We start from the raw sequence: 144,179 nt of genomic DNA, 5'->3' as shown, positions 1-144,179 counted from the left end.
GAATAAATTCAAAAAAAAAGAAAAAAAAGTAATATATCTGTAGTAGTATTTTTGTAGTATTTCTGTGGTAATATTTCTGTAGTCGTATTTTTGTATTATAGTATTCTTTCGTAGTATTTTTGTTTATTTTCTATAGATTATTTTCTTTTCAGAATGAAAGCAAAATAATCTATTAGGTCCCTGTTTTTAAGCAATAAATGTGATATTCAGTTTTTAGTCTTTTTGTAATAGTATTTTTGTTGTAGACACTCGGAGGGACAAAGTTAGTACCCCAAAACATTTTGTGTTAGTAGTTATTTGTATATTATTTATTTATTTTATATCTCTCTATCCATCTAGATATCTATCTAGACATCTATCTAGACAACTATCTATCTATCTAGACATCCATCTATCTAGACATCTATCTAGAGAACTATCTATAATCTATCTATACATCTATCTAGAGAACTATCTATCTGTCTAGACATCTATCCATCTAGACATCTGTTTATCTAGACTTCTATCTTTTTAGACATCTATCTATCTAGACATCTAACCATCTAGACTTCTATCTATCTAGACATCTGTCCATCTAGACATCCATCTATCTATACATCCATCTATCTAGATATCTATCCATCTAGACATATATCTATCTATCTAGACATATATCTATCTATCTAGCAATATATATCTATCTATCTAGACATCTATCTAGACAACTATCTATCTAGACATCTATCTATCTACCTAGACTCTATCTATCTAGACATCTATCCATCTAGACATCTATCTATCTAGACCTCTATCTATCTAGACCTCTATCCATCTATCTAACTATCTATCTAGACATCTATCCATCTATCTGTCTAGACATCTATCTATCTATCTATCTATCTATCTATCTATCTATCTATCTATCTATCTATCTATCTATCTATCTATCTATCTATCTATCTATCTATCTATCTATCTATCTATCTATCTATCTATCTATCTATCTATCTATCTATCTATCTAGACATCTATCTAGACATCTATCTAGACATCTATCTAGCCATCTATCTATCCAAACATCTATCTAGACATCTATCCATCTAGACATCTATCTAGACATCTATCTATCTATCCAAACATCTATCTAGACATCTATCCATCTAGACATCTATCTAGACATCTATCTATCTATCCAAACATCTATCTAGACATCTATCTATCTGTCTATCTATCTAACCATTTATCTATCTAGACATCCATCTAGACCTCTATCTATCTAGACCTCTATCTACCAACTATCTTTCTAGACCTCTATTTATCTAGACATCTATCCATCTAGACATCTATCTAGCCATCTATCTATCCAAACATCTATCTAGACATCTATCCATCTAGACATCTATCTAGACATCTATCTATCTATCCAAACATCTATCTAGACATCTATCCATCTAGACATCTATCTAGACATCTATCTATCTATCCAAACATCTATCTAGACATCTATCTATCTGTCTATCTATCTAACCATTTATCTATCTAGACATCCATCTAGACCTCTATCTATCTAGACCTCTATCTACCAACTATCTTTCTAGACCTCTATTTATCTAGACATCTATCCATCTAGACATCTATCTAGACATCTATCTATCTATCTAAACATCTATCTATCTCTCTGTCTATCTATCTAGACATCTATCTTTCTAGACATCTATCTATCTATCTAGACATCTATCTATCTAAACATCTATCTAGACATCTATCTATCTATCTAGACATCTATCTATCTATCTATCTATCTATCTAGACATCTAGACATCTATCTAGACATCTATCTAGACATCTATCTAGACATCTATCTAGACATCGATCTATCTATCTAGACATCTAGCTAGACATCTATCTATCTATCTAGACATCTATCTAGACATCTATCTATCTATCTAGACATCTATCTAGACATCTATCTAGACATCTATCTTGACATCTATCTAGACATCTATCTATCTAGACATCTATCCATCTATCTATCTATCTATCTATCATATATATATATATATATTATATATATATATATATATATATATATATATATATATATATATATATAAAATGTATCTTTTCAAATTTAATTTTTTTCCTTTGAAAAAGGGGCTGTCGGGCTGCATGTGGCCCGTGGGCCGTAGTTTGCCCACACTTTCTTCACCGTATTTGGTGGGGTACCGCAACGAAAGGGTTAACGTAAAACGAGACGGTTTTGGCACGTCGGCTTCATTCGACGGCCGTGACTCTCGTGCTAAACTTATTTCCGTGCGTACAGTATGCAGGGTCGAGCAAAATGGGGGGGGGGTCTTACTCCCGCCCCCTCCTCCGTCTCCACGTATCAAAGCAAACACCGACAGCGGGGGTCCCCGGCATCCCGGGCCCCCGGCATCCCGGGGCCCCATTCCACCCCGGAGACAAAGCAGCGAGTCTGCACGGCATTAAAGAAACGTAAACGTTTCAAGCTGCTCCCCTCGGCCAATTAAAGCTTTATGAAAGGGCCCCTAATGCCATTTTACAAACACCTTGTCATCGGGACCCCCCATCCCCCCCGATACGAACGAACGGCTAGCTTACCTGCGAGCTAGCCGTCGCCAGACGTCGGTTTTACAGCTAGCCGTCGTTTCGTTCAAAGTCGTGGCTCGTTTACGAGGGCGCAATTAAAAGCAGGGAAATAATCCTTTCTTGTTTTTAACTCTCGCTTATTCCTCCGCCGTGACGTCATCGCGATCGAGGCTGACGTTAGCCTTGTTTTTCCCTGAACGACTCGGGTGAGTCACGCTTTGCTGGAAAAGCAACACTCTTTGTTTTGCGTTTCGCAAATAATAACAAGCGGAATGCTTGGGAAGTCTCCTTTCGTTTTGGAGGATTTCATGTTTTAAAACTTCCTCCACGGAGATCGGAAATTTGGAAAAATTATTGAAGCGCGGCACAGCGACAAACAAAGTTTCGGCTAAACGTTCTTTATGCGGTGCTTTAAACCTGTGACCGTATTTTGAGAGACGTTAAAAAGATGCCAAAGTTGTATTTAGGGTTAAAACTAGGGTAAGTGCTAGGGCTAAGAATTGGGATAAGGTTAGGGCAGGGGTGGGCAAACTTTTTGACTCGAGGGCCTTGGTGAGTTATCTCTCTCTTTCTATTTCTCTTTCTTTCCCCCTCTCTTACTATTTCTCTTTTGTTTCTCACACTCTCTCTCTCTTTTTCTAATTTTTTTCTCTTTTTATTTCTCTCTAATTTACTTGTCTCTCTCTTTCTTCCCCCCTCTCTCACTATTTATCTTTATATCTTTTTTTTCTCACATTCTCTCTCCCTCTCTCTCTCCTCTCTCTCTTTCTTTCCCCCTTTCTCGTCATTTGTCTTTATATCTTTTTTTTCTCACATTCTCTCTCCCTCACTCTTCTCTCTCTCTCTTTCTCCCTTTCTCTCTTTCATTGTCCCACCCTCTCTCTTTTTCTCTCCTTCACTTTGTCTTATTTCTTTCTCTCTTTTTCCCTCTCTCTAATATTCTAGTCCTGCCCCCGAAAGAATGTTTGTTCCATCATGTGGCCCCCCGAGTTAAAATGAATTTGACACCCCTGCCTTAAACGAACAGGGAGCCAGAACAAGTTAGCTAAAATTGGAGAGACATGATTGAACTTTCTTGTCCTGGTCAAAAGTCTTGCTCCAGCATTTTGAAACAGCTGCAAACTTTGGATGCTGAACATCGGGAGACCGGAGAGTGATACATTCTATAGCGCTGCCGAGTGTCTCCCTGACGCTTCTCCAAAAATATAGAAATATATTTTTGTTTTGCTATAATAACTGTAGGGGGAAAACATGACACAACCAGTTTTAATGTATTCTAATGCTGATAAAACGTATACAACTAATATTACATTTCAACTAGGGGTGTAACTAAGTCAGCATGAGACGAGAGGGAAGATCAGCTGGTATGAGTTTACGAGTGGGAAGTGACAGGTTCGACTGCCACTCTCTCATTGGTATTTGTTTGTTAAAAAAAAACAAAAAAAAAACCACAAGATCAATGTTCCCTGTAATTTTGCAGGGGTCTGAGCGTTCACACAAAGTCGGTGAGTAACGCTTGAAACAACAGTGAGCAACCATAATCCCAAGTGTGGCAACTAAGTCATTATCAAACATATCCAAAACTTGACATCAAGTTACATTTTGCTGAGTTTCCGGCAATGAAAAATTATTTTTCTCTTTTGAATGAATTGACTATTGCAAAGGTTGTACGGCCTACAAACGTCGTTTGTTCTTAAAATTATTTCACAAGACATCCATTTCTTTTTATTTCCTGATATATTTTGTCGCATAATATTAACATTTTGGGGTCTTATTGAGTCGGTTGCAAGATACAGAACTGTACTTAATCACATTTTTTAGTGGAAGTACAATGTTGGCAACAAGATTCACTTGATATCATTGGAAATTATTTGAATGCAACAGAAACTTTTTCTTCCTTTTTCCGTGTTTTTTTCTACTTTTTTGTTACTTTTTTCCTTTTGTTCTCTATTTACTTTTTTCCTACATTTCTTTCTTTTCTTTTTTCTAAATTTTTCCTTCTTTTTTCTCTTCCTTTTGTTTCTTTTTTTTTTCAGTTTTTCACTACTTTTTCATTTTGGTATTTTTTTCTTTATTGTTCTATTCTACCCTTCCTTTAAGTCATTTTGTGCATCATTTTACATCATTTTTGGTCATGTTGGGATTAAAGAAGCAAAAACAACCTGAAGAGCCGTTTAGGCCCCGAAAGAGCCGGTTCCTTTTAGTGAGCCGAGCCGAAGAAGCCGGTTCTCTACTAACTTTACTCAACTTTGTTCTACTTCAACTCGACTTCAAAATACCGCATTTAGGACACAGCGTCAGGGGAACCCGTGTATTTTTACCTTCATGCACTGTGACTGTGACCTAAGTCACTTCTTAATGAGTAATTTTGAGCCCTGATTTTTGTGCGCTGGCTAGATTTTCTTGTGCGCTGAGAATGTGCGAGCAGTACGCAATTGCGCACACGCGCAGCTTAGAGGGAACACTGCACAAGATACAGGTTGTCAGCTCGAACGCAGCAAAGTCATACATTGTGACCTGAAGTTATACTCCTCAAACTTGAACTGCCAAGAAGAACTTAGCTGCAACGCAAAACTCCGGTGCATCTCTCCTCTGCTTGTTTTCCATTTTCTCCGGGGTCTCCTGTGTGAGAAGACCCCTGCAGAACCAAAACCCAGGCAGGTTGTTGTTTTAAACAATCGGGCGGTTGTGTGATCGGCCATGGACCCGAAAGGTCAAGTCAAGTCAAGTCATATTTATTTGTCTAGCCCTTTATTACAAAAAGTCTCAAAGGGCTGCACAGAGCACAACAACAACAGTTTTAACAGTTCGAAATCAGTTTTCATTTGAATCTACTGGCTTCTCCCCCTTTTTGCATCCTTCCGCTACTCTACCGTACCGGGTAAATCAATTTGTTTTTTCTTTTCAGGTATGATAGTCACACATTTATAACACATATGCAGTACTAAGTATTTACTATTTTGTTATTTTATTGTTTTTTTGGTGAGTTTAGGGGGTCGGGAGCTAGTTTCTATCCCCCGCTGTATGTCAATTTCCCTTTACAACACTCGCCTCAAAACAATTGCATGCTGTCTCACGCCTTTTATTCCTTTTTAGATTTCTGAATCATTTTCCAACAAAATGGCTCCCGTGAGCCCCGGGTGGCTCCCTCAGAACACATGAGTAGCCCACGGACTGGTTCGGAAAATGGCTCAACACTGGTGAATCATTGAGATTTTCTAGGGAATTTTATTTTTTTTTTATTTTTTTTTTATCTTTAGATACATGATCGATTCTTCTGAATTCATTTTCTGAAATTGGCAAATAATTTATGTAAGTGATGGATGTCAAGGTGGCCGTTTTGGATGTAAATCTCTCAGAATTCTGTCTAGTGAAAATAACTTTTTATATGCCTAAATAGCCCTGCGATTGGCTGGCAACCAGTTCAGGGTGTCCCCTGCCCACTGCCCGGAGATGGCTGGGATGGGCTCCAGCCCCCCCCCGCGACCCTAATGAGGATAAGCGGTACGGCTGATGAGATGAGATTCCTAAATACAAAAACAATCTTTCTAACACACACACACATAAAACAACATATCAATAATCAGTCTAATTGTATCTCTTGTACGTTTATCAATCTTATATTCTTTTATTGTGAAGTCGTGCTCATTTGTGTACTGTTTTCACTGATGTATAATAAACCACGCCCGCCCTTTGGGCTCTCTCTCTTCCTTTTTCAACCGACATGAGAGCGTCGTGAGTACTTTTGCTGCTGCTATCACGATGTAGTTTTGACAAAATGTGTATTTTATCTGTGTAAATACAGCCACCAAAGAGTCTTAATAATGACTATCTTTGACAATGGATATTTAAGTGGTCGAGAAAAACAACTGCACAGAAATCAAACAATATCAATGTGATTTTGTTGACGTTACATTTTCAAACAGCTATTTCTATAAATGCATGCTACGTTTTATGGCACTCTTTGTTGGCACACGATTTCCCTTTTTTTGTTGTTGTTCCCGATGCTGAAAATAAAAGGACATCAAAAAGTGGATTTCTTTATTGCACAGGTGTCAAACAGGCGGCCCGCGGGCCAGATCAGGCCCGCTAAGGGATTGAATCCGGCCCGCGAGACAACACTCAGAGAAGCGCAAGAGAAAAACAAGCTGCAGGTTGAAATAGGTCGACTTGATGTTGCCAAAGAAAGGTGCCTCGAACAAAGACACTGTACTTGTGTTTATTTCTCTCTCTCTCTTTTCCATCCCTTTTCTCCCACTCTCTGTCTCTTTCACTCTCTGTGTCTCTCTTTCTCTCTTCCTTTGTTGCTCTTTGTCTCTTTCTCTCTCTGTGTCTTTTAACCTCTTTTGCTCTAACTTCCTTTTATCCTTTTTTCTCTTTTCTCTTCCTACCCTTCGCGCTTTCTTTTCTCTTTTCTGTCCTTCTGTCTTTATTTCTCTTTGGATTTCTTTCTTCCTCTCCCTTTCTTTTCCCCCTCTCTCACGACTTTTAACTTTTGTTTCTCACGCTCTCTCTCCCTGTCTCTTTCACTCTCTGTGTCCCTCTTTTTCTATTCATTTGTTCCTCTTTGTCTCTTTCTCTCTCTGTCTCTTTTTAACTTATTTTTCTCTAACTTCCTTTTTTCCTTTTCTCTCTTTTCTCTTTCTCTCTTCAACCCTTCACGCTTTCTTTTCTCTTTTCTCTCCTTCTGTCTTTCTATTTGTCTTTGGATTTCTTTCTTCCTCTTCCTTTCTTTCCCCCCTCTCGCACGACTTTTAACTTTTGTTTCTCACGCTCTCTCTCTCCATCTCTTTCACTCTCTGTGTCCCTCTTCTTCTTTTCCTTTGTTCTTCTTTGTCTCTTTCTCTGTGTCTTTTTAACTTCTTTTGCTCTAACTTCCTTTTTTCCTTTTCTCTCTTTTCTCTTTCTCTCTTCAACCCTTCACGCTTTCTTTTCTCTTTTCTCTCCTTCTGTCTTTCTATTTGTCTTTGGATTTCTTTCTTCCTCTTCCTTTCTTTCCCCCCTCTCGCACGACTTTTAACTTTTGTTTCTCACGCTCTCTCTCTCCATCTCTTTCACTCTCTGTGTCCCTCTTCTTCTTTTCCTTTGTTCTTCTTTGTCTCTTTCTCTGTGTCTTTTTAACTTCTTTTGCTCTAACTTCCTTTTTTCCTTTTCTCTCTTTTCTGTTTCTCTCTTCATACCCTTTGGCTTTCTTTTCTCTTTTCTCTTTCTGTCTTTCTATTTTTCTTTGGGTTTCTTTCTTCCTCTTCCTTTCTCCCCCCCTCTCTCATGACTTTTTATCTTTTGTTTCTCACGCTCTCCCTCTCTCTCTTTTTCTGTCTTTGTCCCGCCCTCTCTCCTTTTCCCTCCCTCTTTCTCTTATTTCTTTATCTCTCTTTTTCTTTCTCTTTCATCTACTAGTCCGGCCCCCGACAGAATGTTTGTTCTAACGTGTGGCCCCCGAGTTAAAATGACTTTGACACCCCTGCTTTATTGCATTCCTTTAATTATATCAAGGCAATAAAACACACTTTAATTCATTAATTGTAATCAAGTTAAAATTGATGCGTAGTCACGCCATTCCCCACAGACTGTTCCGCATCCAACTTAGTTATTTTCGATAGTAGGCTAATATAGCTAGTATAAACACATATGGCATAGATATATAGGGATCTTAATTTTTTTGCGGCTCCGGACAAAAAATCTTTGTTTTTATTGGTCCAATGTGTCTCTTTCAACAGTTTGGATCGCGGGCCTCCGAGTTTTCAAGGAAAGTCAATAAAATTTGTAAATGTTGCAAATGAACCATAATTGTAGTAGCGCAATTTGTTAAGTACTTGCTTTCCATCCATGGAGGACTGTGTTCAAGTGCCAGCCTAGCTCGTTTAAATTGTGAAAGTTCATTGCTTTTGTTTACGTGACTAAGTTTGAAGTAAATACAGTTCACTAATTGAATGACAAGGGATTAGCCTGTAGAAAACGACACAAAAGAGCTTATTGTGTGGGAAAAAAACAGAAAAGGGGTTAATATGTCCAAAAAAAACACAAAAAGGGTTACTATGTCAGAAAAACAAGAGGATAGTTTGTCTAAAAAACACTTAAGGGGTTAATTGTCATGTCCTGCACGGTTGTCATGGCGCCCAGCTGGCCCCGCCCTTTGACACCGGCTGACCTGCATTTCCTGATTACTCCTATGGGTACGCACCTTTTGGAACTGCCCTTTGCCAGATCGTTGTTTACCCTTGTTGAAAACCTGTTCATGCCTGTTTGATACCTGTTTATTCTTGTTGTGCTTGTTGGACTTTGTCGTATAACATTCTGAGAGATTCCTGCAAGTTCTGTTTAATCCCGTTAAATGCCTAGTCTGTAGTTTTGCCTGCATTTGAGCCTGCTTTGTATTGTTTTTGGTCCGTTTGTGTGTCGGACAACTTTTCTTTCGCAATTAAAGTGACAGATCGTCTACGCAAATGAGTTCCAACTTCCTGCTTCCCGACCCGTTTCAAGACAGTCCCGTTCCGTTTCGTGACATTAATATGTCGAAAAAAACACGGAAGGGGTTAGTAAGACTAAAAAACACTTAAGGGGTTAATATGTCGAAAAAAACAAAAGGGGTTAGTATGTCTAAAAAAAACAAGGATGGGTTTAGTATGTGAAAATAACGCGAAAGAGGTAAGTAAGTCGAAAAAAAATCCGAAGGTAGTTGATATGTCAAAAAAAAACACGAAAGATGTTAGTACTGTATGTAACAAAAACACGAAAGAGGTTAATATGTCAAATAAAAACACGAAAGGGGGTAATATTTTGAAAAAAAACACGAAACGGGTTAGTATGTTTAAAAATCATGAAAGGGGTTAGTATATCTAAAACACTCACGTAAGGGGTTAGTATGTAAAAAAAAAACACGTTAGGGGTTTTTATATCTAAAAAAACACGCAAGGTTAGTGTGACTAAAAACCACAAAAGGGGTTAATATGTCGAAAAAAACAAGGAAGGGTTTAGTATGTGAAAATAACACGAAAGAGGTTAATAAGTCGAAAAAAATCCGAAGGTAGTTAATATGTCAAAAAAAACATGAAAGTGGAAAAAAAACCACGAAAGAGGTTAGTATGTCAAAAAAACACTTAAGGGGTTAATTATGTCAAAAAAACCCGAAAGGGGTTAGTATGACTTAAAACCACAAAAGGGGTTAATATGTCAAAAAAAAAAAAGGAAGGGTTTAATATGTGAAAATAACACGAAAGAGGTTAGTAAGTCGAAAAAAATCCGAAGGTAGTTAATATGTCGAAAAAAACACGAAAGAGGTTAGTATGTCGAAAAAAAAAAACACGAAAGAGGTTAGTATGTCAAAAAAACACTTAAGGGGTTGAAATGTCAAATAAAAACACGAAACGGGTTAGTATGTTTAAAAATCATGAAAGGGGTTAGTATAGCTAAAACACTCACGTAAGGGGTTTGTATGTCAAAACAAACACGTTAGGGGTTTTTATATCTAAAAAAACACGCAAGGTTAGTGTGACTAAAAAACACAAAAGGGGTTAATATGTCGAAAAAAACAAGGAAGGGTTTAGTATGTGAAAATAACACGAAAGAGGTTAGTAAGTCGAAAAAAATCCGAAGGTAGTTAATATGTCAAAAAAAAACACGAAAGAGGTTAGTATGTCAAAAAACACGTCAGGGGTTAATTATGTCAAAAAAACCTGAAAGGAGTTAGTATGACTAAAAACCACAAAAGGGGTTAATATGTCGAAAAAAACACGAAAGAGGTTAGTATGTGAAAATAACACAAAAGAGGTTAGCAAGTCGAAAAAAATCCGAAGGTAGTTAATATGTTGGAAAAAAACACGAAAGGGGTTAGTATGTAAAAAAAAAAACACGAAAGGGGATAGAATGTCAAAAAACAAGAAATGGGTTAGTAAGTCGAAAAAAATTCCGAAGGTAGTTAATATGTTGATAAAAACACGAAAGAGGTTAATATGTCAAAAAAAACACGAAAGAGGTTAGTATGTCGGAAAAAAAAACACGAAAGAGGTTAATATGTCAAAAAAAAACACTTAAGGGGTTAAAATGTCAAATAAAAACACGAAAGGGGGTAATATTTTGAAAAAAACACGAAACGGGTTAGTATGTTTAAAAATCATGAAAGGGGTTAGTATATCTAAAACACTCACGTAAGGGGTTAGTATGTAAAAAAAAAACACGTTAGGGGTTTTTATATCTAAAAAAAACACGCAAGGTTAGTGCGACTAAAAACACTTGAGGGGTTAATATGTCGAACAAAACACGAAAGGGGTTAGTATGTAAAAAAAACACATAGGGGTTAGTATGTCGAAAAAAAACACGAAAGGGGATAGTATGTCAAAAAACAAGAAATGGGTTAGTAAGTCGAAAAAAATTCCGAAGGTAGTTAATATGTTGATAAAAACACGAAAGAGGTTAATATGTCAAAAAAAAAACGAAAGGGGTTAGTATGTCGGAAAAAAAACCACGAAAGAGGTTAGTATGTCAAAAAAACACTTAAGGGGTTAATTATGTCAAAAAAAACCCGAAAGGGGTTAGTTAGTATGACTAAAAACCACAAAAGGGGTTAATATGTCGAAAAAAACAAGGAAGGGTTTTTAGTATGTGAAAATAACGCGAAAGAGGTTAGTAAGTCGAAAAAAATCCGAAGGTAGTTGATATGTCAAAAAAAATCACGAAAGATGTTAGTACTGTATGTAACAAAAACACGAAAGAGGTTAATATGTCAAATAAAAACACGAAAGGGGGTAATATTTTGAAAAAAACACGAAACGGGTTAGTATGTTTAAAAATCATGAAAGGGGTTAGTATATCTAAAACACTCACGAAAGGGGTTAGTATGTAAAAAAAAAACACGTTAGGGGTTTTTATATCTAAAAAAACACACAAGGTTAGTGCGACTAAAAACACTTGAGGGTTTAATATGTCAAACAAAACACGAAAGGGGTTATTATGTCTTAATAAACAAGAAAGTGGTTAGTATGTCGAAAAAAAACACGAAAGGGGATAGAATGTCAAAAAACAAGAAATGGGTTAGTAAGTCGAAAAAATTCTGAAGGTAGTTAATATGTTGAAAAAAACACGAAAGAGGTTAAAATGTCAAATAAAAACACGAAAGGGGGTAATATTTTGAAAAAAAACACGAAACGGGTTAGTATGTTTAAAAATCATGAAAGGGGTTAGTATATCTAAAACACTCACGTAAGGGGTTAGTATGTAAAAAAAAAACACGTTAGGGGTTTTTATATCTAAAAAAACACACAAGGTTAGTGTGACTAAAAAACACAAAAGGGGTTAATATGTCGAAAAAAACAAGGAAGGGTTTAGTATGTGAAAATAACACGAAAGAGGTTAGTAAGTCGAAAAAAATCCGAAGGTAGTTAATATGTCGAAAAAAACACAAAAGGGGTTAGTATGTAAAAAAAAAACACGAAAGGGGATAGAATGTCAAAAAACAAGAAATGGGTTAGTAAGTCGAAAAAAATTCCGAAGGTAGTTAATATGTTGATAAAAACACGAAAGAGGTTAATATGTCGAAAAAAACACGAAACGGGTTAGTATGTTTAAAAATCATGAAAGGGGTTAGTATATCTAAAACACTCACGTAAGGGGTTAGTATGTAAAAAAAAAACGTTAGGGGTTTTTATATCTAAAAAAACACACAAGGTTAGTGCGACTAAAAACACTTGAGGGTTTAATATGTCAAACAAAACACGAAAGGGGTTATTATGTCTTAATAAACAAGAAAGTGGTTAGTATGTAAAAAAAACACATAGGGGTTAGTATGTCGAAAAAAAACACGAAAGGGGATAGAATGTCAAAAAACAAGAAATGGGTTAGTAAGTCGAAAAAATTCCGAAGGTAGTTAATATGTTGATAAAAACACGAAAGAGGTTAATATGCCAAAAAAAACCGAAAGGGGTTAAAATGTCAAATAAAAACACGAAAGGGGGTAATATTTTGAAAAAAAACACGAAACGGGTTAGTATGTTTAAAAATCATGAAAGGGGTTAGTATATCTAAAACACTCACGTAAGGGGTTAGTATGTAAAAAAAAAACACGTTAGGGGTTTTTATATCTAAAAAAACACGCAAGGTTAGTGTGACTAAAAACCACAAAAGGGGTTAATATGTCGAAAAAAACAAGGAAGGGTTTAGTATGTGAAAATAACACGAAAGAGGTTAATAAGTCGAAAAAAATCCGAAGGTAGTTAATATGTCAAAAAAAACATGAAAGTGGAAAAAAAACCACGAAAGAGGTTAGTATGTCAAAAAAACACTTAAGGGGTTAATTATGTCAAAAAAACCCGAAAGGGGTTAGTATGACTTAAAACCACAAAAGGGGTTAATATGTCAAAAAAAAAAAAGGAAGGGTTTAATATGTGAAAATAACACGAAAGAGGTTAGTAAGTCGAAAAAAATCCGAAGGTAGTTAATATGTCGAAAAAAACACGAAAGAGGTTAGTATGTCGAAAAAAAAAAACACGAAAGAGGTTAGTATGTCAAAAAAACACTTAAGGGGTTGAAATGTCAAATAAAAACACGAAACGGGTTAGTATGTTTAAAAATCATGAAAGGGGTTAGTATAGCTAAAACACTCACGTAAGGGGTTTGTATGTCAAAACAAACACGTTAGGGGTTTTTATATCTAAAAAAACACGCAAGGTTAGTGTGACTAAAAAACACAAAAGGGGTTAATATGTCGAAAAAAACAAGGAAGGGTTTAGTATGTGAAAATAACACGAAAGAGGTTAGTAAGTCGAAAAAAATCCGAAGGTAGTTAATATGTCAAAAAAAAACACGAAAGAGGTTAGTATGTCAAAAAACACGTCAGGGGTTAATTATGTCAAAAAAACCTGAAAGGAGTTAGTATGACTAAAAACCACAAAAGGGGTTAATATGTCGAAAAAAACACGAAAGAGGTTAGTATGTGAAAATAACACAAAAGAGGTTAGCAAGTCGAAAAAAATCCGAAGGTAGTTAATATGTTGGAAAAAAACACGAAAGGGGTTAGTATGTAAAAAAAAAAACACGAAAGGGGATAGAATGTCAAAAAACAAGAAATGGGTTAGTAAGTCGAAAAAAATTCCGAAGGTAGTTAATATGTTGATAAAAACACGAAAGAGGTTAATATGTCAAAAAAAACACGAAAGAGGTTAGTATGTCGGAAAAAAAAACACGAAAGAGGTTAATATGTCAAAAAAAAACACTTAAGGGGTTAAAATGTCAAATAAAAACACGAAAGGGGGTAATATTTTGAAAAAAAACACGAAACGGGTTAGTATGTTTAAAAATCATGAAAGGGGTTAGTATAGCTAAAACACTCACGTAAGGGGTTTGTATGTCAAAACAAACACGTTAGGGGTTTTTATATCTAAAAAAACACGCAAGGTTAGTGTGACTAAAAAACACAAAAGGGGTTAATATGTCGAAAAAAACAAGGAAGGGTTTAGTATGTGAAAATAACACGAAAGAGGTTAGTAAGTCGAAAAAAATCCGAAGGTAGTTAATATGTCAAAAAAAAACACGAAAGAGGTTAGTATGTCAAAAAACACGTCAGGGGTTAATTATGTCAAAAAAACCTGAAAGGAGTTAGTATGACTAAAAACCACAAAAGGGGTTAATATGTCGAAAAAAACACGAAAGAGGTTAGTATGTGAAAATAACACAAAAGAGGTTAGCAAGTCGAAAAAAATCCGAAGGTAGTTAATATGTTGGAAAAAAACACGAAAGGGGTTAGTATGTAAAAAAAAAAACACGAAAGGGGATAGAATGTCAAAAAACAAGAAATGGGTTAGTAAGTCGAAAAAAATTCCGAAGGTAGTTAATATGTTGATAAAAACACGAAAGAGGTTAATATGTCAAAAAAAACACGAAAGAGGTTAGTATGTCGGAAAAAAAAACACGAAAGAGGTTAATATGTCAAAAAAAAACACTTAAGGGGTTAAAATGTCAAATAAAAACACGAAAGGGGGTAATATTTTGAAAAAAAACACGAAACGGGTTAGTATGTTTAAAAATCATGAAAGGGGTTAGTATATCTAAAACACTCACGTAAGGGGTTAGTATGTAAAAAAAAAACACGTTAGGGGTTTTTATATCTAAAAAAAACACGCAAGGTTAGTGCGACTAAAAACACTTGAGGGGTTAATATGTCGAACAAAACACGAAAGGGGTTAGTATGTAAAAAAAACACATAGGGGTTAGTATGTCGAAAAAAAACACGAAAGGGGATAGTATGTCAAAAAACAAGAAATGGGTTAGTAAGTCGAAAAAAATTCCGAAGGTAGTTAATATGTTGATAAAAACACGAAAGAGGTTAATATGTCAAAAAAAAAACGAAAGGGGTTAGTATGTCGGAAAAAAAACCACGAAAGAGGTTAGTATGTCAAAAAAACACTTAAGGGGTTAATTATGTCAAAAAAAACCCGAAAGGGGTTAGTTAGTATGACTAAAAACCACAAAAGGGGTTAATATGTCGAAAAAAACAAGGAAGGGTTTTTAGTATGTGAAAATAACGCGAAAGAGGTTAGTAAGTCGAAAAAAATCCGAAGGTAGTTGATATGTCAAAAAAAATCACGAAAGATGTTAGTACTGTATGTAACAAAAACACGAAAGAGGTTAATATGTCAAATAAAAACACGAAAGGGGGTAATATTTTGAAAAAAACACGAAACGGGTTAGTATGTTTAAAAATCATGAAAGGGGTTAGTATATCTAAAACACTCACGAAAGGGGTTAGTATGTAAAAAAAAAACACGTTAGGGGTTTTTATATCTAAAAAAACACACAAGGTTAGTGCGACTAAAAACACTTGAGGGTTTAATATGTCAAACAAAACACGAAAGGGGTTATTATGTCTTAATAAACAAGAAAGTGGTTAGTATGTCGAAAAAAAACACGAAAGGGGATAGAATGTCAAAAAACAAGAAATGGGTTAGTAAGTCGAAAAAATTCCGAAGGTAGTTAATATGTTGATAAAAACACGAAAGAGGTTAATATGCCAAAAAAAACCGAAAGGGGTTAAAATGTCAAATAAAAACACGAAAGGGGGTAATATTTTGAAAAAAAACACGAAACGGGTTAGTATGTTTAAAAATCATGAAAGGGGTTAGTATATCTAAAACACTCACGTAAGGGGTTAGTATGTAAAAAAAAAACACGTTAGGGGTTTTTATATCTAAAAAAAACACGCAAGGTTAGTGCGACTAAAAACACTTGAGGGGTTAATATGTCGAACAAAACACGAAAGGGGTTAGTATGTAAAAAAAACACATAGGGGTTAGTATGTCGAAAAAAAACACGAAAGGGGATAGTATGTCAAAAAACAAGAAATGGGTTAGTAAGTCGAAAAAAATTCCGAAGGTAGTTAATATGTTGATAAAAACACGAAAGAGGTTAATATGTCAAAAAAAAAACGAAAGGGGTTAGTATGTCGGAAAAAAAACCACGAAAGAGGTTAGTATGTCAAAAAAACACTTAAGGGGTTAATTATGTCAAAAAAAACCCGAAAGGGGTTAGTTAGTATGACTAAAAACCACAAAAGGGGTTAATATGTCGAAAAAAACAAGGAAGGGTTTTTAGTATGTGAAAATAACGCGAAAGAGGTTAGTAAGTCGAAAAAAATCCGAAGGTAGTTGATATGTCAAAAAAAATCACGAAAGATGTTAGTACTGTATGTAACAAAAACACGAAAGAGGTTAATATGTCAAATAAAAACACGAAAGGGGGTAATATTTTGAAAAAAACACGAAACGGGTTAGTATGTTTAAAAATCATGAAAGGGGTTAGTATATCTAAAACACTCACGAAAGGGGTTAGTATGTAAAAAAAAAACACGTTAGGGGTTTTTATATCTAAAAAAACACACAAGGTTAGTGCGACTAAAAACACTTGAGGGTTTAATATGTCAAACAAAACACGAAAGGGGTTATTATGTCTTAATAAACAAGAAAGTGGTTAGTATGTCGAAAAAAAACACGAAAGGGGATAGAATGTCAAAAAACAAGAAATGGGTTAGTAAGTCGAAAAAATTCTGAAGGTAGTTAATATGTTGAAAAAAACACGAAAGAGGTTAAAATGTCAAATAAAAACACGAAAGGGGGTAATATTTTGAAAAAAAACACGAAACGGGTTAGTATGTTTAAAAATCATGAAAGGGGTTAGTATATCTAAAACACTCACGTAAGGGGTTAGTATGTAAAAAAAAAACACGTTAGGGGTTTTTATATCTAAAAAAACACACAAGGTTAGTGTGACTAAAAAACACAAAAGGGGTTAATATGTCGAAAAAAACAAGGAAGGGTTTAGTATGTGAAAATAACACGAAAGAGGTTAGTAAGTCGAAAAAAATCCGAAGGTAGTTAATATGTCGAAAAAAACACAAAAGGGGTTAGTATGTAAAAAAAAAACACGAAAGGGGATAGAATGTCAAAAAACAAGAAATGGGTTAGTAAGTCGAAAAAAATTCCGAAGGTAGTTAATATGTTGATAAAAACACGAAAGAGGTTAATATGTCGAAAAAAACACGAAACGGGTTAGTATGTTTAAAAATCATGAAAGGGGTTAGTATATCTAAAACACTCACGTAAGGGGTTAGTATGTAAAAAAAAAACGTTAGGGGTTTTTATATCTAAAAAAACACACAAGGTTAGTGCGACTAAAAACACTTGAGGGTTTAATATGTCAAACAAAACACGAAAGGGGTTATTATGTCTTAATAAACAAGAAAGTGGTTAGTATGTAAAAAAAACACATAGGGGTTAGTATGTCGAAAAAAAACACGAAAGGGGATAGAATGTCAAAAAACAAGAAATGGGTTAGTAAGTCGAAAAAATTCCGAAGGTAGTTAATATGTTGATAAAAACACGAAAGAGGTTAATATGCCAAAAAAAACCGAAAGGGGTTAAAATGTCAAATAAAAACACGAAAGGGGGTAATATTTTGAAAAAAAACACGAAACGGGTTAGTATGTTTAAAAATCATGAAAGGGGTTAGTATATCTAAAACACTCACGTAAGGGGTTAGTATGTAAAAAAAAAACACGTTAGGGGTTTTTATATCTAAAAAAAACACGCAAGGTTAGTGTGACTAAAAACCACAAAAGGGGTTAATATGTCGAAAAAAACAAGGAAGGGTTCAGTATGTGAAAATAACACGAAAGAGGTTAGTAAGTCGAAAAAAATCCGAAGGTAGTTAATATGTCAAAAAAAACATGAAAGTGGAAAAAAAAACCACGAAAGAGGTTAGTATGTCGAAAAAAACAAGGAAGGGTTTTTAGTATGTGAAAATAACACGAAAGAGGTTAGTAAGTCGAAAAAAATCCAAAGGTAGTTAATATGTCGAAAAAAAACACTTAAGGGGTTAGAATGTCAAATAAAAACACGAAAGGGGGTAATATTTTGAAAAAAACACGAAACGGGTTAGTATGTTTAAAAATCATGAAAGGGGTTAGTATATCTAAAACACTCACGTAAGGGGTTTGTATGTCAAAACAAACACGTTAGGGGTTTTTATATCTAAAAAAACACGCAAGGTTAGTGTGACTAAAAACACTTGAGGGGTTAGTATGTCGAAAAAAAACACGAAAGGGGATAGAATGTCAAAAAACAAGAAATGGGTTAGTAAGTCGAAAAAAATTCCGAAGGTAGTTAATATGTTGATAAAAACACGAAAGAGGTTAATATGTCAAAAAAAACACGAAAGAGGTTAGTATGTCAAAAAACACGTCAGGGGTTAATTATGTCAAAAAAACCCGAAAGGGGTTAGTATGACTAAAAAACACAAAAGGGGTTAATATGTCGAAAAAAACACAAAAGAGGTTAGTATGTCAAAAAAACACTTAAGGGGTTAAAATGTCAAATAAAAACACGAAAGGGGGTAATATTTTGAAAAAAATACAAAAGGGGTTAGTATGTTTAAAAATCATGAAAGGGGTTTGTATATCTAAACAAACACGTTAGGGGTTTTTATATAATAATAATAATAATAATTTCCTTTGTATTGTCATTCTTTGTAACAATGTACACAGAACGAAATGTCGATACACCTGACCCGTTGAAGCGAGCCGATGCAGCCGCAGCCAACAGAGGGCGCCGCCATTTTACCAATGTTATAAGTCTTAGGTATGACTCGGCCGAGGCGCGAACCAGCGACCTCCCAGTCTCAAAGCGGGCGCCTTACCATCTAGGCTACCTAAAAAAACACGCAAGGTTAGTGTGACTAAAAACACTTAAGGGGTTAATATGTCGAACAAAACACGAAAGGGGTTAGTATGTAAAAAAAAACACATAGGGGTTAGTATGTCGAAAAAAAACCGAAGGTAGTTAATATGTTGAAAAAAACACGAAAGAGGTTAGTATGTCAAAAAAACACTTAAGGGGTTAAAATGTAAAATAAAAACACGAAAGGGGGTAATATTTTGAAAAAAAACACGAAAGGGGTTAGTATGTTTAAAAATCATGAAAGCGGTTCGTATATCTAAAACACACACGTAGTAGGTGAAAATAACACGAAAGAGGTTAGTAAGTCGAAAAAAAATCCGAAGGTAGTAAATGTGTCGAAAAAAACACGAAAGAGGTTGTATGTCGAAAAAAAAAACACGAAAGAGGTTAGTATGTCAAAAAAACACTTAAGGGTTAGTCTCATCTCATTAGCTGCACCGCTTTATCCTCAGTAGGGTCGCGGGGGTGCTGGAGCCCATCCCAGCAATCATCGGGCAGTGGGCAGGGGACACCCTCAACTGGTTGCCAGCCAATCGCAGGGCACATGGGGACAGACAACTCACTCGCTCAGTCACACCTAGGGACAATTTGGACCGGCCAATCCACCTGAAATGCATGTTTTTGGAATGTGGGAGGAAACCGGAGTGCCCGGAGGAAACCCACGCAAGCACGGGGAGAACATACAAACTCCGCACAGTAAGTCCGGTAGCTGGATTTGAACCCACACAGGAGGTTCACGAGACCTTAGAACTGTGCCGCACACGCGCTAACCACTGCGCCGCCATGCTGCCCGAAAGAGGTTAGTAAATCGAAAAAAATCCGAAGGAAATCACATCTTAAGCTAACAGGGAGCCAATGCAGGTGAGCTAAAATCGTGGTCATGTGATCAAAACTTTCTTGTCTTAGTTAAAAGCCTCGCTGCAGCATTTTGTACCAGCTGATTGATTTTGGACTTCGGGAGACCGGAGAGTAGTGCATTACAGTCATCGAGACAGGAAGTAACAAACGCGTAGATTATAATCTCCGCATCCGACTGAGACAGCATCGGACAAATTTTAGCAATGTTGCCAAGATGGAAGAAAGCTGTTCTAGTCATATTATTCACGTGTGTTTGAAAGGCAGCAATAGACAAGCCTGGCCCAACCTGATCATAATAATAGACATTTTAATAGTTTTCGTCTGCACGCCGATCTCGAGTTGTGTGGTGAAAAGTCCGTCTCTTTTTAGAGAACCGGCTTTTTCGGCTCAACTCATTCAAGAGAGCCGGCTCTCAAACGGCTCACTTGCTTTGATGCATTATATTACAAATTATTTTGTATAAAGAAGTTGAGAAAAAAAGGAAGTATAAAAGGAAAAAATGAAAAAACACAGGTTTGTGGTTATCCATTTAATCCGTATATTACCAACAATAATTTGATGCAGAAAATGAATTAATAATTTGATGATTAAACCCGAATGAATATATCGATTTTTAATATATTTGTCACCGATTTACAATTTCAACCTCGATAACACTAAATTTTGGGGACCCATAGATCTTTGAGCAGAGGTAAAATGAACACTGTAATCCAGGGGTGTCAAACTCATTCTAACTCGGGGGCCACACAATAGAACAAATATTCTGTCGGGGGCCGGACTAGGTAGTTTAAAGAGAAAGAAAAAGAGAGATAAATAAATAAGAGAAAGAGGGAGGGAGAAGGAGAGAGGGCGGGACAAAGAAAGAAAAAGAGAGCGAGGGAGAGAGCGTGAGAAACAAAAGATAAAAAGTCGTGAGAGAGGGGGAAAAGAAAGGGAGAGGAAAAAAGAAAAACAGAAAGACAGGAGAGAAAAGAGAAGAGAAAGCGCAAAGGGTATGAAGAGAGAAAAAGAAAAGAGAAAAAAGGAAAAAGTTAGAGCAAAAGAGGTTAAAAGACACAGAGAGAAAGAGACAAAGAGCAACAAAGGAAGGTAAAAGAGAGACACAAAGTGAAAGAGACAGAGTGGGAGAAAAGGGGTGAGAGAGAGAGAGAGAGAGAGAGAAATAAATACAAGTACAGTGTCTTTGTGAGAGGCACCTGGCTTTGGCAACATCAAGTGGACCTATTTTATCCTGCAGCTTGTTTTTCTCTTGCGCTTCTCTGAGTGTTGTCTCGCGGGCCGGATTCAATCCCTTAGCGGGCCTGATCTGGCCCGCGGGCCGCCTGTTTGACACCTGTGCTGTAATCGTTTTCAAAAACCTTAGGCTGAGTGCTCATGGAGTGCAACAAGATCAGGTTTGTTAGCACCAGAAAACATTAACAAAATGGTATGTGATAAGTTTAAAGTGTAGTAGTCACCGAAAATACGGAGAAGATGCATAAATGGATTTGGAACTAGCCAGAGAACAGGGAAGAGAGCCCAAAGCTCAGATTAGAAATTCCATCCCGTTCTAAAAACCCTCCCTGACTCTTTCTTTTATTAAATATCATTGGTTACAAAAGCAGGTCCTAAAACACTTCAACTGTAGCCGCTCCAAGTAGCGCTCTTGTTCTTTTTAGTTGTTTGTCATGCCATTGACACTGGAATTGAAAGAAACTCCCATTCGGTTTCCAGTTGCGTGTGACATAAGAGTGGCAGGCTCCCCCCTCCAGCTGCAAAGAGAACCTCCCCCCAGCCAGCCCCCAAACTATTTAGCATCCCGACCCGGGATCAGACTTCACATAACGGAAAAACTTCCCTGCGCGAGGACATGCAGAGTCCGGTTCGGAAGGAGTGAGCCGAGACGCGCGGAGGGTTCGGCGTCCCCCGTTCTTTCGGATACTTGTTGGGTGTTTTTCAGTTCGGCACCACGGCTTCCAAAGTGGAACTGGCGTTCCCCGCGCTCCCCGTGCACTTCTTCAAGCGGGAAATGGAAGAAGTCTCGGGTTCGGGTTCCCCGTCCTCCCCGGCGGACAGCCTGGCCACCAGCGAGGAGGACACCGAACGCCGACCCGGCAAGCGCTGCGCCCGCAAGCGTAGACCCAGTAAAAAGTCCGTGGGCGAGGACAGCTGCGGCAGCGGCGGGGGCGCTAGCCCCGCGCCCCTCAAGCGCACCAAGAAACCCAGCCCGGGCCGACTCGGGATGGCCAACTGCGGGTCCAATCCGCAATCCTACGAGGATCTCCAGAACCAGCGCGTGCTGGCCAACGTGCGCGAGCGTCAGCGCACGCAATCCCTGAACGAAGCCTTCGCCTCCCTGCGCAAAATCATCCCCACGCTGCCTTCGGACAAGCTGAGCAAGATCCAGACGCTGAAGTTGGCGTCTCGGTACATCGATTTTCTGTGTCAGGTTCTGCAGAGCGACGAGATGGACAACAAGATGTCCAGTTGCAGTTACGTGGCCCACGAGAGGCTCAGTTATGCCTTTTCCGTCTGGAGGATGGAAGGAGCCTGGTCCATGTCCGCTTCCCACTGAATCCGGTGCGGCGAGCGTCCCGCTGAGCTCACGGTACGTAGCGCTGGTGCTAAACACTTTTTCGCTTCTTTAGGAGGGTGCTCAAGCAACCCCAAATTCAACCCAAGCTACCCCCAAAAGGATAGCATTTAAAGAATTCTCTTTTAACATTGAGGCTTAAACATGATGGAAAACGCTCGATAAAAACCGAAACGGGAACATCAAAACCATTGCTGGGGATCAACCAAATGGTTCAGTCCATTTGATTCCCAGCACCGTTCTCGCCCCTCTCCCCGCTATCGCTCGACTAGCGTCACTTGCGGAGTCTACTATGGTAAAAGTATGTTATAATTCCACTGGAATTTGAACTCACAATTATCATATAAGGTCCATCCTTCTTCGTCTGTACAGGCACAAGTTTGCGTATACTCTCTTCGAAATAAATAAGTAAAAACTGTAGTAATAATGTTCCTGCTAGCCACAAAGTGTAATGTGGTGTTCACAAATGGGTCGTGACACTCCTGAACAGTGTTGAATGATCTGACATCAAACTTTGTTTGAAACTCAAAGACTGAACCGAAAAGTGCTGTAGAAAAACACAATCTCCTACACTTTCCCCAACCATATGGGTGATTTTAACAATGTCACGAAATACAGCATTGTGGGAAAGAATTCAGACAAAACTTTTTACAAAAAAAACAAAAAAAAAACTGATGATGAAATCAATCTGCCTTTTCTTACGTCATTCTAGATCCCTAATGGTCCATAATGGTAACATATTATTAGCATATCAACCGAAAGGTCACTTTCACAGTTATTGAGTATCGTCCGTTTCTGCGCATGGCAGAGTGTGCAACGAAATTTCGATTCCTTGTGTTTTGAGCTCGTCTGAGAAATTGAAAAGAAAAAAATGAACTCTGTACTTTGATGGTCTCGGTCTTTCAACCATGGAGCCACACCCTACAACCGTGATACGATATAAATAAAAAAATAGAATAAACAACTACAGAGAAATACCCTAAAATGGCGCTTTGTTACGGTAAAAGGTTAGAAGCGAAACGAATCAAATTAAATGAAAATAATCAGTTGAAAGCAGACTTTTCTATACGTGAAGACCGAAATGGCTGAATGCTGCTTAGCCATTGGTCGGTTTAGGTCCTCACTCTATAAACAGTTGACTCACCGCTGCCAAAGAACGGATATCGTAAAATTAGATCCGACAGATAAATGGCCTAAGGCCTTAAAGGGACAGTGTGTAATATTTACTGGTACAAAAAACTTTCAATCAGTAGAAAAAAAAAACATGGATTGGAATACAGGGCAAAAATACCCTAACCATCATAATTTTGATTGGAAAAATCAACAAAATACATGACAAAATTCACGACAAAGTACGCAACAAAATAAAACAATCTACACAATAAAATACACAACAAAATTCACAACAAGAGACATGATGAAATAGATGACAAAATAAATGACAAAAGTCACAATTAAATTTATTATAAGGTACACGACAAAATAAAAACAAAAAAATACACATGAAAATACATGACAAAATATACAGCAAAATACACGAAGAAAACCCAAAAAGTACACAAGAAAATACACAACAAGAAACATGATGAAGTACACGACAGAATAAATAACAAAAACAAAACAAAAATACACACGAAAATACATGACAAAATATACAGCAAAATACATGACAAAATACGCAAAAGGACGCGACAAAGTACACAACGAAATACATAAGAAAATACACAACAAAAAATACGACAAAATACCTGACATAATATACAACAAAATACATGACAAAATAAATGACAAAATATAAAAAATACATGACAAAATATACAAAAAAATACATGACAAAATATACCAAAAAATACATGACAAAATACACGAAAAAAACACAACTAAGTACACAACAAAATACACAGGAAAATACACAAGAAACATGATTAAGTACACGAAAGAATAAATGACAAAAATGAAACAAATAACATGAAAACACATGACAAAATATACAGCAAAATACACGAAAAAAATGCGACAAAGTACACAACAAAATACACGAATAAATACATGACAAAATGTACAACAAAATTCATGACACAATATACACAGAAAACATGACAAAATAAATGACAAAATATAAAAAATACATGACAAAATACACGACAAAGTACAAGAAAAAACACACAAAAAATACATGACAAAGCATACAACAAAATACACATAAAATATATGACAAAATATACAACAAAATAAATGACATAATTTACAACAGAATACATCACAAAATAAATGACAAAATATCCAAAATACATGACAAAATACATGACAAAGTACAAGAAAAAATACATGATAAAATATACAACAAAATACACAAAAATACACGACAAGACGTACAACAAAATACATGACATAATATACAACAGAATACATCACAAAATAAATGACAAAATATCCAAAATACGTGACAAAATACACAACAAAGTACATGTCAAAATACATGACAAAGTACACGTCAAAATATACAAAGAATACGTGACAAAATACACAACAACAAAAATACAGAAATCAAACTACCTTAAGATACAAAGACTTACTTCAAAATAGTGTTACTTAAGGGGACAGTGTGTGATATTTAGTGCCTCCTAGTGGTACAAAAACGTTCATTCAGTAAAAAAAAAAAAAAGCATCGATTTGAATACTAGAAATAAATGCATGAACTAGCATTCCCAATGTTCATATTTATAAATGGGCATTGTATTTCTTTTACACAGTGTAATCCCTACCTAAGGTCACCGCTATGTTTGTCTGGCAACTTGGTGTTACGCTGTGTTCTTTGGCACCGGTTTTCGTTTGCATTTGACAATACAGTGCCACCTAGTGCTCAAATATTACACACCGGGGCTAGAAGACATTTAAAACCTAGTAAAAACACTTTTGAATCGTTTCTGAAACGCACAGGGAGCAAATGTAGCGCTTTCAAAACCGGTGTAACATGATCCCTCTCTGGTCCCCATGAACATAACTCTACCCTTTCATGAGATGGACCTGTGGTTGTCAACCACCGGGCCGGGGACCAGTACTGGATTGTGGGTACTAGGCCACGAGAAAGAAAGTAAAAAAGAAATATCTTTATGTTGACCTTATACCGTATTTATTCATGAAGTCCCCCCCAAAACTCAAAACTCTGGGTACACACTCATCCTTACAGTAGTATATCACTGTAATTAAGCAATAATGGGGTCCACAATTATCACCGACCTTTTTTGCTCAGCATTGGATACAACAGGAATCGAACCTGGGTCACGGCTGTAATAGCGCCAAATCCTAATCACCAGGCCACCGAGATTATAGATGACAAAGGAAAAGGCATTCGATTTTATCTCATCATCACACTTTTTTAAAAAGTTTAAAACACAATATCCCGTTTGTGTGTAGTTTTTCTAATAGATGTGGATACTTTATGTTAAAAGGTGAATATTTTACATTTTTCTATTTCATATTTTTCTCTATACTGTGTAGTTTGCCGACTGGGGCTACCATGATTTCATTGTAGCGACGCAATGATGATAAACCGATTCTGATTTTAACAATGTCACAAAATACAGCATTGTGAAGGAGCATTGTGGGAAATAATTCAGACAAAACTTTTTACAAAAAAAAAAAATAGTCTGATGATGAGATCAAATCTGCCTTTTCTTATGTCATTCTAGATCCCTGATGGTCTAGCGACCTCAAAGTTGATTTGGGCATATTAATATTATTGTCATAAGTATTGCCAATAATACTATGATTGTTATCAAAACGTATGTTTTTACTGGACCAGGCTGCCAAAATGTAGTCAGAAATTAAAGAAAACTTTGCAGACTACTGCATTAGACTGCCACTTTACACCCCTTAAATAAAGACTACTGCTTTTTAAAAAATCTACCACTATTTCACATTTAAACGACGGCAAAAATTTGGACTCGAAACCAGTATTTTAGACTTAAAGTCTTTTTGAGTGAATAAACTGCTCCAACGATCGCATTAGATTTCCATTTTTGGTAAAAGTTTGCAAATTTTGCTTTTAAACAAGCACATGTTATTGTTTTTTTGCCATATGTAGAAATAAATGTGGAAATAAATACCCACAAATACAGTATATGAGGTATAGATACACAAACACATCGAGAAATCCCGTAGTACCTGTCGTGTGTATATTGTCATGTATTTTGTTTGTTTAAATAAAGTTATTCAAATGAGGAGGCGGCCCAGAAGTCTGAGCTTTTCACCGATTGGTTGATCGGTGTGGAACAGCGTTTGCAATTGAACAGCCCACTCATCAATTAACCAATAGGTAAAAAGTTGAGCCAGTTTGACCCGCCCCCTCATTTGAATAACATCAGTTTGTGACCAGATACACGACAAAATACACGACAAAAAAAATTACAAAATTCAAAACATAATACGTGATAAAGTACACAACAAAATACACGACTACATAAATGACAAAATTCACAACAAATTACATGATGAAGTCCACAACAAAATACAAAAAAAAAAATGAATACACGAGAAAATACAAGAAAGAATACACAACAAAATAAATACCGAAATCAAGGTACCTCAAAATACTGAGACTTACTTCCTCGTGGTACAAAAACCTTCATTCAGGGAAAACAAAAGACATATATATGAATAATCGGCAGCCATGTTTATCATCTTGCTGCAACGCTGTGCTCATTTGGCTCATTTTCCTTTCGCATTAGACAACACAGTGTCATCTAGTGGTCAAATATTACACAATGTACATTTAAAGATACTTCAAGTTACTTAAGAGTAGAGTTGCTTAAATATACTTTGAGTTACTTTAAAATAGTTACTTCAAGATACTTAGATATACTCAGTTACTTAAAAAGTTACTCAAACAAACTTAGTTTCTTAAAAATGCAATTACTTAAAGATACTTCGAGTTACTTAAGAAAGGATTTGTTTAGAGATATTTGGAGTTACCTAAAAATCAAATTACTTAAAATATACATAGAGAAACTTAATCAAAGACAAAGTTACTTAAAAATACTAATACTTAAAGATACTTTGAGGTGCTTGAGGATAGTTAATTAGATATACTAAGAGTTAATTAAAATTAAGTTACTTCATATCGTAAAAATAGTTAATCAAAGACACTTAGATATGAAGTTGCTTAAAGATACTTCTAGTAACTAGTAACAAATTTCGGGTTACTTAGGAGTTACTTAAGAATACAGTTACTTTAATACTTGGTTTCTTTAAAGCCACTAATATATATTTAAAGTTACCTAAAGATACCTAGAGTTACCACAAGGTTTATTAAAGGGCCAGTGTGTAATATTTAGCACTTCCATGAATTATTATTATAACAATGTTAATTTTTAAAAATATTAATAGAAATTTGTTTTTGTTTTTTACATAGCAGAATTTCCACCTAGTAGGTTTTCCTTCATTTTAGACAATACAGTGCCATCTACTGGTTTAATATTACACAATGTACCTTTTAGTATTGTTTGAGCTATTTGTTATTCTTCTCTTTTGACAGCTGCATTTCTTGAAAATGTTTGTCAAACATAAACAGAATACAGTAAGTTTGTTAAACAAATGCTTGTAAAAACAAACCTAAACACACCTGAACTGGGCCGAGTGAGATGAGCTGCCATTTTGGCTATGCTAGCTCGGTAGGTTAGCTGACTTGTTTTGGCTCGATAAAAAAAGAACTATATGTTCTGTGTTATGAAATTGACTGGTTAGCGTATGAAAATAAAATTTAAAAAACAAATATATATATTTTAGAAAAGCTGTTAAACTTTAAAAATAATGATACTGTATTGTAGGAGCAACATGTGAGGCGCGTCATGATGACGTAGGCGGGGCGCAGAGTATCGCGATAGCGAGAAGAGTTTGAGTCGCGATTTTCATAAATGGTTGCCGACGTATGTCGCTCTCAAAGAATTTTTAAGTTTTTTTTTTTTTTTAAAACAAATAGCATTACATCCATTACCTACACAAAACGACATGCTACGATATTAAAAATAATTCCAAAGACTCACTTTTGTATTTCCCTCTTACAGACAGACTGTCTCCAAAAAAAAGCCGAAATGGGCCTACGAGGAGCCTTTGGACTTGACGTGACGTCACGCACGTTCACGCTGACGTCCCCCTGCGCGTAAGCGTGCACGCAAGACTGTCTTCCAATGGGCCAAAGTTCGGACAATACAGGCGACTGCGCATGCGCCCGGACACAGAACTTTTTTTGTGTATATTTTATTTATTAAAACATATTTTTGAAAGTAATGTTGTGCTTTTGTTTTGTGAAGGAACAAATTTTGTGTTGAGGAAGGAAGAAAAAAAGAAAGATTAAGAGTGGAGGTGATTTTTAGACAAATTACACGTGGAATATTCTAAAGCAGTCGTTGAGAGCACACAAATATTCTTAAAGCGACCCCTAGTGGTGTAAAAATACTTCATTTATTGATATAAAACATAGTAATTCAAATAATAAGCAAAAACACATGGACTGTCTCATAAACATTGTCACCTCAATGGACGGAACAAGGAAAATCACCCACATCTTCATTCACAACACTTTTGCCCCAGAAGTTCCCAACTTCCTGTCAGGTGACAGGATAGACAGCCATATACAGACTTTAAACCCAACATGTGCTCAGGAGAAAGGTTTGTAAAGCAAAGCTTGAAGAATCCCACAGACAAATCTCTGTCAATTGATGTCAACTTGGAACCCTATCACCACCTTAAATTTTTTTATTTTTAGGAAGGAAAAAAGACTGAGTTGTTCCGTGCAAACTAAGAACAAAATCAAACCAAACAAAACACATTTTCAAATATAATTAGATGATTTTAGAAATGTCATTAAATGGTAAATGGTCTGCATTTGCATAGCGCTTTTCAAGTCAATGAAGACCTCCCAAAGCGCTTTACAATGTGCTTCACACTTACCCAGATGTTTACTACTTTGGCGGCCATCTTACTACTACAGAAGCCCGGATGACCATTTTGTGAAGCTGGCTTGTCCCGGTGGTGCTTTCAGAAACATAACAGCCACTTAGTGCATGGGATGGTTGCCAAAATCCAGGCATCTTACACTTTTTTCCACTGTTTCCTTCTTTAGCCACTCTCTTGTTAGCCGCTCCTGCTCTGTCTTTTGGTGTCACGCGCCTTTGGTATTCACTTTTTTTTATGGTAAAAATGTAAATGCAGGTTGTTGGGGGTTTTTTTTCATACAACACAAATTTGACTTCAATTGACATCAATATTTTTGGGAACTGTGCTAAGTGAAGCTCGGGAGCCACTTTTAAGTCACGGATCTTGCATTTGACTATATTCTGTTAGCATTAGCAATTATTGCTCGCTTTTGAAAAGTAGCATGCATCTGCCAGCCAGAGGTAGTCGTAGAAATACTTCCCCGGTTCTAGCGTCGTTATCATCGCCGAGACCGTGATTAACACTTCTTTCACTTTTTTTTACCGTTTCCTTTTCTAGCCACTCACGTAAGCCACTTGGCTGCCAGACGCTTTTGTTATTGTTAACTGCTCCTGCTTTGTCTTTCAACGACACTCGCCTTCCACAACTGATTCAGGAGTCTTACAGTGTTTTCCACTGTTTCCTTCTCCAGCCACTCCCATTAGCCACTTGGCTGCAGGCTATGGCTTGCCTCTATCTACTATTTCTGCCTCTATGGAAAGGAAAAAATGTGTGTATAAGGGCCTAGTACAGTGGTGAGAAAACTATGGTCTGCAGGCTATATATGGCCCGAGTTTTTCACAATTATCTAAAAAAAAAAATACACCCTGCATGGTGAAATACTTGCATACTTTTCACAGAATTGTGAATATTGTGTGCTTCAGTGTATGAAGTGCTGCCTCCATGAGTGAAAATTTCCTACATTTTATCCAGATTTTGTGCATTTTTTCCAGGTTTTGTCGCTCAGACAAGAGTAAAAAATGATTTTTCTACTTTGCTAAACAAATAGGAACTTGGTTGCCATGGTGACAAAAGTGCCAATTGGCGCGTGTACAAAAAAAGCACCTGGTAACTCATTTAAAAGTGTAAAATTCTCCTTGAAATACTCACATGTGAGATCGTATTAGACGCTTAACTGTCGGTGGTCTTGCTCGCCCCCACCTCCTTCACCATGGGGGCCCGTTTGATACCCGGCTCATTATTCTTCTGGGCCCTCGTATAAGCACCCGGGGCCACGCTGCTCCACTGGGGCCCAAGATCCAGATGTTTCCTGTCAAATCACTCTAAAAAAAAGCTACAAATATTTCATTGCTGTCGGGGCAAATAAAAGGGGGCAGGGGCGGGGGGCATTACAAGTCGGGCACCTCAAAAGAAAAACATCCGGGTTGGCTTGGTTGGGGAAAAGGGCGGCAAATATTATGTAGTTTAAGATCTTTTTTCGTATAAAACACTCAAAAAAGTTGCATTTTTCAATTAATACGAGCACACATAGAAGTTAAACTCAGTGGTGTTATGCAGAGGATAAGTAATATATTCCAGTTATTTGATTTGGACTGTCTTTTTATGCATGCAGCGCCGAGCGCATCCAACTTAACTGTAAAAAACTGCAAAGCTGAAATCCATTGTAGCCAAGTGGCAAATAGGAGTGGCTAGAGAAGGAAACAGTAGAAAAAAGAGGAAGATGTCTAAATCTTGGGATTCAGCTGTGGAAGGCGAGAGACACTGAAGGAAGAAGCAGAGGCAGCTAACAATAACAATTGCGGCTGACGGCGATGCGTAGCCTGCAGCTAATTGGCTAATATGAGTGACTAGAGGAGAAAACAGTGGTAAAAAGTGGAAGATGCCTTAATTTGACCACCATCACATGCAAGACTCATACATTTGGTCTTGGTGCCGGTTATGTTCCAAAAGCGCAGTCGAGACAAGCTAGCTTTGCAAAAAAGTCATTTGGGCTCTAGTAGTGTAATATATTCCACTTCTTTTATTTGTATTGTCTTTTCATGCTTGCAGCTCTGAGCACATCCAACTTAGCATAATTATCTGCAAAAAAACTGCAAAGCTGAAATCTATTGTAGCCAAGTGGCGGACATGAGTGGCTTGAGAAGGAAACAGTAGAAAAAAAAGAAGATTTCTAAATGTTGGGATTCAGCTGTGGAAGGCGAGAGACACTGACGGAAGAAGCAGAAGCAGCTAACAATAACAATTGCGGCTGACGGCGACCCGTAGCCCGCAGCCAATTGGCTAATATGAGTGACTAGAGGAGAAAACAGAAAACAGATGCCTTAATTTGACCATCATTACATACAAGGTGATGGTGTTGGTGCCTGTTATGTTCCAAAAGCACAAGCTAGCTTTAAAAAATAGTCATTTGGGCTTGGGTAGTAGCAAGATGGCCACCAAACAAGTCCGATCTTTGAGCAATGTAAAGTAATGAGGACAATCATTGGAAAAAAAACACAAAAAAATAAATTTGGGAAACCACAATAAAGTCCTATGTGTCCGTGTTTTTAATGCATTTAAACACAAACTGCAAAAAAAAACTTGTTTTTCTCATAAAATGGAAAAAAAATTGTATGTGAAATGACAAAAATGACCCTTATTTTGCTGTGTAATTAATTAGATTTTATAGAATGAAATGAGAAAAATATAGCTACATTGATCTGTCGGTAAAACAAGAAATGATATAATTATGAATCAATTATCTCATATAAATCATATATCAATTCTAAAATGATCATTACTTATTTGACTTATTTTAAGAGTTTTTTACAGACGGACAGAAACGGGGATTAAAATCAATTAGGATAAAAATATGAGTTAAATGATGGATGAATACAAATTTGAACAAAAAATTGCATTAAAACAAAGAATAGATAGAGATAGAGATAGAGAGAGATAGTATATAAGGGGAAGGGATAGATAAAGAGAGGGATAGATAGAGAGGGATGGATAGAGAGGGAGAGAAATAGAGGGGGATGGATAGATAGATAGATAGTGAGGGAGAGGGTTAGAGAGAGAGAGAGAGAGAGAGAGAGAGAGACAGACAGAGAGAGAAGGAGATAGGTAGATAAAGAGAGGGACAGATAGACAGGCAGATAGACAGATAGAGGAATAGATAGATCAATTGATCGATCGATTGATAGATGGAAAGATAGAGAGGGATAGATAGAGATGGGGAGAGAGAGAGAGAGACAGATAGAGAGAGGGACAGACGGACAGGCAGATAGACAGATAAAGAGAGGAATATATAGATAGACAGATAGAGAGAGGAATAGATAGATATAAATAGATAGATATAAATGAATAAATAAATAGATAGATAGATATAAATAAACAAACAAATAAATAAATAAATAGATGGATAGATAGATGAATAAATAGATAGATGTCTAGATAGACAGAGAGAGGAATAGATAGATGGATAGAAAGAGGAATAGATGGATAGATAGACAGGTAGAGAGAGGAATAGATAGACAGACAGGTAGAGAGAGGAATAGATGAATAGATCAACAGATAGAGAGGAATAGATAGATAGACAGATAGAAAGAGGAATAAATGTACATATATAGACAAATATAGACATAGATAGATAGATAGATCTTTAGTTAGATAGCTCTTTAGTTAGATCTAGATAGATAGATAGATAGATAGATAGATAGATAGATAGAGAGAGGAATAGATAGATAGACGGATAGAAAGAGGAATAGATGGATAGAGAGACAGGTAGAGAGAGAAATAGATGAAGAGATCAACAGATAGAGAGGAATAGATAGATAGACAGATAGAAAGAGGAATAAATAGACATATATAGACATAGATAGATAGATAGATAGATCTTTATTTAGATCTAGATAGATAGATAGATAGATAGATAGATAGATAGATAGATAGATAGATAGATAGATAGATGACTGTTGATGTTTCAGCCTTAAAAAAGGAAGACTCCCTCCTCCGACCGCTTACCACCAAATCACCGCTCAGAATAATCATTTAGCAATCTCCTATTATTATCACATCCAAATTTGGTTCACGTACCGGCCAGGGGAGCTTCCTGCTTCCGCAAAAATGGCCGCCACAAGAAAGAGCGCCAAGGTTAAGCCCCGCCCCTCCTCATTTTGCGGCGTGCTCTCGCCTGCCGCCTCTATCATTACATAACCGCACGCACGCGCGCGCACATGCGCGCGCTATATTTGAATCACAGCTTCTAAATGAGAAACTCGATTACAGATCTCGGTAGTGATAATCGCTTTTTGGATCGGCCACAAAAAAAAGGGAAAAAAAGTCGTGGAAAGGAAAAAAATAAACCGCAGGTTGATCAGTCACGGTGTCAAAAGAAAAAAACGTGTACAAGACGTCTTTAAATAGACTTACATAGTTACTTCCGGGATGGGTCTTTCAAAATAATTTTGCCAAAAGTTAGGAATCATTTCCGGTCCAATCTCTTTTTTTATTTTAAAAAAACAGAGTAAAATTTCAAGCCAAGTTTATTTGTATATGTAACGGCATTAGTTTACCATTTTTAAGTCTAAATGAGCATATATTTACTTAAGCATCTTATGGACATTTTATTCAAATAATAAATACTTTGAAACTGCCTTAGGTTGTTTATGTGTGATATTAAAATACGTTTGATGATCTTAAACCTTTGCAAATGCATTGTAACAAAAAAGGCATACTCAAAATTCCGAATAAAACCTTTCTTCCCCATTGATTTAGGATCTGGTATACCTGAAGAGGAGGATGGCTCTTTACACCAAAAAACAACAGTGACCAGATGATGAATGTGCTGAGTCAGATCAGCAGGCTTCTCCTGCTTCTGATAACCATGAAAACCAGTACCATCTGTTTCATGTCGGGGAGAAAAAACCCTACCCCAAAAATCAGCCTGGAGAGGGATGGGCGCCACCTGGCTGTACTTGCCAAAGACACACCACAGGAAATGGTCAAGGGAACAGTATTATGTACATCCATTCCCAGTGTATTGCTCTCGACGTTGACTATTATTTTGAAGGGCTTGTGGTGTTTTGCCGACTGCTACACACCCCGATGTTACCGCGGGTGGTCCGGCAGCCTGGAGAGTAATGGGCGCCGCCTAGGTGTACTTGCCCAAGACACACCACAGGAAACGGTCAAGAGAACAGTATTATGTACATTCAATCCCAGTGTATTGTTCTTGACATTGACTATTATTTTGAAGGGGTTGTGCTGTTTTGCCGACTTCTACACCCCCCCGATGTTACCGATGGTGGTCCGGCAGCCTGGAGAGTAATGGGCGCCGCCTGGGTGTACTTGCCCAAGACACACCACAGGAAACGGTCAAGGGAACAGTATTATGTACATTCAATCCCAGTGTATTGTTCTCGACGTTGACTATTATTTTGAAGGGGTTGTGGTGTTTTGCCGACTGCTACACACCCCGATGTTACCAAGGGTGGTCCAGCAGCCTGGAGAGGGATAGGAGCCGCCTGAGTGTACTTGCCCAAGACACACCACAGGAAACGGTCAAGGGAACAGTATTGTGTACATTCAATCCCAGTGTATTGTTCTCGACGTTGACTATTATTTTGAAGGGGTTGTGGTGTTTTGCCGACTGCTACACACCCCCAATGTTACAGAGGGGTGGTCCGGCAGCCTGGAGAGTAATGGGCGCCGCCTGGCTGTACTTTCCCAAGACACACCACAGGAAACAGTCAAGGGAACAGTATTATGTACATTCATTCCCAGTGTAATGCTCTCGACATTGACTTTTATTTTGAAGGGGTTGTGCTGTTTTCCCGACTTCTACACCCCCCCAATGTTACCGAGGGTGGTCCGGCAGCCTGGAGAGTAATGGGCGCCGCCTGGCTGTACTTTCCCAAGACACACCACAGGAAACAGTCAAGGGAACAGTATTGTGTACATTCAATCCCAGTGTATTGTTCTCGACGTTGACTATTATTTTGAAGGGGTTGTGCTGTTTTCCCGACTTCTACACCCCCCCAATGTTACAGAGGGTGGTCCGGCAGCCTGGAGAGTAATGGGCGCCGCCTGGCTGTACTTTCCCAAGACACACCACAGGAAACAGTCAAGGGAACAGTATTATGTACATTCATTCCCAGTGTATTGTTCTTGACGTTGACTATTAATTTGAAGGGCTTGTGGTTTTTTGCCGACTGCTACACACCCCCGATGTTACAGAGGGGTGGTCCGGCAGCCTGGAGAGGAATGGGAGCTGCCTGGGTGTACTTGCTGAAGACACACCACAGGAAATGGTCAAGGGAACAGTATTATGTACATCCATTTCCAGTGTATTGTTCTCGACGTTGACTATTATTTTGAAGGGGTTGTGGTGTTTTGCCGACTGCTACACACCCCCGATGTTACCGAGGGTGGTCCGGCACGGTTAGCGAGTGAAAGTCCAAACAAAAGTTTGCCGTTTGGCCCCTGAAATAGTGCGACCTTATGACTGGGGTTAACCCCTGCTGCCTAAAAAGCCCCAGGGAAATCTTCGAGTGTCAAACAGAAGAAGAAGAAAAACAACAAAGATGGCCTCTATTCACTTCTGGCAGCAGGTTTTGCAGCAATGAAAACAATTCAATAAAACTTTATTCGTGAAGTTTACAATACGATAACAAAATCCACTCCCTTTACCCTAACCCAACAACCAAGAAAACCTATTAAACTAGTACTTTTTAAATATTTTTTCTCCTGCGCCCCCTAGGAAGAGGAAAACCTCCCCCCTAGATGAGAGTTCCAATGCCTCCTATTGTAGTGGAGGTGCAGTTGCAATTTATTTGAGAACGGTTAAAAAATAAACGTGCCTGGGGTCAATTGTGCCCCGCCCCCCTTGATAACCCGTTTTTGCACCCCCAAATTTAATTTAAGCACCCCAAAAATCCTAAAATTTTTATACTCTCTATTTCTTAATAAAGGACAGGATATGATTAAATAGGAAGAAAAATGCTAGCTAAAATATATTTGAAAAAATAAAACGAAACATAATGTAAACGAGGTGTCGGGAATGCGCCACTGCTTTGAAATGGTTCAGTCCATTTCATTCCTAGCCCCGCCCCCACCTTTGCTCGCTCTATTCGTGTCACTTGCGGCATAGCGGCAGAGTCTGTGGATGCTCCGGTGAGATTAAATCATTACGGAAGCCTAAGAGTGTCATATTTCAATTCCAAAAGGAAAATTCACTTCATTAAATGGCCATAAATGTCAAGACCAGAACGGAAGCAGGACCCACTCGCAGAACGTTTGCACGAGTTTTATTAGACTAAATTTGACTACATTTTGAGCAGGCTCGGGGAGTAACGGAACACATGGAACGGCAAAAATGATGTTGGCAAGCTGTTTGGATTGATTTTCATTTTGTTTCTGTCGCATTTTGTGTTCGTTTTGCCGGAGATCAAAGAGATCAAAGCCAGGAGAGAAAGCTTACCACGTGTTGGGAGTCATCATTTGATTCATATGTAGTTTATTTTGTCTTTTATGAGCATATTTGGTATTGGAGTCATCCAAAAGTCATTGAAAGTAATCCAGTTAAAGTAACCCTAACCAACCCGGGTTTTGCCGCAGATCAAAAAGATCAAAGCCAGGAGAGAAAGCTTACCACGTGTTGTGGAGTCATCATTTTATACATATTTAGTTTCTTTTGTCTTTTATTAGCATATTTGGTATTGGAGTAATCCAAAAGTAATCAAGTTAAAGTAACCCTACCCAACCCTGGTTTTGCCGCAGATCAAAGAGATCAAAGCCAGGAGAGAAAGTTTACCACGTGTTGTGAGTCATCATTTGATTCAAATTTATTTTATTTTGTCTTTTATTAGCATATTTGGTATTGGAGTCATCCAAAAGTCATTGTAAGTAATCCAGTTAAAGTAACCCTACCCAACCCTGGTTTTGCCGGAGATCAAAGAGATCAAAGCCAGGAGAGAAAGCCTACCACGTGTTGTGAGTCATCATTGTATTCATATTTAGTTTCTTTTGTCTTTTATTAGCATATTTGGTATTGGAGTCATCCAAAAGTCATTGTAAGTAATCCAGTTAAAGTAACCCTACCCAACCCTGGTTTTGCCGGAGATCAAAGAGATCAAAGCCAGGAGAGAAAGCTTACCACGTGTTGTGAGTCATCATTTTATTCATATTTAGTTTCTTTTGTCTTTTATTAGCATATTTGGTATTGGCGTAATCCAAAAGTCATTGAAAGTAATCGAGTTAAAGTAATAATACCCAACCCTGCGCTTCGGCTACATTCCTCACACACTGCCACTTTAAAAAAAATGCAAAATAATAGGCTACTGGATGCTGTGTGGCTTCACACTGCCCCTCCTGGATTATGACATGAAATCCCCCCCAAAACTTTATTCTGATAAGAATTTAGGAAATCTCGGGTAAATAGGATGTGAGAGGAGGCCATTTTGTTTTTTTCCTTCTCTAGCCATAAAAGAAAGCAAATATGGCGTGTGCGGTCAACAAATATTGACACTTCTTGAATGGGAGCGACCGGAATGCCGGTTGATTTACGCCCCGGTTCTGCCACCGACTGGGGTTCCCGTCTGTTTATTTACACAAAAGCTTCCGACTTTCACCTTTCCCCGTGGGTGGCCATAGAACAGCGACCGTTGACCTCAGGTAAATGCACAGGAACGGAAATTCAGCTTTTAAATCGGAGAGAATAGGTTGATATTCATGTTTTTTTATTCATTTGGAGATGTTTTAATCACAAATGATAAGAAACCTGGAATCAAAAATGTTTTTGGAGGAGTGTTTAATGTCCTGTGTCATTGTACTTTCATGTTTTGTTCAGTTAGAGCTAGATTGTGTTCCAGGATTACACTTTATAGTCTCATCGTAGAAGATGCGCTAACAAATGACAAGAAACTCTGAATCCAAAAGGTTTTTGGAGCAGTGTTTAATGTTCTGTGTCAATGTACTTTCATGTTTTGTTCAGTTAGAGCTAGTTCGTGTTCCAGCATTATACCTTATATTCTCATAGGAGATGTCGTATCGTATGTCAAGTGGTGTCTTATTTTCATGTTTTGTTCAGTTGGAGCTAGTTTATTTTCCAGCATTATACCTTATACTCTTGTTGTAGAAGATAGGCTAACAAATGATGAGAAACTCTGAATCAAAAAGGTTTTTGGAGCAGTGTTTAATGTCCTGTGTACTTTCATGTTTTGTTCAGTTAGAGCTAGTTTGTGTACCAGCATTATGCCTCATAGTCTCATTGTAGAAGATGCGCTAAAAAATGACGAGAAATTCTGAATCAAAAAGGTGTTTGGAGGAGTGTTTAATGTCTTGTGTCGTTGTACTTTCATGTTTTGTTCAGTGAGAGCTAGTTTGTGTTCCAGCATTATACCTTATAGTCTCGTTGTAGAAGATAGGCTAACAAATGACGCGAAATTCTGAATCAAAAAGGTTTTTGGAGGAGTGTTTAATGCCCTTGTGTCGTTGTACTTTCATGTTTTGTCCAGTTAGAGCTAGTTTGTGTTCCAGCATTATACCTTGTAGTCTCGTAGGAGATGCGCTAACAAATGACGAGAAACTCTGAATCAAAAAGGTTTTTGGAGCAGTGTTTAATGTCCTGTGTACTTTCATGTTTTGTTCGGTTAGAGCTAGTTTGTGTTCCAGCATTATACCTTGTAGTCTCGTAGGAGATGCGCTAACAAATGATGAGAAACTCTGAATCAAAAAGGTTTTTGGAGCAGAGTTTAATGTCCTGTGTTGTTGTACATTCATGTTTTGTTCAGTTAGAGCTAGTTTGTGTTCCAGCATTATACCTTTTAGTCTCATCATAAAACACTGAAAATTGTTTTTAGCAGGGTATGTCAAGTGGTGTCTTACTTTCATGTTTTGTTTAGTTAGAGCTAGTTTGTGTTCCGGCATTATGCCTCATAGTCTCATTGTAGAAGATGCGATAATTAATGACGAGAAACTCTGAATCAAAAAGGTTTTTGGAGGAGTGTTTAATGTCTTGTGTCGTTGTACTTTCCTGTTTTGTTCGGTTAGAACTAGTTTGTGTTCCTGCATTATACCTTGTAGTCTCATCGTAGAAGATGCGCTAACAAATTATGTGAAATTTTGAAAATTGATTTTTCAGCGGGGTGTGCCAAGCGGTGTCCACCTTTCATTTTTTGTTCAGTTAGAACTAGTCTGTGTGCTAGCGTTATACCTTACAGTCTCTTTGTAGAAGATGCAAATGATGTGAAACTTTGAAAATTGAAATTGATTTTTGAGCGGGGTATATCAAGTAGTGTCTTACTTTCATGTTTTGTTCAGTTAGAGCTAGTTTGTGTTTCAGCATTATACCTTATAGCCTTGTCGTAAAAGATGCGCTCAAAAATGATGTGAAACTTTGAAAATTAATTTTTTAGCAGGGTATGTCAATCGGTGTCCTCTTTCATGTTTTGTTCAGTTACATGTTGTTTGAGTCTCGGCATTACATTTTATGGTCTCGCCATAGAGGTTTTGCTAAAAAATGATGTGAAACTTGGAAAATTAATTTTTGAACAGGGTATGTCAGGCCTTGTCTTATCTTCATGTTTTGTTTAGTTACAAGTAGTTTGAGTCCCAGCATTAAATTTTGTGTTCTCACCAGAGAGGGTTTGCTAAAAAATGACGTAAAACTTGGAAAAAAAATTGAGCAGGGTATGTCAGACGTTGTCTTACTTTCATGTGTTGTTCTGGTACAGGTAGTTTGTGTTCCAGTATTATCTTTAATGGTCTCATTGTAGACGTTTTGCCAAAAAAAAAAAACTGATTAGAAATTTGGAAAATCTTTTTGACGGACCGATGTATTAAGCCCGCTGTCATTTTATTTTCATTTTTTGTTCAGTTAGAGGTAGTATGGGTTACAGTATCCCATGGGCTTATCATAGATGTTTTGACCAAAAATGAGGCAAAACTTGATAACTATTTTTGGGGGAGCAGTGTATCATATCAGATGTTGTCTTACTTTCATGTGTTGTTCAGTTAGAGCTAGTTCATGTCTTGACATATCACTTTATTGTCGTTTTTTCATGTTTTAGTCCAGGTAGAGCTAGTTAGTGCGTATCATGACACTTTCGTTGTTCTTTCCACATTTAGGATCTTTTTACACGTCTCAATTTCATGTTTTGTTCAGCTAGAGCTAGTTTGTGTTCCAGCATTATACTTTATAGTCTCGTCATAGAATATTTGCTCACAAATGACATGAAAAATAAGATTAGATATTTGGAAATTAATTTTGTGTATTAGGCCAGTCGTGTAAGGCCAGTCGTCATTTTTTTTTCATTTTTTGTTCAGTTAGAATGAGTTTGGTTTCCAGCAATATATTTCATGATCTCGTTCCAAAAATGAGGCCAAACTTGTAAAATATTTTGGGGGGAGCAGTGTATAATGTCAGGTGTTGCCTTACTTTCATGTGTTGTTCAGTTAGAGATAGTTCCTGTCTTAACAGATCCCTGTGCTTTCATGTTTTAGTCCAGTTAAAGGTAGTTAGTGCGTCACATGACACTTTCGTTTAGGATCTTTTTATACCTTGTCTCACTTTCATGTTTTGTTAAATTAGAGCTATTTTTCGTTTAAGAATTACAATTTTATGGTCTCGTCGTAAAAGTTGTGCTCATAAATGATAGGAAACTTGGAATAAATATTTTGGAACGTATCTTGTGTTGTCTACCCGTTTTGCTTTTCATGTTTTGTTCTGTCAGAGATGGTTGATGTTGAAACAATATGTCATTGTTACCGTCTATGCTCCCCGCATCCTTACTTTCATGTTTTGTTCAGGTAGAGCTAGTTCGTTTTGCAACAAAGCCTGTGGTGTCCCCCTTTCATGTTTTGTACAGTTAGAGCTAATTATAATTATAACTTACGGTCTCATGACAATGCTATTGTTGTTCTAGGGTATATAACGTAAATAACACAAGAAAAGGCACAGATGTGCACTTTTAGGTTTTTATTTCTGACATCAAAATAAAGTTTTTTAAAAAAAAAGAACATGGATGTTGAAAGCCAAGTGCAGAATGACAAAAGTAATAGATTACAAAAATATTTACGACCGAACGGTCGGACGTCTACTGGCACTAAAGGCTGCACAATTGTTTTACACACCAAGGTAGCTTTAAAGGTAGTGTGTATTATTTCACCACTAGATGTCGCCCAAAACGAGAGCTAAAAAGCACAAAGAATATTACAAACTACGGAGACTCAAAGTGACCAATTTGCAGTATTTTACTTTTACATTTTTTTCAACTCAAAGTTTTGGGCTTTTTGGGGACCCGTAGAAACAAGATGGCTGACAATTATTTCATGTTATGTCATGTCAATGCAAATTCATTCAAAAAAATAGAATTTATGTAATTTTGCTTGTTTATAAAATAAATATCGTTGTTTTTTCACCTCTAGGAGGCGCTAAGTAACACACACTGTCCCTTTGAGTGTTTACGTGTCTCCATGGTAACGGAATTGGGGGAAATCCTCAGTACTGGGTGAGGAAAGCTACTTCACATGGGAGCTTCCTCTTCCATGGCTTCCTCTTCAACCCTTCAAAATAAAAGCAAGAATCAGCTTCCAAAGTCACATGGTTTTGTTTTTGTTTTTCCAATGATATAGGAAATAATATATTACAATACTTGATTAATGATTAATATTTTCTTGGATTAATAAAACGATTAAAAATAATTCTTAATACTAGAGAAAAATATCGGGAATATTACAAATTATTTTGAAAAACACCGATGAAAATATAAAAAAAATTGGAGCATATTTTCTAGTTAAAAAAATATATATGAACAATTGTTAATACTAAACATAAATTTAGCAAAAACAGATAAAAATATAAAATATAATAAATATTTCAAAATAAAGTAAATAATCAAGAAAATAATACTTAAAAAGAGCTTCTCAAAAATAATACTTAGAAAATGATGAATATTTTATAGGAAAACAAAATTATAGAGAAAAATATCAGGAATAATTATTATTTTGAAAAACATGAATTAAAATATAAAAAAATGGAGCATATTTTCGAGTTAAAATTTATATATGAACAATTGTTAATACTAAACATAAATTTACCAAATTACAGATAAAATATAATAAATATTTCAAAATAAAGTAAATAATCTAAAAAAATAATATTTAGAGCTTCTCAAAAATAATACTGAATATTGAATATTTTATAGGAAAATTAAAATGATTAATAATCGTTCTTAATATTAAATAAAACAAACAAAATGATAGAGAAAAAAATATTTTGAAAAAACTGGATCAAATTCTAAAAAACATGAATTAAAATATTTAAAAAATGGAGAATATTTTCGAGTAAAAAATATATATGTATAATTATTGATACTAAACATAAATTGAGCAAAATTACAGATAGAAAATAGAATCAATATTTCAAAATAAAGTAAATAATCAAGAAAGTAATACTTAAAAAGAGCTTCTCAAAAATAATACCTAGAAAATGATAAATATTTTCTAGGAAAATTAAAACGATTAATAATCATTATTAATACTAAAGAAAACCAAAAAAATATAGAGAAAAATATCAGGAATATTACAAATTATTTTGAAAAACTTGAATTGAAATACTAAAAAATTGAACATATTTTCGAGTTAAAAATATATATGAATAATTGTTAATACTAAACATAAATTTAGCATAATTACAGATAAAAAAAATCGAATAAATATTTCAAAATAAAGTAAATAATTAAAAAATAATATTTAGAGCTTCTGAAAAATAATACTTAGAAAATGATGAATATTTTCTAGTAAAATTAAAACGATTATTAATCCTTCTTAATACTAAACCAAAAAAAAAAAAAATTATTGTGAAAAATATCAGGAATATTACAAATTATTTTGAAAAACATGAATAAAAATATTTTTAAAAATGGAGCACATTTTCTAGTTTATAATATATATGAATAATTATTAATACTAATCATAAATTGAGCAAAATAACAGATAGAACATAATAAATATTTCAAAATAAAGTAAATAATTAAGAAAGTAATACTTAAAAAGAGCTTCTCAAAAATAATACTTAGAAAATGATGAATATTTTCTAGGAAAATAAAAAAACAAAATTATAGAGAAAAATATCAGGAATATTACAAATTATTTTGAAAAACACGAATGAAAATATAAAAAAAATGGAGCATATTTTCTAGTTAAAAAAATATTTATGAACAATTGTTAATACTAAACATAAATTTAGCAAAATTACAGATAAAAAATATAGTAAATGTTTCAAAATAAAGTAAATAATTAAGAAAGTAATATTTAAAAAGAGCTTCTCAAAAATAATACCTAGAAAATGATAAATATTTTCTAGGAAAATTAAAACGATTAATAATCATTATTAATACTAAAGAAAACAAAAAAAATATAGAGAAAAATATCAGGAATATTACAAATTATTTTGAAAAACATGAATTAAAATATTTTTTAAAAATGGAGGATATTTTCTAGTAAAAAATATGTATGAATAATTGTTAATACTAAATATAAATTGAGCAAAATTACAGATAAAAAATACAATTAATATTTTTAAATATGCTAAGTATATAATTAAAAAATAATTCTTAGAGCTTCTCAAAAATATTACTTAGAAAAAGATAAATATTTTCATTAAAAAAATTAAAACGATTAATAATCATTCTTAATACTAAACAAGATGAACAAAATACTAGAGAAATATAGTGGGAATATTAAAAATTATTTTGAAAAACATGAAATACAATATTGTAAAAATTGATCATATTTTCTAGTAAAAAAAATATATGGAATATTGTAAATACTAAACAAAAATTTAGCAAAATTACAGATACAAAATATAATATTTTTAATTATGTTTTTAAAGTAAATAATTAAGAAAATAATACTTAGAAAATTATGAATATTTTACTGGAAAATTAAAACGATTAATAATCATTAATACTCCCATTAGTACTAAACAAAAACAACAAAAATTATAAAGGAAATAAAAAAATAAAATTGTCATTTTAAAAAGGAATATACAAAAAAAAAATGGGCATATTTCTACATTAAAAAAATATAAATAATTGTTATAATAAGACTTAAAATATATTGAAAATATTAAAAATAATAGCATTTAAATCAAAATAAATAGAAAAAAATGATGATTAACCCGAACTTCAACAATTCAGTGAGAGAAAATAAATGGAACCAAAACATTTCTTTTTTTTTTTTCCCCGCAAGCTAGCTAGCGCTAACATACCCGTTCCCAAAATGTTCGTTAGCGACGGATAACGAAGCCATGGCCGAAACCGTCTCCGCCTCCTCGGCGTCTCGTTTTCGGGCTTCGCTCAGAGAGTACGCCAGTGTAGAGGCGGAGCGTTGCAACGAGCGCCAGTATTGACCTGCCCGGGAAAAAAAACAAGAAAAATCAGGCCAAAATGCTAATGCTAATGCTAACGGTTGATTTTCCACACCGACCGTGAGCTTCCAGAACTTTCTCCATGGAGCGAACGGCGTTGTCGTTGGGTCGCTGGTGCAAAACCTCGTCTGGGATCGGATCCAACTGAAATAAAAACACAGAAAAAGATGCTAAAGGGATGAAGCTAACGTTAGCTGCTATTAGCGATTGAAAGATTTGACGTGATTTGAGTATAATTGAAGTGCCATCTAAGAATTCAAAGCAGAAACGACAGACACTCACAAAATTGATCATTAAAAAAATCAAGAAATTTGAATTTAAAAACAAGAAAAAAATGCTAAAGGGATGAAGCTAACGTTAGCTGCTATTAGCGATTGAAAGATTTGACGTGAGTTGAGTATAATTGACGTGCCACCTTAGAATTCAAAGCAGAAACAACAGACACTCACAAAATTGATCATTAAAAAAATCAAGAAATTTGAATTTAAAAACAAGAAAAAGATGCTAAAGGGATGAAGCTAACGTTAGCTGCTATTAGCGATTGAAAGATTTGACGTGATTTGAGTATAAATGAAGTGCCATCTTAGAATTCAAAGCAGAAACGACAAGAAACTCACAAAATTGATCATTAAAAAATCAAGAAATTTGAATTCAAACACAAGAAAAAGGCGCTAAAAAATGAAGCTAGCATTAGCGGCTATTAGCGATTGAAAGATTTGACGTGGTTTGAGTATAATTGAAGTGCCATCTAAGAATTCAAAGCAGAAACGACAGACACTCACAAAATTGATCATTAAAAAAATCAAGAAATTTGAATTTAAAAACAAGAAAAAGATGCTAAAGGGATGAAGCTAACGTTAGCTGCTATTAGCGATTGAAAGATTTGACGTGATTTGAGTATAAATGAAGTGCCATCTTAGAATTCAAAGCAGAAACGACAAGAAACTCACAAAATCGATCATTAAAAATTCAAGAAATTTGAATTCAAACAAAAGAAAAAGACACTAAAGGGATGAAGCTAGCATTAGCGGCTATTAGAGATTGCAAGGGTTGACGTGAGTTGAGGATAATTGATGTTTCAAATTCAAAGCAGAAACAACAGAAACTCACAAAATTGATCATTAAAAATTCAAGAAATTTGAATTCAAACACAAGAAAAAGGCGCTAAAAAATGAAGCTAGCATTAGCGGCTATTAGCGATTGAAAGATTTGACGTGGTTTGAGTATAATTGAAGTGCCATCTAAGAATTCAAAGCAGAAACGACAGACACTCACAAAATTGATCATTAAAAAAATCAAGAAATTTGAATTTAAAAACAAGAAAAAGATGCTAAAGGGATGAAGCTAACGTTAGCTGCTATTAGCGATTAAAAGATTTGACGTGATTTGAGTATAAATGAAGTGCCATCTTAGAATTCAAAGCAGAAACGACAAGAAACTCACAAAATCGATCATTAAAAATTCAAGAAATTTGAATTCAAACAAAAGAAAAAGACGCTAAAGGGATGAAGCTAGCATTAGCGGCTATTAGAGATTGCAAGGGTTGACGTGAGTTGAGGATAATTGATGTTTCAAATTCAAAGCAGAAACAACAGAAACTCACAAAATTGATCATTAAAAATTCAAGAAATTTGAATTCAAACACAAGAAAAAGGCGCTAAAAAATAAAGCTAGCATTAGCGGCTATTAGCGATTTCAAGATTTGACGTGAGTTGAGTATAATTGACGTGCCACCTTAGAATTCAAAGCAGAAACGACAGACACTCACAAAATTGATCATTAAAAAAATCAAGAAATTTGAATTTAAAAACAAGAAAAAGATGCTAAAGGGATGAAGCTAACGTTAGCTGCTATTAGCGATCGAAAGATTTGATTTGAATTAAGTATCAACAACAAAAAAACTCACAAAAACGATCAAAAGAATAGAATTACAACCTATTATTTTTGAAATACTTAAAAATAATACTCCAAATTTTTGAACCAGACTGGCACTGTCCTGTAGTGTTTTTCTACTAGCTCAATTTGGTTGTGTTTCCTCTCTCCCTCCATAATCTTGAGTGAGGCACTAGAGAGCTCAGCCACAATCAGTCAACACAACTTCTTAGAAGCATGTATGTTCCTCATTGGAAAATATTTTAAAATAGTAGCACAACTTGGTTGTGTCATCTCTCAACCTCTTTATATTTTGCACGAGGCACCGGAGAGGTGAGCCCTAATTAGTGGACGAAATGTGTTAGAAAAATTCTAAGCATGTATGTTCCTCATCAGAATGTATTTGGATTTCCTATAGCAGTAGTAGCATAACTTGGTCGATTCCCCTCTATACCTCTCTGTAATGAGAGTGAGGCACTGGAGAGCTCAGACATAATCAGTCGATGCTACTCGGTAGAATGATTCTAAACATTTATGTATAACTTTATAATACATCTTCACTAAAAGTAGTAACACAACTTGGTCGTGTCTCCTCGAAACCTCTTTTTATTGTGCATGAGGCACTAGAGAGCTTGGTCGTAATCAGTAGACATGACTTGTTAGAAAGATTTGAAGAATTTATGTACTACTTTATAATACATTTTCACTAAAAGCAGTAACACAAATTGGTCGTGTCTCCTCGAAACCTCTTTTTATTGTGCATGAGGCACTGGAGAGCTTGGTTGTAATCAGTAGACATGACTTGTTAGAAATATTCTAAGAATTTATGTACTACTTTATAATACATTTTTACTAAAAGTGGTAAGACAACTTGGTCGTGTCTCCTCTAAACCTCTTTTTATTGTGCATAAGGCACTGGAGAGCTTGGTCGTAATCAGTAGACATGACTTGTTAAAAACATTTGAAGAATTTATGTAGTGCTTTATAATACATTTTCACTAAAAGTAGTAAAAAAACTTGGCCGTGTCTCCTCTTAACCTATTTTTAATGTGCATGAGGCACTGGAGAGCTTGGCCCTAATCAGTCAACAAGAGTTGTTAGAAAGATTCTAAGCATTTACGTACTACTTTATTATACATTTTCACTAAAAGTAATAACACAACTTGGTCGTGTCTCCTCTAAACCTCTTTTTAACGTGCATGAGGCACTGGAGAGCTTGGTCGTAATCAGTAGCCATGACTTGTTAGAAAGTTTAAAGAATGTATGTTCCTCATTAGAATGTATTTGGATTTTCTATAGCAGCAGTAGCCCCACTTGGTCATGTCTCCTCTTGACCTCTCTATAATGTGTATCAGGCACTGGAGAACTCAACCATAATGAGTCAACACAACTCCTTAGAAAGATTCTAAGAATTAATTCTCCTCATTAGAATATATTTTGATCTTCAATAGAAGTAGTAGCACAACCTGGTCGTGTCATCTCTCAACCGCTTTATATTGTGCACGAGGCACCGGAGAGACAAAACTTTTCAGAAATATTCCAAGCATTTGTTCCTCATTAGAATATATTTCATTTTTCCATTGAGGTACTAGCACAATTTGACCGTGTCTCCTCTCTACCTCGCAATAATATAAGTGAGGCACTGGAGAGCTAAGCCGTAATAGGATTCTCTAAGCTGGTCCAACTTGGCTGTTAAAGCGAGGTCAAGGGTTCTCTAGGGTCTTTTTGGGGGGCCAGATCTTGGAGGAGTCAGCCTGGCCCCGTGCTTATAAACTTTAATGAATCATGTCGGGGTCCTTTGGGGCCGCCACCTGGCAGGATCCCCCATTCGCTAACTGGTAGAACAACCAAAAAGACGGTGACTGATGTCCTGACTAAGGTGCTAGCTTGCGCGGTATAAACATTCTGCGGGGGGGAGGGGGGCAAAGAAAAACAGTGCGTGGAATTCCACTTGTTCAGCGCTAAAAGTCGCACAAGGCGGCCATTGTTTACTGTTGTGGCGGTCGCCATGTGTAGCCGCTAGCTAAACGCTTCTGATTATGTCATGCTAACTGAGCGAGTTAATGGCCTGTGCCGGCAAACCAGACCAGGTTTTTTTCTTTTTCGGGTCCCGATCGGGGACAGGTGAACAGATGTTAGCAATTAGCATATTAGCTAACAAGTGAGCGATCATACGAGACTGGATCTGTATTTATTTATTCGGGGATCTGGGTACGTGCTATCGTTAGCATTGTTTGATTTTACAAGAGTTGAAGGTTTTATTAACCAACCCTAATCATACGTGGCGTTAACAAAGTAAAAGTTGTTTGTTTGTGTAGTAAGAGCACCATCCAGTGGTCAATCTGTTGGTGGTGTTCCATTTGTAACAGGTATGTTTTCAAATCCAGAATATATGGCAAAGAAGATTTCTTATAAGGCCAGGGTTGGTTTATTTTGATGATTTGATGCCTGCAAAGAAGATGGCGTATAATGCTCGTTTTTCAGGGTTGGTTTGTATTGACTGTTGAACATTTTCAAAAAAGATTACTTGGATTGGGTCGGTTTATTTTAACCATTGAACACTTGCAAAGAAGATGATTTATAACGCCAGGGTTGGTTTATTTTGACTTTTGAATGCTTGCAAACACGAATGCTCGTTTTTCAGGGTTGGTTTGTATTGACTATTGAACATTTTCCAAAAAGATTACTTAGATTGGGTCGGTTTATTTTAACCATTGAACACTTGCAAAGAAGATGATTTATAATGCCAGGGTTGGTTTATTTTGACTTTTGAATGCTTGCAAACATGAATGCTCGTTTTTCAGGGTTGGTTTGTATTGACTATTGAACATTTTCAAAAAAGATTACTCAGATTGCAAGGGTCAATTTATTTTAACCGTTGAACACTTGCAAAGAACATTATTTGTAACGCCAGGGTTGGTTTATTTTGACTTTTGAATGTTTGCAAACGCGAATGCTCGTTTTTCCGGGTTAGTTTGTATTGACTGTTGAACATTTTCAAAAAAGATTACTTAGATTGGGTCAGTTTATTTTAACCATTGAACACTTGCAAAGAAGATGATTTATAACGCCAGGGTTGGTTTATTTTGACTTTTGAATGCTTGCAAACATGAATGCTTGTTTTTCAGGGTTGGTTTGTATTGACTGTTGAACATTTTCAAAAAAGATTACTCAGATTGCAAGGGTCAATTTATTTTAACCGTTGAACACTTGCAAAGAACATTATTTGTAACGCCAGGGTTGGTTTATTTTGACTTTTAAATGTTTGCGAACATGAATGCTCGTTTTTCAGGGTTGGTTTGTATTGACTGTTGAACATTTTCAAAAAAGATTACTTAGATTGGGTCGGTTTATTTTAACCATTGAACACTTGCAAAGAAGATGCTTTGCAACACCAGGGTTGGTTTATTTTGACTTTTGAATGCTTGCAAACACGAATGCTCGTTTTTCAGGGTTGGTTTGTATTGACTGTTGAACATTTTCAAAAAAGATTACTCAGATTGCAAGGGTCAATTTATTTTAACCGTTGAACACTTGCAAAGAACATTATTTGTAACGCCAGGGTTGGTTTATTTTGACTTTTAAATGTTTGCGAACATGAATGCTCGTTTTTCAGGGTTGGTTTGTATTGACTGTTGAACATTTTCAAAAAAGATTACTTAGATTGGGTCGGTTTATTTTAACCATTGAACACTTGCAAAGAAGATGCTTTGCAACACCAGGGTTGGTTTATTTTGACTTTTGAATGCTTGCAAACACGAATGCTCGTTTTTCAGGGTTGGTTTGTATTGACTGTTGAACATTTTCAAAAAAGATTACTTAGATTGGGTCGGTTTATTTTAACCATTGAACACTTGCAAAGAACATTATTTGCAACGCCAGGGTTGGTTTACTTTGACTTTTGAATGTTTGCAAACACGAATGCTCGTTTTTCAGGGTTGGTTTGTATTGACTTTTGAACATTTTCAAAAAAGATTACTCAGATTGCAAGGGTCAATTTATTTTAACCATTGAACACTTGCAAAGAAGATGATTTATAACGCCAGGGTTGGTTTATTTTGACTTTTGAATGCTTGCAAACATGAATGCTTGTTTTTCAGGGTCGGTTTGTATTTACTATTGAACATTTTCAAAAAAGATTACTTAGATTGGGTCGGTTTATTTTAACCGTTGAACACTTGCAAAGAAGATTATTTGTAATACCAGGGTTGGTTTATTTTGACTTTTGAATGCTTGCAAACACGAACGCTCGTTTTTCAGGGTTGGTTTGTATTGACTGTTGAACATTTTCAAAAAAGATTACTCAGATTGCAAGGGTCAATTTATTTTAACCGTTGAACACTTGCAAAGAACATTATTTGTAACGCCAGGGTTGGTTTATTTTGACTTTTGAATGCTTGCAAACACGAATGCTCGTTTTTCAGGGTTAGTTTGTATTGACTGTTGAACATTTTCAAAAAAGATTACTTAGATTGGGTCGGTTTATTTTAACCATTGAACACTTGCAAAGAAGATGATTTATAACGCCAGGGTTGGTTTATTTTGACTTTTGAATGCTTGCAAACACGAATGCTCGTTTTTCAGGGTTGGTTTGTATTGACTATTGAACATTTTCCAAAAAGATTACTTAGATTGGGTCGGTTTATTTTAACCATTGAACACTTGCAAAGAAGATGATTTATAATGCCAGGGTTGGTTTATTTTGACTTTTGAATGCTTGCAAACATGAATGCTCGTTTTTCAGGGTTGGTTTGTATTGACTATTGAACATTTTCAAAAAAGATTACTCAGATTGCAAGGGTCAATTTATTTTAACCGTTGAACACTTGCAAAGAACATTATTTGTAACGCCAGGGTTGGTTTATTTTGACTTTTGAATGTTTGCAAACGCGAATGCTCGTTTTTCCGGGTTAGTTTGTATTGACTGTTGAACATTTTCAAAAAAGATTACTTAGATTGGGTCAGTTTATTTTAACCATTGAACACTTGCAAAAAAGATGATTTATAACGCCAGGGTTGGTTTATTTTGACTTTTGAATGCTTGCAAACATGAATGCTTGTTTTTCAGGGTTGGTTTGTATTGACTGTTGAACATTTTCAAAAAAGATTACTCAGATTGCAAGGGTCAATTTATTTTAACCGTTGAACACTTGCAAAGAACATTATTTGTAACGCCAGGGTTGGTTTATTTTGACTTTTAAATGTTTGCGAACATGAATGCTCGTTTTTCAGGGTTGGTTTGTATTGACTGTTGAACATTTTCAAAAAAGATTACTTAGATTGGGTCGGTTTATTTTAACCATTGAACACTTGCAAAGAAGATGCTTTGCAACACCAGGGTTGGTTTATTTTGACTTTTGAATGCTTGCAAACACGAATGCTCGTTTTTCAGGGTTGGTTTGTATTGACTGTTGAACATTTTCAAAAAAGATTACTCAGATTGCAAGGGTCAATTTATTTTAACCGTTGAACACTTGCAAAGAACATTATTTGTAACGCCAGGGTTGGTTTATTTTGACTTTTAAATGTTTGCGAACATGAATGCTCGTTTTTCAGGGTTGGTTTGTATTGACTGTTGAACATTTTCAAAAAAGATTACTTAGATTGGGTCGGTTTATTTTAACCATTGAACACTTGCAAAGAAGATGCTTTGCAACACCAGGGTTGGTTTATTTTGACTTTTGAATGCTTGCAAACACGAATGCTCGTTTTTCAGGGTTGGTTTGTATTGACTGTTGAACATTTTCAAAAAAGATTACTTAGATTGGGTCGGTTTATTTTAACCATTGAACACTTGCAAAGAACATTATTTGCAACGCCAGGGTTGGTTTACTTTGACTTTTGAATGTTTGCAAACACGAATGCTCGTTTTTCAGGGTTGGTTTGTATTGACTTTTGAACATTTTCAAAAAAGATTACTCAGATTGCAAGGGTCAATTTATTTTAACCATTGAACACTTGCAAAGAAGATTATTTGTAACGCCAGGGTTGGTTTATTTTGACTTTTGAATGCTTGCAAACATGAATGCTCGTTTTTCAGGGTTGGTTTGTTTTGACTATTGAACATTTTCCAAAAAGATTGCTTAGATTGGGTCGGTTTATTTTAACCATTGAACACTTGCAAAGAAGATTATTTGTAACACCAGGGTTGGTTTATATTGACTATAGAATGCCTGCAAAGAGAAGCAATTATAATTACATGTTTGGTTCATTTTGACTATTATACTCTTGGAAAATTGCTTATATATCGCCAGGGGTCGTTTATTGCGACCCATAAACACTTGTAAACAAAATCGCTTATAATACCAGGGTTGGTTTATTTTAGTTTATTATTGAGCGCTTGCTGACTGTTTGCCAATCATGTTACTGTTCTGTGATTTTCACACCCTTGAGGGCGGATCTGCTTTTGTAAACTATGAGATGTAATAAAAAGATGGGTTTTAGAACAGTTTGGACTTTCTTATCTGAAGGTTCCTCTCCTGTTCTTTATGCACGTTCAAAATCCATTGATGGCTTCTCTCCTTATTTCGAGTGTCTACTAACTTTAAACTTACCACCTGGTCTTCCACATCTTGCGGGCGGATCCTTATACAGTGCTGTTCAAAGTATTAGCAGTGTAATGTGACTAAGGAGAATAACCCTGGTTTTTAGTATATTTTTTATGGTTACGTGCTAGACACGTTACCAGTTGGTGCAGTAGATTCTTAGACAACAAACAAGAACCAGCATCCATTAAAGGCACGCTCTAAAGCAGGGGTGTCCAACTCATTTGAACTCGGGGGCCACACGATAGAACAAACATTCTGTCGGGGCCGGACTAGTAGATTAAAGAGAAAGAAAAAGAGAAAAAGAAATAAGAGAAAGAGGGAGGGAAAAGGAGAGAGGGCAAAGAAAGAAAAACGAGAGAGGGTGTGAGAAACAAAGGATAAAAAGTCGTGAGAGAGGGGGAAAAGAAAGGGAGAGGAAGAAAGAAATGCAAAAAGAAATAGAAAGACAGAAGGAGAGAAAAGAGAAAAGAAAGCGCAAAAAGTAGGAAAAAAGAAAAGAGAGAAAAGGAAAAAAAGAAGTTAGAGCAAAGAGGTTAAAAGACACAGAGAGAGAGAGAGAGAGAGAGAGAGAGAGAGAGAGAGAGAGAGAGAAATACAGGCACAGTGTCTTTGTGAGAGGCACCCGGCTTTGGCAATATCAAGTTGACATCCTGCAGCTTGTTTTTCTCTTGCACTTCTCTGAGTGTTGTCTCGCAGGCCGGATTCAATCCCTTAGCGGGCCTGATTTGGCCCGCGGGCCGCCTGTTTGACACGTGTGCTATAACCTGAAATCTTCTGGCTCGTCACAATGCTATTATCAGGGTTGGGTAGGGTTACTTTAACTGGATTACTTTCAATGACTTTTGGATTACTCCAATACCAAATATGCTCATAAAAGACAAAATAAACTAAATATGAAAAAAATGACTCAATTTTGTGCAGGCTTGGGGAGTAACGGAATACATGGAACAGCAAAAAGCTGTTTGGATTTATTTTCATTTTGTTTCCGTCGCATTTTATGTTCGTTTTGCCGGAGATCAAAGAGATCAAAGCCAGGAGAGAAAGCTTACCACGAGTTGTGAGTCATCATTTTATTCCTATTTACTTTCTTTTGTCTTTTATTAGCATATTTGGTATTGGAGTCATCCAAAAGTAATTGAAAGTAATCCAGTTAAAGTAACCCTACCCAGCCCTGATTTTGCCGGAGATCAAAGAGATCAAAGCCAGGAGAGAAAGCTTACCACGTGTTATGAGTCATCATTTTATTCATATTTACTTTCTTTTGTCTTTTATGAGCATATTTGGTATTGGAGTCATCCAAAAGTCATTGAAAGTAATCCAGTTAAAGTAACCCTACCCAGCCCTGATTTTGCCGGAGATCAAAGAGATCAAAGCCAGGAGAGAAAGCTTACCACGTGTTGTGAGTCATCATTTTATTCCTATTTAGTTTATTTTGTCTTTTATGAGCATATTTGGTATTGGAGTCATCCAAAAGTAATTGAAAGTAATCCAGTTAAAGTAACCCTACCCAACCCTGGCTATTATTCTGAACAGCACTGTACATACTTTCAACTGGATCGCACAAAATCATTTAACAAGAACATTTCTGTAGTACTGGATCATCTCCGGTCTTACCCTATTCCCGAGCAGAGCGGAGACGCAAGCCTCGGAGGCGTCGCAAATGGCGGTGAGGTCGTGTCCCCCCTCCAGGGCCAAAACCACACGACCGCCTGCCAGGGACATCAGCTGACGCGTCAGGTAGCCAAAACCTAAACCGAAAAGAAGTTAAACGGAGAGAAGAAGGTAACAAAAAAAAAACCTAATTAAAAGAGAAGAACAGAATAAAGGGGTTTGGGCATCTTTTAAGGGACAAGAAACAAGAAAGGGGTAATAAAGTTAAAAATTACAATATTTACTGTATTAGTGGTAGCACAATTTGGTCGTGTCTCCTCTCTACCTCTTCACACAAGGCACCAGAGAGCTCAGCCATAATTAATCAACGAGACCTTTTCAAAATATTCGAATCATTTATATTTCACTTTAGAACATAATTCGATTTTTTTTTATATAGAAGTACTTGAACAATTTGGTTGTGTCTCCTTAATACCTCTCTGTGAATGACGTCCTGGAGAGCTCAGCCATAATTAGTCCAATCCACGGTATTACTTAAAAAGACTCTAGGAATCTATGTACTTAATTAGACTATATTTTGATTTTCAATAGAAGTAGTAGTACGACTTGGTCGTCTCTCCTCTCTACCTCTTCACACAAGGCACCAGAGAGCTCAGCCATAATTAGTCAAAAGATTAGTCGAAAGATTCTTATCATTTATATTCCACATTAGATTGGAATTTTTTATATAGAAGTACTTGAACAATTTGGTTGTGTCTCCTCAATACCTCTCTGTGAATGACGTCCTGGAAAGCTCAGCCATAATTAGTCCAATCTATTACTTAAAAAGACTCTAGGAATCTATGTACTTAAATAGAATATATTTTGATTTTCAATAGAAGTGTTAGTACAACTTAGTCGTGTCTCCTCTCTACCTCTTCACACGAGACACAAGAGAGCTCAGACATAATTAGTCAAAAGATTAGTCGAAAGATTCTTATCATTTATATTCCACATTAGATTGGAATTTTTTATATAGAAGTACTTGAACAATTTGGTTGTGTCTCCTCAATACCTCTCTGTGAATTACGTCCTGGAGAGCTCAGCAATAATTAGTCCAATCTATTACTTAAAAAGACTCTAAGAATCTATGTACTTAATTAGAATATATTTTGATTTTCAATTTAAGTGTAAGTACGACTTAGTCGTGTCTCCTCTCTACCTCTTCACACGAGACACAAGAGAGCTCAGACATAATTAGTCAAAAGATTAGTTGAAAGATTCTTATCATTTATATTCCACATTAGATTGGAATTTTTTATTTAAAAGTACTTGAACAATTTGGTTGTGTCTCCTCTATACCTCTCTGTGAATGACTCCCTGGAGAGCTCAGCCATAATCAGTCGATGCCATTACTTAAAAAGATTCTAAACATCTATGTAATTAATTAGAATATATTTTGATTTCCAATAGAAGTAGAAACACAACATGGTCGTGTCTCCTCCTAACTTCTTTATATTGTGCATGAGGCACTGGAGAGTTTGGCTCTAATATATCCACACAACTAGTTAGGAATATTCTAAGCATTTATGCTCTACATTGGAATGTGTTCGAATTTTCTATAGCAGTAGTAACACAACTTGGTTGTGTCTCCTCTCGATTTCGGAGTAATGTGCATGAGGCACTGGAGAGCTCAGTCATAATAAGTCAACACTTGTTAGAAAGATTCTAAACATTTATGCTCTTGATAAAATATATTTTGATTTTCAAAAGAAGTAGTAGTACGACTTGGTTGTGTCTCCTCCTAGCCTCTTTATATTGTGCACGAGGCACTGGAGAACTTGGCCCTAATTAGTCAACGCAACTTGTTAGAAAGATTCTAAGCATTTATGGTCCACATTGGAATGTGTTAGAATTTTCTATAGCAGTAGTAGCACAACTTGGTTGTGTCTCCTCTCGATTTCAGCGTTATGTGCATGAGGCACTAGAGAGCTCAATCGCAATTAGTCAACACTATTTCTTAGAAGGATTCTTAGCATTTATGTTCCACATTGGAATGGATTTTTGACTTCCTATAGCAGAATTAGCCCAACTTGTTCAAGTCTCTGCTCTCGACCTCTTTGCAATGTTCATGAGGCACTGGAGAGCTTAGTCATAATCAGTCGACACTACTTGTTAGAAAGAATCCAAGCATTTATGCTCTTGATAGAATATATTTTGATTTTCAATAAAAGTAGTAGTACAACTTGGTCGTGTCTCCTTCTAACCTCTTTATATTGTGCATGAGGCACTGCAGAATTTGGACCTAATCAGTCCACACGACTTGTTAGAAAGATTCTAAGCATTTATGCTCTTGATAGAATATATTTTGAATTTCAATAAAAGTAGTAGTACAACTTGGTCATGTCTCCTCCTAACCTCTTTATATTGTGCATGAGGCACTGCAGAGTTTGTCCCTAATCAGTCCACACGACTTGTTAGAAAGATTCCAAGCATTTATGCTCTTGATAGAATATATTTTGAATTTCAATAAAAGTAGTAGTACAACTTGGTCATGTCTCCTCCTAACCTCTTTATATTGTGCATGAGGCACTGCAGAGTTTGTCCCTAATCAGTCCACACAACTTGTTAGAAAGATTCCAAGCATTTATGCTCTTGATAGAATATATTTTGAATTTCAATAAAAGTAGTAGTACAACTTGGTCGTGTCTCCTACTAACCTCTTTATATTGTGCATGAGGCACTGCAGAGTTTGTCCCTAATCAGTCAACACGACTCGTTAGAAAGATTCTAAGCATTTATGGTCCACATTGGAATGTATTTGGATTTTCTATAGCAGTAGTAGCACAAATTGGTCGTGTCACCTCTCGATTTCTTTGTAATGAGACACTAAAGAGCTCTTTTGTAATCAGTCAACACTATTTCTTAGCAGGACTCTAAGGCTTTTCGTTCTTAATAGAATTTTGATTTTATATTGACTTTAGAACACAAGTTGGTCATTTCTCCTGTCTACCTCCTAATAATATGCGTGAGGCACTGGAGAGCTCGGCTATAATTGGCTCGAATGTAAACACGGATTTAATCAAGATTGACAGCTCACTGATTAAACTTAAAAATGTTTATAAAAAAATAAAATAAAAATAAAATGATACAATTATGTCAAGGGTTAGAAAATAATTTTAAGGTGCAACATTAAAACGTGTTTATTTTATTTTGCACCACAAAAAATACTTTTACTGTTTAACCTCAAAACTATTTTAATTTCTCGCGTTTCTTGAAAAAAATACGAGAAAAAGGCAACAAATAGAGAACCTTTTGCTCATTTTAAGAAATATTCTCAAATAAAACTAAAAGGAAAATGAGTAAAAATATATCTAATTCAAATATCTTAAAATTAGAAAAGAGACACTTAAATTATTTTTAACAATGGACGCTTTCCTCTTAATTTTCAAACTTGCATAAAATTCATTATATTTTGTCTTTTTTTTAAACTATTTTAGTTTTTTCTCGTTTAATTCTGTTTTTTTTGTCTTCTTCTTCTTTATTATTCTTTGGTTTAATGTTATTGTGTTCCGATTTCTCATCTCATCAGCTGCACCGCTTATCCTCAGTAGGGTCGCGGGGGTGCCGGAGCCCATCCCAGCAATCATCGGGCAGTGGGCAGGGGACACCCTGAACTGGTTGCCAGCCAATCGCAGGGCACACGGGGACAGACAACTCACTCATTCACACCTAGGGACAATTTGGACCGGCTAATCCACCTGAAATGCATGTTTTTGGAATGTGGGAGGAAACCGGAGTGCCCGGAGGAAACCCACGCAAGCACGGGGAGAACATACAAACTACACACAGGAAGTCTGGAGCTGGATTTGAACCCAGGCAGGAGGTTCCCAAGACATGAACATGCGCTAACCACTGCGCCCCCGTGCTGCCCGTGTTCCGATTTCGTCTTTTCACAATTTTTCTCTTTCATTCAGCACTCACATTTTCCCGTCAGCGTGTAACCACCCAAAGGCGGAGCGTGTCCGTCCACCGGGTCGAATCCAGACGAGACCAGGACCAAATCCGGCGAAAATTCTTTCGCTATCGGCATCACCACCGTCCTGCCAGCACAAAAAAAAGTCTGCTGTTTTAAAGTCGCTCTACATAAAGAGCACCGAAATTTGGATCCCTTGCAATAATGCTAAAAATCCTGGAAATCCTAAGCCACGCCCACCATTGTTAGAGTATCCACGTATCACAAGCGGAGCAAATAGAGCGGCCGAAACAAAAGCGAGCGAACAATAGCGTAGCCGTATCATTTCTTCTATGCAAATTTATCGCAAAAGACAGTAGATACGTGACATGATTTGTCAATTGCGCTCACTCGTTCAGCCCCAGCTGCCACCCGTTCCCTAATTATTCCTCCTATTTGAACACGTCATTCTCGTTCACTCCTGGCCTGTCCGTCTGCGAACCTCAGCGCATGCAAGGCAGGCACTTTTGACTCTGGCTCCCGTTTTGATCCTAAACTCTTTCATGTGTCGATCCCCGATCCAAGCTCCGTTCTCCTGTCCTGGCTACCCGTATCCTGTTTCCTGTATCAATCCCCAATCCAAGCTCCGTTCTGTCCCGGCTAGCTGTGGAAATGCTACAAATTACTGCATACATACAACAGAAATACTACAATGAATATACTTCAATAATATGACAGAAATGTTAGAACTATACTGCTAGGGAAATACTTCAAAAATACTACAGATATACTAGAAATATACAATAGAAATACTACAATAATCCTACTGCAGAAATACTACTCAATACTATAAAAATAAAACTACAGTGGTGCAGTGGTTAGCACCATCGCCTAACACCCGAAAGGTCCCAGGTTCATGACCGGGTAAAAACATATAGAGAGGAATGGTCGCCTCCAGGCTGTACTTGCCCAAGACACACCACAGGAAGTGCTGCCCCCTTAAGGATAAATACTCCAAAACTATTCCAGAAATACGACAATAATCTGAATACAAAAATACGAAAAAGAATACAACTACAGTAATACTACTGAAATGTAGTGTTTCAAACAGGAACCTAGTACTAGTATGTGAATTTGTCGTATTGTGAGTGTTTTCAATTTGATGAAAAGTAGTCGATTCAAAAACACAAATAAAGAAGTATAGGATGAAGATGTCTGCTTGTATATTTATTCAGAAATGAAAACATAAAATAGGTCTTCGGGATTGGCCCCGTGGCCCCAAATCTAAATCGGCCCCCACCAATGCTCTAACTGGACACAACATGAAAAAAGTCAACAGAGGACAAAAACCTCAGGTAAGAAATTACAAAACAAGAAAAAACCGAATCTGTGTTAAACGATGAGTCTAAAGTGGACTGAAACCTGCCAAGAAAAACCTTTAATCTTATTTCATTATCATTTTGGGGATTATTCTATAACATTTAGTAGAGAGAGAGTTAGCGAGAAAGAGACAAAGAAAGAAAGAGAGAGAGAGAAAGAAAGAGAGAGAGAGTGTCAGAGAGAGAGAGAAAGAAAGAAAGAGAAAGAAAGAAAGAAAGAAAGAAAGAAAGAAAGAGAAAGAGAGAAACAGAGAGAAAAAAGAGAGGGAGAGAAAGAGAGAGAAAGAAAGAAAGAAAGCGAGAGAGACAGAAAGAGAAAGAGAGAGAAAGAAAATAAGAGAGAGCGAGAGAAAGAGAAAGAGAGAGAGAGAGAGAGAGAGAGAAGAACGAAAGAGAGAGAGAGAAAAAAAGAAAGAGAGAGAGAAAGAGAAAGAAATAAACAGAGAGAGAGAATGGGAACGAAAGAAAGATAGACAGAAAGAGAAAGAAAGAAAGAAAGAGGAAGAGAGCAAGAGAGAGGAAAAAAAGAGACGGAGAGAAAGAGAGAGAGAGAAAGAGAAAGAGAAAGAGAGAGGAAAAAAGTGAGGGAGAGAAAGAGAGAGAAACCGAATCTGCGTTAAACGATGAGTCTAAAGCGGACTGAAACCTGCCAAGAAAAAACTTTAATCTTATTTCATTATCATTTTGGGGCTTATTCTATAACAATTAGTAGAGAGAAAGTTAGTGAGAAAGAGACAAAGAAAGAAAGAGAGAGAGAGAGAGAGAGAGAGAGAGAGAGAGAGAGAGAGAGAGAGAGAGAGAAAGAAAGAAAGAGAGTGTCAGAGAGAGAGAGAAAGAAAGAAAGAGAAAGACAGAAAGAAAGAAAGAAAGAAAGAAAGACAGAAAGAAAGAAAGAAAGAAAGAAAGAAAGAGAAACAGAGAGAAAAAAGAGAGGGAGAGAAAGAGAGAGAAAGAAAGAGAGAAAGCGAGAGAGACAGAAAGAGAAAGAAAGAGAGAGAAAGAAAATAAGAGAGAGCGAGAGAAAGAGAAAGAGAGAGAGAGAGAGAGAAGAATGAAAGAGAGAGAGAGAAAAAAAAGAAAGAGAGAGAGAAAGAGAAAGAAATAAACAGAGAGAGAGAGAATGGGAACGAAAGAAAGATAGACAGAAAGAGAAAGAAAGAAAGAGGAAGAGAGCAAGAGAGAGGAAAAAAAGAGACAGAGAGAAAGAGAGAGAGAGAAAGAGAAAGAGAAAGAGAGAGGAAAAAAAGTGAGGGAGAGAAAGAGAGAGAAACCGAATCTGCGTTAAACGATGACTATAAAGTGGACTGAAACCTGCCAAGAAAAACCTTTAATCTTATTTCATTATCATTTTGGGGCTTATTCTATAACATTTAGTAGAGAGAGAGTTAGCGAGAAAGAGACAAAGAAAGAAAGAGAGAGAGAGAGAGAGAGAGAGAGAGAGAAAGAGAGAGAGAGTGTCAGAGAGAGAGAGAAAGAAAGAAAGAGAAAGAAAGACAGAAAGAAAGAAAGAAAGAAAGAAAGAAAGAAAGAAAGAAAGAAAGAAAGAGAAAGAGAGAAACAGAGAGAAAAAAGAGGGGGAGAGAAAGAGAGAGAAAGAAAGAAAGAAAGCGAGAGAGACAGAAAGAGAAAGAGAGAGAAAGAAAATAAGAGAGAGCGAGAGAAAGAGAAAGAGAGAGAGAGAGAGAGAGAGAGAAGAACAAAAGAGAGAGAGAGAAAAAAAGAGAGAGAGAAAGAGAAAGAAATAAACAGAGAGAGAGAATGGGAACGAAAGAAAGATAGACAGAAAGAGAAAGAAAGAAAGAGGAAGAGAGCAAGGGAGAGGAAAAAAAGAGACGGAGAGAAAGAGAGAGAGAGAAAGAGAAAGAGAAAGAGAGAGGAAAAAAGTGAGGGAGAGAAAGAGAGAGAAACCGAATCTGCATTAAACGATGACTATAAAGTGGACTGAAACCTGCCAAGAAAAACCTTTAATCTTATTTCATTATCATTTTAGGGCTTATTCTATAACATTTAGTAGAGAGAGAGTTAGCGAGAAAGAGACAAAGAAAGAAAGAGAGAGAGAGAGAGAGAGAGAGAGAAAGAAAGAGAGAGAGAGTGTCAGAGAGAGAGAGAAAGAAAGAAAGAGAAAGAAAGACAGAAAGAAAGAAAGAAAGAAAGAAAGAAAGAAAGAGAAAGAGAGAAACAGAGAGAAAAAAGAGAGGGAGAGAAAGAGAGAGAAAGAAAGAAAGAAAGCGAGAGAGACAGAAAGAGAAAGAAAGAGAGAGGAAGAAAATAAGAGAGAGTGAGAGAAAGAGAAAGAGAGAGAGAGAGAGAAGAACGAAAGAGAGAGAGAGAAAAAAAGAAAGAGAGAGAGAAAGAGAAAGAAATAAACAGAGAGAGAGAATGGGAATGAAAGAAAGATAGACAGAAAGAGAAAGAAAGAAAGAGGAAGAGAGCAAGAGAGAAGAAAAAAAGAGATGGAGAGAAAGAGAGAGAGAGAAAGAGAAAGAGAAAGAGAGAGGAAAAAAGTGAGGGAGAGAAAGAGAGAGAAACCGAATCTGTGTTAAACGATGAGTCTAAAGTGGACTGAAACCTGCCAAGAAAAACCTCAGAGGGCTTTTCTTCTTCGTTCATAAAAAAAAAAACAGACCCTCCCAAAAAAAAGCGAGAGAAAGAACGTGGAAGAAAAAAAAAAACTCTCACACGCTCTTAAACACTTCAAAGGTGGAGCAGATCTGCTTTGAATTAACTTGAATTTTCTTCTCACTCAGCAAGCGAAAGCGAGAGTGAAGAGGGGGAGGGGAGAGTAAGCGCTTCTGGTTTTCATTATAGGCGATAATTCTTTTTTTCTCTTTCAGCTCTAACTTCAAAATAAAGAGGAAGAAAAGGTGTCCAACCGAAAGTTTTTTATTCTTTATTAATATACAAACTCATATTATTATTTTGATTTGTTTAAACTTGAATTATTTTATTTTAACTTCATGATATTTTAAATTATAATTGTTCTAATGTATTTTTTGTGTGTTTTTCCTTGTTTTTTTCTCATTTTTATTTTTTGTTTTGTTTATTTGTGTCATGTTTTTAATTATTTCCAGATTTTATTTGAATTTATTAACACTATATTATTTTTTAATTGTTGTCACTTCAAAAAAATAATAATTTTCTTTTGGCTTGATTAGTCTTTACACTCATTTTATTATTTTTGTTTATTATCTTTTTTTTCAAACTTTTATTTTAATTTGTTATTGTTTAATGTATTTTATTTTGTTGGATTTCTTTAGTTTTGTTTTTTGTTTATTTTTGTTCATTTTCTATCTCTTTTTCATATTATTTTAACTTTTCTTTTCCCAGACTATTGTTTTTTTGAATTCTTATTTTAAGTATTTTATTAAGGTTTATTTTTCAATGTAATTTGAATAATACTTAATTATTTTATACTGTTTTTCTCAACTTACCCTTATTCATTATCTTATTTTTAACCATCATTGTTATTTGTATTTATTTTATTATTGTTTTATTCTTGTTTGTCTTATTTTGTGTTTTTTTAGTTTTGTTTTTCTTGTCTTTTTTGGTTTATTCGTGTCATTAACCTCTTCTTTTTTGATTATTTTATTGTCTTTTCCATTGATTTCATTTTGCCTTATTTAGACAATTTATTAATCTATTTTGTTGTTCATTATTATTCACTTTAATCTTATTTCATTATAATTTTGGGGTTCATTATATAACATTTAGTAGAGAAAGAGCTAGCTAGAAAGAGAGAAAGAAAGAAAGAAAGAAAGAGAGAGAGAGAGAAAGAGAGAGAGAGAGACAGAGAGAAAGAAAGAGAGAGAGAGAGAGAAAGAGAGAGAAGGAGAGAGAGAGAGAGAGAGAGAAGGAAATAAAGAGAGGGAGAGAAAGAGAGGGAGAGAAGGAGAGAAAGAGAAAGAGAGAGAAAGAAAGAAAGAGAGAGATATATAAAGAAAGAGAGAGAGAGAAATAAAGAGAAAAATAAAATAAAAATAGAAATAGAAATAAAAAGAAAGAGAGGGAGAGAAGGAGAGAAAGAGAAAGAGAGAGAAAAAAAGAGAGAGAGAGTTATAAAGAAAGAGAGAGAGAGAAAGAAAGAGAGAAATAACATAAAAATAGAAATAGGAATAAAAAGAGAAAGAGAGAAAGATAAATAAAAAGAGAGAAAGAGAGAGAGAGAGAGAGTATGAAAAAGAAAAAGAGAAAGAGGAAGAAAAAGAAAGAGAGAAATAAAAAGAAAAAGAAAGAGAAAGAGAAAGAAAAAGGAACAGAGAGAGAAAGAGAGAGAGAGAAAGAGAAGTAAAGAGAAAGAGAAAGAGAAAGAGAGAAAGGGAAAGAGAGAGAGAAGAGAGAAAGCTCGCTAGATAGAAAGAAAGAGAGCTAGCTTGCTAGCAAGATAGATAGAAAGAGAGCTAGCTAGAGAGCTAGCTAGCGAGATAGAGAGCTAGAGAGCTAGCGAGATAGAGAGCTAGAGAGCTAGTTAGCTGGATAGAAAGAGAGCTAGCTAGAGAGATAGAGAGCTAGAGAGCTAGATAGATGTCTAGATAGAGATAGATAGGTAGTCAGATTTGAGTCAGATAGATAGATAGATAGCTGGCTAGCTAGCTAGCTAGCTAGCTAGCTAGCTAGATAGATAGCTAGATAGATAGATAGATAGATAGCTAGCTAGATAGATAGATAGATAGATAGATAGATAGATAGATAGATAGAATTGAATTGAATGGTTATTTGTCCAGAAGGCTTACCTGAATGCGGCCAAGTACTCGGCATCCCCCATGGGGGGTTCCAGCCCCCCAGTGAAGGCCATATTTACATTGAAGCCGGTTCCGGGACCGCTGCCCACCTTAAAAAGATAATTAAAAATATATATATATATTTATCTCATCTGATTTTTGAGGTGAATCCTGAAAAAGGTGAAACCTCATCGGGCGCCCCACTGCCAGGGAAGAAGTTGCCGTCGTCATAGCGATGCAAAGACATATAAAGGACGTCGGGGTCCGAGTAAAAGGCCTGCTGGGTCCCGTTGCCATGGTGAACGTCCTGCCGTGGAATCAAACAAAAACAACCGTTCGTTGAAGGCGGGGACTCCAAACTGCGGTCTGGGGTGTCATGAGGGGACCCTCGAATATTTTCCGGCGTTTCTTCAAATGATATTTGACTTTTTTCCATAATCGATGAAAATGCAAAATATGAAGTTTTCAAAGTAACCATTCTATTTTCTTTAACAGAAATGATCAGTTTTATTACATTTTATATCGATCTATCCACTGTATATCTATATCGATCCATCCATCTATCTATTCACTGTATATCTATATATCCACTATATATCTATATCGATCGATCTAGCCATCAACTGTATATCTATATCGATCAATCCATCTATCTATACACTGTAAATCTATATCGATCCATCTATCTATCCACTGTATATCTATATCGATCCATCCATCAATCTATCCACTGTATATCTCTACTGTATATCCACTGTATATCTATATCGATCGATCGATATAAATAGATCGATCCATCTATCTATACACAGTAAATCTATTTTGACCCATCTATCTATCCACTGCATATCTATATAACCACTGTATATCTATATCGATCAATCCATCTATCTATACACGGTAAATCTATATCGATCCATCTATCTATCCACTGCATATCTACAGTATACATCCACTGTATATCTATATCGATCCATCTATTTATCTATCCACTGTATATCTATATTGATTGATCTATCTATCCACTGTATATCTATAACGATCCATCCATCTATATATCCACTGTATATCTATATTGATTGATCTATCTATCTATCCACTGTATATCTATATTGATCCATCCATCTATCTATCCACAGTATATCTATATATCCACTGTATATCTATATCGATCGATCTATCTATATCGATCGATCTCTCTATCCGCTGTATATCTATATCGATCAATCCATCTATCTATACACGGTAAATCTATATCGATCCATCTATCTATCCACTGCATATCTACAGTATACATCCACTGTATATCTATATCGATCCATCTATCTATCTATCCACTGTATATCTATATTGATTGATCTATCTATCCACTGTATATCTATATCGATCCAATCCATCTATATATCCACTGTATATCTATATTGATTGATCTATCTATCTATCCACTGTATATCTATATTGATCCATCCATCTATCTATCCACTGTATATCTATATATCCACTGTATATCTATATCGATCGATCTATCCTCTGTATATCCATATATCCAGTGTATATCTATATTGATTGATCTATCTATCTATCCACTCTATATCTATGTCGATCAATCGATCTATCTATCCACTGTAGTCGTTTTAGTCAGAATAAAAATAATAATAATAAACAAAGATGAAAAAAATAAGCACCAAGGGAGGGGTGAGGGTTGATGGCTGGCCAGCAAAATGCTTTCTATCAAAAGGCTTTAGCGTCCGTCACACGAGATTGTTTTTAATGCGCTCCGGTTCCGAAAATGTCGCGGTGGAAGAGTGGCACGAGAATACGGACCGACGGAGGAAATGAAAAAGACCTTCAAAAGGTTTTGGGCGTGCGCGTGGCGACACCGCGCAAAAATACCGCACCGAAAAACAACAAAAAGCACCTACAGCTGTACTGTAGCCTTGTCACGCCATTTTAGAATTTTCTCCATTTGTTATTGGAGACGTACCTCTACTTCGTTCCGGGATTGGCTTCGTCACCTGAAAACTTTGTAAGTTGAGACGCATTTTCAATGTAAATGCGCTAATCCGTTCCGAGACCCGTAAAAGTATTACCGAGATTGTGGCAATGAAGGCTCATTTCATGAAGGAGGTTGAACAGGGGATTGCCACATGTGCGGTCCCTTCTCAAGGTTTCTTCATATTCCTCATGTTTTGTTTTTGAGTTTTCCCTTGCCCTCATGTCGGTTTTAGATCAGGGGATGGTGTCATGATAGTCTGTAGTTTGCAATAATCTGTGGTCTGTGCAGCCCTTTGAGAATCCTTGTGATTAAGGGTGTCACAAATAAACATGACTTGACTTGACATGCCTGAGGTTTTGAGTTTTTGCTTGCCCCCATGTCGGTTTTAGATCAGGGGATGGTGTCATAATAGTCTGTAGTTTGCAATGATCTGTGGTCTGTGCAGCCCTTTGAGACTCTTTGTAACTAAGGGCCAAACAAATAAACATGACTTGACTGTCCTCATGTTGAGGTTTTGGAGTTTTCCCTTGCCCCCATGTCGGTTTTGGATCAGGGGACGGTGTCATAATAGTCTGTAGTTTGCAATAATCTGTGGTCTGTGCAGCCCTTTGAGACTCTTTGTAACTAAGGGCCAAACAAATAAACATGACTTGACTGTCCTCATGTTGAGGTTTTGGAGTTTTCCCTTGCCCCCATGTCGGTTTTGGATCAGGGGACGGTGTCATAATAGTCTGTAGTTTGCAATAATCTGTGGTCTGTGCAGCCCTTTGAGACTCTTTGTAACTAAGGGCCAAACAAATAAACATGACTTGACTGTCCTCATGTTGAGGTTTTGGAGTTTTTCCTTGCCCTCATGTTGGTTTCAGATCAGGGGATGGTGTCATAATAATCTGAAAAAATAGTCTGTGCAATAACCTGTGCAGCCCTTTGAGACTCTTTGTGATTAAGGGCTAGACAAATAAAAATGACTTAACTTGACCTGAACAAATCTCCCGGATCGAACCCTGACTTCTGGGTTAAGTCACCCTGAGTTAAACGACATGAATTTTTTCGTTTCGGGACCTGAAAAATCGAGTTGGTTACAATCAAGTCAGCTTAGTTTCATCTGACTCTAAACAAAAAAGAAGGAATCGATGCGCGATTTAAAGAGTCACTACGGCAACAGAGAAGCTGAAGGGGTTAGGAAGGAAATGAAGGAAGGAAAGGAGAAAGGTAAGGAGACAGAGGAAAGGAGGAAATAAAGATAAAGAGATTTTAAAGGAATGCAAAAGAGAAAAAAGAGAAGATTAAAAGAAAATTAAAAAGTAAGGCCAGCGAGGAGAGGGAAGGAAGTAAGGAATGCAAAAAGACGGAATGAGTAAGTCAGGAAGGAAGAAAACAAAGATAAACGGATAATGACAAAATATAGAAGCTAGTATTAATGAATGATACATAAAGAAAAAAAGTATTAAAAAGAGGCAAGAAAAAGTAAAGAAAAGTGGTTGGAGAAGGAAAGATGGAAGGACAAAATCAAAGGAGAGAAAAAAGATAAACTGATAAAGAAATACACAAATGATAGATAAAAGAAGAAAGAAACAATACAAAGTATAGAGTGAGGGATGGAAGGAAATAAGGAAGGGAGGAAATGAATGAAGATAGGGAAGTTGGAAGATAGAAAGAAAGAAAAGAAGGGGGGAATGATGTGATGTAGGAAGGAAGGAAGGAAGGAAACATAGTTAAACAAAAAAAATAAAAGATATGTCATAGAAGGAAATGCTAAAAACTTAAAGCAAAAACATATGTAAGGAAGGGAGGACGGAAGGAAGGAAGGAAGGAAGGTTGGAAGGTAGGAAGGAAGAAAAAAAGAAGGGAATAATAGGATGTAGGAAGGAAGGAAGAAAAAAACATATGTTAAATATTATAAAAGAAAGACGAGTTGAAAGTGAAGGTTTACAAAAGAAGGTCAAAAGAAAGAATCAAAAATAATAATAATAATAATAATTTCCTTTGTATTGTCATTCTTTGTAACAATGTACACAGAACGAAATGTCGATACACCTGACCCGTTGTAGCGAGCCGATGCAGCCGCAGCCAACAGAGGGCGCCGCCATTTTACCAATTAGGTATGACTCGGCCTAGGCGCGAACCAGCGACCTCCCAGTCTCAAAGCGGCCACACTACCATCTAGGCTACTGAGCTGGTAAAGGAAGGAAGTCTCAAAAGAATGAAAGAAGGAAGGAAGGAAGGAAGGAAGGAAGGAAGGAAGGAAGGAAGGAAGGAAGGAAGGAAGGAAGGAAGGAAGGAAGGAAGGAAGGAGAAAGGTTGGAAGGTAGGAAGGAAGAAAAAAAGAAGGGCATAATAGGATGTAGGAAGGAAGGAAGAAAAAAACATACGTTAAATATTATAAAAGAAAGACGAGTTGAAAGTGAAGGTTTACAAAAGAAGGTCAAAAGAAAGAATCAAAAGGAAGGAAGTCTCAAAAGAATGAAAGAAGGAAGTAAGGAAGGAAGGAAAGAAACATAGTTAAACAAAAAAGATAAAAGATATGTCATAGAAGGAAATGCTAAAAACTTAAAGCGAAAACATTTGTAAGGAAGGGAGGACGGAAGGAAGGAAGGAAGGAAGGTAGGAAGGTTGGCAGGTAGGAATGAAGAAAAAAAAGAAGGGAATAATAGGATGTAGGAAGGAAGGAAGAAAAAAACATACGTTAAATATTATAAAAGAAAGACGAGTTGAAAGTGAAGGTTTACAAAAAAGGTCAAAAGAAAGAATCAAAAGGGAGGAAGTCTCAAAATAATTAAAGAGGGAAGAAAGGAAGGAAGGAAGGAAGGAAGGAAGGAAGGAAGGAAAGGAAGGAAACATAGTTAAACAAAAAAGATAAAAGATATGTTCTAGAAGGAAATGCTAAAAACTTAAAGCGAAAACATTTGTAAGGGAGGGAGGACGGAAGGAAGGGAGGACAGAAGGAAGGAGGAAGGAAGGAAGGAAGGAAAGAAAGAAGGAAGGTTGGAAGGTTGGAAAGTAGGAAGAAAGAAGGCAATAATAGGATGTAGGAAGGAAGGAAGGAACAAAACATACATTAAATATCATAAAAGAAAGACGAGTTGAAAGTGAAGGTTTACAAAAAAGGTCAAAAGAAAGAATCAAAAGGAAGGAAGTCTCAAAAGAATTAAAGAAGGAAGGAAGGAAAGAAGGAAGGAAAGAAAAAAGGAAAGAAGGAAGGAAAGCGAGAGAAAGAAAGAAAGAGTGAAAGAAAAAGTGAAAGAAAGAAAGAAAGAAAGAAAGAAAAAAAGAAAGAAAAAAAGAAAGAGGGACGGACGGATGGAGGAAGGAAAGAAAGAAACAAAGATGAATGAATAAAAAGATAAATGACATGCAAAAAAACTAGAGAAACATTCTAAAAAAGAAAGAGAAAGAGTAAATGAAAACCAACAAACCATTAAAAAAAATAATTATGACAGGCCAAACAGGGGCAGGGACCGAGAAAAACTCTAGTTTCATCAAGTTAAACCTGCTGTTGGTTACCTGATTTATAGAACTGACAACTCAGGCTTAACCAACTCAGGCTTAACAAACTCAGGCTTAACAAACTCGGGGTCTTCACTCAACCCGCTTTGTGTATCTTTTCTCACCCAATCCACGATGAGGATCTTGCTGACGTTGAGCCTCTGCTGCAAGAGCTTGGCGGCGATGGCCACCGAGTTGAAGTAACAGAAACCCCTAAAGTGCCACAGACGGGGAGACGCGTCAAAAATCAGTTTACGATTGGTCTACAGGGAATTACCCGAAGTCACAGGGTGAGAAAACCCTTCACATTTCCTGATTGCTTCCCCTCTTATTTAAACTCAACGCTCTCATTCGCTCCTGGTCAGTCCGTCAACGAACCTCCGCACTTGCAAGGCGAGCATTTTTGACTCCCGTTCTGTTCCCGACCCGTCCTGTATCCTGTATCGATCCCTGATCCAAGCTCCGTTATCTTGTATCCGGCATCCTGTATCGATCCCTAGCTTTGTTTTTAGCTTTCTATCTGGTCATTGAGATGGCTTTTTACGTTTTTTATCTAGCTAGCTAGCTCCCTTTTAGTATTTTACCTGTTTACCTTTCTAGCTAACTAGCTAGCTAATTGGCTACTTTTTAGCTTTGTAGCCAGCTATTTTCCAAACTTTTTAGCTATTTAGCAAGCTATCTCTCTAGCTTTTTACAATTTTTTGCATGCTATCGAGCTATCATTCTATATTTTTTGCTTGTTATCAATCAAAATGTTGGCCCACATTTTTAGCTAACTACCTAGCTTTGTTTTTAGCTTTTTATCTGGCCATTGAGATGGCATTTTACTCTTTTAGCTAGCTAGCTCCCCTTTAGATTCGAACCTGTTTACCTTTCCAGCTAACTAGCTAGCTATCTTCCTAACTTTTTAGCTATTTAGCAAGCTATCTCACTAGCTTTTTACATTTTTTGCATGCTATCGAGCTATCATTTTATCTATTTTGCTTGTTATGAAGCAAAACGTTGGCCTCCCTTTTAGCTAACTACCTAGCTTTGTTTCTAGCTTTCTATCTGGCCATTGAGATGGCTTTTTACTCTTTTAGCTAGCTAGCTAGCTCCCTTTTAGATTTGAACCTGTTCACCTTTCTAGCTAACTATCAAGCTACTTTTTTAGCTATTTAGCAATCCATGTAGCTAAGTTGCTATTTAAAAAAATGCATAGCAAACTGGGTACCCTTTGCGCTAACTAGTAACAAAAAGTAGCTCACCGCTATCCTAACCCCTGATCTAAACAATGCTTTTCATAAACACAAAGGCACTCTGTGGCAAAATAACGTTTTATAGCAAGAATATTGAACTTATGCATGAACGATGCAAGAACTTTTCAGCGTCTGATGTTTCCGGTAACGCAATCACATGATTTCAGTCACCATGGCGATTGTATTTCTGCGGATATGCACGAAATGTCATCCCTCTCTGCCAGGACGATGACAAAGGGACTTATTTTTATAAATAAAAAAGCTTTGAAGAGTAAATTGTCGGCACTTATCTCTCTATTATTCTCGCCACAGTGCTCCACTGCACCTACTGGCCATATGGGCCCCCTGCACACTTTCATATGCTGGATACAGGAAGCAACGCAAAGAAGAGGGGGGCGCCTCAATGTGTGGACAAATAACTGATCAAAGCCACTTCTCCCATACAGAGATGATTTTTCATACTGAAATCATTCCCAGAGGCTTGATACCTACTGATGAGTTGCGTCAAAGCCTTAATAATAATTTGTTAAAAAAAAAAACAACAACAACAACATAATTTTCATATTCATTAATATGATATAATTTTCAGTAATATCAACTTACATCGGCGTGCTCTCCTCTGCGTGGTGTCCGGGAGGTCGCACGACCGCAAAACCGTTCTGGCGGCGAAAAAAACAATCAAAACAAGGTCATTTAAGCTGTTTTATCAAAAAATGCCACCACTAAATCAAAATGATTTGATTATTATTATTAGGGGATTGAAAAATTAAGAGTAAAAACTAAAAATTGAGATTAAAACTAATAAACGATTACAAAACAAACATATAAACTGTGATAAATGGATGAATAAATAGGCATCAAGTCATTGATTTATTAATTGAAATTCATAAAAAAAAATTGTAAATAAATACAGAACAGTGGAAATAAATCAAAAGTAATTAATAAACTATATTTTATAAAAAATACCAAACATTAGTTGAAAAAAATAAAAGAAATGTAATAGTAAATGCAGTTCTGTAAAAATGGATTTACAAAAATTAAAAAACATAAATATAAACGGATGAATGAATTCGAAATAAATACAAAGTTAAATTGAAAACGTGAATAAAGAAACACTAAAATACCGTAAATGTCCAAAATAAAATGAAAATAGATAAATATAGACAAAGGTGCAAATAAATAATTATCTATAGAAATTAATAAATGTAATATAATTTAAAAATTTAAGGAAGAAGAGAAAAATAAAATGTTATAAAATGAAATTGATAATGCAAAAAAAATTATAAAAAATGCTGTTAATAAAATAAATAAACACCTACGTATAAATCAATCGTAAAATTAATAAATAAATAATAAATATAATATGAAAATGAGTCATGTAAAAATCAAATTAATGAAAACAAAGCACAAAACAACGACATAATGTCAAGGTTGCCATGGTGCCCAATTGGTCCCGCCCATGTGCTGCCAGCGGCGGCTCGTTGACGGATTGGCTTCCCTTCTATTTAAGCTCAGTGCTCTCACTCTCCCTTTGTCAGTCCGTCAACGAACCTCTGCACCCGTAAGACGTGGCTTTCGACTTGGTCCTGTTCCTGTTGGTATTTCCTGTCCGGTATTGTTCCTGTTTATTTTGTCCTGTTTAATATCGGTTTCCAGTTTCGTTCCCGTCTAGTTTGTCCTGTTTAATTTCAATATCCTGTTTTGATATCAATCCTGTCTGTCCCGTTGTTTGATATCGGTCTCCTGTTTCGTTCCCGTCTAGTTTGTCCTGTTCACTTCTGATATCGAGTTTTGATATCACCCCTGTCGGTCCCGTTGTTCAATATCGGTTTCCAGTTTCGTTCCCATCTAGTTTGTCCAGTTTAATTTCGATATCTTGTTTTGCAATCAATCCTCTCTGTCCCGTTGTTCAATATCGGTTTCCAGTTTCGTTCCCGTCTAGTTTGTCCTGTTTACTTCTGATATCCAGTTTTGATGTCAATTCTGTCTGTCCCATTGTTTAATATCGGTTTCCAGTTTTGTTCCCGTCTAGTTTGACCTGTTTAATTTCGATGTCTTGTTTTGATTCCAATCCCGTCTGTCCGGTTGTTTAATATCGGTTTCCAATTTTTCCGTCTAGTTTGTCCTGTTTAATTTCGATATCCTGTTTTGATATCAATCCTGTCTGTCCCGTTGTTTAATATCGGTTTCCAGTTTCGTTCCCGTCTAGTTTGTCATGTTTAATATCGATATCCTGTTTTGATTCCAAACCCCGTCTGTCCCGTTGTCTAATATCGGTTTCCAATTTTTCCGTCTAGTTTGTCCTGTTTAATTTTGATATCTTGTTTTGATATCAACCCTGTCCGTCCCGTTGTTTAATATCGGTTTCCAGTTTAGTTCCCGTCTAGTTTGTCCTGTTGAATTTCGATATCCTGTTTTGATATCAATCCTGTCTGTCCTGTCCGGTATCGACCCCATCTGTCCGATATCTACTCAGGCTATTGGAATCGATCCCGTCGGCCTCTGGCTTCCTATCATTTCACGTCATACTGCTGCCTCACGTGCCCATTCCCGGTAAAATAAAAGGCTCGTGTGAGAAACGTCACGCGTTTGGGTCCTGATCCAGTTCCGGTTCATGACACATGAGCAAAATGTCCGAGGTGATCTTAACCGAAGCAAGATGCGCTAATGATGTTTTCTGTCCAGCTGACTTTATTTTTACAAGTAGCGCAAAAATAGCCGTACATCCCCCACAATTTATGGCCCCCGTGGCCTGGACGCTCGGCAGCGCAGGTGGAATTTGTGTTTAGAGTCGGGTTAAGTCCAGGGCGAGTCAATAAAAGACAACTTTAACCCCGCGTTTTCATAATAAACCACACAGAGACACGTGCTTCCTCTTCTCGTAGGGGTCTAAAAATAAATCCAGACCCCCGGTTTGGCAGTTAAGCCTGATTTCTCTTGAAAAAAATAAGAAAAATCATGCTCAACATGAGCAAATAGCGAGCGAAAAATCTTAAAGCGACAGTGTGTAATAATTCAACACCGGAGGTCGTTGTAGATCGGAATGGAAATAGAAATAGGTCGTTTCAAGAAGGGAAATAAAACGATTGGGTATCAGAACCGACCTTCAGTTCTCCCGCCGCCACCTTGAAGACGAGCTCCAGCACTGAGCCGACAGCCAACCGAGCGGCGCTGGATGAATGGAGTTCGTTCCAAACGGTGTCGCTGTCGACCTGCAAAAAACAAAAATACAAATAAAAAAAGATCTTACGTGATCTTTTTACAAGGGTGATTTAATACTCTGTGTTGGGCGGTGCAATGTGGCAAGGTTCTAAGCCCGATTTGGACTTCGATGGACAGAGGGACTCGCAGCCCTCAAATTTTTCTAGGATTTTATGAGGTACGTTTGAGCAATTTTACACTAACTCGGTACGAGTTACGTCAGAGATGATGATATTACCTCTGAGCGCCTTAGTGTTAACTGTGGCGTTCCGCAGGGCTCAGTACTTGGTCCCCTCCTTTTCAGAGTTTATATGATTCTGTTAGGTGATATTCAGGGTTGGGTAGGGTTACTTTAACTGGATTACTTTCAATGACTTTTGAATTACTCCAATACCAAATATGATAATAAAAGACAAAAGAAACTAAATATGAATCAAATGATGACTCACAACACGTGGTAAGCTTTCTCTCGTGGCTTTGATCTCTTTGATCTCCGGCAAAACGAACATAAAATGCGACAGAAACAAAATGAAAATAAATCAAAACAGCTTGCCAACATCATTTTTGCCGTTCCATGTATTCCGTTACTCCCCAAAAATTTAGTCATTTTATTCCTATTTAGTTACTTTTGTCTTTTATTAGCATATTTGGTATTGGAGTAATCCAAAGGTAATTGAAAGTAATCAAGTTAAAGTAATCAAGTTAAAGTAACCCTACCCAACCCTGGTGATATCAATATCTGTTTCCATTTCTATGCAGAAACACTCAATAAGTTAGCTAGTGCTAACTAGCTAATGCTAACTAGCTAACATCAGTGTCTTACCTTACGTAAATGAGCCGCTTTAATTGCAATTAGCCAGCGATTCAAAACCGTAATCTTCCAAATATCACATATATCGAAAACTGTTACGTGCTCTACGATAAAGCCTATTATGCCGCAAATGGACTGAACTAATAAAACAAGAAAGGATCGTTCAAAAGATAAGACGTCATTTCGACAAAGTAAATATAAACAACATGCTCAAATGTGATTTCTATACATGGTGCAAATGCCCTGTTCTTTACTATTCTATTACATTACCCCACCGAAAAGAACTGGTAAGCCTCCAGACTTTTGTAAGCTTTTAGATCAGCACCTGTGTATGGGGATACTCCATTTACAATATTTTGGTACAGATCGTGTGGACCAAAGTCGGGAAGACTGGCCTATTTGTTTGGATGTGTGAATATGTCAGGAGGAAGACTGTATGGCTGTCAGGACCCGTAGGAGCAGGGGACCCAAACGCGTAACGCTTCACACAATGCTTTATTAGGGGATCGAGGAAGTCAGGGCGAGAGGTAAAACAGACAGCAATCTGGTGCGGGAAGCCCTCACGAACAAAGCGTGGTCGGAGATTGGAACAAGTCGGGCAGCCGGGACGGGAGACGGAGCGTGGTTGGAGATCAGAACCAGTTGGGCAGCCGGGACGGGAGACGGAGCGTGGTCGGAGATCGGAACAAGTCAGGCAGCCAGGAAGAGCAGGAAGCCAGGGGTCGGGGATCGATACAGGAAACAGAATCAGGATACAGGTAACCAGAACAGGAGAACGGAGCTTGGATCGGGGATGGATACAGGAAACAGAATCAGGATACAGGTGGCCAAGACAGAAGAACAGAGCTTGAAATTTTTTACCCGTTTAACATTATAGCTTTCTAGCTTCTAACTTTTTAGCTATTTAGCAAACTATCTAATTATCTCTTTACATTTTTTGCATACTATCGGGCTTACATTTTGCTTATTGTCAGTTTTCTCCTTTCTAGCTATGTAGCTTTGTTAGTTCTCTATCTGACTACTTAGTTGGCTTTTTTAGCTAGCTATCTACTGTAGCTCCCCTTTAGTTTTTTACCTGTTTCTAGCTTTCTAGCTAACTATCGTCCTAACTTTTTAGCTTTTTAGCAAGCTATCAAAATATTTTTTACATTTTTTTGCATACTATCGAGCTATCATTTGATCTTTTTTGCTTGTTATCAAGCAAAATGTTGGCCTCCTTTTTAGCCAGATATCTAGCTTTGTTTTTCACTTTCTATTCAACCATTTAGATGGCTTTTTACTCGTCCAGCTAATTTCTAGCTGACTAGCTAGCTATCTTTCGAACTTTTTAGCTATCTAGAAAGCTATCAAATTATCTTTTTACGTTTTTTGCATGCTATCAAGCTAACATTTTGCTTATTATCAGGCCAGATTTTGGCATCCTTTCTAACTATCTAGGTTTTTTAGTTTTCTATCTGACTAGTGGGCTTTTTTTAGCTAGCTATCTAGCTCCCCTTTAGGTTTTTACCTGTTTACCTTTCTAGCTTTGTAGCTAGCTATCTTCCTAACTTTTTGGCTTTTTAGCAAGCTATCAAAGTATATTTTTTACATTTTTTTGCATGCTATCGAGCTATCATTTGATCTTTTTTGCTTGGTATCAAGTAAAATGTTGGCCCCCTTTCTAGCTATCTAGTTTTTTTTAGTTTTCTATCTGACTAGTTGGCTTTTTTAGCTAGCTATCTAGCTCCCCTTTAGGTTTTTACCTGTTTACCTTTCTAGCTTTGTAGCTAGCCATCTTCCTAATTTTTGGCTTTTTAGCAAGCTATCAAAGTATATTTTTTGCATGCTATCGAGCTATAATTTTATCTTTTTTGCTTGTTATCAAGCAAAATGTTGGCTATCAAAGTATATTTTTTACATTTTTTTGCATGCTATCGAGCTATCACTTTATCTTTTTTGCTTGCAAAATGTTGGCCTCCTTTCTAGATATCTAGGTTTTTTTAGTTTTCTATCTGACTAGTTGGCTTTTTTAGCTAGCTATCTACTGTAGCCCCCCTTTAGTTTTTTAACCATTTAACTTTCTTTTGATACCAAGCTATCAAATGATCTTTTTTTACATATTTCTGCATGCTATCTAGCTAGCATTTTATCTTTATTCGCTCATTATAAGGCTGGCGGCAGGAATTCTTTTTGGGACATTTTCGATTTTGGGATGAAAAATGCTCCAGAGGCAGGTTTTTATCGGTATCGGTAGGGGGAAAAAACGGTTATCGTGCATCCCGGATAGTAATTCCGACACAATTGCGAACATACGCGTATAGACGGGGTCGGGAGCACCGCAGGCAACGAAAAAGGCTTGCGCGCCTTTCCGCTGTGTTTGTAATCGCGAGCAGATGTTTGTAGCACGTGTGTGCACATATGTGGCTTGTGTGTTGTTATGGATGGTCGTGGAATAAAGGGTTTTGGTTTATTGCCAAGTGGAAAGAGGCTTTTACCCTGAATCAAGGACTTGGCGACGTTCGCTTTTATGAGTAGCTGTGGAAGGTGAGCAGTGTTCCCTCTAAGCTGCGCACATTCTTAGCGCATAAGAAAATCTAGCCAGCGCACAAAAATCAGGGCTGGAAATTGCTAATTAAGAAGCAAATTAAGTCAAAGTTACAGTGCATGAAGGTCAAAATACACGGGTTCCCCTGACGTTGTGTCCTAAAGCGGTATTTTGAAGTCGAGTGGAAGTAGAACGAAGTTGAGTAAAGTTAGTAGAGTTTGTCGGGAACCGGCTTCATCGGCTCAGCTCACTAAAAGGAACCGGCTCTTTCGGGTCCTAAACGGCTCTTCAGGTTTTTTTTGCTTCTTTAATCCCAACACGACCAAATATTATGTAAAATTATGCACAAAATGACTTAAAGGAAGGGGGGAATACAACAAAAAAGAAAAAACTATAATATATAATATAATAATGAAAACGTAGTGAAAAGCTGAGAAAAAAAGAAACAAAAGGAATAGAAAAAAAAGAATTTTTTTTTTGAAAAAAGCAAGAAAAAAAGAAAAGAAAGAAATGTAGGAAAAAAGTAAATAGAGAACAAAAAGAAAATTAAGTAACAGCTCGGGAAAAAATAAACACAATGAGATTTTTTTAAAAGGAATTTAAAAAAAAGTAGAGAAAAACACGGAAAAAAGAAGAAAAAGTTTGTGTCGCATTCAAATAATTTCCAATGATATCAAGTGAATCTTGTTGCCAACAATGTACTTCCACTAAAAAATGTGATTAGGTACAGTTCTGTATCTTACAACCGACTCAATAAGCCCCCAAAAATGTGAATATTATGCGACAAAATATATCAGGAAATAAAAAGAAATGGATATCTTGTGAAAGAATCGTAAGAACAAACAACGTTTGTAGGCCGTACAACCTTTGCAATAGTACATGAGTCAATTCATTCAAAAGAGAAAAATCATTTTGCATTGCCGGAAACTCAGCAAAATGTCAGGTTTTGGACATGTTTGATAATTAATTATCTTGCCACACTTGGGATTATGGTTGCTCACTGTTGATTCAAGCATTGCTCACCGACTTTGTGTGAACGCTCAGACCCCTGGAAAATTACAGGGAACATTGAAGGCGAGTGAGGGACAAACCAGGAGAAACTAACAATAACAAAATATGTCAGAGGTGAGCCATGGTATATTACCAAGTGCCTAACATGAGTGGCTAGAGAAGGAAACAGAGAGGAAAAAAGTAGAATATGCCTGAATCAAGGGACTCATCAACGTATGGCTGAAGAGGGCGCGTGCCCTTGAAGGACAAAGCGGCAGCTGACAAAAAAAAAAACAATAGCAGCCAGTGCCATATCATAACCTGCAGCCAATCAACTAGCATGAGTGAATAAAGAAGGAAACAGTTAAAGATACCTGAATCCCAGAATTCAGTACAGTGAAAGGCAAATGACAAATAAGGAGCAGCTAATAACAACAACAGCAGGTTGCCTGCAACCAAGTGGCTAACAAGAGTGGCTAGAGAAGGAAACCATGGGGAAAAAAGGTCAAATACGCCTGAATCCCGGAACTTGGCGACATTCGCTTTTATGAGTAGCTGTGGAAAGTGAGTGAGGGACAAAGCAGGAGAAACTAACAATAACAAAATATGTCAGAGGTGAGCCATGGTATATTACCAAGTGCCTAACATGAGTGGCTAGAGAAGGAAACCATGGGGAAAAAATGTCAAAGACGCCTGAATCCCGGAACTTGGCGACATTCGCTTTTATGAGTAGCTGTGGAAAGTGAGTGAGGGACAAAGCAGGAGAAACTAACAATAACAAAATATGTCAGAGGTGAGCCATGGTATATTACCAAGTGCCTAACATGAGTGGCTAGAGAAGGAAACCATGGGGAAAAAATGTCAAAGACGCCTGAATCCCGGAACTTGGCGACATTCGCTTTTATGAGTAGATGTGGAAAGTGAGTGAGGGACAAAGCAGGAGAAACTAACAATAACAAAATATGTCAGAGGTGAGCCATGGTATATTACCAAGTGCCTAACATGAGTGGCTAGAAAAGGAAACCATGGGGAAAAAATGTCAAAGACGCCTGAATCCCGGAACCTGGCGACATTCGCTTTTATGAGTAGCTGTGGAAGGTGAGTAAAGGACAAACCAGGAGAAACTAACAATAACAAAATATGTCAAAGGTGGGCCATGGTATATTATCAAGTGCCTAACATGAGTGGCTAGAGAAGGAAACCATGGGGAAAAAAGACGCCTGAATCCCGGAAGCTGGCGACATTCGCTTGCAAGACCAACTTTGGGAAGTGACAGTAGGAGAAGCTAACAACAACAGTGGCCAGTGGCGAGCCATATCCTGCGGATCAGTGGCTAACGTGAATGGCTAGAGGAGGAAACCATGGAAAAAAGCGGTAGATGGGTGAATTCACTTTCGCTCCGACCTGTGTGGGCAGACAGTGCAAAGTGGGGACTTGCCAAGTGGAAAGAAGCTTTTACCTAGCGTTTTTTTTTACACTTTTTATGACAAAAGCTTTTCGGGATCGTTCCTGTTTTGCCCCCGCCTTCCGGAAAAGACACGACCTTCCTTTTTCCAGTCGGTATAATGGAAAATTGTTGTCTTCCTGTCATACGCATGCATACAAAACAGAAAAGAAACGCTCCTTTGCAGGGGTTGAAATTAGCCTGTCAGCCTGAGGAGAAACATCATTCCATCATAGAGCTGTAGAGTTTTTTTTTTTCCCTTCTCTTTTTTCTTAACTGAAACAGGCAGAAACATTACTTCTTGCCCGGAGGTCAGCTGGAAACGTGGCAGCGTTCCCCCGACTCACTTGAATTCCCAGTGTAGTTTTTCCCAGTTTTGCAAAACAGGTGGGGGGATTCTTTCATCCTTTACGGATGGCAAATACATTAACTCACCTTTTTGTTATACAGTGGAACCCCGCTATTTCGCGGTTCCACTTTTGCGCTTCGCGGGTCTAAAAAATATACCTTACCTTCTCAATAACGTGAGCAAGCGCGAGCTTATGTCAACTGAGGACACGGTGTGGACACTCTTATTGTGAAGGGGAGGGGGAGGCCCTGACACAATGCTTAGTCATGGTGAGTTACCGCTTTGCTCACCCCCCCTCCTTCTTTAACTCCTCCCACCTCACCCCCTTCTTATGTGGCGCTCAGTTTATCATGGAGGAACTCGGCGACGCGACGTAAGTATACTCTCTTCTGTCACATTTCATCTCAAGTTTGACTTTATTACCGTAAATTCCGGACTATAAGCCGCTACTTTTTTCCCAAACGTTCAACCCTGCGGCTTATTCAGTGATGCGGACAATGTATGTCATTTTTCTAACAGCCGCTAGCGGCGCTCGGGCACAAAAGGTAAGATTTAGACCGGAGGAATATATGCGCCGAGGAAGACTGCAACTTCTTAGCTTGTGCACAAATTAAATTAGCGATGCAAAAAGAAAGGCACATGACGCAGCTTACAAGCTAAACGCAATCGAGCAGTCCGATAAAGAAGGAAACAGAGCTACTGCTCACACTTTACCTTGCAAGGTCTGCATCATATCTTAAGTACCGGTATCATTTTCCGTTCATTTCACCGCTGTTGTTGTTGGGCTGTGTGCTTCAATGAAGGAATAAGAGCTTGCTCTGCCCACTCCACGCAGGAACGGTGGATCCGCACTGACCGCTGCTTGGCCATGTGGCCGGGACTTTGACTCAGCCTCTTGGCTGGGAGCAAGTGTCTCGGCTTCTTGGCTTTGTAGCGTATTATGATTTAACTGATAATAGATAATGGATAATTGATGAAGAATATAGTAAGTTTATTTGTATAACCCTTAAATAAAAGAAGTCTCAAAGGGCCTTACAGACTACAGATTGCCATCATAACATCCCCTGATCCAAAACCTACATGAGGGCAAGGAAAAACCTAAGCATGAAGAAAATGAACACGCAGTAAACAAACAATAACAAGTCAAGTCAAGTCATGTTTATTTGTGACGCCCTTAATCACAAGGAGTCTCAAAGACCGCAGACTACTACGACACCATCCCCTGATCTAAAACCTACATGAGGGCAAGGAAAACTCAAAAACCTCAACATGAGGAAAATGAAGAAAACTTGAGAAGGGGACGCACATGAGGTCATCCCCCATGACATATAAGTCATAAGTCAAGTCATATTTAATTGTGACGCCCTTAATCACAAGGAGTCTCAAAGACCACAGACTACTATGACACCATCCCCTGATCTAAAACCGACATGAGGGCAAGGAAAAACTCAAAAATCTAAGCATGAAGGAAATGAACACACACAGTACACAGATATCAACATGAAATATAAGTCATAAGTCAAGTCAAGTCTTGTTTATTTGTGTAGCCCTTAATTAAAGGAAGACTTAAAGGGCCTTACGGACTATTGTTACACCATCCCCTGATCTAAAACCTACATGAAGGCAAGGCAAAAACTCAAAAACCTCAAGTCAAGTCATGTTTATAGGCGTTAATCACAAGGAGTCTAAAAGGGAAATCAAAATATACCCTAATATATACTATTTCTGTAGAAAATTAAAATATATTATACTGAGGAACATAAATGCATAAAATATTTTTAACAAGCCCCGCGACCCTAATGAGGATAAGCGGTACGGCTGATGAGATGAGATGAGATTTTTAACAAGTCATGAGTTATCCCATGCTTCACACACATTATGAAGAGGTAAAGAGGAGGCACGACCAAGTTGTGTTACTACTTCTATAGAAAATCTGAAAACAAACTAATGGGGAATGTCAATGCCTCAAATCTTTCCAACAAGCCATATCGACTCATTATTGCCGAGCTCTCCAGCGCCTCACGCACATTATAGTCAGAGAGGAGACACAACCAAGTTGTGCTACTACTTCTATAAAAAATCCAAATATAGTCTAACCAAAAACATAAATGCTTAGTTTTTCCCCTAACAAGTCAGGTCCACTGATAGCGGTCAAGCTCTTGGGGTGTCTTACCCACATTATAGAGAGGTAAAGAGGAGACAAGACCAAGTTATGCTCGCATATAGCATGTAAATCCAGATGTATTCCAACAAGAAACATAAATGATTAGAATATCTCCATTAAATTGTGTCCACTAATTATGGCCGAGCTGTCCAGCACCTCACACACACTATAAAGAGTCAAAGAGGAGACACAACCAAGTTGTGCCACTACTTCTATAGAAATCCAAATATATTCTAACCAAAAAACATAAATGCTTAGCTTCTCCCTAACAAGTCGGGTCCACTGATTGCCGGTCAAGCTCTTGGGGTGTCTTACCCACATTATAGAGAGGTAAAGAGGAGACAAGACCAAGTGTTAGCATGTAGCATGTAAATCCAAATGTATTCCAACAAGGAACATAAATGATTAGAATCTCTCTAGCAAATTGTGTTTACTAATTATGACCGAGCTGTCCAGTGCTTCACGCACGCGATGAAAAGGTAAAGAGGCGACACGACCAAGTTTTTTTACTTCTTTAGAAAATCAAAATCTAGTCTAATTAAGAACTTAATTGCTTAGAATCTTTCTGGCAAGCTGTGTTAAATGATTATGGCCGAGCTTTCCAGCACCTCGCGCATTTTACTAAGAGGTAGGGAGGAGACACAACCAAGTTGTGCTACTACTTCTATAAAAAATCCAAATGTAGCCTAACCAAAAACATAAATGCTTAGTTTTTCCCTAACAAGTCAGGTCCACTGATAGCGGTCAAGCTCTTGGATTGTCTTATCCACATTATAAAGAGGTAAAGAGGAGACAAGACCAAGTTATGCTCGCATGTAGCATGTAAATCCAGATGTATTCCAACACGAAACATAAATGATTAAAAAAATCCATTAAATTGTGTCCACTAATTATGGCCGAGCTGTCCAGCACCTCACACACATTATAAAGAGTCAGAGAGGAGACACAACCAATTGTGCCACTACTTCTATAGAAATCCAAATATATTCTAACCAAAAAACATAAATGCTTAGCTTCTCCCTAACAAGTCAGGTCCACTGATTGCCGTCGAGCTGTTGGGGTGTCTTGCCCACATTATATAGAGGTAAAGAGAAGACAAGACCAAGTTATGTTAGCATGTAGCATGTAAATCCAAATGTATTCCAACAAGGAACATAAATGATTAGAATCTCTCTAGCAAATTGTGTTTACTAATTATGACCGAGCTGTCCAGTGCTTCACGCACGCGATGAAAAGGTAAAGAGGCGACACGACCAAGTTTTCTTTAGAAAATAAAAATCTAGTCTAATTAAGAACATAAATGCTTAGAATCTTTCTGGCAAGCTGTGTTGACTGATTATGGCCGAGCTTTCCAGCACCTCGCGCATTTTACTAGGAGGTAGGGAGGAGACACAACCAAGTTGTGCTACTAATTATCCTGATTCATTTTCTATGGACTTACCCCGATGCCGCCGCATGGTAACCTCACAAACATGGGACTGGCGGAACCTGAAAGCAAACAAAATGAATTAAAATGGCTGCATTCTCAAACCGATTCAGGCTGAAATGATAATTAAACGAACTTATAATGAGCAACATTTTATTATATTCGCCATATCATTATATTACGTATGTCAAGACCAGAACGGAGACAGGACCCACTTGCGTTACGTTTCTCTCAGTTTTATTGGAAGAAAATAAATTGTTGCCCCCACGATCCGGTGATCGCTGGGCGCGGGAAGCAGGTCGCTCTGAATGCGGATGGGGGACTTCCGTGGCGAGCGATGGCGGTTTTGGGAACGGAAAAACGGGTCAGTAGCCGGGACAGGAGAGCAAAAACGCGGTCGGGGTCGGAACCGAGATGTGAGTCAGGAAAGGAGAGTAGACGTGGTCAAGGACAAAAAAGGTCGAAAGCTGGGACGGGAGAGTAGACGTGATCAGGATCAAAAACGGGTCGAAGCTGGGGGACAGACAGGAGCAAAAACAGGTTGGAGTCAGGGTTGAAAAAAGACTTGCCGAGTGTAAAGTGAGGTTCGCAGACGGACTGACAAAAGGGGACGGATAGGATTGGGTTTAAATAGGGACAGAGAGCCAATCAGAGTCCGAGGCAGCGGGCACCAAAGGAGCGGGCACAGGTGAATCACATCGGTAATCATGACAACGTATTATATTTTGATTTCACAATGGTAAAGAAAAGTCAAATTGGATGATAAAACGTAAAAATAAAATCTAAGAAATTGAAAAAAAACACGTTTTTAAGTATCTTAAGTCACTTGATTTTTCATCTTATCATACTTACGAACAAAATGAGTATTTGATTTTATATAGGCTGTTATTACTTATTTTACCATTTGTTAGAAACGTTAACATTTTATTGTTTTTCTGAGTACCGTATTTTCCGCACTATAAGGCGCGCCTAAAAACTTTTTTTTTTCAAAAGCTGACCATGCGCCTTATAATACAGTGCGCCTTATATATGGATCAATGGTGTGTCGCAAAGTCTTGCAACTAACTTGCAGCCGCCGACTAGATTTTTCCCCAAACGGCAAGTAGTACGCGGTGTATGCTGGGATTTATTTACCGGCGTTTCATTGGCTAACCAATGTGTCAATCATCATTTGAATCGATCACTATTGGTTAAAGTTATTCGGAGGTCAAGGGGCGGATCCTTTTTATCATTTACAGGCTGGCATTGGCTAAAACGGTAAAACAAAGCCTGCAATTGGCCGAAAAAGATGAATGTGAATAGCACGTTGGGTTGACGGCATACAGAAAGCATTTTTTACTTTTCTGTATTTGTAAATATTTTATTCTCCTGGATTTACTAAACTCACGGATATAAGAGGACCATGGTTGCACATTATTATTGAACACAAAGACTTCAGTCAGCTACTCTGGCTATATATTTTCCCTGTATCTTGTTTCAGACTGAACTTGATGTTTCTGTGATCAGCGGTGCAGATAATGGATGGAATGGAGTGTCTATTTTTAAATTAAACTCAATTCCAAGTGTTTATTGTCATATATACAGTAAAGTTGCGAGCGAAAAAGAAAATAGAAACTAAGGAATGGTTGGCATTTCTTAAATCCCAAGACTTTAACCTTCCGAATGATGGAACGATGTATTTGAGTGACATCGTACGGACACTGTTTCAGTATATGTCTGAGACATGTATTTGCTTCTTTGCAAGCTTTGGGAATGTTAAGGGGGTAATAAGTTGGACTGAATCATCTGACTGTTTTGTCCACGTTCCCATTGTAGCGCCTTATAATCCGGTGCGTCTTATGTATGTCAAAAATAGGACCAAAAACTATTTTTTCGGGGTGCGCCCTATAACCCGGTGCGCCTTATAGTGCGGAAAATACGGTATTTATTTTAGTTTTGTCATGATTACTGATGTGACTCAGCTGTGCCCGCTCATTTGGCGCCAACTGCCCCGGGATCTGATTGGCTCCCTGTGAGTATTCGAACCCAGTCCTGTCAGTCTCCTGTTGTCAGTGCCCTGTTGTCAGTCCGTCTGCGAACCTCAGTGTACACTAGGCAAGCCTTTTTTGACCCTGACTCCCATCTGTCCCGTTTTTGCTCACGTCTGTCTCCGGCTACGACCCGTTTTGATCACGACCACGTCTGCTCTCCCTGTCCCGACTTACAAGGTGTTTTTGATCCCGACCACGTCTGCTCTCCCTGTCCCGGCTTACGACTCGTTTCTGACCCCGACCACGTTTTTGCTCTCCTGTCCCGGCTATCGACCTGTTTTTCCGTCCTTGACACCAAACTTAACGCAATTTGGTCCCGTTTCCGTTCTGGTCCTGACAAGTTTAATATTTTCAATCATTAAATCCAGTATTTTCATTTCACCTGGGCTTTTTTTAGATTTATTTTTCCTTTTTTTTAATATCATTTTTTCAAAATGTATTGCATATGTTTTTCCAAGTAATTTTTATTTTATATTTTTTATATATCATATCTAAAATGAGTATTTATTTTTAAAATAGGCCGGATTTTCCTTTTATATTCAGACTTCTTCATTCATATGGTTATTTCTTAATTTTCTATCTTTTATTTCGCTTATCATTTTAATAATTATACAACTTTAATTACTAATCCTACATACATAGGTGTTTTTTCCTTAATTTATCATATTTTTGGCATATTTCTTATTTTTCGAGTTATTAATAAATTAGGCTTATCAGGCGTAAATAGCACTCTGATTAATTTGAGAATTTTTCAAAATTAAATAATTATAATGAATTATAATGAATATGGCTTACAGTCCAGTTTTTGCCGGAGCGGGTTTGTTCCGTAGAGCAGAACGTGAGCTTCCGAGTGGACCGTCTGGAGCTCCTCCAGCGTTGCTTTCCTTCCGCGGATGCACTAAAAACACAAAAACAGATCAAGATCCATGGTCATAGGTGCAGGTCCACTGTGAGAGAGATAAACTAAAAAGAAAAATCCGGAAATCACAATGCATGATTTTTTAACAATTGATTTGTGTGATACAGCTGCAAATAAGTATTTGAACACCTGAGAAAATGAATGTTAATATTTGCTACAGTAGCCTTTGTTTGCTATTACAGTGGTCATAGGTGCAAATCCACTGTGAGAGAGATAAACTAAAAAGAAAAATCTGGAATTCAAAATGATTGATTATCGCTGCAAATAAGTATTTGAACACCTAAGATATTTGGATGAGAGAGAGGGAAAAAAGTAGTAAAGGAGAAGAGCGAGAAAGAGAGAGAGAAAAAGTGAAAAAGAAAAAGAAAAAACGATAGAAAGAGAGAAGGTAAGCCAAAAAATAAGAGAAGGAGAGGAAGAGAGAGTGAGAAAGAGATTAAAAAAAGAGAAAACGAGAGTGATGGTGGAAGAGAGAGAAAAAAGAAAGAGAGAAGGAGAGTCACAGAGATAGGGAGAGAGAGAAAAGAGATGGGATGAGAGAGGAAAAAGGGAGCGAGAAATAATAAAAGAGAGAAGAAAGAAAGAGAAAGGAAGAGACGGAGAAGTAGAGCAAGACAAAAAGAAAGAAGAGAGTGAGAGAGAGAGAGAAGGAGTGAGAGAGCGAGGGTGATTAAGGAAAAAAAGAAGAGAGAAATAATTAAAGAAAGAAAAAAGAAAGAGAAAGGGGGAGACAGAGAAGTAGAGCAAGACAGAGAGGAGCGAGTGAGATAGAGGGAGAGAGAGAGAGAAAGAGAGAGAGAGAGAGAGAGAGAGAGAGAGAGAGAGAGAGAGAGAAAGGAGTGGGAGAGCGAGGGTGAGAAAGAAAAAAAAAGGAGAGAGAGAAATAATAAAAGAAAGAAAAAAGGAAGAGAAAGGAGAGAGAGGAGTAGAGCAAGATGGAAAGAGAGGGGAGAGTGGGGGAGAGAAAGAGAGAGAGGGAGAGAGGGAGAGAGAGAGAGCGAAAGAAGGAGTGGGAAAGCGAGGGTGAGAAAGAAAAAAAAAGGAGAGAGAGAAATAATAAAAGAAAGAAAAAGGAAAGAGAAAGGGAGTGACAGAGGAGTAGAGTAAGACGGAAAGAGAGGAGAGAGTGGGAGAGAGAGAAAGAGAGAGACAGAGACAGAGACAGAGACAGAGAGAGAGAAAGAGGGAGCGGGAGAGTGAGGGTGAGAAAGAAAAAAAAGGAGAAAGAGAAATAATAAAAGAAAGAAAAAGAAAGAGAAAGGGAGAGACAGAGGAGTAGAGCAAGACAGAAAGAGAGGAGAGAGTGGGAGGGAGAGGAAGAGAGAGAGAGAGAGAGAGAGAAAGAGAGAGGGAGAAAGAAGGGGTGGGAGAGCGAGGGTGAGAAAGAAAAAAAAGAAGAGGGAGAAAAAATAAAAGTAAGAAAAAAGAAAGAGAAAGGGAGAGACAGAGGAGTAGAGCAAGACGGAAAGAGAGGAGAGAGTGGGAGGGAGAGGAAGAGAGAGAGAGAGAGAGAGAGAGAGAGAGAGAGAGAGAAAGAGAGAGGGAGAAATAAGGAGTGGGAGAGCGAGGGTGAGAAAGAAAAAAAGAAGAGAGAGAAAAAATAAAAGTAAGAAAAAAAAGAGAAAGGGAGAGATAGAGGAGTAGAGCAAGACGGAAAGAGAGGAGAGAGTGGGAGGGAGAGGAGGAGAGAGAGAGAGAAAGAGAGAGGGAGAAATAAGGAGTGGGAGAGAGAGGGTGAGAAAGAAAAAAAAGAAGAGAGAGAAAAAATAAAAGTAAGAAAAAAGAAAGAGAAAGGGAGAGACAGAGGATTAGAGCAAGACGGAAGGAGAGGAGAGAATAAGGGAGAGAGTGAAGGAGAGAGAGAGAGTGAGAAAGAGAGAGTGAAAAAGTGAGAGAGAAAAATAAAGTAATAGAGCTCCAGTTGCTTTGCGAGTGGTGCAAGGCTTCGTCATCACCAAGTGGACATAATTCAAACTGCGGCTGATGTTTCTCTTGTACTTCTCTGGGTGTAGACTCATTCAACCACTAACTTAACTAGCAAATCACACTGAGCGAGCCAGCACCAGTCAACTCTTTTCAGAACATATCCGCAGCCACCACGTTTTAGCTGACGTAGGGCGCCCTCTACCGTCGTAAACCCGAATGGCGCTCACCTCGCAGTGTCCCCTGAGTCCGGTTTCCTGGAGTCTGGACCAGATGCTCTGGATGCGTCCCGCGTGTTCCGGGTGGTTGTTGGTATTTCCGCACATGCATTGGTGCTTCTGCATCAGCGAATCGTACACCAGGCCTGAGCACACAAAAACAGCAAATAAAGAGATACTCCATATCCATATTTTGGTTTATGAGGAAATCAAGGTTAAAAAACTCTTGATAGAAAGAAAAATCCTACATAAAACGAGGAAATATTTATTTTAATATAAATACTGTAAATATATCTATACACATACATTTAAAACGCCTAAAGTTAACAATGAACGAAATTCAACAAATGAAATAAATCCATTTATATTAAAATAGTATTATAAAAATGAAAATCAAATCAATATTGATTTAAAAAAATAAATCAATACATTTAAGTAAAATACATTAAAATAGTAATAGTAAAAAAAATTCAAATTGAATAAAAAGCTAAAAATTGGAGTATAGTAAAATAAATTATAATAATTTAAAAATAAAATAGCATTAAATGAAATAAATTGAAAATAGAATCATTTTAAATAGAATAAAATAAAATAAAATAAAATAGTATTCAATACAATTGAATCAAATTACAAAAAAATAAAAAAGGAAATTAAATAAATCAACATACAATATAAATACTTTTAAATTAATAAATTGAATTAAAATAGTATTAACATTTTATTTTATATTTTTTAGATTAATCATTAATCATACATACATAGTTTTTTTCATACATAGTAGAAATTCAAAATTAAAACTAATGAATTCAAAATCGAATTAAAATAAAATCAACCAATCCTAGAATATTTTTTCAAATTAATAAAACAAATTAAGATAGTAAAAGATAAAAAATGAAAGGAAATAAAATAAATTAAAATACCATAAAATAAAATTGCTTGAAATTCCAAATTAAAACTAATGAATTCAAATCAAAAAATAAAATCAAACTAAAAGAAATTAACATAATATATATATATATATATATATATATATTTAATTATTAAACTGAATTAAAATAGTATAAGATAAAAATAAAAGGAAAAAAAATAGATTAAAATACCATAAAATAGAATTGCATGAAATTTAAAAAATAAAAACAATAAATTAAAAATAGAAAAATAAAAATCAAACCCGAATAAATCATCGTAGAATATATTTTTTTAAATTAATAAAACGAAAGAAAATATGAAAAAGATAAAAAATGAAAGGAAATAAAATGAATTAAAATACCATGAAATAAAATTGCATGAAATTTAAAATTAAAACTAACAAATTTAAAATAAAAAATGAAACTGAATAAATGAACATAGAATATATATATATATATATATATATATATATATATATATATATATATATAGATATATATATATATCTATATATATATATATATGTATATAATTTCTTAAAATTAATAAATTGAATTAGAGTAGTAAAAGATAAAAAATAAAAGTAAATAAAATACATTAAAATACCATAAAATAGAATTGCATGAAATTCAAAATTTAAAACAATTTGAAAAAATATCAATAAAACTGAATAAATGAACATAGAGTATATATATATATATATATATATATATATATATATATATATATATATACGTATATAATTTCTTAAAATTAATAAATTGAATTAGAGTAGTATAAGATAAAAAATAAAAGTAAATAAAATACATTAAAATACCATAAAATAGAATTGCATGAAATTCAAAATTTAAAACAATTTGAAAAAATATCAATAAAACTGAATAAACCATCATAGAATTTTTTTTTTTAATTCATAAAAAGAAAAAAAAATAGTAAATAAAATTGCATGAAATTTAAAATCAAAATTAATCAATTTAAATTACAAAATAAAATCAAACTGAATAAATTAACATGGAATATATATGTATATATTTTAAATGAATAAATCGAATTAAAATAGTATAAGATAAAAAGATAAAAGGGAATAAAATACATTAAAATACCATAAAACAGAATTACATGAAATTCAAAATTCAAAACAATTTAAAATAGAAAAATGAAAAACAACCTATATAAAGAATATATGTTTATTAATAAAACGAATTAAAATAGTAAAAGATGAAAAATAAAAGGAAATAAAATATATTAAAATACCATGAAAAATTGAAAGCAATTTAAAATAAAAAATAAAATAGAACTTAATAAAATCAACATAGTATAAATATATTTTTTAATTAATAAATAAAATAAAATTTAAAAATGAAAACCAATCAATTTCAAATAGAAAATAAAATAATCAGAATATAAAAAAAAAACAACCTGTGGTGAAGCGCGGCTTGAGGACGGGCTCCGGCGCCATCATGGGGAAGGAGGAGGACGCCGGGGACGATCGGGCCCTTGAGAGGGGCCGGTGGGCCCCCGGGTGGACCACCAACCCGGCTGCCTCCATGGACGCCCGGTAGCTCCTCAGTTGCTGAATGCGTTGCTGCTCCAACACAAGCGCTTGCTGCTTCAAATTCACAAAAACAAAGCGAATGAAAACGTGATTTATGAATGAATGAATGAATGAAAGGCCTTTATTCTCACTATACAAGTAGAAATATCCATTATCTACCACTAGAGGGAGCCCACAATATCAGGATGCTTACTTGAAACCACAGGTGTCAAACAGGCGGCCCGTAGGCCAGATCAGGCCCGCTAAGGGATTGAATCCGACCCCCGACACAACACTCAGAGAAGCGCAAGAGAAAAACAAGCTGCAGGTTGAAATATGTCCACTTGATGTTGCCAAAGCCAGGTGCCTCGAACAAAGACACTGTACTTGTATTTATTTCTCTCTCTCTCTCCTCTCTCTTTTTTTTCCACCCCTTTTCTCCCGCTCTGTCTCTCTGTGTCTCTCTTTTTCTCTTCCTTTGTTGTCTCTTTCTCTCTCTGTGTCTTTTAACCTCTTTTGCTCTAACTTCCTTTTTTCCTTTTCTCTCTTTACTCTTTCTCTCTTCCTACCCTTCGCGCTTTCTTTTCTCTTTTCTCTCCTTCTGTCTTTCTATTTCTCTTTGGATTTCTTTCTTCCTCTCCCTTTCTTTTCCCCCTCTAACAACTTTTTATCTTTTGTTTCTCACGCTCCCTCCCTCTCTCTCTTTTGCTTTCTTTGTCCCGCCCTCTCTCCTTTTCCCTCCCTATTTCTCTTTCTTTCTTTCTCTTTCTTTTGCTTTCTCTTTAATCTACTAGAATGGCCCCCGACAGAATGTTTGTTCTATCGTGTGGCCCCCGAGTTCAAATGAGTTGGACACCTCTGCTTTAAACGATGAATTGCACACGAACAGGATAAGTGAGACTGTGATTCCTCCCTTCCGCCACTAGAGGGAGACTCTAACCACAAATTCGAACTTTCATAAGAATGAGTTGAGAGAACACGTTCATTATGAATATATATGTTATATTAATTCTATAAACTAGTAAAACCAGCTTAATCAAAATATAAACATTCTTATTTTACTAGAAAAAACATGATGCAGTTACTTAAATTAAGATCAAATATACATGACGTTTTCTACCGATGGGGTAAAGTTTTATTTTGTGGCATTGTAACAGTGGCTAGAGGAGGAAACAGTGGAAGAAAAAGGCAAGCGCGGCATATGCCTGCAACACGGCTTGCTTGCACGAGAGTGACGGCGAAGGACGAAGCAGGAGCAGCTAACAACAACAAGAATAGCTACTGGTCAGCCATAGCTACCTGTCAAGTGGCTGACATAAGTGGCTAGAGAAGGAAAAAGTGGAAAAAACGGCAAGCGCCATATGCCTGCAACACGGATTGCTTGCATGAGAGTGACGGCGAAGGACGAAGCAGGAGCAGCTAACAACAACAATAATAGCGACTGGTCAGCCATAGCTACCAGTCAAGTGGCTGACATAAGTGGCCAGAGAAGGAAACAGTGGAAGAAAAAGCCAAGCGCGGCATATGCCTGAAACACGGCTTGCTTGCATGAGAGTGACGGCGAAGGACGAAGCAGGAGCAGCTAACAACAACAATAACAGCTACTGGTCAGCCATAGCTACCAGTCAAGTGGCTGACATAAGTGGCTAGAGAAGGAAACAGTGTTAAAAAGAAGTCAAAGATGCCTGAACTGCATAAGTCAGTTGTGGAAGGCGAGAGTGACACTAAAGGACAGAGCGGCGTTGCTAACAATAACAATAGCGGCTAGCGGTTAGCTATAGCCTGCAGCCAAACGGCAAACATGAGTGGCTAGAGAAGGAAACTGTGTATAAAAAAGTAAAATATGCCCTAATCACACATCTCAGCTGTGAAAGACAAGTGACACTGAAGGACGAAGAAGGAGCAGCTAACAACAACAATAATAGCTAGTGGTCAGCCATAGCTACCAGCCAAGTGGCTGACATAAGTGGCTAGAGAAGAAAACTGTGTATAAAAAAGTAAAATGTGCCTTAATTACACATCTCAGCTGTGGACGAGAGTGACGGTGAGGGACGAGGCAGGAGCAGCTAACAACAACAATAATAGCTAGTGGTCAGCCATAGCTACCAGCCAAGTGGCTGACCTAAGTGGCTAGAGAAGGAAACTGTATGTAAAAAAAGTAAAAGATGCCTTAATCACACATCTCAGCTGTGAAAGACACTCTTTTGGCTAGCTATTAAGCTCCCTTTTAGTTTTGTATCTGTTTACCTTTTTAACTATTAACCTACCTTTTTAACTATTTAGTAAGCTAACTACCAAGCTTTTTGCATTGTGTGCATGCTATCTAGCTAACATTTGACCTTTTATGCTAGTTAGAAAGCTAAATTCTGGCTTCTATCTAGCTTTGATATTAGCTTTCTATCTGGCTTTTTACTCTTAGCTGCCTTTTAGTTTTGTAACCGTTTACCCTTTTAACTATCAAGCTACATTTTTAACTATTTAGAAAGCTATCTACCTAGCATTTTGCATTGTGTGCATGCTATCTAGATAACATTTTAGCTTATTTCGCTCGTTATAAAGCTAAATTGTGGCTTCTATCTAGCTTTGATATTAGCTTTCTATCTGGCTTTTTACTCTTAGCTGCCCCTTAGTTTTGTAACTGTTTACCTTTTTAACTATTAACCTACCTTTTTGACTATTTAGTAAGCTAACTACCAAGCTGTTTGCATTGTGTGCATGCTATCTAGATAACATTTTAGCTTATTTCGCTCGTTATAAAGCTAAATTGTGGCTTCTATCTAGCTTTGATATTAGCTTTCTATCTGGCTTTTTACTCTTAGCTGCCCCTTAGTTTTGTAACTGTTTACCTTTTTAACTATTAACCTACCTTTTTGACTATTTAGTAAGCTAACTACCAAGCTGTTTGCATTGTGTGCATGCTATCTAGCTAACATTTGACCTTTTATGCTAGTTAGAAAGCTAAATTCTGGCCTTTATCTACCTTTGTTATTAGCTTTCTATCTGGCTTTTTACTCTTAGCTGCCTTTTAGTTTTGCAACTGTTTACCTTTTAACTATTAACCTACCTTTTTAACTATTTAGTAAGCTATTTACTTAGCTTTTTGCATTGTGTGCATGCTATCTAGCTAACATTTTAGCTTATTTCGCTCGTTATAAAGCTAAATTCTGGCTTCTATCTAGCTTTGTTATTAGCTTTCTATCTGGATTTTTACTCTTAGCTGCCTCTTAGTTTTGTAACTGTTTACCTTTTTAACTATTAACCTACCTTTTTGACTATTTAGTAAGCTAACTACCAAGCTGTTTGCATTGTGTGCATGCTATCTAGCTAACATTTGACCTTTTATGCTAGTTAGAAAGCTAAATTCTGGCCTTTATCTACCTTTGTTATTAGCTTTCTATCTGGCTTTTTACTCTTAGCTGCCTTTTAGTTAGGAAACTGTTTACCTTTTTAACTATTAACCTACCTTTTTAACTATTTAGTAAGCTATTTACTTAGCATTTTGCATTGTGTGCATGCTACCTAGCTAACATTTGACCTTTTATGCTAGTTAAAAAGCTAAATTCTGGCCTCTATCTAGCTTTGTTATGAGCTTTCTATTTGGCTTTTTACTCTTAGCTGCCTTTTAGTTTTGTAACTGTTTACCTTTTTAACTATTAACCTACCTTTTTAACTATTTAGTAAGCTATTTACTTAGCATTTTGCATTGTGTGCATGCTATCTAGCTAACATTTTAGCTTATTTCGCTCGTTATAAAGCTAAATTCTGGCTTCTATCTAGCTTTGATATTAGCTTTCTATCTGGCTTTTTACTCTTAGCTGCCTCTTAGTTTTGTAACTGTTTACCTTTTTAACTATTAACCTACCTTTTTGACTATTTAGTAAGCTAACTACCAAGCTGTTTGCATTGTGTGCATGCTATCTAGCTAACATTTGACCTTTTATGCTAGTTAGAAAGCTAAATTCTGGCCTTTATCTACCTTTGTTATTAGCTTTCTATCTGGCTTTTTACTCTTAGCTGCCTTTTAGTTTTGCAACTGTTTACCTTTTAACTATTAACCTACCTTTTTAACTATTTAGTAAGCTATTTACTTAGCTTTTTGCATTGTGTGCATGCTATCTAGCTAACATTTTAGCTTATTTCGCTCGTTATAAAGCTAAATTCTGGCTTCTATCTAGCTTTGTTATTAGCTTTCTATCTGGATTTTTACTCTTAGCTGCCTCTTAGTTTTGTAACTGTTTACCTTTTTAACTATTAACCTACCTTTTTGACTATTTAGTAAGCTAACTACCAAGCTGTTTGCATTGTGTGCATGCTATCTAGATAACATTTTAGCTTATTTCGCTCGTTATAAAGCTAAATTGTGGCTTCTATCTAGCTTTGATATTAGCTTTCTATCTGGCTTTTTACTCTTAGCTGCCCCTTAGTTTTGTAACTGTTTACCTTTTTAACTATTAACCTACCTTTTTGACTATTTAGTAAGCTAACTACCAAGCTGTTTGCATTGTGTGCATGCTATCTAGCTAACATTTGACCTTTTATGCTAGTTAGAAAGCTAAATTCTGGCCTTTATCTACCTTTGTTATTAGCTTTCTATCTGGCTTTTTACTCTTAGCTGCCTTTTAGTTTTGCAACTGTTTACCTTTTAACTATTAACCTACCTTTTTAACTATTTAGTAAGCTATTTACTTAGCTTTTTGCATTGTGTGCATGCTATCTAGCTAACATTTTAGCTTATTTCGCTCGTTATAAAGCTAAATTCTGGCTTCTATCTAGCTTTGTTATTAGCTTTCTATCTGGATTTTTACTCTTAGCTGCCTCTTAGTTTTGTAACTGTTTACCTTTTTAACTATTAACCTACCTTTTTGACTATTTAGTAAGCTAACTACCAAGCTGTTTGCATTGTGTGCATGCTATCTAGCTAACATTTGACCTTTTATGCTAGTTAGAAAGCTAAATTCTGGCCTTTATCTACCTTTGTTATTAGCTTTCTATCTGGCTTTTTACTCTTAGCTGCCTTTTAGTTAGGAAACTGTTTACCTTTTTAACTATTAACCTACCTTTTTAACTATTTAGTAAGCTATTTACTTAGCATTTTGCATTGTGTGCATGCTACCTAGCTAACATTTGACCTTTTATGCTAGTTAAAAAGCTAAATTCTGGCCTCTATCTAGCTTTGTTATGAGCTTTCTATTTGGCTTTTTACTCTTAGCTGCCTTTTAGTTTTGTAACTGTTTACCTTTTTAACTATTAACCTACCTTTTTAACTATTTAGTAAGCTATTTACTTAGCATTTTGCATTGTGTGCATGCTATCTAGCTAACATTTTAGCTTATTTCGCTCGTTATAAAGCTAAATTCTGGCTTCTATCTAGCTTTGATATTAGCTTTCTATCTGGCTTTTTACTCTTAGCTGCCTCTTAGTTTTGTAACTGTTTACCTTTTTAACTATTAACCTACCTTTTTGACTATTTAGTAAGCTAACTACCAAGCTGTTTGCATTGTGTGCATGCTATCTAGCTAACATTTGACCTTTTATGCTAGTTAGAAAGCTAAATTCTGGCCTTTATCTACCTTTGTTATTAGCTTTCTATCTGGCTTTTTACTCTTAGCTGCCTTTTAGTTTTGCAACTGTTTACCTTTTAACTATTAACCTACCTTTTTAACTATTTAGTAAGCTATTTACTTAGCTTTTTGCATTGTGTGCATGCTATCTAGCTAACATTTTAGCTTATTTCGCTCGTTATAAAGCTAAATTCTGGCTTCTATCTAGCTTTGTTATTAGCTTTCTATCTGGATTTTTACTCTTAGCTGCCTCTTAGTTTTGTAACTGTTTACCTTTTTAACTATTAACCTACCTTTTTGACTATTTAGTAAGCTAACTACCAAGCTGTTTGCATTGTGTGCATGCTATCTAGCTAACATTTGACCTTTTATGCTAGTTAGAAAGCTAAATTCTGGCCTTTATCTACCTTTGTTATTAGCTTTCTATCTGGCTTTTTACTCTTAGCTGCCTTTTAGTTAGGAAACTGTTTACCTTTTTAACTATTAACCTACCTTTTTAACTATTTAGTAAGCTATTTACTTAGCATTTTGCATTGTGTGCATGCTACCTAGCTAACATTTGACCTTTTATGCTAGTTAAAAAGCTAAATTCTGGCCTCTATCTAGCTTTGTTATGAGCTTTCTATTTGGCTTTTTACTCTTAGCTGCCTTTTAGTTTTGTAACTGTTTACCTTTTTAACTATTAACCTACCTTTTTAACTATTTAGTAAGCTATTTACTTAGCATTTTGCATTGTGTGCATGCTATCTAGCTAACATTTTAGCTTATTTCGCTCGTTATAAAGCTAAATTCTGGCTTCTATCTAGCTTTGATATTAGCTTTCTATCTGGCTTTTTACTCTTAGCTGCCTCTTAGTTTTGTAACTGTTTACCTTTTTAACTATTAACCTACCTTTTTGACTATTTAGTAAGCTAACTACCAAGCTGTTTGCATTGTGTGCATGCTATCTAGCTAACATTTGACCTTTTATGCTAGTTAGAAAGCTAAATTCTGGCCTTTATCTACCTTTGTTATTAGCTTTCTATCTGGCTTTTTACTCTTAGCTGCCTTTTAGTTTTGCAACTGTTTACCTTTTAACTATTAACCTACCTTTTTAACTATTTAGTAAGCTATTTACTTAGCTTTTTGCATTGTGTGCATGCTATCTAGCTAACATTTTAGCTTATTTCGCTCGTTATAAAGCTAAATTCTGGCTTCTATCTAGCTTTGTTATTAGCTTTCTATCTGGATTTTTACTCTTAGCTGCCTCTTAGTTTTGTAACTGTTTACCTTTTTAACTATTAACCTACCTTTTTGACTATTTAGTAAGCTAACTACCAAGCTGTTTGCATTGTGTGCATGCTATCTAGCTAACATTTGACCTTTTATGCTAGTTAGAAAGCTAAATTCTGGCCTTTATCTACCTTTGTTATTAGCTTTCTATCTGGCTTTTTACTCTTAGCTGCCTTTTAGTTAGGAAACTGTTTACCTTTTTAACTATTAACCTACCTTTTTAACTATTTAGTAAGCTATTTACTTAGCATTTTGCATTGTGTGCATGCTACCTAGCTAACATTTGACCTTTTATGCTAGTTAAAAAGCTAAATTCTGGCCTCTATCTAGCTTTGTTATGAGCTTTCTATTTGGCTTTTTACTCTTAGCTGCCTTTTAGTTTTGTAACTGTTTACCTTTTTAACTATTAACCTACCTTTTTAACTATTTAGTAAGCTATTTACTTAGCATTTTGCATTGTGTGCATGCTATCTAGCTAACATTTTAGCTTATTTCGCTCGTTATAAAGCTAAATTCTGGCTTCTATCTAGCTTTGATATTAGCTTTCTATCTGGCTTTTTACTCTTAGCTGCCTCTTAGTTTTGTAACTGTTTACCTTTTTAACTATTAACCTACCTTTTTGACTATTTAGTAAGCTAACTACCAAGCTGTTTGCATTGTGTGCATGCTATCTAGCTAACATTTGACCTTTTATGCTAGTTAGAAAGCTAAATTCTGGCCTCTATCTACCTTTATTATTAGCTTTCTATCTGGATTTTTACTCTTAGCTGCCTCTTAGTTTTGTAACTGTTTACCTTTCTAACTATTAACCTACCTCTTTAACTATTTAGTAAGCTAACTACCTAGCTTTTTGCATTGTGTGCATGCTACCTAGCTAACATTTGACCTTTTATGCTAGTTAAAAAGCTAAATTCTGGCCTCTATCTAGCTTTGTTATGAGCTTTCTATTTGGCTGTTTAGATGGCTTTTCACTCTTTTAGCTAGCTACCTAGCTCCCTTTTAGTTTTTTACCTGTTTAGCTTTCCAGCTAACTCGGAAGTTAGCTAATTAGCTATTTTGCAAACCATCTAGATAAGTTTCTATTTTAGAAATTCAAAGTGTAACAAAAACAAGCTCGACGCTTGAAAAAGGTGGGTGCCCCCTGCGCTAAAAAATACACACTGTCCCTTTAATAAGGTCTCAAGTGGATGATGTCACCTGTCGGAAGAGGACTTCCTGCTCGTGAGGGTCGAGGGGCTCCTGCTTGACGGTTGCCGGGGGCGACGAGGACGCGGAGGAGGAGAGAGCCTGATGCTCCTTCAGTTCCTCCTCCGTCTCCTCAGGATGACTCTGGTGCGATACCGATGTCGATACCGATATTGACGGGCTGACGGCCGAGTTCGCCTCCCCGGGTTTCGACATCATCTGAAAAGAAAGTGGATTTTAGAGCAGGGGTGTCAAAGTTACTTTAGTTCGGGGGCCACATGCCACATGGTGGGGAAAAATCGCTCAGGGGCTGGACTAGTGGATTAAAGACAGAAAGGGAACAAGGGAGAGGAAGAGAAAAGGGGGGAAACAGAAATAAAATAAGAAAGAATCAAAAAAGAAGGACAACTAGAGAAAGTGAGAGAAAGAGAGAGAACAGAGAAAGTGAGAGAAAAGAGAGAGTGAGAGAGAGAGAGAGAGAGAGAGAGAGAGACAGAGAATGTAAGAGAAGTGAGAAAGTAAGAGAGAAATGAGAAAGAAAGAAAGAAAGAAAGACTGTCAGAAAGAAAGAAGGAAAGAAAGACAGAAAGACAGACAGACAGAAAGAACAGAAAAATGTGAGGCAGGAAGACAGAAAGAACTGGAGAATGAAAGACAGAAAGACAGAAAGAACGGAAGAACGAAAGACAGAAAGAAAGACATAAAGAAAGACAGAAAGAAGGATAGAAAGAAAGAAAGAAAGTAAGAAACAAAGAAAGAAACAAAGAAAGAAAAAAAGACAGAAAGACAGAGAGAACGGAAAAACGAAAGGCAGAAAGACAGAAAGACAGAGAGAACTGAAGAATGAAAGACAGAAAGACAGAAAGAACGGAAGAACAAAAGAACGAAAAAAACGAAAGAACAAAAGAACGAAAAAACGAAAGATCGAAAGAACGAAAGAATGAATATAAGAAATAAAGAAAAAAGTAAGAGAAAGAAAGAAATAAAATAAAGGACATAATATATGTAATAAATGGCTGTATTTTTAAATAGAGCTGTCCTCTTGGGTGCAACCAGTAGGGGGCAGTAATGCTTCACATGACAACGCCCCAATTTCAAGCATTTTCAAACACTTCTCCCAGAAATTAGAAGACTTAATATTAAAATCCAAGCATTTTCAAGGATTTCAAGCACTCGTACAAACCCCTGAAGCATATCACACACACACTGGGCCTTTAAGAAAAAAAGGGATCGTCATCATGTTTCGAATGGCCCGACATTTTTTCCTTCTGAAAGCAGCCGTGTTCCTGGAACTCTTTGTTTGTTTCATGAGAGAATCCCTGTGTTCTGTTCCAAATTAACTTGTCCGGGCCTGCGTCAATGGAAGAAAAACAAAAAAAGGAGTGTACCAGAAGGCCAAACAGACAACAAATAGAAGGATTTTTCTAGTTTTTGAAACTATTTTAATGATGCAGAAACAGTATGTTATTTTCACCCTCAATCTGAAAATATAACAGTCAATAACTAAACCCCTTTGTAACAAAAGTGAGTACACTCTAAAGTGAAAGTTCCTGAAGTGTTTGGTCTGAGTACTTCCAGGCTGACCCCCGCTTCAGCCTGAAAGCGTTCCTGCACCTATCTTTCTTATACAGACGCTCTCCTACTTACGACCATTCAACTTACGAAAAACGTTAGATACAAATATTTTTTTCAGGATGTTAAAAATTATTCGGACACTGCTGTAAGTTAGATTATGTATTGTTTGCACCTTTTTTTAAATACAGGACAGTACTGTAGTGCTTCTTTCCGCCACTACCGGCGTTTGGTGGCGCTGTGAGAGGTCAAGCAGCATCCACCCCGAAGTGTCATGAACCGGAACCGGATGAGAACCCAAACGCGTGACGTTTCTCACACAAGCCTTTTATTCCCCGGGAAATGGGGAGTCATGCATGTTAGGCAGCAGTCTGGCGTGGAATGACAGGAAGTCAGAGGCCGACGAGATCGATAACAATTGCCCGAACAGAAATCGGACAGATGGGGTCGATACCGGACGGGAGGGGACGGACAGGATTGATATCAAAACAGAATATCGAAGATAAACAGGACAAACTAGACGGGAACGAAACTTAAGATCAATAATAAACAGGACAAAAATAGACGGGAATGATACTGGACAGGAAACACAGGTCAAAACCCCCATCTTGCGGGGGAGAGGTTCGTTGACAGACTGACAAAGGGTGAGTGAGAGAACTGAGGTTAAATAGAAGGGAAGCCAATCCGTCAAGGAGCCGCAGCTGGCACCACACGGGCGGGGCCAATTGGGCACCATGGCAACCGTGACACAAAGAAGAAATACGGCTTCTTCTTGCTAGTTCTTGTGTAAACATTCTATACTGTATCTCCAGCGTGCTAACAACTTTGACATTTTTATTGTTTAATATCTCGCGCATCCATTCAATATGATTGGTGTAAAGTGTTTCATAAAGTGTAAAGAAGAGGCGAGCCGTTTCTTTTGAAAGGAAAGTGGAATAAGAAAGCTTGATGCGGTTGAGAAAACGGTTAGATCGCTTTTTTTTGGCCACTTTCTACCACGGAGGAGGAAGTTGCCCAAGTCTTGAAGCTCATCTTCCAAAAGTAAGTTAAACTCAACTTTATTTCTCTTTATAGAGTTTATTATTTTAGGAAATGTTTTTTTTTTTTTTTAGTACAAAACGATACATGTTACTTATACAAGCCTTAAACATACTTCTATAAACCTTGAACATACAAAATATAGCACTGAAGCGACTTACGAACAAATTCAACTCACGAAAGATCGTTCCGAAACTATTTCTTTCGTAAGTAGTTTGCACGTTCACTCAGCTTCTTTGGACATCCAACACGAGCCCTTTTGTGAGTACATCGTGATTTTTTTAAACACTGGAGGATCTTGGCAACTGTACTACAGCTCAACTTCAGATTATTGACAACCATCTTGTAGCTTTGGGCAGGTTTATCTAGTGCCACAATTTAATTCTTTATTGTCCCCAGTGAGTTCCTTGCCATGGTGTGCCATATTGGGAGTTTCAGTCACCAGTATGACAGAGTATTAAGTCACATGGTATTTTGGAGGGAAAATGAAAAGCAGTGCTTTTGTTTGGACGTATACGGTGACTCCTTTAGGGCAGGGGTGTCAAACTCATTTTAACTCGGGGGCCACACAATAGAACGAACATTCTGTCGGGGGCCGAACTAGTAGATTAAAGAGAAAGAAAAAGAGAGATAAAGAAATAAGAGAAAGAGGGAGGGAAAAGGAGAGAAGGCGGGACAAAGAAAGAAAAAGAGAGAGAGGGAGAGAGCGAGAGAAACAAAAGATAAAAAGTCGTGAGAGAGGGGGAAAAGAAAAGGAGAGGAAGAAAGAAATCCAAAGAGAAATAGAAAGACAGAAGGAGAGAAAAGAGAAAAGAAAGCGCGAAGGGTATGAAGAGAGAAAGAGAAAAGAGAGAAAAGGAAAAAGGGAAGTTAGAGCAAAAGAGGTTAAAAGAGAGAGAAAGAGACAAAGAGTAACAAAGGAAGAGAAAAAGAGAGACACGGAGAGTGAAAGAGACACAGACAGAGTGGGAAAAAAGGGGTGGAAAAGAGAGAGAGAGAGAGAGAGAGAGAGAGAAAGAGAGAAAGAGAAATACATACACGTACAGTGTCTTTGTTCGAGGCACCTGGCTTTGGCAACATCAACCACAACAGGATCAGGACCCAAACGCGTGACGTTCTCACACGAGCCGTTTTATTTGACATTTTTCAACCTGCAGCTTGTTCTTCTCTTGCGCTTCTCTGAGTGTTGTCTCTGTTTGACACCTGCGCTTTAGGGTGCACTCACTTTTGTTGCCGGGGGTTTAGCGATCGAAGGCTATATTTTGAGTTTTTTAAGGGAAAAAAATACATTGACTCTGCTGAATGCTGTAATAATAGTCTGAAATAATAGTCTGTGCAATAACCTGTGCAGCCCTTTGAGACTCTTTGTGATTAAGGGCTAGACAAATAAAAATGACTTGACTATATTAGCTTCACACAGTTTTCTTTCATTGTTTCAAAGCGATGTTCCTTCGACACACGGAACGCGCAAAATACGCAAAAGACGGGTTGGCTTATCGCCCGGGGAACAGCGGATTGACGTCAGAGCCGAGCCTCTTGCTTCATCCTCCTCGTCCTCTTTTCCAAACAAACTCCAAACAGACGCTCTAACACCTCTACCGAGACAAAAACACAGACGCTGGAAAAGTAGGGCTGCGGAAAGTCAGAAAAAATGTGAAAGTTGGGCTCGTCCATGGGCGTAACCGGCCTGTTTCTGGGGGGGCTCGAGCACCACCAAATTAAATCCGAGGACCCCTAAAAATGATAGCATTTTTAAATCTCTTTTCCTTAATACTCTCTTTACCGCATTCTTCACTTTTACCTTATTTCAATTCATTGATTTTTATGATGTTTGATCTGTGGTTTTAATGCATTTTAAAAACCATATTTTACATTTTTAATTTCTTTTATTGTGTGTTTTTAACCTGTCTGCCATTTCTGTAAAGCACTTTGAATTGCCTTGTGTATGAATTGTGCTATACAAATAAACATGCCTTGCCTAATAGAGGACAGGATAAATGGAAGCTAAAATTGTCAGGAACCACAACAGGATCAGGACCCAAACGCGTGACGTTCTCACACAAGCCTTTTATTTGACAGGAAATGGGGAGTCATGCAAGTTAGGCAGCGGTCTGGCGTGGAAAGACAGGAAGCCAGAGACCGACGGGATTGATTCCAATTGCCCGATTGATATCGGACAGATGGGGTCGATACCGGACAGGACGGGACAGACAGGATAGATAATGAATCAGGATATCGAAAATAAACAGGAGAAACTAGACAAGAACAAAAACTGGAGAAAATAATAAACGGAACAAAAATAGATGGAAACCGAAATTAAACAGGACAAAGTAAACGGGAACAAAACCGGACAGGAAATACCAACAGGAAAACAGGTCCGATTCTGTTTTTTATACTTCACACACCCTTGCCTAACCCTAACCACACCTCAAACCGAAACCAAGGTCCTAACCCTTGAAACGGGGTCTAGACCCACTAGGACCAGCAAAATGCCTCAAACAGGGCTACCGGTCCATCAAAAACTGGACCAAAGAAAGTCATATATATAGACACACACAGATTCTGGTCTGAAGTTATTATAATTCAGACACCCTTACTTAACGCTAACAACACCTCAAACTGAAACCAAGGTCTTAACCCTTGAAACGGGGTCTAGACCCATTAGGACCAGCAAAATGCCTCAAACAGGACTACCGGTCCATCAAAAACTGGACCAAAGAAAGTCATATATATAGACACACACACAGATTTTTGTTTGGCAGGCGACAAAACACATACGCCCCCGCCCAGCTCTATTAGGGTGAGTCACATTTCCCGGAAGCCGTAAACGCATCGCCCCGGAGAACAGTTGCCGTGGCGACCGCGAGAACACACAGACATGCACGCGCAATTAAAAGACACACTCCAGGGAATTTTGCCATTTTCTGGCCGGGAGACATTTAGCGGTCGTACGCCGATGAATGCCAAATAATCGACTATTGGGGTGATGCTTTGTTTGCAGCGGCATTTTGGTGCCGTGGTTATTGAAAAAAATAGATCCCATGATTTATGTTTTTACGATTTTATGACAACACGAATATGTTTAACGCGAAGAAATACACGGTGGGATACAATTTGAATTCATCTCATCTCATCAGCTGCACCGCTTATCCTCAGTAGGGTCGCGGGGGTGCTGGAGCCCATCCCAGCAATCATCGGGCAGTGGGCAGGGGACACCCTGAACTGGTTACCAGCCAATTGCAGAGCACACAGGGACAGACAACTTACTCGCTCAGTCACACCTAGGGACAATTTGGACCGGCCAATTAACCTGACATGCAGGTTTTTGGAATATGGGGGGAAACCAGAGTGCCCGGAGGAAACCCACGCAAGCACGGGGAGAACATACAAACTCCGCACAGTAAGGCCGGGAGCTGGATTTGAACCCACGACTTCAGAACTGTGCTGCACACGCGCTAACCACTGCGCCGCCGTGCTCCCCTACAATTTGAATTATCGCTTGTTTTTTTACCAACAAAGCTTACGTTAAAAAACTGTATAAAGTTAGTATTATTATTGTTATTTATTATAATATATTAACAATATAGATCATTCCCCACTCCAACCAATTACGTTTATAGATCTAACAGGGTGTTCTAGAGCACAGGTCTCAAACAGGCGGCCCGCGGGCCAGATCAGGCCCGCTAAGGGATTGAATCCGGCCCGCGAGACAACACTCAGAGAAGCACAAGAGAAAAACAAGCGGCAGGTTGAAATACGTCAATGCAGTGTGTTTTTTTCCAATCCACACACTTTAGCTCATGTTGAATTATTACACACAGTCACTTTAAAATGAGAGGGCAGCACGGCGGCACAGTTCAAGTCATGGGAACCTCCTGCGTGGGTTCAAATCCAGCTCCAGACTTCCTGTGCGGAGTTTGTATGTTCTCCCCGTGCTTGCGTGGGTTTCCTCCAGGCACTCCGGTTTCCTCCCACATTCCAAAAACATGCATTTCAGGTGAATTGGCCGGTCCAAATTGTCCCTAGGTGTGAATGAGCGAGTGAGTTGTCTGTCCCTGTGTGCCCTGCGATTGGCTGGCAACCAGTTCAGGGTGTCCCCTGCCCGATGATTGCTGGGATGGGCTCCAGCACCCCCGCGACCCTACTGAGGCGGAGCTAAAAACGTTTTTTTTGGGTGGCACCTTGTTGATGATGTGTTGCTGCTGCTGGAACTGCTGCTTGTGCTTCTCCAAGAACTGCTGGTGCTGCTGCTGGACCACCAACTGCTGCAAGGCCTGAGGGCAGGGCTGCTGGGGCAGGGGGGCCGACTGGGTCCGGCCTAGCGGGTGGTGGCCCCGGGCCAGCTTGGACAAGGGGGCCGACGGCAGCGCCAGGCCGCTCAGACCTGCAGACGCAAACAGGAATTAAGACCTTCGGACCGTTAACTGCGAGAAAATAGGTGCAGGGATGAGGGAGCCATGACGTTTGTGGTCCTCAATGGGAGTGAATGAGTTGGAAGACAATGCTATCGCGAAATCTCGATTAAAAAATGAAAAAAGCTCAATCTCAAAGTGCATTTAAATGGTGGGTGGACTGCATTTACTGTATATAGCGCTTTTTAAGTCACTGAAGACCTCCCAAGCGCTTTACAATGTACTTCACACTTACCCAGTAACAAACGCTCATACACTTATAGCAGGGGTCGGGAACCTATGGGTGGCGAGCCATATATGGCTCTTTCTATGAGTACCTGTGGCTCAGAGACAAATTTGATCGCATGCAGATTTTCTCCATCTCGCCTAAAACTTTAGCCAGTAATCCTGTTCAAATACACGCAAAGCCAAACCAAAGCTAAATTTCAAAGCAGTACTTTGCAGAATATTACGGGCATGTTTTTGACTACAATTTACAGTCAAGGTTTCACACAAAAAAACTCGTTTTGGCTGTACAACGCTAAAGAATCCTTTATATAAAAGTTCACTATATAATCTGTCTTCAGTGTTCAGATACCTTATGACGAATCCACAGAACAAACTGTAAATACGCTAAAACACCGGAAAGAGAACTTAAAGTGATTTGATTGGGTGAGTAGGAGGGATGGGTGGAGCTATGCAAAAAGTGCAAGCACTCCCTCCCATCTCTCGCCCTACTCCGTCTGCGCCAAAGGTAAGCACGCCAGGCTCCCTGTTCTCAGAATGTTGTGAGGTTTTTACAAAATAACTGCTTGCATCTGGTTTTGAAACCAATATGTATGAAAAAAAAAAGGGTCAAAAGGAGTTTAACCGATCCTGAGTAATTGCAAGAAAGACAAGTTTAAAGTGGTATGTTTGTTGATTTTGGGACACGGGCTTTGGCATTATTCTCTTTTCATAATTTGTATCAAATCATCAAAAATAAATGTGATGAAGACTAAGCTTTTGTCTGGGGTGCGGGTTTAGCAATTTAGTGAATTTGTCTCATAATATATGGTGTGGCTCTTTCCCAAAATAAAATTAATATATTTTGCTTTTATGGCTCTTTGAGTCAAAAAGGTTCCCGACCCCTGACTTATAGGGAGTCAGCTATCAAAGGCGCCTACCTGCTTATCAGGGGCATTAGGGGTTATCTGAAGGAACTGTGTGTCATATTTAGTGCCTCCTAGTGGTACAAAAAATCAGTAAAAAAAGCACTGCAGTGTAAAATAATAAATCAAACTCTCACAACCTGAGACAACTGGTCAAGTAGAAATCTCCAACTGCACTATTTTGTTCACGACAAAATTCAACAGTAAAACAATATAAAGTGTTATATCCAATCCCTCTCTCTACCCACTCTCACTCCCTCCCCTCGCTCCCTCTGTCTCTATCCTCCCCCTCTCTCTATCCCTCTCTTTTTGTCTATGATAGCTGACAAGACTTCTCTCAGTGAGGAGAGAGCAGAAGTTTTGGAGCAAGCAGTGTTAAAAGACACAGGAAACACTGAGAAAGAACCCTACACGAGTTTCCCCAAATGAGATGTTGAGTATTGTGAATTTAATAGGTCATTCTCCATTGTGTGACGTCATCATGCATTGTTTTGTGATATTGTGGATAGCTGTGTTAGCTTGAATAAGTGTTGTTGGTGAATAAATATGCTAAAAGGCTGATGTCTAGATAGATGTCTGGATCAATTGATAGATAGAGGGCTAGCTAGCTAGATAGAAACCTAGCTAGAACCTAGATAAATAGATAGCTAGCTCTCTAGCTAGCTAGTTAGAAAGAGAGCCAGCTGGAGACCTAGCTAGAGAGCTAGCTAGAGAGATAGAGAGCCAGAGAGATAGCTATCCAGATAGATAGAAAGATAGATAGATAGATAGATAGATAGATAGATAGATAGATAGATAGATAGATAGATAGATAGATAGATAGATAGATAGATGGATACTTTATTCATACCCGTACGGAAATTCACACTTCCAGCAGTATCCTTGTGTTAAAAAATAAAATAATAAAATAAAAGAAATAGAATATAACGTTTTGCTACAGAGTATTTAAAGAGTGCTACGGAAAATAGGCACTGTAATAAAAATAGGGAAATATGCAAATGTGGGGGTGGGGTTCAATGTGGGCTTTCACTCCCCCGGGTGGAGTTAAAGAGCCTCATGGCATGAGGAAGAAATGATCTTCTCAGTCTGTCCGTGGAACAATCTATGCTCATTTATACCATAGAAAGTAATATTTTTGACCGTATGTAACGGTAATGACGGAAACAAAAATAGTTAGATTGCCCCGTTACTGAAAGAAGAACACTGTTACATAACGACGTTATTTATTACGGCGTTATTCCTAACACTGCTAATGGCTGATTAGAAAACCCAAGTGCAATGATGTTAGCCCAGCTTAAAACGGTTCAGCTGGTGAGAAAAGCTATGAAACTGAACTTCCTTTAAGCTAGTCCAGTATCTGGAGCATCACAATTGTGGGTATGATTAAACTGTCGGAATTTCCGGAAAATGAGAACGCTTGTGTGAAACCCGACGGTCTAGTCTTGTTCTAAAAAATGACAGCTATTTAATGTGAGAAACTGCCAAGAAACTAGAGTTCTCCTCCAACTGAAGGTACTACTCCCTTCAGAGAAGAACATAAACACAATTAGAAAACTGTGGCACAATTAAGCAAGAGGGGAAATATGTTAGATTCTCCAGTTTGAGATCTAGATGCTTCACAGATCTTCAACTAGCAGCTTGGTTAAACTGTACCCTCAAAACACCAGGGGCAATCTGAGTAGCTTGATAATTGCTCATTTTATGCAAAAATAATTTTATATATTTCAATAAAAAACAATTTAAAACACGTTAAAATATTTAAAATGGGGCGGCAGTAGCTCAGGAGGTAGAGCGCTCGTCTTGGGATCAAGGGATCCCAGTTGGAATCCCGGCTTGTCCGTGTTACATGTCGAAGTGTCCTTGGGTAAGACACTGAACCCCTAATACCCCCAATAAGCAGGTTAGCGCCTTACATTGGGAAATGTGGAGCACATTGTAAAGCGCTTTGGGAAGTCATTGACTTGAAAAGCGCTATAGAAATGCAGATCATTTCATTTCATTTCAAAAGAAAAAACTGACCCATTGGGCTGTGGCCCTGCTCCAACAGCACCATGTGTTGCAGGAGGGGGGCCCCGGCCCCGGCCCCTGCCCCCTCTCGATCCAGACCCGAAGATGCCAAGTAGGTGGGCAAGTGGGCAGCCGGCATGAAAGGAAGAGCCAGGCGGCTCTCTCCGTCCTCGTGTCCTGTTATTGCCTGGGGGGGAAAAATGGGAATAATAATAATAATAAAAGAAAAAGGACATGACGTCAGGCAGACATTTTGGAGACGCAAAAGGAAGTCAAAGCAGACATACCAAGAAGAGATAAAAGTAAATAAAAGTGTAGGGGGGTCAAATATGTAGACGTTCCTACTTTTGCTCTCAATTTTTAAGAGCAGCCATAAGAACTTTTTTTCCGATGTGAAAAACATTAAAGCCAGCAAAGAATTTTTTCTGAATTAAAGAAACAAAATAAAGTATATGGATATGATTTTTCTCATCTTAAGTGTCATTGTTCCAAGTTTCTTTTATATATGTATGTTCTGAAATGTTTTTAGTGTACCATTTTCTTTAATCATTTAATCAGGGTCAAAAAGGCTTGCGTTGTTTCAACAGAGGTTTGCAGACGGACTGACGAAAGGAGAGTGACAGGACTGGGTTTAAAAAGGGACAGGGAGTTCAAGTTTTTAAAATATGTTTATTAGAGTAAAAATATATATCTAATTATATTATGTAATGAAACTATTTATCAGTTTATTCGATTTTAAAATAAAAATGTAAAGTTTCCTGGAATTTTTTTTTTTTTTTAAATTCCTTTGATTTTTTTTAATTTTATAGATTTTTTTTTAAATTAATTTAAGCTTAAAAATATTTTTAATAAATCAGTTTAATAGATTTTTAATTGTTTTTTATTTTCCAATATTAAAAAAAAATAAAAAATATATATATATATATATATATATATATATATATATATATTAGTTTACCAGATTTAAGAAAATATATATTTTTGGTTTACTAGAATATTTTAAAATATTTTAAGTTTAATAGATTATTTTATGTCATTATATTTGTAAAAATATTATTTGTTTGCCAGATTTTTTTAATAGATTTTTTTAGTTTATTAGAATTTAAACACCCTATATATTTTAATACCCCTGCTACCCTAGTGAGGATGGATGGATGGATATTCTAATACTGCCAAAAATGAACTGCAAAAAACTGTTAAAATTATGAAACCAATCGTGCAAAAGGAGAAAAATCGTTTTCAGGAAATATTTTTACTGTAAAGAATTTGACTTATGTTGCTGAAAAAGTCCAGTCAAGTCAAGTCATGTTTATTTGTGACGCTCTTAATCACAAAGATTCTCAAAGGGCTGCACAGAACACAGATTATTGCAAACTACAGACTATTATGACACCATCCCCTGATCTTAAACCTACATGAGGGCAGGGAAAAACTCAAAAACCTCAAGTCAAGTCAAGTCATGTTTATTTGTTTGGCCCTTAATTACAAAGAGTCTCAAAGGGCTGCACAGAACAAAGACTATTGCAAACCACAGACTATTATGACACCGTCCCCTGATCTAAAACCGACATGAGGGCAAGGAAAAACTCAAAACCTCAGTCAAGTCAAGTAATGTTTGTTTGTGACGCCCTTAGTAACAAAGAGTCTCGAAGGGTTGCACAGACCACAGCTTATTGCAAACCACAGACTATTATTCCACCATCCCCTGATCTAAAGCCTACATGAGGGCAAGGAAAAACTCAAAAACCTCTGCATGAGGAAAATGAAGAAACCTTGAGAAGGAACTGCACATGAGGTCATATGACAAATAATACACATATATTGTCAACAGGAAATATAGGTTATTCGTAAGCTATAGATTAGAAGTGTGTTTTAAGCTTAGATTTACCAGTTCCACTGAGGTTGCAGATCAAATCTCAGGGGGAAGAACATTAAGGATAACAATTATGAAAACACAAAAGTAAACAGAACAAACTATTTTTCCCAAAATAGTCAAATGAGAAAAATAATGCTTAAAATAAGCCAAAAATGTTTTCCTCTTTACAGTCCCTTCTCAAGGTTTCTCTTTATTTGCCTCATGCTGAGGTTTTTGAGTTTTTCCTTGCCTTCATGTAGGTTTTAGATCAGGGGATGGTGTCATAATAGTCTGTGGTTTGCAATCGTGTTTAATCTGTGCAGCCCTTTGAGACTCTTTGTGATTAAGGGCGTCACAAATAAACATGACTTGACTTGACTTTACTCTGTATTGTTTTATTTGACCTTTTTGGTGTGTAGGGACGCCCAAAGTCTGGTTCAGAAAGCTGTTAGCCGTTTTTACTTACGGCACTTCCGGGGCCGGTCGCGGGCAAGCCCAAGGTGATGTTGGGCAGGGACGGTGAGGCGTAAAGCGAGAGTCGGGAAACGGAACCGTCCCTGGAAACCAGACGCTGAAGCAGAGACGTCTAGACGGGAACAATTGAATTGAGCAGGTGTCCGACACCCTCCGCCGACGTCGGTGCACGCAATTGAGACGTTACCTCTCCCGGGCTGCTGGAGATGGGGAACCCGTTCTGGTAGGGGATGTTACTGGAACTGTTGCTGGGGGAACTGGGACCAGAACCGGGGGCGCTGCTGCACGCCGAGTCTGACGGAAAGACTAAAAAAGGTCCGATTTTGACTTTGAAACGACAGAACGGAATCGATGGCCCAGTTGTTGCAAATATACACAAATAGAGCATTTAAATTGACTGAAAATCAAGATTTGAATTATGAATAGCATGGCAGGTGGATATACTCAGCTAGCGCTAAAGCTAATGCTAATTGCTACCAATAGCGACGAGCAATCCAGAATCCATGAATGAATGAATGCATGAATGCATGGTTATAAGGATAGATAAATGGATTATTAAATATATAGATGGATGGATACATAAATTAATTATTGGATGGATGGATGGATGGACAGATTGATTGATGGAAGGATTTACAGCTAGATGGATATGTTTATATATGACTGGATGGATGGATGAATGGATGAATTTACGGCTGGATGGATATGTTTGTATATACTGGACTGTCTCAGAAAATTAGAATATTGTGATAAAGTTCTTTATTTTCTGTAATGCAATTAAAAAAACAAAAATGTCATACATTCTGGATTCATTACACATCAACTGAACTATTTCAAGCCTTTTATTATTTGAATATTGCTGATTTTGGCTTACAGCTGAAAAAAACTCAAAAATCCTATCTCAAAATATTAGAATACTACCTCAGACCAAGTAAAAAAATAATTTTATAACAGCAAAACTAAATCAAACATTTGAAAATGTCCATTGATGCACTCAGTACTTGGTTGGGAATCCTTTTGCAGGGATTACTGCATCAATCCGGCGTGGCATGGAGGCAATCAGCCTGTGGCATTGCTGAGGTGTTATTGATGCCCAGGATGCTTCGATAGCGGCCTTCAGCTCATTTGCATTTGCAGGTCTGGTGTCTTTCATCTTCTTCTTAACTATACCCCACAAATTCTCGATGGGGTTCAGCTCAGGGGAATTAGCAGGCCAATCAAGGACAGTGATGCCATGGTCAGTGCACCAGTTACTGGTGGTTTTGGCACTGTGGGCAGGTGCCAGATCATGCTGGAAAATGAAATCCTCATCTCCATAGAGCTTTTCAGCAGATGGAAGCATGTAGTGCTCTAAAATCTCTTGGTACACAGTTGCATTTACTGTGGACTTGATGAAACACAGTGGACCAACACCAGCAGCTGACATGGCTCCCCAAACCATTGCTGACTGTGGGAACTTCACACTGGATTTCAAGCAACTTGGATTTTGCTCCTCTCCAGCCTTTCTCCAGACTCTGGCGCCTTGACTTCCAAATTAAATGCAAAACTTGCTTTCGTCTGAAAAGAGGACTTTGGACCACTCTGCAACTGTCCAGTGCTTCTTCTCCATAGCCCAAGTCAGACGCTTCTTCCGTTGTCTTGAGTTCAGAAGTGGCTTGACCATGGGAATACGGCTATTGTAGCCCATTTCCCGGACACGTCTGTGAACTGTGGCTTTTGATACCTGGACTCCAGCTTCAGCCCACTGTCTTTGAAGCTCCCCCAAATTCTGGATGCGGCTCTTCTTCACAATTTTGTTAAGGCTGCGGTCATCTCTCTTGGTTGTGCAGCGTTTACGGCCACATTTTTCCCTTCCAACAGACTTTTTGTGGATATGCTTTGAAACTGCACTCTGTGAACAGCCTGCTCTTTGAGGAATTTCTTTTTGTGTCTTACCCTCCTGATGGAGGGTATCAATGATGGTCCTCTGGACAGCAGTCAGATCAGCAGTGATTTAGTTTACTGAACCAAGCTGAGTGTTTTTAAGGCTCAGGAAACCCTCGCAAGGTGTTTCGAGTTAATTAGATGATTCAGGTGATTAGTTGAATAGCCTACTTGTATACTTTTTCATGATATTCTAATATTTTGAGATAGGATTTTTGAGTTTTCTTAAGCTGTAAGCCAAATTCAGCAATATTAAAATAATAAAAGGCTTGAAATAGTTCAGTTGATGTGTAATGAATCCAGAATGTATGACATTTTTATTTTTTTAATTGCATTACAGAAAATAAAGAACTTTATCACAATATTCTAATTTTCTGAGACAGTCCAGTAGATGGATGGATGGATAGATGAATTTATTAATAGATGGATTTATGGATTGATGGATATCTTTATACATGAATAGATGGATGGATGGATGGATGAATTTACAATATACGGATTTATGGATGAATGGATCGATATGTTTATATATGGATGGATGGATAAAAACATGAATTAATACATTGACACATGGTTATAAGGATAAATAGATGGATTATTAAATATATAGATGGATGGATGGATAAATAAATTATTGGATGGATGGATGGATGGATGGATGAATGGATGAATTTACGGCTAGATGGATATGTTTTTTATGAGGATGGATGGATGGATAGATTGATTTATTAATAGATGGATTTATGGATAGATGGATATCTTAATATATGAATAGATGGATGGATGGATGGATGGATGGATGGATGGATGGATGAATTTACGGATCAATGGATATGTTTATATACGGATTGATGGATGGATGGATGAATTTACAGATAGATGGATATGTTTGTTTATGCATTGATGGATGGATGAATTTACAGATGGATGGATATGTTTATGGATGGATGGATGAATGGATCGATGGATGAATGGATGAATTTACGGATGGATGGAAATGTTTATATATGGATTGATGGATGGATGGATGAATTTACAGATATCTTTGTATATGGTTGCATGGATAAAAACATGAATTAATACATTGACGGATGGTTATTAGGATAGATAGATGGATTATTAAATATATAGATGGATGGATGGATAAATTATTTATTGGATGGATGGATGGACGGATAGATGGATGGAGGAATTTACCGATGGATGGATATGTTTATATACGGATTTATGGATGAATGGATTGATATGTTTATATATGGATGGAAAGATGGATGAATTTACGGATAGATGGATATGTTTATATATAGATGGATGCATGGATGGAGACCAGGATGAAGACATGGACAAGACAGCTGGACGGATGCCGGTTGAATGGATTGATGGAAAGTTACGAAAAAAAACAGAACGGGAAAGGGGTCCTTGGAAGCATCCTCCGACCACCCACTCACCGGCAATATCCAGGGAGCGTTTTTTGGCGGCGGGTGCGTTTCCGTCTTTCCTGCGGAGGAGGGGGCTGCTGCGACGCTCCGTCACCTTCTGCTTCAGGCGAGAACGAAGCTTCAAGTTGGGCTCCGACGCTGAAAGGGACAAAAAATAGAAATGACTTTGAATTTACCCCTGTGTATTCAATGTTTTAGGTTGTTGGCTGGGGATGAAGGAGATGATTTTATTGTTTTATTGTCTTGTTGTACACTCAATGTTGTTATACAGGAATAAATCGTCTAAAATGTGTATTAAAAATATGCTTAATTTAATTAACCCCTTAACGTTCCTGTAAAATTGGCATTAAATCCCATCCAAGGCGTACCATTTGGAGAATTTTGACCGTTTTTGTCATGATTACTCATTACTTTTACCCGTGCCGCTCTAATTGGCTCCCTGTCCCTTTTTAAACCCAGTCGTGTCACTCTCCTTTCGTCAGTCCGTCTGCGAGCCTCTGTTGATACAACGCAAGCCTTTTTGACCCTGACTGTCCCGTTTTTGTACCCGTTTTTCCACCTGCCCGTTCCTGATCTCCCCGTTTGTCTCCAACTACGACCTGTTTTGATCCCGACCACGTCTGCTCTCCCGTCCCGGCTTACCACCCGTTTCTGACTCCGACCACGTTTTTGCTCTCCTGTCCCGGCTATCGACCTGTTTTCTGACCCTGACACCGCCATCGCCTGCTACGGAAGATCCACTTCCGTATTCGGATCACGATCCGATTGCAAGAGCGACTGGCTTCCCACGTCCACCGAGCACCGGAACGTGGGCGCAGCCCTTCCTCTTTCTTTCAATAAAACTTGTGGTAAACGTTATGCAATTGGGTCCTGATTCCATTCTGGCCGTGTCAGTTTTGGTCTATTTTGAAAGTTAAGAGTTTTGTCCCAGTTTTTGTCACAATATACTGTATTTCAATCTTTGTTGTTTTTTTTGAATGCGCGTAATTTTGTCCCATCTTGTGAACAAAAAAATACTTTCTTATTTTTAAAAAGATATCTAATAAAATATAAAATTAAAATTAGCCAGAGCTGTATCACACAAATAAATTGTTAAAAAATCATGCATTGTGATTTATGGATTTTTCTTTTTAGTTTATCTCTCTCTTTCTTCAATTTTCTTCACTGTATATATATATATATATATATATATATATATATATATATATATATATATATATATATATATAAATATATATGTATATTAATTTTCAGGCTTGCCATGTTATTGAGGTCACCTTGCACTCAACTAAAAAAAAAAAAAGAAAAAAAAAAGGAAACAAGCATCCCGTTTGATTGTGTACCACCTTAGCAATTAAGGAAGGACAAAACATGAGCGAGACAGAGAGGAGACGTAAGGACAAGTGAGCGATTAAAGGAAGGTCGAGTGACTTTGTGATCCGTTATCGCCAAATGGGCAGATGAGGCAAAATGAAGATGCCCGCTCGGTGCCCAGACTATTTTTACTGCTTACACGGCCTCTTTGCGTTCCTCACCTCTCTTTTGCCCTTGACGCAACTTGCCTTCTCTTCATTTTTTCCACTCTCAGCGTTACTACGGTTTGCCCTCGCCATCATATTTTGTGTCCTCAGTGCTCGGCAGATTTTTTTAGTATTAATGTAAGCCCATATCGCGGTTCATGCGGACCAGAACCCCACACAATATGTGAAAATCCCCAACCATTCTAACCCTTCCTCTGCCGGTCCCCGCATGAAGCAATAGTGTACTAGGGATAATGGATCGCGGCCAAAACAGTGAACCCCACACAATATGTAAGAATCTGTGAAGTAGCCCCAACCATTCTAACACTTCCTCTACCGGTCCCCGCATGCGGCAATAGTGGACTAGGGATAATGGATCGCAGCCAAAACAGTGAACCCCACACGACATGTGAAAATCTGTAAAGTAGCTCTATCAATTCTAACACTTCCTCTGCCGATCCCCGCATGCGGCAATAGTGGCTAAGGGTAATGGATCGCGGTCAAAACAGTGAACCCCACACAATATGTAAAAATCTGTGAAGTAGCCCCAACCATTTTAACACTTCCTCTGCCGGTCCCAGCATGGGGCAATATTGGACTAGGGATAATGGATCGCGGCCAAAACAGTGAACCCCACACAATATGCGAAAATCTGTGAAGTAGCCCCAACCATTTTAACACTTCCTCTGGCGGTCCCCGCATGCGGCAATAGTGGACTAGGGATAATGGATCGCAGCCAAAATAGTGAACCCCACACAATATGCGAAAATCTGTAAAGTAGCCCCAACCTTTTTATCACTCTCTCTGCATGTCTCCCCTTAAAGCAATAGTGGACTAAGGATGATGGATCACGGCCAAGAAGTGAAACTCACACAATATGCGAAAATCTGTGAAGTAGCCCCAACCATTTTAGCACTTCCTCTGGCGGTCCATGCATGCAGCAATGGTGGACTAGTAATAATGGATAGCGGCCATTCCAATGAACCCCACACAATATGCAAAAGTCTGAAGTAGCCCCAACAGTTTTTAACACTCCCTCTGCCAGTGCCCGCTTGCAGCAATATGGGACTGAGGATAATGGATCGCGGCCGTATGGGTTCTCTTCCTTTTAGTCAAAAAGTCGCCCCCCCTTGACACAAAGTTGCTCTCTTGGCCCCTTGTCTCAGCAATGGTTGACGCGGGATAATAAATCACGACCACACGTTCATTTAATGTGGAAAGAACTGAAAAATAAAGCCACTAGGCATGACACAAATTTGCTCTCTTGGCCCCTGCGCCTGGCGATAGTCAACTGGGGATAATGGATCACAGCCAAAACAGAGCAGGTTATGTTAGGCAGGCCACACTGGCAAAAAAAGCGCTTTGCTGGCCACTATATGGGATAATAGATTGTGGCCACAACTGTGTATTTCATTTAGACTGGACAGAACGAGCCGCCTTCCAGCAAAAAAGTGCCTTCTGCCAGTCCACGCCTACAGCAATAGTCGACTGGGAATAATGGATCGCAATCACACGAGTACAGTTCATTTATGGCAAAACAACAACACAAAAGGAGTTACCAGGCCTAACAAAAGTACTCTGAAATGGTCCACGCTTGCAGCAACAGTTGATTGGGGATAATGCATCGTGACTGTATGGGGATTGCTCATTTCAGGTGCAAAGAAAGATAAAAGAGTCGCCACTCATGACACAAAGTTGCTCCCTTGGCCCCCGCTCTCAGCAATAGTCGACCGGGGATAATGAAGCACGACCACACAGGTACTGTTCAATTTAGGTGGAAAGAACTGAAAAATAGAGACACCAAGTACGACACAAATGTGCTCTCTTGGCCCCTGCGCCAGGCGATAGTTGACTGGGAATAATAAATCACAGCCAAAACGGTGCAGTTCATTTTAGGCGGCTACAATGGCAAAAGAGTGCTCTGCCGGCCTCTGCTCACAGAAATAGTAAAAGGATAATGGATTGTGGCCACAACTGTGTATTTCATTTAGACAGGCCAGAACGAGACGCCTACCGACAAAAAAGTGCCTTCGTACGTTCAAAACTCACAGCAATAGTCGAATGTGAACAACGGATCGCAGCCACACAAGTGCAGTTCGTTTTAGACAAAACAACAGCAGGCTACAGGCCCAACAAAGACACACTCAGATGGTCCCATCTTGCAGCAATATGGGATTGGGGATAATAGATTGCGGCCGCACAGGTGCTTTTCACTTTTGGGTGGACAGAATGGCATAAAACAGCTGCCAGGCCCGACAAAAATATGCTCTTTCAACCACCGCTGGCAGCAATATGTGACCGTGGATAATGGATTGCGGCTGCATGGGTGCAGTTTCCTTAGAGTTGCCTGTCCCTACAAAAAACATTCTCTAAATCACCGCTTTCGGCAATTTCTTTCCCTTTTCTACATTTTCTGTCGAACAAGCCGGCTTTTAAGCACGATGGAAAAATCGGCTTTGGACAAAAACAACATCGGAGAACACTCAAGCGTGGTAATCGGCGCTGGCCCTTTAATGCCACGACAACAAAGTAGCAAATTGCTTCCATTAGAGCGAACATATCGAGCGTCTTCTTGGGAAAAACGTTGCCACCCGGGTGTAGTCATGCCGTTTTCCCAAGAAAAGAAGCGGCGCTAATCGATGCTTCTGCCCCCGAGTCGTCGGTTCGATTCCCAGAAAAAGACGGATGGTATTTCTCCGGGCATTTATGACGCAAATAGTCCAATTTAAGTTTTTTCTTTTTCTTTCTTTCTCCTAATAACGGCTGATGTTGTTCAGATGAGCGACATCCATTATGGTAAACAAAATGTGCGTGGGAGAGAGAAAAAAAAGAACCATTTCCGTGAAGAATGCCTAAATGTCAATAAAAGAGCAGTGCTTAAGTGAGCCATTATGATTATTCTGAAATCCATTATCTCCCTGGTTACCAAGAAGTACTCGTGAAACATCAACATTGTATAAATAGATACACACAGATACGAGTGGCTAAAGAAGGAAACTGTGGGAAAAGAGTCAAAGATGACAAGAGTCAGAAGCCTGAAAGCCTGAAGCCAAATAGCTGACATGAGTGGCTAGAGGATGAAACACTGGGAAAAAAAGTTGAAGATGCCTAAAACACGGGACTAGGCGACCTTCACATCCAGGGCTCGGTGGTGAAAGGTGACTGACACTGAAGCATAAAGCAGGAGCAGCTAACAATAGCAGCAAGCCATAGCCTGAAGCCAAATAGCCGACATGAGTGGCTAGAGGATGAAACACTGGGAAAAAAAGTTGAAGATGCCTAAAACACGGGACTAGGCGACCTTCACATCCAGGGCTCGGTGGTGAAAGGTGACTGACACTGAAGCATAAAGCAGGAGCAGCTAACAATAGCAGCAAGCCATAGCCTGAAGCCAAATAGCCGACATGAGTGGCTAGAGGATGAAACACTGGGAAAAAAAGTTGAAGATGCCTAAAACACGGGACTAGGCGACCTTCACATCCAGGGCTCGGTGGTGAAAGGTGACTGACACTGAAGCATAAAGCAGGAGCAGCTAACAATAGCAGCAAGCCATAGCCTGAAGCCAAATAGCTGACATGAGTGGCTAGAGGATGAAACACTGGGAAAAAAAGTTGAAGGTGACTAAAACACGTGACTAGGCGACCTTCACATCCAGGGCTCTGCAGTGAAAGGTGACTGACACTGAAGCATAAAGCAGGAGCAGCTAACAATAGCAGCAAGCCATAGCCTGAAGCCAAATAGCCGACATGAGTGGCTAGAGGATGAAACACTGGGAAAAAAAGTTGAAGATGCCTAAAACACGGGACTAGGCGACCTTCACATCCAGGGCTCGGTGGTGAAAGGTGACTGACACTGAAGCATAAAGCAGGAGCAGCTAACAATAGCAGCAAGCCATAGCCTGAAGCCAAATAGCTGACATGAGTGGCTAGAGAATGAAACACAGGGAAAAAAAGTTGAAGATGCTTAAAACACGTGACTTGGCGACCTTCACATCCAGGGCTCAGCAGTGAAAGGTGACTGACACTGAAGCATAAAGCAGGAGCAGCTAACAATAGCAGCAAGCCATAGCCTGAAGCCAAATAGCTGACATGAGTGGCTAGAGGATGAAACACTGGGAAAAAAAGGTGAAGATGCCTAAAACATGGGACATGGTGACCTTCACATCCAGAGCTCTGCGGTGAAAGGTGAGTGATTTTAAGGTTCTGTGGGTAGTACACAAAATCATGCAGGGACTTGCTCCCTCATATCTCTTAGATTAAGGTTCCCCCTATGTTCCGGTCCGGAGCCTTCGCTTTGAAAATGCTGGTCTACTCGTGATCCCAAGAGCCAAGAAGAAATCCACAGGTTCGAGAGCATTCTCCATACGGGCCCTGGTGCTCTTGAATGCTCTTCCCCCTGGGATTCGATCTGCAACCTCAGTGAAAATGTTTAAATCTAAGCTTAAAATACACTTCTACTCTATAGCATATGAATAACTTATATTTTATGTTGACAACATCTGTGTATTATTTGCCCTCATGTAGGTTTTAGATCAGGGGATGGTATAATAATAGTCTGTGGTTTGCAAAAGTCTGTGGTCTGTGCAGCCCTTTGAGACTCCTTGTGATTAAGGGTGTCACAAAAAACTAGACTTGTCTTGAGGTTTTTGAGTTTTTCCTTGCCCTCATGTAGGTCTGAGATCAGGGGATGGTGTCAAAATAGTCTGTGGTTTGCAATAATCTGTGGTCTGTGCAGCCCTTTGAGACTCCTTGTGATTAAGGGCTATACTAATAAAAATGACTTGACTTGACTGAGCTTTTTGAGTTCTTCCTTGCCCTCATGTAGGTTTTAGATCAGGGGACGGTGACATAATAATCTGTGGTTTGCAAAAGTCTGTGGTCTGTGCAGCCCTTGAGACTCTTTGTGATTATGGGCATCACAAATAAACATGACTTGAGGTTTTTGAGTTTTTCCTTGCCCTTATGTAGGTTTTAGATCAGGGGATGGTGTCGTAATAGTCTGTGGTTTGCAATAATCTGTGGTCTGTGCAGCCCTTTGAGACTCTTTGTGATTAAGGGCGTCACAAATAAACATGACTTGACTTGAGGTTTTTGAGTTTTTCCTTGCCCTCATGTAGGTTTTAGATCAGGGGACGGTGTCATAATAATCTGTGGTTTGCAAAAGTCTGTGGTCTGTGCAGCCCTTTGAGACTCCTTGTGATTAAGGGTGTCACAAATGACTAGACTTGACTTGAGGTTTTTGAGTTTTTCCTTGCCCTCATGTAGGTCTGAGATCAGGGGATGGTGTCATAATAGTCTGTGGTTTGCAAAAGTCTGTGGTCTGTGCAGCCCTTTGAGACTCCTTGTGATTAAGGGTGTCACAAATAACTAGACTTGATTTGAGGTTTTTGAGTTTTTCCTTGCCGTCATGTAGGTTTTAGATCAGGGGATGGTATCATAATAGTCTGTAGTTTGCAATAGCCTGTGGTCTGTGCAGCCCTTTGAGACTGTGATTAAGGGCGTCACAAATAAACATGACTTGACTTACTACAGTATTACTATAATACAGAAACACTACTACAGAAATACTATTACAAAAACCTTAAAAAATACCACAGAAATACTACAAAAATGCTACAACAAGTGGTCTTTGCAGCCTGAGGTTTAAGCAAATGCTGAAGACCTCCCTTTACAATGTGCTTCACACTTGCCCATCCACACCCATAATCCATTGCAGCTCGCACAAAAAGAAAATTGAGTTTGATTCTTAAATATGAGCATTTTAACCAGGAGTGCTCTGTAGACTGGATTTTAGGGTACTTTGGACCATGGTTTTCTGCCCCCCCCCAAGGTTTTTTTAAGTGCACCCCGAATAACGGGACGGTACGCTCCTGTTGCATCGTGTCTGAGCTCACCAGACGGAAAATAATTTTGTGCGAATCTATAATTCACGTGGCTGAAATAGGTCATGGCGGGGAGATGGTGTGGGCGTGGCCAGAAGAGCATCCAACTGTAGCGTCCTCTGTTCCTCACTTCCTGTTAGAGACGCGCACAAAAACGCTCTTTCTTGCGTTTCGTTTGCATAAATCGGGGGTCTCGAACTCTGTTCGGTCGGGGGCCGCTGAAGCTAGGGTCCGGGTGAGGTCGGTCCGAATGGGGTGGCGCTGATGGAAACGTTCCACTGTTCTTAAAGGGACGGTGTTCGATTTTGGCTTACTAAATGTCGCTGTATTGTGTAGTGCAACAAAAAATGAGTCCAAGGAAATGAAATGATGAAATGATCTACATTTATATAGCGCTTTTCAAGTCAATGACTTCCCAAAGCGCTTTATAATGTGCTCCACATTTCCCAATAGCGGCCTTGCAGCCATGTAAGGCGCTAACCTGCTTATTGGGGGTATTAAGGGTTCAGTGTCTTACCCAAGGAAACTTCGACATGTAACACGAACGAGCTGGGATTCGAACTGGGATCCCTTGATCCCAAGACGAGCGCTCTACCTCCTGAGCTACTGCCGCCCCAGAAGACTACAGACAACACTGTATATATTGTAAGTGACCCACAAATTACGACTGAATACAGTTCAGGTGGCGCCCTCTCAAGCAGAGAGTACGAGGGCGTGTAATTTCTCCCTACTGATATTCTCCCTACTGCAGTGTTCTCGTGCCCGCATCCCTGCGTCCTAGACGCATCATTTTTCCTGGGGACGCATAGTCTCGAATCAACGTGCGTCCCCGGGACACAACATTTTTGCCACAAAATTGTCATTATTACCCGATTACTTTTTTCAACAAAGATTTACCGCACTCCAAACTTTTCGTCAGGTAGATCCGCCATTGTTGTTTTGGTCTCGCGGTTCGAGTTTTCGTCTGCACGCCGATCTCGGCAAACGAGATCTCGTTGTGTAGTGAAAGGAAGTCCGTCTTTTTTTAGTCTCAAATCAACGTGCGTCCCCGGGACACAACCTTTTTGCCACAAAATTGTCATTATTACCCGATTACTTTTTTCAACAAAGATTTACCGCACTCCAAACTTTTCGTCAGGTAGATCCGCCATTGTTGTTTTGGTCTCGCGGATCAAGTTTTCGTCTGCACGCCGATCTCGGCAAACGAGATCTCGTTGTGTAGTGAAAGGAAGTCCGTCTTTTTTTAGAGAACCGGCTTTTTTGGCTCAAACGGCTCACTTGCTTTGATGATTGATATTACGAATTATGTTGTATAAAGAAGTTAAGAAAAAAAGGAAGTATAAAAGGAGAAAATTAAAAAAAAAAGACAGGTTTGTGGTTATCCATTTAATCGGTATATAACCAACATTAATTTGATGCAGAAAATGAATTAATAATTTGATGATTAAAACTGAATGAATATATAGATTTATAATATATATTTGTCGCCGATTTACGATTTCAACCTCGATAACACTAAATTTTGGGGACCCATAGATTAAGATTGGTAAAATGAACACTGCTACTGTATAGACTCACATCTAACTATAAAAAATACTATACTTAAATCAGAGGGTCAGTTTAAATGTGTATATTTAGTTGTGTGTTGAGCATGGTGGCGTATATATCAAATATGGATTTTATAACATCAAAGAGAAACCTACTGAATAGAGAGGCGTCTTTTTCTTACCTGTTTTACGAAGCGGGAAGTCGTCTTTGGGATCGTAGGTGCCCAGTATTGCGTGCTGATAGGCTGACATCAGTGCTTGTGGAGGAGAGCTTTGATCCAAAGAACTGTGTTGGGTTTTCCTACAGGGACGGAAATATCTTAATCATTTAACCGTGATCTAATCTATATCGCGATTATTTCAAGGATTTATAGTTCCGGGTTTGGGAGTGATGGATTAGTTGGCCAACCAGGATTGTCACAGTATTAATAAAGGCGGGGCATAGTTTGCAAGCAGTGTGTGCGTGTCTGTGATTGGCTGGTGTATGCTGTCGGTCAAAGAGAGAGAGTTTTGCACAATTGGCCACCAAAACAAACGCAGAGGTGATAACGAGTAGCCTTAGCGGCTCCTTACATTGAAAAGAAATCCAATTATAAAATTGAATACTGAGGAAAGTCAGACGAACGCAAAGAAATGGTGATCACCAGCGGGTGCTCTGTGGATTGTTATCGTGTCGGAGTATCGACCGAGGCGGCGTCAAGAGAGAAAGGTCTGGCCTTCGGCGGGGTTGGGTAGGGTTACTTTAACTGGATTACTTTCAATTACTTTTGGATGACTCCAATACCAAATACGCTAATAAAAGACAAAAGAAACTAAATATGAATACAATTACTAAATTTTGTGCAGGCTTGGGGAGTAACGGAATACATGGAACGGCAAAAATGATGTTGGCAAGCTGTTTGGATTTATTTTCATTTTGTTTCTGTCCCTTTTTATGTTCGTTTTGCTGGAGATCAAAGAGATCAAAGCCAGGAGAGAAAGCTTACCACATGTTGTGAGTCATAATTGTATTCATATTTAGTTTCTTTTGTCTTTTATTAGCATATTTGGTATTGGAGTAATCCAAAAGTAATTGAAAGTAATCCAGTTAAAGTAACCCTACCCAACCCTGGCCTTAGGCTAGGTTAACAACGCTCTGAGACTTTATTTCATCAACGCCAGATCCATTACCCATGACACGGATGTTGACCTGGAGCTACAACTTGTGGGAAACTGCTAGATTTTCGTGACTCTTGTATTTTAAACATTGCGGCAACCTGGCTGAAGTCATGGTTACACGATGCTAGCGTGTAGCTAGCCAGCCGCTCTCTAAATCGCATTCATACTGTGTCAATTTGACTCTACTTTGTATATTGACAGTAAAAACTACTTGTTTCTGTTGTTGATCTATACTTGTTATTTTGGCATTTACTCTCACTCATTATTGACGTCATCTCAAGGTAAGTTTGCATGTCACCATGATTAATTTCTCAAATATGGACTTTTCTTTGAAAGTTGAAAATCGCATCAAAATTGCGATATAAGTATAAAAAAAATCACTATTGTTTTTTTTTTCTGATTAGTGTGCGATCTAGTGCCGGGCAGAGTAATCATACACTGCAGTACTCTTCCATACCATAAGTGGCAGCAGCAGCAGGTAACTGCCTATACAAGACGTCATTATCATATTTTACAGAATAAGTCACCAATTTTTTGATGTGACAGTAGGGGGCAGTAACGCAGCACTTCGCAACTCGATAATTAGGACTTGGAGCCACCATCGGTGTCATTTTTACACACCCATTTAAAACAAAAAAATAATCATTTAAGAGCACGGTCTATCGAGTCTGAATGCCGGAAAACGCGACACTGGAAATAATTTCAAGCGTTTTACCCAGAAATCAAGAATTTTCCTGACCTTGAAAACACAACATTAAAATTGAACCATTACAGACACTGCCCTACTTACGAACGAGATCCGGACGATTGTTCGTAAGTTGAATTTGTTGGTAAGTTGCTTCAGTGCTATATTTTGTATGTTTAAGGTTTATATAAATATGGTTAAGGCTTGTATAAGTAACCTGTATTGTTTTGTACTGAGAAATAAACGTTTAATAAAATAATCTGCTCTATAAAGATAAATAAAGTGAAGTTTAACTTACTTTTGGAAGATGCGTTTCAAGAGGTACTCTTCCGTGGTAAAAAGGGGCCGAAAAAAAGCGTCTGACCATTTTCTCAACCGCATCAAGCTTTCTTATTCCACTTTCATTTTAAAGGAAACAGCTCAGCTCTTCTTTACGCTTTACTCCAACCATATTGAATGGATGTACAAGATATCAAATAATAAAAAGGGCAAAGTTCTTAGCGCGCTAGTGATACAGTGCAGTGTGTTTACACACGAAATAGGAAGTAAAAGATGGATTTCTTCTTCGGGGTGGATGCTGGGTGACCTCTTACAGCGCCACACTCTGGTAGTGGCGGAAAGAAACACTACAGTAATATCCTGTGAAAGAAGACACACGATCCAGCGATGTTCGGATATTATTCGACATCCCGAAAAAAATGTTCGTATCTATCGTTTTTCCTAACTCGAATGGTCGTAAGTAGGGGAGCGTCTGTACTAAGGATTTCAAGCATCCATACAAATCCTGTATAAGCTTCTTTTTTTAATTATTAGCCCTTCCAAGGCAAGAAATGTGCCTTGGCTCCGAAAAGGATGAATAACACAGATTGATGGTGCTGGAAGGTGATTAGGTAGGGAAATGACAAGTTCGATGGGGTTTTTGTCAGGGTGGGACTCAACCGTACCAGTAGTAAGGGTCGTTGGGCAGGCAGTGGTTGAAGTTGCGCTGGGCTAAGGCTTTTTTCTTGTTGAGCACAAACTCTTGGAGTCGCATTTTGACTTCCGTGCTGGCCACCGCGCCTGGCAGGAAAGAACAAGAGAAGAAGAAACCCGTTTCATTGATTCTGTTCCAAAGTCAGTTTCACTTTGCATTGACACACAATTTTTAAATAGCTAATATCGCGGAAAATAATAATGCACATTTAAAAACTGCTGATGAAGAAAAGAAAGTGGAAAAAAATACAAAAAAATATACATATAATAAATATAAAATTGTTTTTGTTCCATTGGCAAAAAGTTCCTATTTTCCAATTTTTTTAACTTGTTTTATTGGTAAAATAAAAGCAAAAACATCGTTATATTTTTTCATTGAATTTTTTAAAAATTGATATTTTATATATTTTTTTATATTATATATGTTTGTATCTCTATGTTTTGCTGTATTTTTTACTCTTATTAGTAACAGTCTTTATTAGTCTTTACTTTTATATATTTTTGTAAGTTTGATTATAGTACATGTATTTATTATATTCTATTATTATTCTCATTAGCAATATATATATATATATATATATATATATATATATATATATATATTTATCATAGAAATTTATTTTTCATTATATTATTTTGATTTATTTTGTACCATTTCACTATTATCATAATGATATCAATATTGTAATTATTATTACCATAATCATTTCTTTTTTATGCTCTTACCATGATTTTATTTTTTTTTAATAAAAAAGAACAGTAATATTAAGATAGATAGATAGATAGATAGATAGATAGATAGATCTTCAGTTAGATCTAAATAGATAGATAGATAGATAGATAGATAGATCTTTAGTTAGATATAGATAGATAGATAGATAGATAGATAGATCTTTAGTTAGATAGATATAGATAGATAGATAGATAGATAGATAGATAGATAGATAGATAGATAGATAGATAGATAGATAGATAGATAGATAGATAGATAGATAGATAGATAGATAGATAGATAGATAGATAGATAGATAGATAGATAGATAGATAGATAGATAGATAGATAGATAGATAGATAGATAGATAGATAGATAGATAGATAGATCTTCAGTTAGATCTAAATAGATAGATCTTCAGTTAGATCTAAATAGATAGATCTTCAGTTAGATCTAAATAGATAGATAGATAGATAGATAGATCTTCAGTTAGATCTAAATAGATAGATCTTCAGTTAGATCTAGATAGATAGATAGATAGATAGATAGATAGATAGATAGATAGATAGATAGATAGATAGATAGATAGATAGATAGATAGATAGATAGATAGATAGATAGATAGATAGATAGATCTTCAGTTAGATCCAAATAGATAGATCTTCAGTTAGATCTAAATAGATAGATAGATAGATAGATAGATAGATAGATAGATAGATAGATAGATAGATAGATAGATAGATAGATAGATAGATAGATAGATAGATAGATAGCAGCAGTATCCTTGTGTTGAAAAATAAAATAATAAAATAAAGATATAGAATACAAAAATACCCAATATAAGGAGTATTTAACTAGTGCTAAGGAAAATACACACTGTCATAAAAATAGGCTAATATGCAAATGTAGGGGTGGGCTTTAATGTGGGCTTTTACTCCCCCGGGTGGAGTTAAAGAGCCTCATGGCATGAGGAAGAAATTATCTTCTCAGTAGTATTTAGTATTTATTTATTATCATAATTGTATGGATTTTAATACAATCTATATTTCCCTCATATTGAATTGAATCTATTATTTTGATTTATTCTGTATTGTTATTATTATTTTCCTTCTTTTACAATGATTCTTACTCGTTGACATAAAACACGTAGTCATATTAAAATATTCCCTGGTATTTTGTAAAGGTAGTAATCCTATTTCTTTGCTTTTAGAATTATTATCATTTTACTTCATTTTCGTTCTATTATTATGATATTTTAATGTTTTTATCGTGATATATTTTTGAACTTTTTAGTACTTTTATTTTAGTGAGTTGAAATGCTTGGTGAAATAGAAAAAATATATATATAAAATAAGCAAATGGATGATCAGTGGAACAGGAACATTTGTGTTTCCATGACGACGGAAATGAGTCACGTTGCAATATTAGTGGAAGTATTTTGCTTAAGAGTGGGGGGGGGGGGGTGAATAATTCTGAAAATGCCAACTGACTTTCTTGCCCCCGCTCCTTGTTTTTGAGCTGCAGGAGTTTGTGTTCCCGATGTTGCTTCTCCAACTGTTGCTGCTTGCGTTGCTGCTCCACTTTGCGCTGGTGCTCCAAGAGCTCCTGCTGATGTTTCAGAGCCATGGCGTCCTGTTGGTGCTGACACACACGCAAAAACAGAGAAAGAATGAGAGAGAGACTGGGGAGAGGGATGAGGACAGGGAGAAAGAAAAGACAGGAAAGAAAGGAAAGAAAGGAAAGAAAGAAAGGAAAGAAAGGAAATAAGGAAAGGAAGAAAGAAAGAAAGAAAGAAAGAAACAAAAAAAGAGAGAAAGAAAAAAGAAAATAAGAAAGAAAGAAAAAAGAAAATAAGAAAGAAAGAAAGAAAGAAAGAAAGAAAGAAAGAAAAAAAAAGAAAGAAAGACAGAAAGAAAGAAAGAAAGAAAGGGAAAGATTGACAGAAAGAGATCAAGAAAGACAGAAGGAAAGAAAGAAAGAAAGTAAGAAAGAAAGAAAGTAAGAAAAAAGAAAGAAAGAAAGAAAGAAAGAAACAAACAAACAAAGAAAGAGAGAAAGAAAAAAGAAAAAAAGAAAGAAAGAATGAGAGAATGAGAGAAAGAGAGAAAGAGAGAAAGAGAGAAAGAAAGAAAGAAAGAAAGAAAGAAAAAAAGAAAAAAAAAAGAAAGACAGAAAGAAAGAAAGAAAGAAAGAGAGAAAGAAAGAAACAAAGAAAGAAAGAAACAAAGAGAGACAGTTAAAGAAAAAAGAGAAAAAGAAAAGACAAATATGTAAATAGAGGGACGGAAATAGAAAGAAAGGGAAAGAGAGAGGGAGAAAAACATAGAGAGAGAAGAGAGAGAGAGAGAGAGAAAGGAAAAAGAAAGAGAGAAAGAAAGACATGTATGTGTATATAGAGAGAGAAATAGAGAGCGAAAGAATGGGAAAAGGAGGGAGAAAAAGAAAGATAGAGAAAGGTGGGGAAAGGGACAGGTGAAGAGAGAGAGAAATAAATAAAGAGAAAAAATGAGAGAGAGAGAGAGAAAAAAAGAGAGAAAGAAAGAAAGTCAAAGAGAGAGAAAGAAAAAATAAAAGAGAAAGAAAGATAGGAAAAAAAGAGAGAAAGAGACAGAGAGAAAGATGAAAAGATCGAGTAGGGGAAGAAAAAAGAGAGATAAAGAGGAAAGAGTGAAGAAATAGAGAGACAGAGAGGGAAAAAATAAAAGAGAGAGTAAAAGAAGTAATTGAGACCAGAGAAAGACAGAGAAAAAAAAAGAAAGAGTAAGAGAGAGAGAGGGAAAGAAACAGAAAAGAGAGTAAGATAATGATGGAGAGAAAGACAAATAAAAAAGAGAGAAAAAGAGTAGATAGAAAAAAAGAAGAAAGACAGAACAGAGAGAGAGAAAAATAAATAGAAAGAGACAGAGGGAGAGAAAAACATAGAAATAAAGATAAAAAAGAGCAATAACAACAAAAAGGAGAGAAATAAAGAAAGAGGAAATGAGAAAGAGAGAGAGGGAAAAAGAGGGATAGAGAAAAGAGAGTAAAAAGAGAAAGAAATAACTCTAAAACTAAAATATATGCTAGCAATAAAGGATCGATCGATTTGTGTTTTTCAGGGCGGATACAGATACCAATTATTAGCATCAAGAGGTGGCCAATAACCAATATTTGGAGCCGCTTAAAAATTGGCGAGAGAAATTGTTAATAATGCAAAACAAAACAAATTATATTAGTTGTTATAAATTCAAATAAAACTAAAATAGCTGTCTGAAACAATTTACAGTAAATAAATGAGAATTTCAACACAACTAACATGAATTATATTTTACTTAAACCAAAAACTAACTATCCAGGTAACAAAATCGTTGTTAGCAGTATAAAGGTACATAAAACTAGACAGAAGGAGGGAAGAGAGGGATAGAGAAGCTCAGCTGCATCTGAGCATGCATAAGCTCGTTTTAAAGATATTTAGTAGGACAGTCGAATAATGAAAAAAAATACTGATACCCATATAATTCCCGAATATCGGTTCCGATAATCGATCGGAAAGCATCCCTACCTGAATATGATCATGCAGCTGCGCCTCGTGTTGCCTGGCCAACTGTTCGTGTTGCCTCTGAAACTCGGCGATCAGCAGTTGCCTCTGGAGCTGCTGCTTTTGTTTGAGGGCCACCAGTTCCTCCTGCAGCTGCTGCTCCTGGTGGCCTGCACCACCATCCCCAAAAACATCAGAAACGAAAATAATATCTCAGTCGGTACGGTCGCCGCCGGGTCCTCACCGATGATCGGCCCGTTGCCCGACTCATCGGAGGCGGGGCGAGAGGCGGGAGTGGGCGGGGCCGGGTGAGGAGGCGGAAGTAGTCCGAAGCTTGTCTGCTGTTGATGGTGGTGGTTGAGGTGGTCCACCATCCGAAGGTCCATAGGGAGGATCCTGCTGGTGGCGGCAACCGGGGGGACCTGCGTGGCCAGGGCTGCCCTCACGTCAACTGTGACAAAGAAAACCCAAAATAAGCTGAATATTGGGTTAGGGTTAGGGTTAACCCTAACCCAATATTAAACTTATTTTGCTCTCGAGTTAACCCTTACCCAACTGTGGAGTAAACAAACAACAGGAAAATGACAGTTGCTTGTGCAAGTATGTGAAAATCTTAGACCCGCTTGAATAAACTCTTCCTTTTCTATCTTTTGGGGTTTGTGTTGGTATTTGGATTGTATTTGAAACAGTCCTTTTCTTACTTTCAACAGTTTCATCCTAGAATAAAATCACACTAATCCTCTCCCCTTCTCCCCTAAAGCAAAAGCCCGTGTTTGTTTACCCCACATTTGGGTTAGGGTTAACCCTAGAGCAAAATAAGGTCAATATTGGGTTAGGGCTAGGGCTAAAAATCACACTACTCCTCTCCCCTCCTCCCCTAAAGCAAAAGCCTGTGTTTGTTTACTCCACTGTTGGGTTAGAAAGAAAGTAAGAAAGAAAGAAAGTAAGAAAGTAAGAAAGAAAGAAAGAAAGAAAGAAAGAAAGAAAGAAAGAAAGAAAGAAAGAAAGAAAGAAAGAAAGAAAGAAAGAAAGAAAGAAAGAAAGAAAGAAAGAAAGAAAGAAAGAAAGAAAGAAAGAAAGAAAGTAAGAAAGAAAGAAAGCAAGTAAGCAAGTAAGCAAGTAAGTAAGTAAGTAAGTAAGTAAGTAAGTAAGTAAGTAAGTAAGTAAGTAAGTAAGTAAGTAAGTAAGTAAGTAAGTAAGTAAGTAAGTAAGTAAGTAAGTAAGTAAGTAAGTAAGTAAGTAAGAAAGAAAGAAAGAAAGAAAGAAAGAAAGAAAGAAAGAAAGAAAGAAAGAAAGAAAGAAAGAAAGAAAGAAAGAAAGAAAGGAAGAAAGAAAAAATGAGAGAATGAGAGAAAGAAAGAAAGAAAGAAACAAAGAAACAAAGAAAGAAAGAAACAAAGAAAGAAACAAAGAAAGAAAGAAACAAAGAAAGACAGTTAAAGAAAAAAGAGAAAAAGAAAAGACAAATATGTAAATAGAGGGACGGAAATAGAAAGAAAGGGAAAGAGAGAGGGAGAGAGAAAGGAAAAAGAAAGACATGTATGTGTATATAGAGAGAGAAATAGAGAGCGAAAGAAAGGGAAAAGGAGGGAGAAAAAGAAAGATAGAGAAAGGTGGGGAAAGGGACAGGTGAAGAGAGAGAGAAATAAATAAAGAGAAAAAAATGAGAGAGAGAGAGAGAGAGAAAGAGAGAGAGAGAGAAAGAAAGAAAGTCGAAGAGAGAGAAAGAAAAAATAAAAGAGAAAGAAAGAGAGGAAAAAAGAGAGAAAGAGACAGAGAGAAAGAGGAAAAGATCGAGTAGGGGAAGAAAAAAGAGAGATAAAGAGGAAAGAGTGAAGAAATAGAGAGCCAGAGAGGGAAAGCAAAAGCAAAAGCCCGTGTTTGTTTACCCCACAATTAAGTTAGGGTTAACCCTAGAGCAAAATAAGGTCAATATTGGGTTAGGGCTAGGGTTAAAAATCACACTACTCCTCTTCCCTCCTCCCCTAAAGCAAAAGCCTGTGTTTGTTTACTCCACTGTTGGGTTAGGGCTAGGCTACAACAAGACTATTCACACAGTTTTATTTCTAAAAGATTAAACTGGTGCACGTTTAAGAGTTCCCGCACAATAAGGCGCACCGTACTATAAGGCACACGAAATTGATACTACAACAAAACCTTTCGTGTAAAACCAATGGGCTTTTAACGCTGTTTAACATTGTTTGCAGCGGGAATCAAACCTAGATCGCAGCAGTGAGGTCATTTTGCCATTAGACCATCAGTGGTACAGGTGATGGAGGACAAGGAATTAAAGTACTGGGTTAGGGTTCGGGTTAGGGCTAGGGTTAACCCGAACCCTAACCCAATATTGACCTTATTTTGCACTAGGGTCAACCCCAATCCTAACCCAACTGTGGAGTAAACAAACACAGGCTTTTGCTTTAGGGGAGGAGGGCAGAGGAGGAGTGTGATTTTATTCCAGGATGAAACTGTTGAAAGTAAGAAGAGGACTTGTTTCAAATACAATCCAAATACCAACACAAACCCCAAAAAATAAAAAAGGAAGAGTCTTTTCGATGATTAACCCTAGCGCAAAATAAGGTCAATATTGGGTTAGGGTTTGGGTTAGGGCTAGGGTTAACCCGAATGATGATTAACCCTAGCGCAAAATAAGGTCAATATTGGGTTAGAGTTAACCCTAGAGCAAAATAAGCTAAATATTGTGGAATGAACACAATATGCTGTAGGGTTAACCCTAACCCTAACCCAACTGTGGAGTAAACAAACACAGGCTTTTGCTTTAGGGGAGGAGGGCAGAGGAGGAGTGTGATTTTATTCCAGGATGAAACTGTTGAAAGTAAGAAGAGGACTTGTTTCAAATACAATCCAAATACCAACACAAACCCCAAAAAATAAAAAAGGAAGAGTCTTTTCGATGATTAACCCTAGCGCAAAATAAGGTCAATATTGGGTTAGGGTTTGGGTTAGGGCTAGGGTTAACCCGAATGATGATTAACCCTAGCGCAAAATAAGGTCAATATTGGGTTAGAGTTAACCCTAGAGCAAAATAAGCTAAATATTGTGGAATGAACACAATATGCTGTAGGGTTAACCCTAACCCTAACCCAACTGTGGAGTAAACAAACACAGGCTTTTGCTTTAGGGGAGGAGGGCAGAGGAGGAGTGTGATTATATTCTAGAATGAAACTGTTGAAAGTAAGAAGAGGACTTGTTTCAAATACAATCCAGATACCTACACAAACCCCAAAATATAAAAAAAGGACGAAGTTCATTCGAGCGGGTCTAAGATTTTCACATACTTGCACTTGCAACAAAAGGAAAATGACAGAGGCTGCAACGATGATCTCAGCCAGAAAATGGCGTCAGACAGTACACTATTTGAAAAGTATGGACCCCATCTTTAAAGCTCCGCTGTGTAATATTTCACCACTAGATGGCACTGTTGCAAACAAAAATCAGTGCCACATAGGGGTGGGACGATATGGTTTGGTCCAGTTGGATTGTATCACGATACTAAGGTGCCGAGTGGATTTATATCACGTTTCTCGATAACGGCGATATAAGTGATGATTGCGATTAAAATTTCCAGCAAAAAAAACAAACACCTTAAATCATACGCTCCTGGGACAATAAACCATGAGTGATGTTCAAACAATGTTCATCAGTCTGTGATGATATTTTTTTTCAACTGAAACAAAAATAACATAACATTTACACAGTGCAACAGGTTTACAGTCGTTAAATGTCATAAACTGAAATCTCAACGTAAAATTTGAATAATCCTATTTACAGTTAACATTGGAAGAAGATAAAATAAAATAGAGGGGATGGGGGAAAGCCTAAATGTAAGCTATCAAATTATCATCATAATCTTTCAAATTCCACTTTTTTTGTTAGCATTCCCGCATTTTTACGTACCGAATATGACGTCAACATATTCGATTCCGGGAAGAAACTTTTATTTTGAAAATCGCCAAAAATAAAATCAGGATATATATACTTGAATCCATTGTTTGTCCCACAGCAAGCAAAAAACTAGCTTGAGTAGGGATTCCACTATGTAAAAAAAATCTCGATTTAAGATTTTTTTCTTTGATAAAAGTTAAGATTGGTATGTTAGTTCACGTATTTTTGTCTTGTATTTCAATTCATGTTTTTTTTTTTCACTGAATAAAAGTTTTTTGCAGCACTAGGAGGCAGTTAATTCTACACACTGTCCCTCTAGATAGATAGATAGATAGATAGATAGATCTTTAGTTATCTAACAGATAGATAGCACTCATGCACTCAATAAATGTAACTTGTATTCAATTGTATAAAATCCTTTATAGTCAAATGTATAAAATCCTTCAATAGATAGATAGATACTTTATTCATTCCCGTAGGGGAATTCACATTTCCAGCAGTATCCTTGTGTTGAAAAATAAAATAATAAAATAAAAGATATAGAATACAAAAATACCCAATACAACGTGTTGATATAGAGTATTGAAATAGTGCTACGGAAAATACACATTGTATTATAAAAATAGGGTCATATGCAAATGTGGGGGTGGGGTTTCATGTGGGCTTTTACTCCCCCGGATGGAGTTAAAGAGCCTCACGGCATGAGGAAGAAATAATCTCCTCAGTCTGTCCGTGGAACTTACTTTAAGGAAGTAAGAAAAAACAAAAGCAGAAAATCATCATTGTTGTATTATTTTAGCCTCACGTGGTCCAAATGTATCCCTCAAAATCTCATCTTTTCCAAGACCTTTATCCCAACTTTAACTTTCCAACCCAATAAAAACGTTCTCAGCATCTTAAATTGTGCAGAAGTCAGGGGCAATAATTATAAAAGTTCACTCCAGCTCCTTTTTATCCTCCAAAAACGTGCAATTAGAACCATACACGGGCTAGGATATCAGAATCATACTCATATTTTATTCTTGCAGTCCAAATGATTAAAATTGGATGATTTAGTCAATTTTTTCACTGCACAACTGCTATTTAAGGTCAACAAAAACAGTGCCAGAAAACATCCATAAATTATTCATTCGGAAAGAGGGAAGTTATCATTTAAGGGGCTGTCGAAAATTCATAATCCCGAAGGTGAGAACCACCAGGAAAAGTATGTGTGTGTCTGTGTGTGGAGTCAAACTTTGTTTTTATGTTGTTATTATCATTGGTGTATTTAATAGAGAAGATGAAGGGGTAGGAAATATAAGCATCTACTTCTTATGACCCCTTTTCGAACATATTATGTAACATTATTTTGTTGTTGTTTGTATTGTTTTTGTTCTGTTTTTATATCAATGTTCGAAATAAAGTTGTCATTCATCTTTTTTTTTTAACTTCTTTTAAACTATTTTTAATTTTCAGGGTAGAAAATCGAAGAATCAAACCAACCTAGCCCTTTTTTTCGGATTTGTTTTGGGAGTTTTGCACATAGTGATCGCATGTTGCACCCTGCGCCATCTGTTCCCTTTACTTCAGTACTCAGCCGTGTACATCAGGACCATGAGCATGAACAAACACGGAACCGCAGATTAGAATCACAAATCTCAATGAAAAAAAAACACAAAATATACATTTTAAAATACGTAAACAAAAAAAAACAAACATCATAAACCAAACCAAGTCGGGAGAGGCTGGGTGGGAATTCCCGATCCTTACCCATCAGTTGCGCTTACTTCGCTGCTAACCGGGCAAAGTGTCACTCCGAAATGAGATTTAAATCCCAAAGAGAGGGAAAAAAACTGAAAGTTAATCCAGAGGGAGAAATAATTTTCCAAGAGAAGTTTGTTTTCCTTCTCGGCGGTGTCTGTCTTCTCCTCGCCGAAGCGCTCGCTCCGTTCTGCCTCACCCCCTCCCTCAACACTGGGCTTCTCCCCCGCCCCTCTCTCCCTCACTCCGTTTGAATCAATTCTTTCATTTATATCGAGTAGGTTACATCATTTGTGCGTCACTTCGAAATATTTAGAAATGCCATATTAAACCAAGCTCCTAATCATAGAGGACAGACATTTTTTTGTGAAACTTGAGGACTTCCTGTTTTCTTTTTCTCAGTTTCAGTTCATTGGATGTTTATGTCGTCAATCTTTGTAATACACCAATGAGAGAAGAGAGAAAAGATAGTAGGCGGGACTTTCATTCATACACGGTACCTGCGATTTCTGGTTTAAATAAAAACGACTTTAAAGTATAATGTGTTTTTCTCTTTGGAAAAATCATTTATTTCACTGTTTTAATTTGTTTGAACATCAAACAATGCTCTGAAACACCGTCAGACGGACAGGACGGACATTTTTGGGACTTTCTGTTTTCTTTTTCTTCGTTTTAATTTATTGGAGATATATATTGTCAATCTTTAAACAGACCAATGAGAGAAGAGATAGTAGGCGGGACTTTAATTCATATGCAGTACCTGTGATTTCTGGTTTTCTCAGTGAACAAGTATACGGACTAAATATGTCCTTTTTTCCTTAGAAAATCATTCATTTTACTGTTTTAATTTTTTGAACATGGGACAATGCTCTTAAACACAGTCAGACGGACAGGACAGACATTTTTGTGAAACTTAATGACTTTCTGTTTTGTTTTCTTTGTTTCAGTTCATTGGACGTTTATGTCGTCAATCGTTGTAACAGACCAATGAAAGAAGAGATAGTAGGCGGGACTTTAATTCTTATACGTTTACTGTGATTTCTGGTTTGCTCCGTTAACAAATATGCCGACTATATTTGTTCTTTTTTCCTTATTATATAATTTATTTCACTGTTTTAATTTTTTTAAACATGGAACAATGCTCCTAAACACCGTCAGACGTACAGGACAGATATTTTTTTGTGAAACTTAATGACTTTCTGTTTTCTTTTTCTTTGTTTCAGTTCATTGGACACGTATGTCGTCAATCTTTGTAATCGACCAATGAAAGAACAGATAGTAGGCGGTACTTTGATTCATATACGGTACCTGTGATTTTTGGTTTGCTCAATGAACAAATATACCCACTATATTTGTTATTTTTACCTTTGAAATATCATTTATTTCACTGTTTTAATTTTTTTAAACATCATACCAGTCTTCTTAACACCGTCAGAGATATAAGACAGACACTCTTGTGAAACTTGATGACTTTCTGTTTTCTTTTTCTTCGTTTCAGTTCATTGGACAGTTATGTCGTCAATTTTTCCAACAGACCAATGAGAGAAGAGATAGTAGGCGGGACTTTAATTCATATACGGTACATGTGATTTCTGGTTTGCTCAGTGAACAAATATAACCGACAATATAATGTTCTGGGGTTCTGATTGGCTCCCTGTCACTATTTGAACCCAATCCTGTCAATCCCCTGTTGTCAGTCCGTCTGCAAACCTCAGTGAATACTAGGCAAGTTTTTTTTGGGACCCTGACTCCCACCTGTCCCGTTTTTGCTCCCTTCTGTCTCCGACTACAACCCGTTTGGATCCTGACCACATCTGCTCTCCCGTCCCGGCTTACGGCCTCTTTTGTCCCAGACTACGTCTGCTCTCCTGTTCTGGCTTACGACTCGCCTACCACCACGTTTTTTCCGTCCCTGACACCGCCATCACTACGGAAAATCCACTTCCGTGTTCGGATCACAATCCGAGTACGAGAGCGACTTGCTTCCCGCGACCAGCAATCGTCGGATCACAATAAAACTGTGAGAAAACGTTACGCGATTGGGTCCACCCTGTGTGCTGGTCGTGACATATCCTTGCATGGTTTCTCTGTGCCTTGCCATGCGTCATTTTTGGGCTCTTTTTTTTTAATTGCTAAATCAACTTTTTGGACTGTTTCGAAAAATCAAATTCCAATTCTGTCAGTTATGCTAATGCTAGCTATGCTATTTGCCTTTATCGAGCGGAGTTGATTTGAAAAACTTCATTTTAAAGAAATAATTGGACTTAAAACACTTTCAAGATCCTCAAAAATCTATTAAACACAAGAGATTTTTTTTTTAAAATCCTCACATGTTTTCTCTGTGCCTCTCCCTTTCTAATTTCTTGATTTGTTGATCATTTCTATTTCGTTCTATTCGTTTTCATATGCCGGGAAAGTGCTACATCAATAAAGCTGATTGGTATCTTCCTGTGCTAGCATGCGCTAGCGCTAAAGTGCGTCGGCGCAAAGTTCATCCCCCCTTGTGTTTTGAAAATCTATTTTTGAAGTCCCGCACGGAATGGTAGGATGGGTAAACACCTGGCATCGATAAAAAGGCAGCCTTATCAGCCCGACTGACGTCAAAAACGTACCCGAGCTTCGTGACCCTGATAAGAGGCCGGACGTTATGAGAAGCCCCCCCCCTCTTCATTTAAAAGGGGGGGTCAAAGTCTTTATATTTCCAGGAACCTTGAATTCATACACAGATTTTAATATCAAGTGAGTTTTAGGTTGACTGAGCCTATCTATAATACCAACCTGGTAATAACACAGTTATAACATAGTTATAACATAGTAACAAGACGATGGGAGTTATTTCGGAAATCCTTTTGCACTCTTCAGTAATAAAGTAGATTTATGTTTTTATATTGGTGACTTTTTAACCAGTGCAACAAAAAAAATGAAATCTAAACTTTTTTATGCGTGTATGTGTTCGTATGTGGTTCATAGGCTCCGAAACAGCCGAACAGAATTTAGTGAAAAAATACACAGTTGCACTTTAGGGCGCTAGGAGGGTTTTTAGCTAGGTTTTGTGCATCTATCCATGCAGCGTGTAAGTCAACAGTTGTGTCCATCCATGTATAGTGGAAGCCATAACTGTATTGATCCATTTATACAGGATGCCACAATTGTATCCATCCATATATAAAGGATGCTACAGTTGTATCCATCCATTTATAGTGGAAGCCATAACTGTATTGATCCATTTATACAGGATGCCACAATTGTATCCATCAATATATAAGGGATGCTACAGTTGTATCCATCCATTTATAGTGGAAGCCATAACTGTATCGATCCATTTATACAGGATGCCACAATTGTATCCATCAATATATAACGGACGCTGCAGTTGTATCCATCCATTTATAGTGGATGTCACAGTTGTCTCTGTCCATATGGAGTCGATGTACACAGTTTTCTACAGCCGTATTTAGTGCCAGTGCACAGTTGTATCCATCCATATATAGTGGAAGCCATTACTGTATTGATCCATTTATAGAGGATGCCACAATCGTCTCCATCCATATGTAATGTAAGTCCCTAGTTGTCTCCATCCATCTATAGTGGATGCCACAGTTGTATCTATAAATATATGAGGGATGCCACAGTTGCATCCATCCATTTATAGTGGACGTCACAGTCGTATTTATCCATATATAGTCTATGTACACAGTTTTATACATCCATGTAGAGTGGATACCACAGTTGTAGCCATCCATGTAGAGTGAATGCCACACATGGTCTCCCTCCATATGTAGTTTAAGTCCCTAGTTGTGTCCATCCATCTATAGTGGACACCACAGTTGTAGCCATCCATGTATAGTGAAAGCCACAAATGGTCTCCCTTCATATGTAGTTTAAGTCCCTAGTTGTGTCCATCCATCTATAGTGTATACCACAGTTGTAGCCATCCATGTATAGTGTATGCCACAAATAGTCTCCCTCCATTGGAAGTGTAAGTCCCTAGTTGTGTCCATCCATCTATAGTGTATACCACAGTTGTAGCCATCCATGTATAGTGTATGCCACAAATAGTCTCCCTCCATTGGAAGTGTAAGTCCCTAGTTGTGTCCATCCATCTATAGTGTATACCACAGTTGTAGCCATCCATTTATAGTGAATGCCAGAAACGGTCTTCGTCCATCAGGAGTGTAAGTCCCTAGTTGTGTCCATCCGTCTATAGTGGACACCACAGTTGTAGCCATCCATGTATAGAGAATGCCACAAATGGTCTCCCTTCATATGTAGTTTAAGTCCCTAGTTGTGTCCATGCATCTATAGTGGACACCACAGTTGTAGCCATCCATATATAGTGAATGCCACAAATGGTCTCCCTCCATATGTAGTTTAAGTCCCTAGTTGTGACCATCCATCTATAGTGGATGTCACAGTTGTATCCATTGATATATGAGGGCTGCCACAGTTGCATCCACCCATTTATAGTGGACGTCACAGTTGTATCTATCCGTATATATTCGATGTACACAGTTGTATACATCCATATAGAGTGGATACCACAGTTGTAGCCATCCATCTATAGTGAATGCCACACATGGTCTCCCTCCATATGTAGTGTAAGTCCCTAGTTGTGTCCATCTATCTATAGCAGATACCACAGTTGTATCCATCCACGTATAGTGTTTACGAGGTTATCCGTTCGTCTCCGGCCGTATAAACAATCGATCGGGATCGCTCAAAAACCGAATTTCCGATCCAAGTCGGACAATCGCCAGCACGTAAACGTCGTCACCGACTGGACCCGATCGGCTACCCTGCCATGTTGCGATTGGCAGCAGGCGGCAAGTGAAGCAGCCATCATCTGCATGCGTGCCGTAGCACCTTTAATAATGCAGGCGGCGTAATGATTTCACGGCATGTCCGAGTCCTACTTGATGAATAAATCATGCTAAGCGGCATTTTTCATAACACACAAATAAACTAGCGCTCGAAAAAAACGTCGACTATTATTTCAGGGCTAGCTTCGGTTCTTCTTCTGCGTAGGGACTGTGAGGGAGGGGAGGACGGGGATTTCCTTTCATCCGACTCCCGTGAGAGTTGTGTAGCCAGACTCCCCCAAAAATGGGAGCTAGCGTGTCATTTATTATTGATTGGGGTTATTTATAATATACGTGCACTCTCTTTGCAACCCCTTCAAACACCTACACCTTATACTCATTGTATCACTGATGTGACTTACTGAGATATTTCTTTTAACTCATTCATTTTTTTTGACATTGAATTGTTTTTTGTTTATTTAACAGAGTTAATGACTCATATTTAGCTTCAAGCTAACATATTTTTGGCTATAAACTCTTCCTGTTTGAATTATCCGGCTTATAGACTTCCATCAATAGAGGCGCTCTAATTTAATAAAGTAAAAAAATAAGAGATTTGTTTTCGTTATGTGTCTAATACACTTTGACCATCGGGGGCGCTCTACTTGAATAAAATTAGAAATATGAGTTATTTTTTGAGTTATGTGTCCTATACACTTTGACCATTGGGAGGCGCTCTAATTGAATAAAATCATAAATAAGAGATATTTTTTGAGTTATGTGTCCTATACACTTTGACCATCGGGGGCGCTCTAGTTGAATGAAATCAGAAATAAGATTTTTTTTTTGAGTTATGTGTCCTATACACTTTGACCATCGGGGGGCGCTCTAATTGAATAAAATCATAAGTAAGCGATAATTTTTGAGTTATGTGTCCTATACACTTTGACCATCGGGGGGGCGCTCTAATTGAATAAAATCATAAATAAGTTATATTTTTTAAGTTATGTGTCCTATACACTTTGACCATCGGGGGCGCTCTAGTTGAATGAAATCAGAAATGAGAGATATTTTCTTAGTTATGTGTCTTATACACTTCGACCATCGGGAGGCGCTCTAATTGAATAAAATTAGAAATAAGAGATATTTTTTAAGTTATGTGTCCTATACACTTTGACCATCTGGGGGCGCTCTAATTGAATAAAATCAGAAATAATAAATCTTTTTGGAGTTATGTATCTCATACACTTTGACCATCAGGAGGCGCTCTAACTGAATAAAATAAAAAATATTTTTTGAGTTATGTGTCTTACACATTTTAACCATCAGGGGGTGCTCTAATTGAATAAATTCAGAAATAAGATTTTTTTTTTTTAATTATGTGTCCTATATGCTTTCACCACTATGGGACGCTGTCAAAAAATAAAGTCAAAAATAGGAAATACTTTTTGAGTCATGCAACTTATATACATCCACCACTAGGGGCGCCCTAATTAAATAGAGATACGATACACTTTGAGTTAAACGTCTTATACACTTCCACCACTAGTGGCGCTCTAATTAGATAAAGCAAAAAATAACAGCTACTCTTTGTGTTATGCATCTTATACACTTCCACCAATAGGGGCGCTCTAATTCAATTTCATCATAAATAAGAGATAATTTCCGAGTTGTTATACACACTTCCCCCACTAGAGGCGCTCTAATTAATTTAAGTCAGAAATAAGACATGAAAAAGATAAATACGCTTTTATTATTATTTTTTTTTATCCATCGTCAACTATTTAGGAATCCTCGCTCATTTGGAGGACACAGTTTTAAATTGATGACTAAAATAAGAGATCTCTTCTGTTTAAATCTATAAAAATGGCCGTCGTATTAAAAGGCACGTTTGGAAATAAACTGGTCCTTTTCATGTCTTATATCTGACCTTATATAATTAGAGCGCTCCTAGTGGGGGAAGTGTGTAAGATCCATAAGTTAGAAAGTATCTCCTATTTCTGACAATATTTAATTTGAGCGCCCCTATTGGTGGAAGTGTATAAGAGGCATAACACAATGAGTA

At 37.5% G+C, this 144,179-nt stretch overlaps 2 protein-coding genes across 5 annotated transcripts; one reads left to right on the top strand and one right to left on the bottom strand.

Annotated features, from left to right (window-relative positions):
- The first annotated feature begins 21,504 nt into the window (after positions 1–21,504).
- LOC148352522 (twist-related protein 2-like) lies at positions 21,505–28,468 on the top strand. The gene is made up of 2 exons (XM_088352571.1): positions 21,505–22,254; positions 28,309–28,468. The coding sequence occupies exon 1, from the start codon at positions 21,676–21,678 to the stop codon at positions 22,219–22,221; it is 546 nt and encodes a 181-aa protein (XP_088208697.1). The 5' UTR covers positions 21,505–21,675; the 3' UTR covers positions 22,222–22,254; positions 28,309–28,468.
- A 12,648-nt stretch (positions 28,469–41,116) lies between these two features.
- On the bottom strand, positions 41,117–137,515 carry LOC148352521 (histone deacetylase 4-like). Of its 4 annotated transcripts, none has more exons than XM_088353046.1 (26): positions 137,325–137,515; positions 131,914–132,120; positions 131,694–131,839; positions 129,643–129,793; positions 127,412–127,526; positions 124,807–124,925; positions 115,686–115,814; positions 112,502–112,620; positions 112,307–112,426; positions 109,998–110,172; positions 106,618–106,820; positions 99,839–100,045; positions 91,694–91,883; positions 89,378–89,511; positions 87,101–87,203; positions 84,291–84,337; positions 74,471–74,578; positions 71,970–72,025; positions 70,254–70,341; positions 64,834–64,953; positions 64,659–64,756; positions 58,579–58,697; positions 54,619–54,752; positions 44,644–44,728; positions 44,426–44,567; positions 41,117–41,718 (listed from the first exon to the last, which is right to left on the bottom strand). In XM_088353046.1, exons 1-26 carry the CDS (start codon positions 137,326–137,328, stop codon positions 41,679–41,681), a joined length of 3,159 nt encoding a protein of 1,052 aa, XP_088209172.1. In that variant the 5' UTR covers positions 137,329–137,515; the 3' UTR covers positions 41,117–41,678. The 4 variants fall into 4 exon arrangements, with proteins under 4 accessions (XP_088209172.1, XP_088209173.1, XP_088209174.1 ...); XM_088353047.1 differs by having other exon boundaries at positions 91,694–91,880; XM_088353048.1 differs by having other exon boundaries at positions 112,502–112,608.
- Positions 137,516–144,179: the final 6,664 nt, after the last annotated feature.

Source organism: Urocampus carinirostris, chromosome 14, assembly GCF_059441175.1.
Source record: "Urocampus carinirostris isolate Australia breed hairy pipefish chromosome 14, RoL_Ucar_1.0, whole genome shotgun sequence".
NCBI classification, from domain to species: domain Eukaryota; kingdom Metazoa; phylum Chordata; class Actinopteri; order Syngnathiformes; family Syngnathidae; genus Urocampus; species Urocampus carinirostris.
This window is presented reverse-complemented; position numbering and strand designations above follow the sequence as displayed.

Coding starts and splice junctions, on each gene's coding strand:
- LOC148352522 (XM_088352571.1), top strand. CDS start 21,676: ATGGAAGAAGTCTCGGGTTCGGGTTCCCCGTCCTCCCCGGCGGACAGC.
- LOC148352521 (XM_088353046.1), bottom strand. Junction 127,527..129,642: donor CAAGGAGCGGGGGCAAGAAA/GTCAGTTGGCAT, acceptor CTTTCCTGCCAG/GCGCGGTGGCCAGCACGGAA. Junction 44,729..54,618: donor CCGCTCTGCTCGGGAATAGG/GTAAGACCGGAG, acceptor TTTTTATTTCAG/TTGGATCCGATCCCAGACGA.